Genomic DNA, 144,179 nt, shown 5'->3' with positions numbered 1-144,179 from the left:
CCTATTTGTTAAACAAATGCACTTATTAATCATAAATACCCTAAAAGCATTTAGTAAACAAACTATATTTTCTTGGAAATGTAAGAAGCCGGTCGAGATAAGCGATGAATACAATGGAACAAACAAGAACCAATTTCCACAATATTTCACATCTCTTTGAAGACATCTATATACTCTGAGCGAAATTCAATTCAATTATAACGTTTTACTCTCTTGGAGTAAGTTGGCACAACAAAAAAAAACGTAGAACTCATGCATACACAATGTTCTCTTGAAGAAAATACTTGAGCTTCTAATGGGAACATAGTAGCGTCAAATATCGTTAATGTTTTTAGTTATTGTTTTTTTTCGCAAATTTTGTGTTATGTAAACAAATGCAGTTTTTAATCCGAAAGAATCGAGAATTATTTTGTACATATGTTAATAAATATATATTTTTTAAAAATATGAAGTACGATAAGATGAGAGATAAATGCAATGAAATAAAAAAGAATCAATTTCGACAATATTTCACATACATATTTACACAGAAATAAAAGTCTGAAAATTTTTGACAATTCCCATTTCAACATAATGTTGACGGAAAATAAAATGTTTTACATGATATTTGAATACAAGAGATTGAATTTATCAAGGAGGTACTATTATTACTCCACTAATATTACTTCAATCCTCCACGCTAAGGTAGTGATCAAGTTGGAATAACAGTGTACATCAGATCTAATCGAGATTTTGAACAGGATCCAATATTACTAAATATTGATATATTTTATTTGGTTAGTGGTAAGATTGAGACACAACTTCCATTAGCAAGAAGGCGTTGCATCGGCTCATATATTATTCTCATCTCCACAAGTCTCAAATTTAAAGAGAATTGTATCTTAAAAGTATCCTTACTTCAATTCTCCGCTTCGTTGGCTCGGAATCAATACCAAAATCATTAGTGTAAAGTCAAAATCTTTGGAAGCGGGCATGAATTTTTTTCAGTGCAGTGGTGCATGTATAAAATTTCACAGTACTGAGTGCTTCCCCTGATTTAATGCGTCAAAAACCCCTCATTGTGTCCATATTGCGGTGGCACAAAATCCTATGGTGGAGGATATAAAAAACTATCTAAGAAATAAGTAAATACGATCGTAAGTTCGGCCATGCCGAATCTTATGTATCCTCCACAATAGATTGCGTACAAAGTTCTACTAAAAACTTTCATCAACAATCAAATTACTTGGCTACTCCATATCATATGGAGTCTATTGTAGATAAAAGGCAGAATAAATGTCCATATAAACCTCTTTAGTTCTTTATCGTTTTATATATATAGATGAGTCTATATTAGAGTGACCGCAACTTATATGGGCAAAAAAAAAATGTCGGAATCTTGTTCGCCTTAACCTCACAAAACGAATCCCCTTTCCAGATATTGGGATAGCCAAAATTTGAGCCCGATTAAAAGACGTTAACACGTGCCGCTCGTCGCTGAGTTAAACCGAGTTACGCCAGCCATTAGGTTCGAAAACGCTACCTGGTGCCACTAGAAGCATTCGCCTTAACCCCACAATCCAATCCCCTTTGCATATATTGGGATAGTCAAAATTTGAGCCCTATTAAACGACGTTAACACGTGCCGCTCGTCGCTCAAAATTTGAAAAAAAAAACGAATTTTTTGGCCAAAGAGTTTGGCGGCACGTGTTAACGTCGTTTAATGGGGATTTTTTTGCCCATATAAGTTGCGGTCACTCTATGTTAGTCTATATTAATAAGAATCAATTTTTGCACGGTAAATAGAGAGCCAAATTTCGACTCGATCGGATGAAATTTATTCCTCCATGAGGATTCATAATCAAATTTAGGGGTCGGTTTATGGGAGCTATATATACCCTACGGGAAATGGATCAGCCACAGGAGCGATACAGGACTAGTGCCTGGTGTTCATGGACCAGACCCAGTTCTGGTCAAAACCTATGAAACAGACCGGTCATTTTAACATGGGTTTGTCATTGACGGGGCAAATTTACACTTTAGGACACGTCTTGGACTCATTGAAAACGACACGTCCTGGGACAATTTAGTGATAGGTCCGTAAAGTGACAATTTACACCAATTTCCTGTAGGGTAATTGTGAACCGATATACACAATTTTTGCTTACAATAATATCACGTACAAAATTTCAAACGGATCGGATAAAATTTGCACCTCCAGGAAAATCCGAAAATCAAATCTAGGGAGCAGTTTATATGGGAGCTATATGTTACTCTGAACCGATATTGATCAATTTTTACATGGTTGTTAGAGGGCTACTCCACCAAGAAGCTCCGCAGGCCAAATCTAGGGTTCGTTTTATATGGGGGCTATTTATAATTATAGACCGATATGGAGCAATTTTCGCATGATTAGTAGAAATCATATACTCACAACAGATCGGACGGAATTTAATACTTCAAAAGACAAATCTGGAGGGCGCGTACACAAAAAGAAACAAAACAAAGAACCCACCAGGAATGAAAATTTAGGATAATTTTTAGAAAAATTAAATCAAATTAAAAAAAATATAAAATTTGTTACAAACTTAGATGTCAATCCAATTTCACAAAAATAAGTAAATATTTTTCGACAAATTCAAGAAATTTTTATGAGATATAATTTTTTGTAAAATTTAGAAGGTTGAAGAAAAAGAATGTAGTTCAAAATTGCAAACATGTCTTTAGTGCCATACGAATTTAACGATGAGCGCATTATTGGTAAAGTTTACAAATTGTAAGAAATTCTGAATTATTTTGTGGGAGATATACACAACCATAGAATGGCGATGGAGGTACACTAAGTTTGTCATTCCGTTTGTAAAACATCGAAATATCGACTTCCTTATATAAAGTATATAGGTATATATATTCATGATCAGGGAGAAACCATGTCCGTCTATCCGTCTGTCTATTGTAATCACGCTACAGCCTTTAATAATGGCGCTATCGTCCTGAAATTTGGCACCGATTCGTTTTTTGTTGGCAGGCTGGTCAAGTTCGAAGATGGGCTAAATCGGCCCAAGTTCCCCGAATCCCCGATCTCCCGAATTTTTTTCTTGCGCTTCTAGAAACCGTAGTTTTAATTCAATTTTCCTGAAATTGGAAATATAGAAAAATTTTAGAACCACAAATAGGTGTGACGAAAATGGTGAGTATCGATCCATTTTTCGGTATAGCCCCCATATAGACCGATCTCCCAAATTTACTTCTTGGGCTTCTAGAAACCATAGTTGTTATCCATTTTTCTTGAAATTAAAAATCTTGAGGTATTTTAGGACCACAAAGAGGTGTGCCGAATATATTGTGTATCGGTCCATGTTTTTGATATAGCTCCCTCATAAACCAGACCTCCAATTTGGGGTCTAGATTCTGTAGATTTTTCAGAACTACAATTAGGTGTGCTGAGTATTAGTTTTTATTGGCACATTTGGTAAGTCCTCCATATAGACCGATTTAACTTCTTGAGGGTATGGAAAGCATGCGGATTATGAAAATTGCTTGCAATTGAAAGTAAAATTTCCACATTTTACTTCTCGTAATAATTTGAATAATGGGGGTAAAATTCTACGGATTTTTGATTTCAAATCAAGGCGTTCTTTCATCATTTGCTTGCACACACGAGATGTTTATTATTCCCCGAAAACTCAAAAAAAAAATGGTTCTTATAAAATCAGAATCTGTACCCCGAAACAATTCTCTTCGTTAATTTTACGAAACATTCCTCATTAACTATTTTCGTAAGTTCGTCATTAAAACAACGAAATTTTCATTAATTTTCCTACGAGGAACATTTTACGAATATACGAAACGTCTACGAAATATTCTACATTAACTTTTTTCGTAAAAAGTTCGTACTTTTAACGCAACTTTCTTCAAATTTCATGATTTCTGTGAAGAATTTTTTTACGAAATTATGAATATTTCACTAAATATTAAAATTTCACTAAAGCATTAACATTTCTTTATAAAAAAATACGAAACATTTTCTTTGAAATAGCGAAGAAATTTCATTGAAGTTGTAAAATTTTCGTTCGCGACATAAAATTGTCTTTGAGAATTTGGTGAGTGTATTAATTTATTACAATTTTTTAATGCATGTCATAACAGCATGAAAAGTACGAAAGTTTTACATAAAAAGTACGAAACTGTTTCATAAAAAGTACGAAACTGTTTCATAAAAAGTACGAAAGTTTTTCATAAAACTACGAAACTGTTTCATAAAAAGTACAAACATTTTTCATGAAAAGTACTAAAGTTTTACATAAAACTATGACGAATAAATTTCGTTAAAAGAAAGTAACATTTCATTCTTCTAAACCAGGGCTGTGGAGTCGAGTCAATTTTGCTCGACTCCAGCATTTCTTATTAGCCTCGACTCCGACTACGGAGTCGACTCCAGGTGGTGTACCTAAATCTCATATTAACAGTATTCCAATTGTAATTTTAAGCTGTAGTGTTCCAAAAATAGACCGATATAAGTATTCCATTTTGCCACATGTTTTTATATGTCCAAAAGAACTCTAATTTTTAATTTTTGATACGACTCGACGACAAATCTCAGCATTTTATGGATGTAAAGAACTCTACATTTTAATTTACAAACATGTTATATCCCAAACATAATATGTTCTAACATATTAACATATATGTCCCAAACATGTTAAGCGAGTTTATGAACATTATATGCTTGCACTTAAAAATACTGTGTTAAAAAATTTGAGTTCCGAACAAATATAATTTTTACACTTAAAACCCGTCCTTTTCGTCCGTGCAAAATATGAATTTATAAAAACAAAAAATTTCAAAAAAAATTAGGCTTCCAGAAGTTTATGAAGTAAAAATTGGTCTATATAGGCATTTTATAAAAAAAAATCTATATAAAAAGAAAAAAACACAAAAATCAAAATGTCTGGCTACTCAGATAGAAAGTTTAGATGTTAAAAATGTAATGTGTCGGATATATAAAATAAACATAAACTCCTATAAATTAGGACGGGCGGAATTTTAAATAACCACTACCTTATAATGGATAACAGGAACAGAGATGGTCTGTATCAAACTTTTTTAGGTTTGCGACTGTCGCAAAGTTGTAAACGTCGTAAACGTCACATACGCGTGGTAAATGTAGAAAAAGTAACAAAAGTCGCAAACTGAAAATACTTTAGTCGCGTCGGCTAGGCAGCGAATTCGATGATATCCAAGACGATGGTATGTGCGAAGAAGTTTCAATTCTTAGGAATGTTCACAATTTTCGGTTTTATTCCCCACATTTTCCCTATTGCCTTTTGCACGAGTACAGGGTAACCGTGGATTTTCTCGTCCTTTCTTAGATTGAAGTTCAGTCTCCTGTCCAATATAACTCCAAGGTATTTTGCACACTCACCAACGGGAATTTCGATATCACCTAAGAAAATAGGCTTGATCAAGGGAAAACTTTCACAAATTTCTGCAGAAACTCACAGCGAATGCTGTCAAACTAAATTAAAAAAATTTCAGGATTTCTTCTATTCAAAATTTGGTTTTCTACAGTAGGTTTACGACTTTTGCGACATATGTATTATACCGTCGCAAATGTATGTCGCAAAAGTCACAGTTTGTGCCAGGCCAACCCTAAACAGGAATAGCTGTACAGTTACGAATATTATTTCTATAGAAGTAAAATGGTGAAACATCGATTTATAAATGGTCTATCAGTTATGATTACAGGCCATTAATTTAATGTAAAGAATTTCAAGATGAAACAAACTTTCTCCCAAAATACCGCCTCAGATGACACGTTGGCAGAGGTTTAATTTAAAATTATAGCTTCCAAGGACATCGGGTGTATATGGAGATTTCTCAAGTAATTATTTCCATATACAAAATCTGGGCCGACGGGAAATTTCCGCATTTATTTATGGATCTCAAATAACTCAAAATTTCTGACAAATCTTATGAAAATTTTAGAGTGGGAAAATTTTCTTAAAACAAATCGGATATGGGTTTATATGTAGTTGCTATATCACAAAATTGTCCGGTATGACCCATCTTCGAACTCGACATGCCTGCCAAAAATTCAGAACGTTAGGTTCTACGGCTATATTGCCTTAAAATTGTACCTCTATCAAGAGCATATATAGGGTTAAAAATCGACAGTTTAATATGTTAAAAATTGACTATACCATTGAGCAATTCAGCCCATATTCTACTAAAACCTACCTTTTTAAATCACCGTGAAATTTCACTCATATAAATACACTTTGAATGGCCTGAAATCTAGTACTTCTTTTTTCGTTGTACGATTAAAAACCCCAATCGAATCTAATTTGTCAAAAGATTTCTTTAGTTACAAAGATAAGAAGTGATTTTTTAAATTTTGTTTCGCCGGAGTCTGAGTCGAGCAAAATTTATACGACTCCGGCTCCGACTCCGACTCCAGCAAAATCTTCAGACTCCGGCTCCGACTCCACAGCCCTGTTCTAAACAATGACAAATGTCGAACTTTTAACGAAATTTTTCGTTCTTTTTACGACGAAAATTCTTACGGTGTAGTTAGAATCTTTAAATGTATCTTCGGAAAGCCTACCTGTTAAACTGATCTGCTTGGAAGAATATCTGTCACCAAACCCCCCTGAAATTCTATAGATTATCAAGTAACCCGCTAAGATGAAGAGTTTCCAAAGGAAACTTTTAGATCATGGTGGTGGATATTTAAGGCCGAACTTACTGCTGTATATTCTTGTTTTTCCCATTTTCACTTCATTTATCTAAAATATGCAAAAATTATTGATGTCAAGGAAACTTTCTTAAAACTTAATACTTTCCTGAACAAAAATAGAAGTAAATTGGCTTTAGTGAACCCTATCACTTTTTTTTAGAGTATACCTAAAATTGATCCAATATAACAAATTTGCAATATCATCTAAATTTGCAATATATCACTAACAACGATATGTGCTAAGTCTCAAGTGCATAGCTTGTTTCGTTCGGATGTAAACTCAACATTCGCATGAACATCGGTACGGACATTTTCATCACGACCTCTGCGAGCTAAAAGGTGACATCAATTGAGTGGAATACAGTAACTCTAGATGTGTACATTTTACCTCACAAAATATTCTTGCCTTAATTCTATTTATAATTTTGTAATTCATTTTTGTTTTCCTTCAATACAAATATTTGCTTTTATTTTTTTAATTTTGTTCCCTTAAATATTGATTGAATTTAGTTGAGTCATAAGCACTGTGGCCTAATATATAAATTGATGTTCATCACGCTTTTTAAGAGAGCCACAGAATAATAAATTTTTTTCTCTCACATTGCTGTCGAAGTGAGAGACCTTATATTGATCGCAATCGCCGAAAGAAATTCAGTTCTATTTCAATATCATAGCTCGTCGTATGGCAAAACGCAAAGAACGGAAAAACGTGTACAGATTAAAACAAAAGAAAAACACCTAAAGCTAAATTAAACAATAATCAAAAATATTGAAAGAAAAATTCAAAGAAATATTTTTTTAAACTAAGATAGACATATGTTCAATTATTTCAAAGCCAAAAACAGAAAAATACTTAACTTATGAAATAAACCAAATAGAAATAAAAACCAACGTGAACGAAAGATAAGACTACGTTAGTAGCAATTTGTACAAACATCGGAAGCAGTGAGATCTATTTAAAAGAAATACACTAAAAAAGAACAAAAAAAAAAAATAACTTGGGCAAAAGGTAAAAAAATCTCGAATAAATCAAAAGTATCTCTCAGCCAATCTGTAGCTATAAGATTAGCATCCATAAACATATGACTTATTTAGTAGAAAATAAAATTAAAAAAAAAACATGTATATAAATCAGTAAGTTCGACCGGGCCGAATCTTAAATACCCACCACCATGAAACAAATATTATAGTTTCCTGTGAAAATTTCAGGGGGATTTGGTGGCAAGCAGATCAGTTCAACCAGTATACTAAATTCAAAGAGTTTACCTATGAAGACTAGATCAGATTCTGGATTTATAAGAACCATATTTGTTTGAGTTTTAGAGGAATCATAAACATCGTGTGCAAGTGTGTAAGAAAATGAAATGAAAATGAAATAACGCCATGATTTAAAATCTAACATCTGTAGATTTTTACTCACATTATTTAAATGATTACCAGAAGTAAAATCTGGAAACTATAATTCAGTTTTAAGCAATTTTCATTATCAGTGCACATGGACCGATACTCACCATTTTTAGCACACCTCTTTATGGTCCTAAAATGCCTCTAGATTTAAAATTTCATGCAAATATGATAAAAACTACGGATTCTAGAAGCCCAAAAAGCAGCGTTGCCAATTTAGCTTTTTTCCCGCTAGATTTGGCTTTCTTTGAAGACGTTTAGCGGGAAAAAATGCATTTAGCTTTTAGCTTTTTTTCTGGCTTTTTTTCATGACCCTTTTAGCTATTTTTGGCTTTTTTTATTTTCGACATGTTTCTATTGAAATATGGATAAATCGGCGTTTTTATCTAAGCCTTGCTGCAAGCATAAGGTTTTCCACATATTTCATAGTTCAGTTGAAACATTAATAATGAGTCCAGCCATTATGCGGGCATTTTTGTAGCAAATACACCTTGTTGTAAAGTTTTTTCATTATATACATAAAAGTTATCGTAAACTTTAAATCTACTATTACCATACAAATTTGTTAGATAAACTGTCAGTAAATTATTGGGAATATTATCATTTGACTCGTTTATCCTTTTTATGTTATTACAATATTCTAAAGTTATTACGATATTACTAAATTAAAATAGTAGATGTGAATACGAACGCGAATTTTGGTTATAATAGCATTTGTGAATTTCTTTTATATAAACTGTTTTCCTTGTCCAAAAGACGATAAAGTCGTTTTGTCCTTATAATTAAGTGATTCAACTTAAAAATGGGTATGTTTTCATGAAAGAAGGAAGAATTAATGAAATAGTCTTTAAATGTGAGGAGTTTTTGCATCTTAACCACAAACCAAAATAGCGTTCAAAATTAGAAGATGTTTTTCAACACTTTATTTTAAAAACGTATATATACAATAATTTCTACTTGAAGTCGAGTCTGAATTTGGAAATTTAAGTTGGCGTTAGCACGTTTTTAAAGCACTTTGATAGCTCATGAAGAAAAGGAAAATGTTTTTACTGGGAAATGTAAACTATAGGTATTTTCTACAATTTAAATAAAAGTAATGTATTTTGAATTTTTCACGATTTCAAATCCAAACTAAAATTTTATTTAAAAAAATGACAAATCATTTTTTTACCAACTCCAAAGCATGCATAGATCATTTAATATTTTAAAATAACAAGTAAATAAAATAGAGGTGTTGGGAAGGTAGCTCCCACAAAACGAAGGACTTCCAGTAAAAAATTTGTGATAGTAATCAAAATGTATCGAATACGCAAACAGAGCTAATATGCCTTAGATATTGTTACAGTCCCACAGAAGTGGAATTAAAATGAAAATAATATGCATTGTAAGTGAAATAAAGCCTTTAAGCTTGTTAAATTTCAATCAAAAATGTGACTTTTGATACAAAAAAATTTAGCTTTTTTTCTAGCTATTTTTTTTAACATTTTTTAGCTTTTTTTAGCTATTTTTTTGGGCTAATCTAGCGGTTTTTGGTGAAACAATTCTGGCAACGCTGCCAAAAAGTAAAATCGGGAAATCGGTCTATATGGGGGCTATACCTAAACATCAACTGATAGTCACTATTTTTGGCACACCTCTTTATGGTGCTAAAATACCTCTAGATTTCCAATTTAAGGCGAATCGGGAGGTCGGTTTATATGGGGACTAAATCAAAACTTGGACTGATATAGCCCATCTTCGAACTTGACCTGCCTGCAGACAAAAGACGAGTTTGTGCGAAATTTCAGCACGATTGCTTTATTATTGAAGACTGTAGCGTGATTACAACAGACAGACAGACGGACAGACAGACAGACAGACAGACAGACAGACAGACAGACAGACAGACAGACAGACAGCCGGACGGACAGACAGACGGACATGGCTATATCGTCTTAGAATTCCTCCCTGATCAAGAATATAGCATTAAGGGGCCAAAATTGAGTTATCTCTCCCAGCCAGATCTATACTAAAGGCTGTGGAAAGGTTCATTCGCCCGAACCGAAACATGTACAGTCCAGGCGTGTATAGATTTGTATCTGGCGTTTTCTTTTCAATGGCTCTATTAACCATGTTCCTTAATCTATATCTGTCCATAAAGCTCGGAAAATAATTGTATAATTAGATATTTCGATGTGTTACAAACGAAATGACAAACTTATTATAACATACCCCCGTCACCATTCTATGGTGGTGGGTATAATAAATAAAAATGGGGAATTTTATGTATGTAACATACGTCGTCGCCACAAATGCCTCCAAATATACGAGGGTTTATACATAGCCTATACCACTTTGTGATCCAGTGTATTATTAGTTCAGTTTTAGATAATTGCGTGGTGTAACGCATCGATATATTGATGGTGGAGACTTCGCAATGTTTATACCCAATGACACAGTATCATTATTTTTATACCCACCACCATAGAATGGTGACGGGGGTATAATTAGTTTGGCATTCCGTTTGTAACACATCGAAATATCGATTTCCGACTATATAAAGTATATATATATATTCTTGATCAGGGAGAAATTCTAAGACGATATAACCATATCCGTCTGTCTGTCTGGCTGTCTGTTTTGATATGGTCACCATATAAACCGGGGTATTGGGCTTATAGAAACCACAGCTTTTATCCAATTTGCCTGAAATTGGAAATCTAGAGGTATTTTAGGACCATAAATAGGCATGCCGAAAATGGTGAGTATGGGTCCATATTTTGGTATAGTCCCCCTATAGACCGGTTTTACTTTTTGGGCTTCTAGAATCCGAAGTTTTTATCCAATTTGCCTGAAATTGGAAATCTGGATGTATTTTTGGACCATAAAGATGTCCATTTTTTGGTATATCCCCCATATACTTCCCGATTTTACTTCTTGGACTTATAGAAACTGTAGTTTTTATCCAATTTGCCTGAAATTGGAAATCTAGAAGTGTTTTATGACCATAATGAGACGTGCCGAAAAGGGCGTGTATTGGTTCATGGTTTGGTATATACCCAATATAGACCGATCTCCGGATTTTATTTCTTGGGATTATAAAAACCGTAGTTTTTATCCAATTTACATGAAATTCGGAATCTAGAATTAAGGTAGAATTACATACCAATGCGTTAAATGCGTCCGATGATTGAAGAGTTGAAATTTCGCTTTGAAATCAAAAGCTCGAATAGTCTGCCGCAAACAGAAAAAATCAACCCTTCCATCAACGCACGGACTGACGCATGGTGTGTAATTCAACTTTTATTTTTGGACCATAAAGAGATACGCCGAAAATGGTGAGTATCGGTCAATGTTTTGGTATAGAACCCATATACCCATCTCCCGATTTTACTTTTTGGGTTTGTAGAAACCGTGGTTGTTGGATGTTGTTCAGGACTATAAATAGGTGTACAAGAAATTATTTTATTGTTTGGGATTCTAGAAACCGTAGTTTTTATCCAATTTGCATGAAATTCGAAATCTAGAATTATTTTAGGACCATAAAAAGGTGTGCCGAAAACGGTGAGTATCGGTCCATGTTTTAGTATAGCCCCCATAAGAACGATTTCCCGATTTAACTCCTTGGGTTTCTAGAAACCGTAGTTTTTATCCGATTTGCCTGAAATTTCACTTCTTGGGGGTATAGAAGGCGCACCGATCATGAAAATTGCTTCAAACTCAATGTAAAATTTCCAGATTTTACTTCTCGGGTGAAAATCTACAGATTTAAGATTTCAAATTTTCTTGCACACTTACAAGAGATGTTAATGATTCCTCTAAAACTCAAACAAAAATGGTTCTTACAAATCCAGAATCTAATATAGTCTTCATAGGTAAAATCTTTAAATTTATCTTCGGGAAGTGTACTGGTTGAACTTACAAATCCAGAATCTGATATAGTCTTCATAGGTAACATCTTTAAGTTTATCTTCGGGAAGTGTACTGGTCGAATAGTTCTGCTTGATCTGTCCTCAAACTCCCCCTGAAATTTCAAAGGAAACCCTAATATTTGATTCATGATGGTGGGTATTTAAGATTCGGCCTGGCCGAACTTACGACCGTATATACTTGTTTTTTTTTTTTTTTTGTTTAAGTTGTGTTATATTGTTGTTAGCACGTTTCTATTGTTTTCCATTGTTGACCCTCAAAAAATATTACACCAACAATTGGATGTCGTTAATTATTATTGTACAAACTGTAATTTAAATAACCGTCCATGTTGTGGCTTTCTATGATTTTATGTTACTTGGCAATAGAATGTGGTTATAATGGTTCAACGATCTGTGTTCAGGCATAATGTTTGTATAAATCTGATCTTATGTATTCTATTACAGAGTAAGAAAACCACATTACTAAGTGCACTAAAAATATACTGACATTATATAAATAATTATGCGTACACAATTTTAGATTACTAACCAATTTAGAACAAATTTTTTTAAAGCAGGGATAGTTGATCATATTGGTAGTGGAAAAAATAGTTGGTTCCCACTTAGGCCATGGTGATCCATTGTGTTTCCTCATAGTTGTTTACCTTCATCTTCATCAATCGCAAGAAAGAGCTTTCTAGGTCTTCTGTCCCAAGGCCTTAATGAAGGCAAGTATATCCATTAGATTGCAGTTCCATCCATTATATCCTGAAAGAAAATGGAGCCCAGTATCTTGTTTCTTCTAAAGGATAATACTGGACACTGGCACAGAAAATGGTAGGAGTCTTATGTTGCCTCTGGGTCCAAACACCATCTACAAATATCGTCAGCCATTAAGCCAATTCTTATGCCTATCAGTGGTCTCAAATAATCTCGATGTGTCGCCATCAGAAAATCAGAGTTCATACGGCTATTTTCATCCCATATCAGTTTGGTTTGGTCGCAGTTCGCAAGGGAAGTCCAACGTCCTTTCCATAAATCATTGATCCTGTAAGTATACAAAGATAGCGGAGGGAAGACATCTGCAACGATGTTATTCGTCCCGCGTGCGCTTTCTTCAGCCACCACTTCCGCTTCCTCATTATTCCATAATGTCCAAGTACCCAGCACAGATTGCTATTATACGCACAAAAAAAAATCTGATTCAATCACGAAATTAATTGATCCAATTATTTTTATACCCTCCACCATAGGATGGTGGAATGACTTTGTCATTCCGTTTGTAACACATCGAAATATTGCTCTAAGACACCATAAAGTATATATATTCTGGGTCGTGGTGAAATTCTGAGTCGATCTGAGCATGTCCGTCCGTCAGTCCGTCTGTTGAAATCACGCTAACTTCCGAACGAAACAAGCTATCGACTTGAAACTTGGCACAAGTAGTTGTTATTGATGTAGGTCGGATGGTATTGCAAATGGGCCATATCGGTCCACTTTTACGTATAGCCCCCATATAAACGGACCCCCAAATTTGGCTTGCAGACCCTCTAAGGGAAGCAAATTTCATCCGATCCGGCTGAAATTTGGTACATGGTGTTAGTATATGGTCTCTAACAACTATGCAAAAATTGGTCCACATCGGTCCATAATTATATATAGCCCCCATATAAACCGATGCCCCGATTTGGCCTTCGGAGCCTCTAAGAGAAGCAAAATTCATCCGATTCAGCTGAAATTTAGTACATGGTGTTAGTATATGGTCTTTAACAACCATGAAATTGAAAATCTGGAGGTTTTTAGGACTATAAATAGATGTGCACGAAATGATTTTATTTTTTTGGGATTCTAGAATCTGTTGTTTTTATCCAATTGGCTTGAAATTTAAAATCTAGAAGTATTTTAGGGCCATAAAGAGGTGTGCCGAAAACGGTGAGTCTTTTGTCTGCACGCATAAGACCGATCTCCCGATTTAACTCCTTGGGTTTCTAGGAACCTTAGTTTTTATACGATTTACCTGAAATTATAAATATACTGGTATTTTAGACTCACAAAATCGTGTATCGGATTTAGTTTTTATCGATTCATTTGGTAAGGCCTCCATATAGAACGATTTCACTTCTTGAGGGTATAGAAGGCGCGTTGATCATGAAAATTACTTAGGTTAGGTTAGGTGGCAGCCCGATGTATCAGGCTCACTTAGACTATTCAGTCCATTGTAATACCACATTGGTGAACATCTCTCTGAGTGTTGCCCGATTCCTTGTTAAGCTCAATGACAAGGGACCTCCTTTTTATAGCCGAGTCCGAACGGCGTTCCACATTGCAGTGAAACCAATTAGAGAAGTTTTGGAAAAATTACTTGAAACTGAATGTAAAAATTCCAGATTTTATTTCTCGTAAACATTTAAATAATGGCGGTGAAAATCTACAGATTTTAGATTTCAAATCAAGGCATTATTTCATCATTTTCTTGCACACTTACAAGAGATGTTAATGATTCCTCTAAACATACGAAAATGGTTCTTATAAATCCAGAATCTGATATAGTCTTCATAGGTAAAAGCTTTAAATTTATCTTCGGGAAGTGTACTGGTTGAACTGCTCCCATGAAATTTGAAAGGAATCTATCATATTTCATTCATGGTGGTGGGTATTTTAGATTCGGCCCGGCCGAACTTACTTCTGTATTTACTTGATTTTTTATTTGTTATTAATTTCGTGAATTCATTCGACTCCCATATGTCTGGTATAATCAACTTATTTTATTAAATAATTAAAATGAGAAGAAAACAAATGTGTATATAAACATTCGTTAAGAGCGAGAGTATTTTTATGGTTTGATTCAACCGCAATGTGTAATATTCAGAGACGCCAAATGTATCTGGCGTATTTTTTATGACTACGTCAGTCTGTCTGTGTTGATCGATTGTACAATGATGTTTATAGAATTCAATCGGTGGTGGAATGCAAAAATCATATGTATTTGAATGAATGGATGTTATTACTGTAGTCGAGTGCTATACGAAACATTTGATCGCACGTGAAGAACATGTGTTCTGTAATTATATAACCAGTTTTCTTTTAGGGCTAATATTTAGATGAGAGATATTTAAACGGTGGCTAAATTTACGAGACCGGTCTGTAAGCTTGAATGTTGGAACGCCGTTCGGACTCGGCTATAAAAAGGAGGTCCCTTGTCATTGAGCTTAACATGGAATCGGGCAGCACTCAGTGATCCTGATACATCGGGCTGCCACCTAACCTAACCTAGCTTGAATGGATTCGTGTTACCCCATGCGAAAACAGGATAGTCTTCAAATTGGTCAGGATACTCTTCAAAATGGTCGTCGACCGAACTATTTTCAATTAGTGTAAAAAAAGAACTATTTTTAATTAGAGGAATGGTGTAAAAGATGACATTAAAAAACAAGTAAAGTCTAAAGTCGGACGGGGCCCACTATACTACACCTATCACTACCGTATAGACCAACATTTTTGGCACTGTCTCAAATTTATTGGGAGTTATATAAAGCTCTAAATTGGAATATACATCCCAGCAAAAAAATTTGGAAGTTCTTCCAAAGGCACAACTTAAAAGCACTTCCAGAAGATGCACTCCCAATGATGTTCTTTATTTTAACTACCCAGGAAGTTCTTTTAATTCAATTTTTTATAACTTGGGTTTTTTCATACTTGTAATATGTAATTTGAATCTTTTTTGTTTCAAATAGATTAAAAACAGAGTAAGAATTCATAAAATGGTACAAATCATTTAAATTTTGTCAAAAAATATGTTAAATCCAATCTGAAAAAATTGTGAATTTTTGAAAATATTTGAAGTCAAACGTTTCCGACAAGCGTTAGAATCCATTAAAAATTATAAAAATTTATAAAAATATTTATTTGACAACATATCAAAGATTTTTTTAATTTACATCCAAAACATTGAATTCGGATCACACCGAAAGAAGGGATGCAAATTCATTGCAACGGCTGTTGAAATGGAGGACTTCCCTCATATGACAAGTCCATGTTAAATTCATCGCTTCTGCGTCAATATTGCACCACTTCCGGATCCAAAAAGAACAATTTCATTACTTTTTTGGCGACGCTTTTTTTGCTGGGATGTATTAAAATCTGAAACGATTCGGACATAATTTTTTAACTTCTACAAATTCTCTACAATTTAAATCGGCTGATTCCCTGGCCGGAATAAGTTCGGCCGGGCCGAATCTTATATACCCACCACCACACTGTTAGAAAAATATGTATTTTCATATGTTCCGATATAAACAAAATGTGTTTCGGGCACAATTTTGAAACACAATATATTTAAGTGCAAACATGTAATGTTCCTAAACTAACACTAAATGTTTGGGACATCTATGCTAATATGTTAGAATATATTATGTTTGGGGCATGAATGTTTAATAAAAATCATATGTGTATATATAAATTTACAAATTTCGACTAACATACATATGTTGTGATATTTTATTCAAAGCGACAGAGAGAGTATAGAGAAAGAAATAGAGATGGAAACCGGGAGAGTTGACGAAAGATATCAACATAACACAGCGAAAGAATCAAAACACAACAATTTCTATGAAACCGCTTGTATGTTGTTTCGGAAAACTGTTTTATGATCAGGCCAAAAATTTGATATGCTTAAGTCTAAATATTATTTAATTTGAATAAAGAGAATAGACATTCGGAACCAAGAGAATATACATTTGAAAAACAAACAGCATATGTTTTCGCCTTGAGAGCAGCATTTTATGTATGTGTGGACATGTGTTTTGTTTATCATTTTGGCATTATGGGCACAATTTTTCGTTAAAAGAAATCAGGGGTCTTCATAAAAATAACGAAAGGGCATTATACTCTTTCTAGAGTTGGTACAGTAAAATAAAATAAGGAGGAAATAGTGAAAAATTACACAGTAAAATGTATAAAAACAAAGTTTAGTTCCTCCTTATTAATAAGTAGTCGGACCCCTTCAAATATAAAAGCGGGCATTAAGTTCGAGTTTTGCAGCTAAAACAATTTAAAAAGTTTATTTTCTTTAAAATGAATTATTAAAGAAAAAAGGCATTTTAGAACGATGGTGTTAAATGCTACACTGAAAAAAAGCATGCCCTGTTCCAAAGATTTTGACTTTACTTTAAAAATTTTGGTATTGATTCCGAGCCAAAGAAGCGGAGAATACAAGTTAGGATACTTTTAAGACACAATTTTCTTCTAAATTTAAGTTTTGTGTACTTGCTTCTAGGAAGCAAATTTTAAGTTTTCGTTTTTTCAGCTATCATAGTCCTTTAAAAACGTGTTAATGACAACTTTATTTTCCAAATTGAGACTCGACTTCTAGTAGAAATTATGCTATGTTTCAAGTAAAAAACGTCTTTAGAATAAAGTGTTGAAAAACATGTCTTATATTTGAACGATTTTTTGCTTTGTAGCCAAGAAGCAAAAAGACAACAAGTTTAAAGACAATTTCATTAAATTTAAAGATTTTTTCTGAATTATTAAAGTCAAGTTGACCTTAGCCCAAACATTTTTTCTTTCATGTTATGATACCCATTTTTAAATGAAATAACTTAATTATAAGGACAATACGACTTCACTGAAAAGTTTATCGACTTTTGGACAAGGAAAAAAACTTTATATTAGAGAAATGCGTCTTCTATACTAAGCAAAATTTGCATTCGTATTTTAAAGACATGAAATCTTTGACCTCACGACAATATTTTTTTCAGTGTAGTGAAAAAGTGTTCACGCCTAAATAAATTTATGTTTATATTATAAAATTATTTATGTATGTTTATACTCGACTCCACGTTCTTCTTTTGTTAGAGTTTTTGAATTCCTTCCAACAGTTTTTGTTACAAAATTGTTATTTTTGTAATAAAAAAATAATATTTTATCCAAATATCAGTCAATTTCGTTTATATCAAGCACTGTTACTGACTATGAATCTTTAATAACCCACATTTCGAAGTTTCATTATAAAAACTTAATATAGTATAAATATAAATGTGCAAATTAAAAAAAAGTGTTCGGTAGGAGTAGGGATTGAACCCACGACCCTTTGCATGCAAGGCAGACATGCTAACCACTGCTCCACGTGGCAAACAAATGTATGTTTCTGTTAAATAATGTTATGTTTGCATGGGCTCGTGAGCGCTGCAAACTATGCTATATAAATGTAACTTATAACGATAATTATCTACTGGTGACTATAACAGCTACGTAGCCCAGTGGATAGTGTGTTGGCTTACAAACTGTATGGTCCTCGGTTCGATTCTCCGTGCAGGCGAAAGGTAAAATTTAAAAAAATTTATAAAAGTGAATAATTTCTTCTTATTTGTATTACAGAAAAAGGTGACAAGAACTAAAAAATTTCGTGGAAGTGAAAATTATACGAGGGAATGAGCACAATCTTCTTTGGAGAAAAATCTTCCAGGCATATACTATTTTTGGGCTCAAAATGCTTCCAAACATATAATATGCTCACATAAAACAAACATTAATGCCTCGGCAGTATCCAATAATATATGTGCTTCCTGCAAAATATGTTTGGAACATATGTTAAAGAAGCGATTTTTTTTGAGGGTGCATGAACCAAATATTTGGGTTTCCTTTGAAATTTCAGGAGGGCTTGAGGACACTTCTTGAAGATAAATTTAAAGATTTCACCTATGAGGACTATATCAGATTCTGGATTTATAAGAACCACTTTTGTTTGAATTTTAGAGGAATCATTAACATATCTTGTAAGTGTGCAAGAAAATTATAAAATAACGTCTTGATTTGAAATCTTAAATCTGTAGAAGTAAAATCTGGAAATTTTACATTCTACACCCTCAAGAAGTGAAGTCGGTCTATATGGAGGCATTACCAAATGGACCGATAAAAACTTAATCCGATACACGTTTTTGTGAGCCTAAAATACCAGAATATTTACAATTTCAGGCAAATCAGATAAAAACTACGGTTTCTAGAAACCCAAGGAGTTAAATCGGGAGATCGTTCTTATGGGGGCTATACTAAAATAAGGACCTATACTCACCGTTTTCGGCATACCTCTTTATGACCCGAAAATACCTCTAGATTTCCAATTTCAGGTAAATTGAATAAAAACTTCGGATTATAGAAGCCCAAGAAGTAAAATCGGGAAATCGGTCTATATGGGGGCTATACCAAAATATGGACCGATACTCACCATTTTCGGCACACCTCTTTATGGTCCCAAAATACCTCTAGATTTCCAATTTCAGACAAATTGGATAAAAACTACGGTTTCTATAAGCCCAAAACCCCAACTCGGGAGGACGTTTTATATGGGGACCATACCAAAACATGGACCGATACTTACAATTTTTGGCACACGTATTTGTGGTCCAACGATGCCTCTAGATTTTCAATTTCAGGTAAATTGAATAAAAACTGCGGTTTCTATAAGCCCAAGAAGTAAAATCGGTAGATCGGTCTATATGGGGGCTATACCAAAATATGGACCGATACTCACAAGTTTTGGCACACGTATTTTATGGTCCTACAATACCACTAGATTTCCAATTTGAGGTAAATTGAATAAAAACTGCGGTTTCTATAAGCCCAAGAAGTAAAATCGGGAGATCAGTCTATATGGGGGTTATACCAACACATGGACCGATACTCACCATTTTTGGCACACCTGAACCATATATTCGTTTTTTCGGTTTATACAAATATTGCCAAAATTCCTACACTTTACACAAAATTCTGTGATGATTTCCCCAAATCTTAGTCATATCCTACACACTGTAATGCCAGAATTTCCACAGAGCGGTTGAGTTTTAAATAAGGCTCCAAGTCGCCCGACTTGACCAAATAAATAGTATATCACAACCCACTCTTGACCACATATCATGGCGAGATCTAACCAATATCCTTGTTTTTTACTAACATTGTGTTTCATCCCAGGGCGTTAGCCGATTTAAATTTTAATTCTAGAGTTTTTGTAGAAGTACAACAAATTGTCTCCGTTAAAAGTATTTGTATCTGGAAATGCAAACCTTTTTATAGCTCCCAGCAAATTTGAAGTAGTTGAGAAGGATATAATATAGTCGGCTCCGCCCAACTTTCGACTTTACTTACTTGTTTTTATTTGCTGTTATTTTGCGTCAAAAGAAAACTTTGCTTTTCTAAAATTTCATTCATCAAAAAAGAAAACTCTTCTTTCAGTGTAGATCACTGGAAATAAGTTATATGGTCAGATGAGAGAAAAATAAATCAACGACAAAGCCTCCAAAAACACCATGTTAAACATGGAGGGGGAAACCTCATGGGATGGGGACGAGTTAACACCATAATAAGGCACAAAGGACAATGGGCTAAATACTAAAACATAAAGTGCAAAACTGAATTCAGACTTATGGCCTGTTCCTGTATATCGAACGAAAGCTTTCTTTCGTATTCCAAACGAAAGAAAATTGATTTTTGTTCTTTTATTTCGAAAGGCAAGTCACTTCATATTTTGTTGTCGAGTAATAAACGAACATATACAATAAGTGTAAAGAAAAAAGTAAAAGCATTGTTAACATTTGAATGAATTCTCAGGCCAAAAATTTAAAAATACTCATTTTTAATAATCAATGTATTCTCATACAAACGAATCGAACTTTCAAAAATAGAAAAACCCCAAATTCATTCGAATTCGAGTGACTGCCTTTCTTTCGAACTGATTTTCGTTCGATATACAGGAACAGGGCATTACTTTTATTTTATTTTATTAAATGCAGTAGTGTGGGTATGTAATTTATGTGAATGTACAGGTTTATTTGTCAGGAAATAAAGTATAAATGAAATAAATTTTGTAGCAATTGGACTCAATAGATGTTTTATTAAGCAAATAAATCATACTCGTAAGTGGTAAAAAGGCACTCGATTTTGCTCCCCACTGTATGTGTCATCCTGCCTAAATATTTATATGGCAGTAAAAACCTTAACTGCTGAAAATTAAGTAATAAATAAAAATAGTAACCACCTTTATTGCTTATAACGTTACTACTGCGAAATGCATTTTACAATGCGTGGGCAAACGAAGGAATTTTTTACAGCGACCTCTATCGGTGTTTGTTACGCATTGACCTAAGAACACTACATTTTATTGAACTGGCAATACTTTTCGAGCCAAAGAGATGCCACAGCGTTTGAAATACTGCACAATTGGTTTGTGAATAGAATAAGAACAAACAAATACGAAGGAGCCTAAAGGTATGCAATGGATTTTTTTCTTTCCGTCAATTTGGTTGAATTAACCTGTGACTAATATTTAAAAGCAATTGTACCTACATAGGTGTGGAGTGTGAAAAATTTCCAGATTTGTTTTTCGTGGAGTTTGAAGAAAAATCAAGTAACATAAATACCCACCACCATGAATCAACTATAATATACAGTGAAACCTCTGAAATGTGGACACCCACGGTCGCCCAAATTTTGTCCACATTTGAGAGGTGTCCAATTACGAGAGGTCAATTTTTAAGTGTTAATATAGCAAACGTCCCCAGGCAACTGTCCACATTTGAGAGGTGTCCGGTTTTCAGAGTGTCCAAGTTTGAGAGGTTTCACTGTATATAGAATATATAGAATATAGAATTTAAGGGGGGTTTTATGACGGATAATCTCCCAAGCAGATCAATTCAATCAGTACACTTCCCGAAGATAAATCTATGAAGACTAAATCAAATTCTGGATTTATAAGAACCATTTTTATTTGAGCTTTAGAGGAGTCATAAACATCTCTTGCAAGTGTGCAAGAAAAAGATTAAAAATGCCTCGATATTAAATCTAAAATCTGTAGATTTTTACCCCCATTATTTAAATGATTATGCGTAGTAAAATTTTACATTCAGTTTCAAGCAATTTTTAATTAGCAATTAGTGCTCCTTCAATACCATCAAGAAGTGAAATCGGCCTTACCAAACATCACGGTTTATATACGACCACGGACTTAAATCGGGAGATGAGTTTATATGGGTGCTATGCCAAAAACATGCACCGATACACACTAAATTATGCACACCTAATTGTGGTTCTGAAAACCCTACAGAATCTAAACCCCCAATCGGAGGGCGGGATTATAAAGGTTCAATTACACACCATGCGTCAATCCGTGCGTTGATGGAAGGGTTGATTTTTTTCTATTTGCGGCAGACTATTCGAGCTTTTGATTTCAAATAGAAATTTCAACTCTTCAATCATTGCGGACGCATTGAACGAATGGTATGTAATTGTACCTTAAAGGATATATGTATATATCAAAATCTGTACCGATACACAATATATTTGGAACACCTATTTATGGTCCTAAAAAAAATCTAAATTTTAAATTAAAGGCAAATTGGATAAAATCTACGGTTTCTAGAAACCCAAGAAGTAAATTTGATCGCGAATATGAATCTTATCATGCACGCTATTTTATCGAGAGCGTAATTTTAAAGAAATTTTACACACTTTCACAAAAAAAAAGATATTTTAAAATCGATTTTTACTCTCTTGCAAGTTTTTACTGGAAAAGTAAGAAAATGCATAAAAATTTCTCAATTGCTTTTTAATCTTCTGGCAACCCTATTTCAGTGACACATTCTCTCATCGAAACAGTAAAGACCTTGTGACGTCATTGCGTTTCTCAGACAAACGACCTGATGCTGAGAGCAAATGGTAAAGAGCAAAGTCCAAACATTGGATGCTGATACAAACACATAAACTTGTGCGAGGCAAACATCACAACGTCACGCTTATGGTTGGGGCCTAACAGACAGACCAGCCCGTTGATTCATGCTGCTATTCAACCTCATGGGAATTTTTTGATGAATGAACTGTGCTGTTAAATCTCTCGTTGCTGCTATTCTGTTAGGGCTGTTGTTGTTATTATTGGCGTATGGATAGTGAGCTTTTTTATTTTTTTGGTTTTCGGCGGCAACAGGTATGAAATTTCACAAAACAAACAAATACTCCGGGTATGAGTAATTGTCTTTACTATACATTGCTGTTGGGCTGAAAGCGGACAGTCGGAAGTGGAACACTTAGCCTTCTGAAGGTTGCCTTTTTTGTGGGGAGGGGTGCAAATTGTTGATGTGAACTAAATGTTAATCCACATTCCAGATAAATGTATCACTAACAATGGAGCCAAACCAAAAGGCAAATAACCTGGCTTAAAAATCTTCGAGAGAATTTAGCAAAACCACAGCAAACGGTGTATTTCAATTAACAAAACAAATAAATTTGGCTAATTATGCAAATTAATACAAAGTGAATAATTTCATAAAGGCGCCATTCATATTCATCGCCAACAAGAGCATAGCAACAGCAGGCATTTGAAAAGATTGAAACAAAAACAATTTAAATACACTCTTAGAAAAATATGTTTTTCATATGTTTCGATATAAACAAAATGTGTTTCGGGCACAATTTTTAAACACAATATATTTAAGTGCAAACATGTAATGTTCTCAAACTAACACTAAATGTTTGGAACACATATGTTAATATGTTAGAATATATTATGTTTGGGGCATGCATGTTTCATAAAAATTATATGTGTGAATGTAAACATATATAAATTTACAAATTTCGATTAAACATATATATGTTGTGATATTTTATTCAGAGAGCGAAAGAGAGAGAGAGTATAGAGAAAGAAATAGAGATAAAAACCGGGAGGGTTGACGAAAGATATCATATTAACACAGCGAGAGAATCGAAAGAGAGCAATTTCTGTGAAACCGCTTATATGTTGTTTCGGAAACTGCTTTATGATAAGGCCAAAAATTTTATACGCTTAAGTCTAAATATTATTTAATTTAAGTCCAAATATTATTTAATTTGTGTATATTATAAAATTATTTATGTATGTTTATACTCGACCCCACGTTCTTCCTTTGTTAGAGTTTTTGAATTCCTTCCAAAATATCAAACTTTTATACCAAAACCAGTTTTTTATTACAAAATTGTTATTGTTGCAATAAAAAAATAATATTTTATCCAAAAGCTCAGTCCATTTCGTTTATATCAAGCACTGTTTCTGACTGTAAATCTTTAATAACCCACATTTCGAAGTTTCATTATAAAAATTTAATATAGTATAAATATAAATGCGTAAATTAAAAAAAAAACAATTGGTGTTTGGTCGGAGCAGGGATTGAACCCACGACCCTTTGCATGTACGGCAGACATGCTGACCACTGCTCCACGTTGCCAACACATGTATGTTTCTGTTAAATAATGTTATGTTTGCATGGGCTCGTGGGCGCTGCAAACTATGCTATATAAATGTAACTTATAACGATAATTGTCTTCTGGTGACTATAACAGCTACGTAGCTCAGTGGTAGTGTGTTGGCTTACAAACTGTATGGTCCTCGGTTCGATTCTCCGTCCAGGCGAAAGGTAAAATTTAAAAAAATTATAAAATTGAATAATTTCTTCAACATTATTTGTATTACAGAAAAAGGTGCTAAGAACTAAAAAATTTCGTGGAAGTGAAAATTATGTTAGGGAATGAGCACAATCTTCTTTGGGGAAAATTCTTGCAAGCATATAATATTTTTGGGCTCAAAATGCTTCCAAAAATAGAATATGTTCACCTAAAACAAACATATTAATGTTTCGGCAGTATCCAATAATATATGTGCTTCCTGCAAAATATGTTTGGAACATATGTTAGAGAGGCGATTTTTTTTGAGGGTGTACCGATTTATTGACCTCATAATTGAAAATTTTTTTGAAATGGGGTAATCAATATAGCAATAAAATTTCCCCATCCCCATTGTTTCCATAGATACAAAAATGTTGTCAATATTTTATTTCTATTGAAGATTTTATCAAAATTTCATTTCTAGAGCAAATTTTCTTTAGACTTTATTTTATTTATTTTTATCTATGTTTTGAAGATTTTGTAAAAAAATTATTTTTAGAGAATCTTTTTTTCAAAATTTTATTTCTATAGAAAATTTTGTCAACATTTTATTCCTATAAAATTTTTTTCAAAAATTTATTTCTATAGAAAATTTTGTCAAAATTTTATTTCTATAGAAAATTTTTACAATACTTTATTTCTATAGAAACTTTTGTCAAAATTTTATTTCTATAGAAAATTTTGTCAACATTTTATTTCTATAGAAAATTTTGTCAAAATGTTATTTATATAGAAAATTATGGCAAAATTTTATTTCTATATACAAATTTGGCAAAATTTTATTTCTATAGAAAATTTTGTCAAAATTTTATTTCTATAGAAAATTTTTACAATACTTTATTTCTATAGAAAATTTTGTCAAAATTGTATTTCTATAGAAATTTTTGTCAAAATTTTATTTCTATAGAAAATTTTGTCAACATTTTATTTCTATAGAAAATTTTGTCAAAATTATATTTCTATATAAAATTTTGTCAAAATTTTATTGCTATAGAAAATTTTGTCAAAATTTTATTTCTAAAGAAAATTTTGTCAAAATTTTATTTCTGCAGAAAATTTTGTCAAAATTTTATTTAAATAGACTTTTTTTTTAAATTTTATTTGGATAGAAAATTTTGTAAAAATTTTATTTCTATAGAAAATTTTGTCAAAATTTTATTTCTATAGATTTTTTTTCCAAAATTTTATTTGGATAGAAAATTTTTTCAAAATTTTATTTCTATAGAGATTTAAAGTAAAGGGTGATTCTTTTGAGGTTAGGATTTTCATGCATTAGTATTTGACAGATCACGTGGGATTTCAGACATGGTGTCAAAGAGAAAGATGCTCAGTATGCTTTGACATTTCATCATGAATAGACTTACTAACGAGCCACAACGTCGAATTTTCAGTGAATGGGCCCTAGAAAAGTTGGCAGAAAATTCGCTTTTTTATCGACAAATTTTGTTCAGCGATGAGGCTCATTTCTGGTTGAATGGCTACGTAAATAAGCAAAATTGCCGCATTTGGAGTGAAGAGCAACCAGAAGCCGTTCAAGAACTGCCCATGCATCCCGAAAAATGCACTGTTTGGTGTGGTTTGTACGCTGGTGGAATCATTGGACCGTATTTTTTCAAAGATGCTGTTGAACGCAACGTTACGGTGAATGGCGATCGCTATCGTTCGATGCTAACAAACTTTTTTTGCCAAAAATGGAAGAACTGAACTTGGTTGACATGTGGTTTCAACAAGATGGCGCTACATGCCACACAGCTCGCGATTCTATGGCCATTTTGAGGGAAAACTTCGGAGAACAATTCATCTCAAGAAATGGACCGGTAAGTTGGCCACCAAGATCATGCGATTTGACGCCTTTAGACTATTTTTTGTGGGGCTACGTCAAGTCTAAAGTCTACAGAAATAAGCCAGCAACTATTCCAGCTTTGGAAGACAACATTTCCGAAGAAATTCGGGCTATTCCGGCCGAAATGCTCGAAAAAGTTGCCCAAAATTGGACATTCCGAATGGACCACCTAAGACGCAGCCGCGGTCAACATTTAAATGAAATTATCTTCAAAAAGTAAATGTCATGGACCAATCTAACGTTTCAAATAAAGAACCGATGAGATTTTGCAAATTTTATGCGTTTTTTTTTAAAAAAAAGTTATCAAGCTCTTAACAAATCACCCTTTATATTTGACTGGAGAGAAATGTTTCGCAAAATTTACCAAAACATTAATTATGTTATTCTACCAATATACCAAACAGTAAAAAGTCTACCATTTTTGGTAGAATTATACTAAATGTGGCAACTGTGGCAGTAATCCACAATCGTATTACTTGGGTTGTGATAACACTTGCCGATGGCAAGGTATCTTTAATACTCCTAACACTGTCTTCTAAATTGTAAGTTAGTACCCATATGGTTTATAATTTAGACAAACAAGGCAGATGTCATACTTATGTAAATCAGTTCTTCACCAGTATATACAGGGGAGTCTATAAATAATTACGATCCGATATGAATCAATTTAGCGCGGTTTATATGGGGGCTATATATAATTATGGAGCGATATGGACCAATTTATGCATGGTTGTTGGAGGCATATACTAACTCAACGTACAAAATTTGAATCGAGTCGCTTGAAATTTGCTCCTCCAAAAGGCTCCGAAAGTCAAGTCTGGGGATAGGTTTATATGGGTGCGATATATAATTATGGACCGATATGGACCAATTTAAGCATGGTTGTTTTACTAACTCAACGTACAAAGTTTTAATCGGATGGGATGAAATTTGCTCCTACAATATGCTCCGGAGGTTAAATAAAGGGTGATACGGTCAAAATTTGGTCAAGGGAAAACGCGTGTAAATCGGTGAAATCGTTTATTTAAACAATCAAATTAAATTTCTTTTTCAAGTTCAATTAGTACAAAATTCAGGAAAATTGTTCAGTTAGGCTTTCGCTTTTCCAAATCCGAATTGCCGGGCCTCACGCTTGACACCTGCCATCAGATTTTGTACAGCCACCTTGTCCACCTTTTTCGCCGCAGAAAGCCAGTTTGCCTTGAAGTGCTGCTCGTCCTTAGCAGTTTTTTTGGTCTTTTTTAGGTTCCGCTTGACAATAGCCCAGTATTTCTCAATTGGGCGGAGCTCTGGCGTGTTGGGAGGGTTCTTGTCCTTGGGAACCACCTGCACGTTGTTGGCGGCGTACCACTCCATGACCTTTTTACCGTAATGGCAAGATGCCAAATCTGGCCAAAACAGTACGGAACAACCGTGTTTCTTGAGGAAAGGCAGCAGACGTTTATTCAAACACTCTTTCACATAAATTTCTTGGTTGACAGTCCCGGAAGCTATGAAAATGCTGCTTTTCAAGCCACAGGTACAGATGGCTTGCCAAACCAGATATTTCTTTGCGAACTTTGACAGTTTTTTGTGCTTGAAAATATCTGCTACCTTTCCCCTTCCTTTTGCCGTATAAAACTCCTGTCCCGGAAGCTGCTTGTAGTCGGCTTTGACGTAGGTTTCGTCGTCCATTACCACGCAGTCAAACTTCGTCAGCATCGTCGTGTACAGCCTCCGGGATCGCGCTTTGGCCGTCGTATTTTGTTTATCATCGCTATTTGGAGTCACTACCTTCTTGTAAGTCGATAGTCCGGCTCGTTTTTTGGCTCGATGCACGGTTGTAGACGATACACCCAGCTTATTTGCGGCATCTCGGAGAGAGAGGTTAGGGTTTCGCTTGAATCTACCGGCAACTCTCTTTGTCGTCTCAGCGGCTTCCGGTTTTCGATTTCCCCCCGATCCAGACTTCCTGGCTGTCGACAAACGTTCCCCAAACACTTTAATTACATTCGTAACGGTTGATTTGACAACTTTAGCGATTTTGCCAGATTTGCGTGCGAGTAGCTCGGATTTTCGGGATTCGCGAGCAAAATTTTGATACGCTGCTCTACTTGCTTGGACGGCATTTTGACAACGGAAGAGTGAATTCCAAAATGAAAATAGGAGCAACATTCTACACACACACGTTCAGAATGAGGGGTGTTCAGGTTTTTTAAATGCAAAATTTAAAGAAATACGTCAAGTTTATATTGACCAAATTTTGACCGTATTACCCTTTATTTGGATTGATGTATATTGGGGCTATATACAATTATGGACCGATATGGACCAATTTTTGCATGGTTGTTAGAGACCATATAGTAACACCATGTACCAAATTTCAGCCGGATCGGATGAAATTTGCTTCTCTAAGAGGCTCCGCAAGCCAAATATGAGCGTCGGTTTATATGGGAGCTATGCGTAAAAGTGGACCGATATGGCCCATAGGCAATACCATCCGACATACATCGATAACAATTACTTGTGCCAAGTTTCAAGTCGATAGCTTGTTTCGTTCGGAAGTTTGCGTGGTTTCAACAGACGGTTGGACGGGCGGACATCGCTAGATCGACTCAGCAGTTCACCATGACCCAGAATATATACACTTTATGGGTTTTTAGACCAATATTTCGATGTGTTACAAACGGAATGATAAAATTAATATACCACCCCATCCTATGGTGGAGGGTACAAACATCTGTAGAAATGGATCTCACACAAAAGTTTTTTCTATTTAGTTTATTTTAATAATCAATTGATATAAATTTTTAATAATAAAATATTGCTTGTTTTCTTTACAGCAAAAAACTATTGGTGAATGAACTAAGGTAAGTACTAATAACTGTATACTATTAATTTAAATCCACTATGGTGAGAAAACCAACAAATAATTGCCTATTACTAAGTGTTTCCCTCGTCGGCGTCTAAGGCGAGAGAATTTAGTCCAGTCAGGGACGGACAGTTATACATTGGAAATATTACGAAATTATAAAATAAAGATTTTGAGGATAGAATTTGTGTTAATAATATTGCGTTCGCCAGACAAATATTGATAAGGGTTTTAATGCTGGAGCTAGAAAAGTATGCGAACAGACCTGATAAAAAATAATGACATTTTTAATATTAAAAAATTAATCAGCGGATAAAATGGACGAAGCGACTCTTAGGCCTTATTCTCTAATGGTGAGTTTCTTTGTGTCTACTCCCAATAACGCTCAAACATAAATTTCACCACGTTACACCATTCAAGTAGAAGAGAAAATGTTTCAATGGTAGTTTGTTATCTGCGTTATCATTCTCCTAAAATCTTTATGACATATCTGTATATGTCAAAATTGTTTTTTATTTATTTTGTATTCTCTTTCTGTTATGTTGTGTATTTTTGATTGTTATTTCATTTTTATTTATTCAATAAGTTTTTTTTTTCTCAAAATAAAATTCTGGAAAAAACATTTATTTGAAAAAACTGCCAGAAAAGAAATTCCAAGTGCAATATTTCTAGACAAAGAAAGTAAAACATATTGGATTTCATTTGTAATCGATCTGACAAAGGCCATATATTGGTTAAGTTTTTTTTGGTAAATTTCAACAATTTTTGTATTCAATGAGTGTAATAACTAAAATTTGAAAGAACTTAAATCTATAACGAAAATTTAGTGACGAGCATTTGTTTGTGAAACTATAAGCATTTGGAATCTTAACGAAAACATTTAACAAAACGACGAGATATTTGCTTTCTCAATGGCCGCTCATGAAAGACTATTTTCAATGCCTCTACCATCGCCGAAGAATACTTGCAGCAAGTAAGTACAACAAAATTATAGTAGATCAAATAAAACATGGAAAACCCTAATGAAGATCCATGCTGGTTAAGACCTCTTTTGAATCTCAATGACATGCGCTAAAGACCAGAGACGGTCTGTATCAAACTTTTTTAGGTTTGCGACTGTCGCAAAGTTGTAAACGTCGTAAACGTCACATACGCGTCGTAAATGTAGAAAAAGTAACAAAAGTCGCAAACTGAAAATACTTTAGTCGCGTCGGCTAGGCAGCGAATTCGATGATATCCAAGACGATGGTAGGTGCGAAGAAGTTTCAATTCTTAGGAATGTTCACAATTTTCGGTTTTAGTCACCACATTTTCCCTATTGCCTTTTGCACGAGTACAGGGTAACCGTGGATTTTCTCGTCCTTTCTTAGCTTTAAGTTCAGTCTCCTGTCCAATATAACTCCAAGGTATTTTACACACTCACTAACGGGAATTTCGATACCACCTAAGAAAATAGGCTTGACCATGGGAAAACGTTCACAAATTTCTGCAGAAACTCACAGCAAATGCTGTCAAACTAAATTAAAAAATGTTCAGGATTTCTTCTATTCAAAATTTGGTTTTCTACAGTAGGTTTACGACTTTTGCGACATACGTATTATACCATCGCAAACGTATGTCGCAAAAGTCACAGTTTGTGACAGGCCAACCCTGCTAAAGACACCTTTATTGTTTTAAAAGATTAATTTTGATTAGTTATTGAAAAAAAAACGACTATTTGAGGAATCTCGTTTGGGGTATCAGATAAACAGTTTTTTATTTAATATTAATATGGGTTTTTATCATATAGGGCGAAAGTAAATCAAATAAGATTCACGTTATTTTAAAGGGTGATTCTTTTGAGGTTAGGATTTTCATGCATTAGTATTTGACAGATCACGTGGGATTTCAGACATGGTGTCAAAGAGAAAGATGCTCAGTATGCTTTGACATTTCATCATGAATAGACTTACTAACGAGCAACGCTTGCAAATCATTGAATTTTATTACCAAAATCAGTGGCAGAAAATCCGCTTTTTTATCGACAAATTTTGTTCAGCGATGAGGCTCATTTCTGGTTGAATGGCTACGTAAATAAGCAAAATTGCCGCATTTCGAGTGAAGAGCAACCAGAAGCCGTTCAAGAACTGCCCATGCATCCCGAAAAATGCACTGTTTGGTGTGGTTTGTACGCTGGTGGAATCATTGGACCGTATTTTTTCAAAGATGCTGTTGGACGCAACGTTACGGTGAATGGCGATCGCTATCGTTCGATGCTAACAAACTTTTTGTTGCCAAAAATGGAAGAACTGAACTTGGTTGACATGTGGTTTCAACAAGATGGCGCTACATGCCACACAGCTCGCGATTCTATGGCCATTTTGAGGGAAAACTTCGGAGAACAATTCATCTCAAGAAATGGACCGGTAAGTTGGCCGCCAAGATCATGCGATTTGACGCCTTTAGACTATTTTTTGTGGGGCTACGTCAAGTCTAAAGTCTACAGAAATAAGCCAGCAACTATTCCAGCTTTGGAAGACAACATTTCCGAAGAAATTCGGGCTATTCCGGCCGAAATGCTCGAAAAAGTTGCCCAAAATTGGACTTTCCGAATGGACCACCTAAGACGCAGCCGCGGTCAACATTTAAATGAAATTATCTTCAAAAAGTAAATGTCATGGACCAATCTAACGTTTCAAATAAAGAACCGATGAGATTTTGCAAATTTTATGCGTTTTTTTTTTTTAAAAAAGTTATCAAGCTCTTAACAAATCACCCTTTAATAAATATTTAAATAAATGCCTTTGCAAATATTGTATTTTAAATATAAATTTTGCGTATTTGATTTTATTAAAGTCCTTTAAAAACGTCTTGACGACAACTTAAAATTTCAAATTCAGATTCAACTTCAAGCTGAAATTATGCTATGTTTTCGATTCGACCTTTTTAACTGTTTTCAAACATCTATTATTATTTTTGCTCAATTAAGGTCATGTATTTTAATGCGAATAAATAAATATTTTTTTTCGCATTAAAATATATGACCTTAAATGCTCAAAAATAATAATAGATGTTTGAAAGCAATTTCATTAATTTTGAAGAATTTTTCTCAATTAAGTTGACCTTAGTCAAACTAAATTTTCTTTTAAGATACCCATTTTTAAGCCATTCATTGAAACATTTATCGTCTTTTGGAAAAGGAAAACAATTTTATATTAGAAAAAAAAACGCCTTCTATGTTAAGCAAATCTTTGGACTTACGCTAATATTATTTTCAGTGTTGTTTTGCTTCAAACGTTGTACAAAAAGTACAACACAATGTCACATATTCACTCCGAAAATTTTGAAATTTTGGACAGAAAGTACAATTAGCAATATGTGCGAATTTTTGTGAAAATCGGTGCAGATTTCAATATAGGCCTCATATATATGTATGTTTATTCGATGGAAAACATATGGTTAGATTATCCACTGCTAAATCGAAAGAAAAAAATTAAAATGCCAAAGTTACTCTAATTCGTATTTATCGCCCGATAAATCATAAATTCACTTTTGCGAAATTACATAAAAATGGCTTTAAATTTAACCCTCTAATGCCTTTAGGCGGGCTTCATTTAGTAAGGAAGCTTTTAGTAAAACACACCTTAAGACAACAAAAATGGGCAAAATAAAAAGAAAACTTATTTGAAACTATTCAAGAGGCTTTGCAGCATGTGCTGAATTTTACCGTATTCATTTTTATTGCTTAGTTCTCTTGCTTTTGTGTCGTTAACATTGAAAATTTAATCAGCTGGCAAAAAAATTGGGGCATTAGAGGGTTAAATACATCCATATTTCGCTCCACCATAAGATGGGGGTATATTAACTTAGTCATTCCGTTGTAACACATCGAAATATTGGTCTCAGACCCCATATAGTATATATTCTGGGTCGCGGTGAAATTTTGTGTCGATCTAGCCAGGTTCGTCCGTCAGTCTGTTGAAATCACGCTAACTTCCGAACGAAAGAATCTATTAACCTGAAACTTGGCAAAAGTAGTTGTTATTGATGTAGGTCCGATGGTATTGCAAATGCGCCATATCGGACCATCGTTTAGTCCCCAAATAAATCGACCTCCAGATTTGGCTTGCGGAGGCTCTAAGAGGAGCAAATATTATCAAATCCCGTTGAATTTTGATAAGAGGTGTTAGTATATGCCCCCAAAACAATCCTGCAAAAATTGGTCCATAATAATCCCATACAAACCGATACCAAGATTTTTCTTGTGGAGCTTCCTTGAACTCAAATTTTATCCAATCCTGTTTAATTTTGGTATGTGGTCTCTAAGAACCACGCAAAATTGGTTCATATCGGTCTATAATTATATATACACATTTGGCTAGCGGAGCTACTTGTCGAAGAAAATTTCATCCGATCCCCAGATTTAATTTTCAGAGCCTTTTGGAGGTGCAAATTTCATCTGACCCGGTTTAAATTGCAGGCATTGTGTTAATATATGGCCTGTAACAACCCTGCAAAAATTAGTCCAAATCGGTAGATAATTATATATGTGCCTTACAATTATAAATGTGCCCGATCCCAAGTGTTGATTTTCTGCAAATTTCTTCCTATCGTGTTGAAATTTAGCCCTTGTGGATTTGAAATCACGGTTGCCACTCGAACCAAAAATAATCTACCAAAATTTTGAGAAAATTTTACCAAAAAACTACAAAAAATATTTATTAAATAAAAAATTTTTATGTCCCTAACATAGAAAAGTTTGTCAACATTTTTTTCATATATGTTACAATTTTGTTAATATTTTATTTCTATAGATATTTTTGTAAAGATTTTATCTAAAGAAAATTTCACAAGATTTTATTTCTAAATAATATTTTGTCAAAATTGTATTTCTATAGAAAACTTTGTCAAAATGTTGGGAGCCACCGTGGTGCAATGGTTAGCATGCCCGCCTTGCATACACAAGGTCGTGGGTTCGATTCCTGCTTCGACCGAACACTAAAAAGTTTTTCAGCGGTGGATTATCCCACCTCAGTAATGCTGGTGACATTTCTGAGGGTTTCTAAGCTTCTCTAAGTGGTTTCACTGCAATGTGGAACGCCGTTCGGACTCGGCTATAAAAAGGAGGTCCCTTGTCATTGAGCTTAACACGGAATCGGGCAGCACTCAGTGATAAGAGAGAAGTTCATCAATGTGGTATCACAATGGACTGAATAGTCTTAAGTGAGCCTGATACATCGGGCTGCCACCTAACCTAACCTTGTCAAAATGTTATCTTTGTAGAAAATTTTGTCAATATTTTATTTCCGAAGGAAATTTTGTCAAAATTTTATATCTATAGAAAATTTTGTGAAAATTTTATTTCCAAAGAAAATTTTGTCAAAATTTTATTTCTATAGAAAATTTTATTAAAATTTTATTTCTACAGAAAATTTTGTCAAAATTTTATTTCTATAGAAAATTTTGTCAACATTTTATTTCTACAGAAAATTTTGTTAACATTTTATTTCTATAGAAAATGTTGTCAAAATTTTATTTCTATAGAAAATTTTTTAAAAATTTTATTTCTGCAGATCATTTTGTCCAAATTTCATTTCTATAGAAAATTTTGTGAAAATTTGATTTCTATAGTACATTTTGTCAAAAGTCTATTTCTATACAAAATTGTCAACATTTTATTTGTATAGAACATTTTGTCAAAATTTTATTTCTATTGAAAATTTTGTCAAAATTTTATTTTTATAGAAAATTGTGTCAAAAATTTTTTTCTATAGAAAATTTTCAAATTTTATTTCTATAGAAAATTTTGTCAAAAGTCTATTTCTATAGAAAATTTTGTCAAAAGTCTATTTCTATAGAAAATTATTAAAATTTTATTTCTATTCATGAAGTACGTCTTAGTTGAAGAGGAATAATGTGTAAATTTTCTACCAAAATATCAAGAATTCTACCAATCTACCAAACAACAAAAAATCTACCATTTATGGTAGAATTCTACCAACTGTTGTTGGAAATCCATTTTTATAGGACAAATGACAGTTGAAATCTAGTTAAAGTGGATTTTGGAAGTGTAATGTGAATGAGGTATAATAAGATATCTATATACACGAAGAGAAGGAATATGATCACCCAAACATGCTTCAAGAGCAAAATGTTTGGGGTGATCATATTCCTTCTCTGGGTGTATGTATTTAGAGAGCCAAATTTTTACCGGATCGGATGAAATGCAATCCTCTATGAAGCTACAGAAATTAAATTTGGGGTCGGTTTAAATGAGGGCTATATATAATTTTTGCATGGTGCTAAAAAACCATATGTTGCCATCAAGCGTATCCGATAAAATTTGCACCTTTACACTGAAAAAAAAAATATTATCGTGAGGTCAAAGATTTCATGCCTTTAAAATACGAATGCAAATTTTGCTTAACATAGAAGACGCATTTCTCTAATGTAAAGTTTTTTTTTTCCTTGTCCAAAAGTCGATAAACTAGGACATGTTTTTCAACACTTTAGTTTGAAGACGCTTTTTACTTGAAACATAGCATAATTTCTACTAGAAGTGGAGTCTGAATTTGGAAAATAATTTTTTTTTTTAACTCGTTTTTAAAAGACTTTGAAGAAAAAAGCTGAAAAATTGAAAAATTAAAATTCACTTCCTAGAAGCAAGTACACAAAACCCAAAATTAAAAGAGAATTGTGTCTTAAAAGTATCCTTACTTGTATACTCCGCTTCTTTGGCTCGGAATCAATACCAAAATTGTTAAAGTAAAGACACAATCTTTGGAACCGGGCATGCTTTTTTCAGTGTAGGAAGCTTTGGAAATGAAATCTAGGAATCGGTATATATTCAAGCTCATTTTGACTATATTAATTGCGTCAATTAATTTTTTAATTGACGTTGGTGATTGATACAACCATGTCTGTGATTGAAGACATTTCAATTAAGAATTAATTTCTCCTATAAATTTCGGGAAAACAAACATTATTTGAAAAATTTTGAAAAAAATATATTTTTTCAATACTTGTGCTCCTGTATAGAAATACCAAAATTTTCCACTAAAACCAATCGAATATTCTTATCAATCAATCAAATAAATACCAAATAGACTTTCTATACAGATTCTAATGTTCAAAATGACAGCACGTTTTTATCATTTGACGTCACCATACTTAGCACCTATTCAAGCGATTCCTGCTACCGTATAGTTACTTAGTCATTATATCAATCGATTGCAGATGCATTTGGAATTGCCAATATGTCTATGAATATTCGAAGAAGAAACAATTCAACAATATTTGAGGAGAATTGATTTAAATCCGCCGAAAAATGATCTAACGCATCTTTTATTGTTAAATAGCGTGTAAAGCCACAAATGTGCTAAAAGCCAAGACAATCTACTACATTAACCACATATTGATGTGTTAATTTGTGTTTGATAGGATCACCGTGGTTACAGAATGAAATTTTCAGAGTTGTCAGTTATTTCAATATTATGATTATGATTGGTAAATTACTCAATATTTCCACTTTGTAATATCTGAGTAAACTTGATTAAATAATTCCATATAAATGTTTGTAATATAAAATTTTCCTTCCGCGCACCTTTCCGCTTGAGGATTTATCGTTATTTAATAACCGTAAACGTTTTTAATCTGTCAATTAATTCTATTGAATGATTAATCGTTCATTATAATGCAAAAGTGATTTTTTACTATAGTCCATATTGTCAGTAGCTGTCGTATGGGAAGTGCTAGACATATCGACGTCTTTTCATTCCATTGTGGTGATTACAGCACGTGATATAGATTAATAACATTATTAAAGGTTCTTTTGTTAAGATTGTAGTTTGCTTTGATTGAAAATCTTTAATTCATGAATGGGTTCAGGGGAAAAAAACAAACAGTGAAAACACCAGCAGATAGGTATACATTTTCATGAAGATCTGTTAAAATTGTTTTCTGATAGGCATCAGGACGGATTCTTAGTTCTATTCGTTTATATAATTTGGAATATTCAAGGAAGTTTTTACTGGCAAAAATGCCCATTGGGTTTACATTGCTCGTAATGCGCAACTATAAGTTTATCCGGCCGAAAGGTCAGAGATTTAAAAAAATCATACAGTGTGGGCAAACGCTACTTCTGCGATTATAAAAATTGTAATCGATCATATTAACAAGCTGCAGTATCGATTATGTTTTCGAACATAACTTATCGTGTGGTCAGTATCTGGGATATGTCTCGAAAAGTTGAACACGGGCATTATCATCCGGATAAATTTATAGTATGAACAGCTCAGAAGATTGTTACGAGAGCACAGTATTATGCTTTAATTTCCTTAAAGTGATCAGATCCAATAAACTAGCTCCATGCGGGATACAACTCTAGTTCTCACGCTCTCATTCACGCTAAAAATTCACTATTAAGAAAACGACCTGCACTTTCAGCATAAAATTTAAGCTCAAAAGCCAACTCACTCACACTACTTCAATCGTGATTCTAATCATGATACCAGCTTTCCAAACGTTTTATTTTTTGCCTATACGAATTTTAATTTCTAATCAACTAAATTGTTTTTTTTTTTGCCAATATTATTATTCCACAATTATTATTCGAAGAATTTGAAAAACGAAAAATATTAATTCCATTATTAGCTTAATAATTTTAAACTAATACCACTTTTCGATTGATAAGTAAACTGTTGCGGAAGGTGTTAACTCGTGTGACTTATTCATCATTTTTATGAGATGACGTTTCCCACAGTACTCTGTACATACAGTCAGTAATAGAGAGAACTAAGATTTGTAAACTAAAATTTCCAAAATCATATAAATAAAAATCCCCTACGATTATCTATGTAGTGGGACATATACGTGTGGGTGATGGTTGGGGGCGGTTATTGTTTGAACATGACCTGCTATTTGGCTATTTTTAAAAAATAATTCACTCATCATCTTCGGTACTTGAATTCGTAATGAAGTTACGTGTAGTGACGTAGACATTCACACCAATAATTGTGCTAATTTCTATTTGTTTGAATAGTTGATGAGCTCCTCACCATTCACACTCATACCACCAACACTCCTTTAACTTAATGCAGATAATGATGTATAGGATATTTATACATTCCGAAAAAAAAACAGGGACTACGACATGTCAAAAGACGTCATCATGACAATTGTTTATTTGTGTCGCTCATTAGGAATTAGATAAAAAGGGGAAAAAGAGGCATTAGTGAGGGTGGTTGGTTGGTAGGTTGCTGAGCAATGATTTTGATGACGCCGTTGTAGAAAGGGGGCATTTCCAATGACCAATATTTTACTACACATATGTGCGAAAATTATGTGTAATTGCCGATTGTTTATAAATCATAAAAAAGTGTAAATAGCGCCTGTAAACAAATTACTAACATTTATGGTTATTGTTAGAAAAATCTATTATATGGCAACTTATGAATGAATTTATTTTTAGAATAAGTTCTAAAATTGGATAAGCACAAGGTGTTATTGGCAAATACATGTATTGCTATATCTCTCACATGCGTTGCCTCTTTATTGATGTTTGTAGAGAGTGAGACAAGAGAATATCTCTTTAAATTTAACGTATAATAATTTTAGACTCCCTGATGCCCTGTTCCTGTAAATCGAACGAATTCCCATGTGAAAGAAAACCAGTCACTCGCATTGTACGGTTTTCTATGTTGGTTTTTGGCAGCCACAATATTGCAATGGTTAGCATGTCGGCCTTGCATTCTAAGAGTTATGAGTTCAATCCCAGTATCGACCAAACACCAAATAAATGTTCCCCTCTTACTAATGATGGTTATACATCTTTACGTGATTGCAATGCAATTGGAATACGGTTGCCACTCGAGTCAAAAGTAATTTACCAAAATTTGAAAAAAAAAACACCAACCAAAAAAATCTACTTTTGCACAATTTTATTTCTATAGAAAATTTGTCAAATTCAATTTCTATGGAAAATTTTGTCAAAATTTTTATTGCTATAGAAAATTTTGTCAAAATTTGATTTCTATAGAAAATTTTGTCAAAATTTTATTTTTATAGAAAATTTTGTCAAAATTTTATTTCTATTGAAAATTTTGTCAAAATTTTATTTCTATAGAACATTTTGTCAAAATTTTATTTCTATAGAACATTTTGTCAAAATTTTATTTCTCAAGACAATTTTGTCAAAATTTTATTTCTATAGAAAGTTTTGTCAAAATTTTATTTCAATAGAAAATTTTGTCAACATTTTATTTCAATAGAAAATTTTGCCAAAATATTACTTCTATAGAAAAGTTTGTCAACATTTCAGTTCTATAGATAATTTAGTCAACATTTCAGTTCTATAAAATAACAGTTTGGCTGATAAGTTCCCGGTCTGACACATAGATGGCGTCGCTAGTATTAAATGCATATTATATAGTACCAACCTTCAAATGATTCGTGTACTTCAATGATTCGTGTTAAATTTTGACGTCTGTAAGTCCATTAGTTTGTGAGATAGAGCGTCTTTTGTGAAGCAACTTTTGTTATTGTGAAAAAATGGAAAAAAGGATTTTCGTGTTTTGATAAAATACTGTTTTCTGAAGGGAAAAAATACGGTGGAAGCAAAAACTTGGCTTGATAATGAGTTTCAGGACTCTGTCCCAGGGAAATCAACAATAATTGATTGGTATGCAAAATTCAAGCGTGGTGAAATGAGCACGGAGGACGGTGGACGCAGTGGAAGAAAGAGGTGGTTACCGACGAAAACATCAAAAAAATCTACAAAATGATTTTGAATGAGCGTAAAATGAAGTTGATCGAGATAGCAGAGGCCTTAAAGATATCAAGGGAACGTGTTGGTCATATCATTCATGAATATTTGGATATGCGGAAGCTCTGTGCCAAATGGGTGCCGCGCGAGCTCACATTTGACCAAAAAAAAAAAAAAACAACGTGTTGATTATTCTGAGCGGTGTTTGCAGCTGTTAACTCGTAATACACCCGAGTTTTTCCGTCGATATGTGACAAGGGATTAAACATGGCTCCATCACTACACTCCTGAGTCCAATAGACAGTCGGCTGATTGGACAGCGACCGGTGAAACGTCTCCGAAGCTTGGAAAAACTCAAAAGTCCACTGGCAAAGTAATGGCCTCTGTTTTTTGGGATGCGCATGGACTATTATATGGCGTTATTGGAGCGTTTGAAGGTCGAAATCGCGGCAAAACGGCCCCATATGAAGAAGAAAAAAATGTTGTTCCACCAAGATAACGGACCGTGCCACAAGTCATTGAGAACGATGGCAAAAATTCATGAATTGGGCTACGAATTGCTTCCCCACCCACCGTATTCTCCAGATCTGGCACCCAGCGACTTTTTCTTTTTCTCAGACCTCAAAAGGATGCTCGCAGGGAAAAAATTTGGCTGTACTGAAGAGGTGATCGCTGAAACTGAGGTCTATCTTGAGGAAAACCCGAAGGAGTACTACCAAATTGGTATCAAAAAATTGGAAGGTCGTTATAATCGTTGTATCGCTCTTGAACGGAACTATGTTGAATAATAAAAACGAATTTTGGCAAAAAAATGTGTTTTTCTTTGTTAGACCGGGGACTTATCAGCCAACCTGTTATTTTGTCAAAATTTTATTTCTATAAAAAATTAGTCAAAATTTTATTTTTATAGAAAATTTTGTAAAAATTTTATTTCTATTGAAAATTTTGTCAAAATTTTATTCTTGCTGCAGAAAATTTTGTCAAAATTTTATTTCTATAGAATATTTTGTCAAAATTTTATTTATCAATAAAATTTCGTGTCAAAATTTTATTTCTATAGAAAGTTTTGTCAGAATTTTATTTCAATAAAAAATTTTGTCAAAATATTACTTCTATAGAAAATTTTGTCAACATTTCAGTTCTATAGATAGTTTAGTCAACATTTCAGTTCTATAGAATATTTTGTCAAAATTTTATTTCTAAAAAAATTAGCCAATTTTTTTTTATAGAAAATTTTGTAAAAATTTTATTTCAACAGAAATTTTGTCAAAATTTTATTTCTATAGAAAATTTTGTCAACATTCAAGTTCTTTAGATAATTTTTTCAACATTTCAGTTCTATAGAATATTTTGTGAAAATTTTATTTCTATAGAAAATATTTTCAAAATTTTATTTCTATAGAAAATTTTGTTAAAATGTTATTTCTATAGAAAATGTTGTCAACATTTTATTTTGTGAAGTTCCTCTTAGTTGGAAAGGAATATTTTGCGAAATCTACCAAAACTTCAAGAATTCTACCAATCTACACTGAAAAAAATATTGTCGTGAGGTCAAAGATTTCATGTCTTTAAAGTGCAAATTTTTCTTAGCATAGAAGACGCATTTCTCTTATATAAAGTGTTTTATCTTGTCCAAAAGTCGATAAACTTTTCAATGAACTCGTATTATCCTTATAATTAAGTGATTTGACTTAAAAATGAGTATCATAACATTAAAGAAAAAATGTTTGGGCTAAGTTCAACTTGACTTTAATAATTCAGAAAAGTTATTTAAATTTAATGAAATTGTCTTTAAATTTGTTGTCTTTTTGCATCTTGACTACAAAGCAAAAAACTGTTCAAATGTAGGGCATGTTTTTCAAAACTTTATTTTAAAGAAGTTTTTTACTTGAAATATAGCATAATTTCTACTGGAATTCGAGACTTAATTTGGAAAATAAAGTTGTCGTTAACTCGTTTTTAAAGGACTTTGATAGCATATAAAGAAAAAAGGATGAGAAGGCGAAAAATTAAAATTTGCTTCCTAGAAGCAAGTACACGAAACCCAAATTTAAAAGAGAATTGTATCTTAAAAGTATCCTTACTTGTATTCTCTGCTTCTTTGGTTCGGAATCAGTACCAATTTTTTGAAACTAATGAAAAAATTGATTATTATTTTTGATCCGTTTATTAGTTTCAAAATTTTCCCATCTAATTAAGCTATCAGACCTAAGGTTGTTTTCCGCAAATAAAAAGACTTTTTTATTGCATTGTTCCCAACGTTTCGACAATTTTTGTTGTCTTCTTCAGGGGAGTTCGTCTATTAAATAAAAACACATTATACTTTTGTACCTTAACAACACCATAAAACATTTCCACTTACAATATTGTTGGAACCGGGCATGCTTTTTTTTCAGTGTACAAATCAATAAAAAATCTACTGTTTGTATGAAATTCTAAGACGATCCATCGATGTCCGTCTGTCTGATGTACACGGATGAAAAAGACTGTTTTTCATATGTTTGGCTATAAACATTATATGTTTGGAACACAAATTTTTAAACACAATATTATTGAGTGCAAGCATATAATGTTCATAAACTAGCATAACATGTTTGGGACATATATGTTAATATGTTAGAACATATTATGTTTGGGACATAAAATGTTTGTAAATATAATATGCTTGGATGCAAACATATATTAATTTAGAAATAGCCTATAAACATATATGTGTTTAGTAGCTTGGAGCGCTATTTAACAGGGAGCGATATTGAATTAAGTCGGTGGTTGTTGCTTGTTATTACAAAATTAACATTTTATTTTTCCTTGGGCAATTGATCAGCTACTTCTTTGATCCTTACAAACTGTGTGGTCCGCTGTTCGAATCCCCGTCCGGCAAAAGGTACAATAAAAATAAAATCTCGTGGAAGTGAGAAAGATGTCGGGGAATATACAATTGGGCAGAAACAAAATTTTGAGCATTCAGGTCGAAAACCTATGTTGTTAGCACCTATATTACCTGTTTATTTTCATAATTCATTATGATTGTAAATATATAAATAAATAAATAAAATTTTGAGCACAATATTGTTTGGGAGAATTTTTTTAAGCATATAATATTTTTGGGTGCAAAATGCTTCCAAATATATTATATGGTCACATAATAACATATTGTTTTTTGGAAGACAACATTATTGAATTTGGATGCAAAAATACAAAATGTTTGGAACTTAGACTACCCAAACATATATTGTTTAGACCAATATGCTTTCAAACATATTATATATTGGTAGAGATCAAACATATAAATGTTTGGGCAATACCCAAAAATGTATATGCTTGAAGCAAAATATGTTTGGGAGTATATGTTACAGAAGCGATTTTTTGTAAGGGTGTAGTTGAGCTAAAACCTTCAATAATTAAGCTATCATGCTGATATTTTTGCACAATCACGTTTGTTTGTCTGCAGGTCAAGTACGAAGATCAGCAATAACGGAGCATGTTTTGATATAAACCGATCTCCCGATTTGACTTCTTTAGAATTTGCCACTACTTTCATGACATTTCTTTGAGATTGTAAATTTTACGATTTTATGAAGCCTTCATTCTTTCATCCTATTTGCTTGAAAATTAAAATCTGAAAGTATTTTAGTTCCAGCAGGAGTTGTGTCAATTGTAGTTTATATCGACCAATCTCCCGATGTGACTTTTTAAACTCAACATATTTAGGGCACATATATGACACTAAATATCATTAACATTAGTGTAGTATTAAATAGTGTATTATTATATAGACTCATTATTATTAATAGACTTCTTCCATCTACAGAATTTAGGTCTCAAATCTTGAACGCTATAGGTATTTACCTTGATACTAGTGAAATTGATTCAAAAATCATTTAACTTCAGTAATAGTATATTTTAATAATCAATGAGTTTTATTTATAATCTGCAATAAGAGTACTCAAAATCCTATTAATTTCTTAAATTAATTTCTTCTACCTTTTGTTATTGTTTTATGTAACAATATATTATTTCTTTATGCAACACACACGACAGTAAGAATATGCAAAGGGCAACAGAAGCAACAAAAATTTTGCATTATTCACATTTTCATTAGCATTTTTTAGTTCCAACATTGTACGATTTAATGAGCAACTAAAAAGAGGAAAAGGCAATCGAATAGGAAACGCACTGAAGTAGTTTTTTTATGTTGTGGTATTAACCCATTAATGAACACGACCGAACGTTTAAAGAGATGATACAATGTATAAATGACAATGCCAGAAGGCCTGCGGGATATATAAACTATAATACACTATCATCGTGAACATTAATAAACTTTACACTGAAAATAATAAAGTCTATTAGTTTTAGTTTACTCGTTTTTTCATCATGTGCTATCAAAGTCCTTTAAAAACGTATTAACGGCAACTTAAGACACCACTTCAAGAAAAATTATGTTATGTTTCAAGTAAAAAACGTTTTTAAAATAATGTACTGAAATATATCCCATATTTTTGAAAGAATTTTTGTTTTGTAGTTAAGATAAAACAAGTATATATGGCCGTAAGTTCGGCCAGGCCTCCACCATGGATAGCGTAGAAACTTCTACGAAAGACTGTTATCCACAATCGAATTACTTGGATTGTGGTATCTTAAATCGTTTTCTAAATTGTGAGTTAGTCCACATGTGGTATATATTAGACAAAAAAGGTATGTGAAGGTAAGTCTACAAATAATTACGAATCGATATGGACTTTTGCACGGTACGTAGGGAGCCAGAATTGAAATATGGGGGTCGCTTATATGGGGGCTATATACAATTATGAACTTGATATGGACCAATTTTACGAATCGATATGGACTTTTGCACGGTACGTAGGGAGCCAGAATTGAAATATGGGGGTCGCTTATATTGGGGCTATATGCAATTATGAACTTGATATGGACCACTTTTTGTGTGATTGTGGATCGATTTATCTGAGGGCTATATATAACTATAGACCGATATGGATCTAGTTAGGCATGGTTGTTAACGACCATATACTAGCACAATGTACCAAATTTCAACTGACTCGGATGAAATTTGCTCCTGCAAGAGGCTCCAAAACCAAATCTCGGGATTGATATGGACCACTTTTGGCATGGTTGTTAAATATCATATACTACCACCACGTACCAAATTTCAACCAGATCGGACGAATTTTGCTTCTCCAAAAGGCACCAGAGGACAAATCTGGGGATCGGTTTATATGGGGGCTATATATAATTATGGACCGATTTCGAAAAATTTTTGCATGGGTGTTTGATGCCATATATTAACACCACGTGCCAAATATACACTGAATCAGATGAATTTTGGTCTTCCAAGAGGCTCCGGAGGTCAATTCTGGTGATCGGTTTGTATGGAGGCTATATAATTATGCACCGATGTGGACCAATTTTTGCATGGTCATTAGAGACCATATACTAACACCATGTACCAAATTTCAGCCGGATCGGATGAAATTTGCTTCTCTTAGAGGCTCCGCAAATCAAATCGGGGGATCGGTTTATATGGGGCTATATATAATTATTGACCGATGTGGACCAATTTTTGCATGGTTGTTAGAGCCGGTTCGGATGAAATTTGCTTCTCTTAGAGGGTCTGCAAGCCAAATTTGAGGGTCCGTTTATATGGGGGCTATACGTAAAAGTGGACCGATATGGCCCATTTGCAATACCATCCGACCTACATCAATAACAACTATTTGTGCCAATTTTCAAGTCGATAGCTTGTTTCGTTCGGAAGTTAGCGTGATTTCAACAGGCAGACGGACGGACGGACATGCTCAGATCGACTCAGAATTTCACTACGACCCAGAATATAATAGGTTGGTTTAACAAAGAAAAACACATTTTTTTTTGTCAAAATTCGTTTTTATTATTCAATATAGTTCCCTTTAAGAGCGATACCAAGATTATAACGACCTTCCAATTTTTTGATACCATTGTGGTAGTACTTCTTCGGTTTTGTCTCAAAATAGGCCTCAGCTTCGGCGATCACCTCTTCATTACAGCCAAATTTTTTCCCTGCGAGCATCCTTTTGAGGTCCGAGAACAAGAAAAGGTTACTGGGGGCCAGATCTGGAGAATAGGGTGGGTGGGGAAGCAATACCAATTCATGAATTTTTGCCATCGTTCTCAATGACTTGTGGCACGGTGCGTTGTCTTGGTGGAAGAACACTTTTTTTCTTCTTCATATGGGGCCGTTTTGCCGCGATTTCGACCATCAAACGCTCCAATAATGCCATGTAATAGTCACTGTTGATGGGTTTTCCCTTCTCAAGATAATCGATAAAAAATATTCCATGCGCATCCCACAAAACAGAGGTCATTACTTTGCCAGCGGACTTTTGAGTCTTTCCACGCTTCGGAGACGATTCACCGGTCGCTGTCCACTCAGCCGACTATCGATTGGACTCAGGAGTATGTTTCATCCATTGTCACATATCGACAAAAAACTCGGGTGTATTAAGAGTTAACAGCTGCAAACACCGCTCAGAATCATCAACACGTTGTTGTTTTTGGTCAAATGTGAGCTCGCGCGGCACCCATTTTGCACAGAGCTTCCGCATATTCAAATATTGATGAATGATATGACCAACACGTTCCTTTGATATCTTTAAGGCCTCTGTTATCTCGATCAACTTCATTTTACGGTCATTCAAAATCATTTTGTGGATTTTTTTTTTGTTTTCGTCGGTAACCACCACTTTCGGGCGTCCACTGCGTTCACCGTGCTCATTTCACCACGCTTAACTTTTGCATACCAATCAATTATTGTTGATTTCCCTGGGGCAGAATTCGGAAACTCATTATAAAGCCAAGTTTTTGCTTCCACAGGAAACAGTATTTTATCAAAACACGAAATACCTTTTTTCCATTTTTTTCACAATAACAAAAGTTGCTTCACAAAAGACGCTCTATCTCACAAACTAATTGACTTACAGACGTCAAATTTTGACACGAATCATTTGAAGGTTGGTACTATATAAAAATAATATGCATTTAATACTATCGACGCCATCTATGTGTCGGACCGGGGACTTATCAAATGCTCAAAACAAAGATTTCGCATTTATTCCGCGCTAACGTTTTTTATATGGAGTATAACAGTTTTTCGTGCGAAAACGTGATCTTAGTACTAGGCTTAACATACGAATACTCGCTTATGGAGTTCTAGATGTTACTCGAAGCTGACTAGTTTGTTTTGCGCTTTACTGTCTATTTCCATGTCATAACACCATATACCAATGGGTTAAGACAATCAAAACGATTGATAGTAGCCAATTAAAGTTGGAAGTTCTTTGACAATTTCAGTTTTGAATTGATGATCGGTTAAGTAAGGTGTTCGTTACAATTGAATCCAAGAAACGGAGTGTCAAAAGCCCATAATGAAAAATAATTTTCTTTCGTTTTAAAAGCAAAATAAAATTTGTATACAAGTGAATGGGGAATTTCCCATTAATTTAAAGTGATTAAGGATTAACAAAGTCAAAAAAGAAAAAGCCTAGAGCATGTTATTGTAAAAAAACCATCGATAAAGTATGTGCCACACGGATGATAATGTAATTTCATCATAACACTTTTCCCTTTCAACAAAATGCCACACTACTGGCATATCTAACGATCTTTACCACACAAGAACATTTTAGTTGTGAAGAGAAAAAATAGGAGAAAAAGACCAAGACTTTTGGTTTACTATAAGACGATGTCTTTGGAATTCATGAATGAATTACTGTAGACACTACTAGCAATAATACCTTCAGGCATGCCCTCTTTTGTCCCCACCTCATTTAGTGTAAACTCTAAAGAGAATCGCTATAGGAAGCTTGGCAAAATGCTGGTGGCATGTGGCCTAATGCAAAAATGAAAATTTTTGAAAAAAGAAGAAAAACGTCGTGAACAATACGTCTGCTGCCGCAGCCGCTAAGGCGGCGAAGTTACTTCCGTTTTGTGTGTCTGCGTAGGCCATCATTCCTTTGGGTCTCATCGATCACAACAAATAACCAGTGTTGGCCGTCAAAACAAAAACGCCAAGAACCAACCACCAACCAACCAGGCACCTATTCAACAAATAGACGGAAAGCACAAAAAATGTGTGGCCAAAACGAAAAAGAAACAAAAATAAATGGCAAAAAGTTGCATGAATGAATAATTTCCGCCAAGACCAACAAACAACAAAACGCAACAAATAAAAATAAATACACCAGAATAAAATAATAAAAAGCCAATTCCCTGATTGTGTGTTGTTTTTTTTTTACATAAAAGAACACAACAACATTAAATCGAAAACGAAATCAAAAACCAAACAATAACTTAAAATGCAAAACGTGAGAAGAAACATGTGCTCGCTTCCCCTCCAAAGCAGTAAAGACAGGTGTGATGCGAGTTTACGCGAACGCGCGCCTCCATCAAGCAAAACAAACGGGAATTGAATTCGTTTAGTTTAATCCGAAACTGTGAATTAATTAAATATGTTTTTAATGTTACAAAAAACTCCATTGAAAAATTTTTATGATACCTTTTTTGTGACGTCACAAATTAGATTTTATGGATCATATGAAACTGGTTTATATTATTTGTTACCCTGATTGAGGTTAACAGTGTTTGGAATAAAATATTTTTTTGTTAATTTAGTTAGATTAAAATTTACATATTTGCTTGGCTTTATATTGCTTGACAAGAAACAGTAAAAACGGAATTTCACATAACTTTCATAAATGGCGTAAATAATTTCATATCTATGAAAAGTTGTTAAAGCTTCGAAATAAAGTACGGTTGGATTTAATTATATACAATGTAGTTTTTATACCAGAAATTCATATATAACTAAAGTGCCTTGAATATTGATCCTCGGACCCCATTATATCGAGCAATTTCCCTGCAAAAAAATTTGTTCTTCTTACAATAATAGAAAAAACTATGTCCCAAAATCATGAACGAAAACTAACAAAACGGAAACGTTCACGAAAAGCGAAATGTTCACGGTTTTGTCCATGGCGAAATGTTCACGGTTTTGTCCATGGGTGTTCACGATTTCATGAACTGATTTCGTTATTCTTTGGTCAAGGGAAGCCTTGAAATAATCGTTAGACGTTCTTATGGCAACTCCGTCGGTGGTGCAATGTGCTAAGGCGACTGTTAACGCGTATGGAGCAGACAATCTAGTTTCGAGTCACCGTAGTGGATTTTCTATACCATGCGTCACACTGTGTAACAGAGTATATGTTTGCAACACTCAGAAGGAGACGAGATAGCCATACGGTGTTTTTGGCAATATTGCTCAGGGCCGACCCCTGAGTCGACCTAGCCATTTCTATCCGTCCGTCGGTCTATAAACACATTTTTGTGATCAAAGTCTAGGTCGCAGTTTTAGTTCAATCGACTTCAAGCACAAGTATGTGTTTTGGGTCAGAATAGAACCCTATTGATTTTGGAAGAAACCGGTTCAGTTTTAGGTATATCTCCTATACATATCTTTCGCCCCATTTCTACTAATATGGCTCCAGAAGCCAGAATTTAAGCCTGATTTGCTTAAAATTTTGCACAAGAAGTGCAATTAATAGTGTCGTAAAGTGTGCGGAATTTTGTTGAAATCGGTTCAGATTTAGATATAGCTCCCATATATATCTTTCGCCGGATATACACTTATATGGGCCCAGAAGCCAGAGTTTTACCCTGATATGCTTTAAATTTTCTGCAGGGAATAGAATTAACGTTCTCGATATATATGCCAATTTTGGTTGAAATCGGTTCAGATTTAGATATAGCTCCCATATATATCTTTCGTCCGATTTACACACATATGACTCCTGGGGTCAAATTTGTTATCCGATTTAAGTGAAATTTTTTTTAACATTCTAGCTATGCATGCCAAATTTCGTTGCAATTGGTTCAGATTTAGATATAGCTCCCATATATATTTTTCGCCCGATATGTACTTATATGGCCCCACACCCAGAAAGGGAATATGATCACCTCAAACATGTTTTAATAGCAAAATGTTATTTTTGGGTGGTGACCATGTAACATGGTTTTCGCAACCATGTTATTTTCTCGAAAATCATGTATCTGATTTCGGCAAGCAGGTTATATTTGACGAGAAAATAACATTTTAGTGACAAACATGTTACATGGTCACCATACAAAAATAACATTTCGCTCTTGAAACATGTTTGAGGTGATTATATTTCTTCTCTGCGTGCAGAAGCCAGAGTTTCGTTATGATTTGCTTTAAACTGTGTACAGGGAGTAGAATTGGGGTGGTGGATATGCATGCCAATTTTAGTTGAAATCGGTTCCGATTTATATTTAGGAATAGAATTAACGTTCTCGATATATAAGCCAATTTTGGTTGAAATCCGTTCAGATTTATATTTATCTTTCGTCTGATTTACACACATATGACCACAGAGGTCAAAGTTGTAATCCGCTTTACGTGAAATTTTGAGCAGAGAATAGAATTAACATTGTGTCTATGTATTCCAAATTTGGTTGAAATCGGTTCATATTTTCTTATTTCGGCAAAAATGGTCAATATACCAAAATTTTCTTGTAAAATCGCCACTGCTAAATCGAAAACATGTAAGAATGACTAAAATTTTCTTATACTTCTAATACATAGCTATCGACCGATAAATCATAAATACATTTTTGCGAAGTTGCCTAAAAATTGCTTCAGATTTAAATGTTTCCCATATTTATGCCCTAAACCACATAGTGGTCAGGGTATAATGACTGTCATCTGCCAAAAAATATGCCTACCAGAAATATTGATTTTAGACCCGATTTAGATATAGCTCCTATATATATGTATCGCCCGATTTTCCCAAATTTGGCCTTACAACCCTTATTTATAAACGGATCCTACTCAAAGTTGGGTAAACATAATGTTCTAAAGGGTGATACGGTCAAAATTTGGTCAATATAAACTTGACGTATTTCTTTCAATTTTGCATTTAAAAAACCTGAACACCCCTCATTTTGAAGGTGTGTGTGTAGAATGTTGCTACTATTTTGATTTTGGAATTCACTCTTCAGTTGTCAAAATGCCGTCTAAGCAAGAAGAGCAGCGTACCAAAATTTTACTCGCGCATCGCGAAAATCCAAGCTACTCGCACGCAAAGCTGACAAAATCGCTAAAAGTTGCCAAATCAACCGTTACAAATGTAATTAAAGTGTTTGGGGAACGTTTGCCGATAGCCACGAATGATAAACAAAATACGACGGCCAAAGCGCGATCCCGGAAGCTGTACACGACGATGCTGACGAAGTTTGACTGCGTGGTAATGAACGACGAAATCTACGTCAAAGCCGACTACAAGCAGCTTCCGGGACAGGAGTTTTATATGGCAAAAGGAAGGGGAAAGGTAGCAAATATTTTCAAGCACATAAAACTGTCAAAGTTCGCAAAGAAATATCTGGTTTGGCAAGCCATCTGTACCTGTGGCTTGAAAAGCAGCATTTTCATAGCTTCCGGGACTGTCAACCAAGAAATTTAAGTGAAAGAGTGTTTGAATAAACGTCTGCTGCCTTTCCTGAAGAAACACGGTTGTTCCGTACTGTTTTGGCCGGATTTGGCATCTTGCCATTACGGTAAAAAGGCCATGGAGTGGTACTCCGCCAACAACGTGGAGGTGGTTCCCAAGGACAAGAACCCCCCAACACGCCAGAGCTCCGCCCAATTGAGAAATACTGGTCTATTGTCAAGCGGAACCTAAAGAAGACCAAAAAAACTGCTAAGGACGAGCAACAGTTGAAGGCAAACTGGCTTTCTGCGGCGAAGAAGGTGGACAAGGTGGCTGTACAAAATCTGATGGCAGGTGTCAAGCGTGAGGCCCGGCAATTCGGATTTGGAAAAGCGAAAGCCTGAATATTTTTCCTGAATTTTATACTAATTGAACTTGAAAAATAAATTTAATTTGATTTTTTAAATGAACGATTTCACCGATTTACACGCGTTTTCCCTTGACCAAATTTTGACTGTATCACCCTTTATAGCACTAACTGTATGTGAAAAATTTCATCGAAATCGGTTCAGATTTAGGTATAGCTCCAATATATGTATCGCCCGATTTTCCAAAATTTGGCCATAAAAACCTTATTTATTAAGCGATCTTACTCAAACTTGGCTTACAATAATTTTTTATAGTACTGACAATATGTGATAAAACTCATCGAAATCGGTTCAGATTTAGATATAGCTGTATCGCCCGAATTTACCAAATATTGTCCTAAAACCCTTACATATCAACCGTTCGTACTCAAAGTGGTCTAAATGTAATCTTCTATAGCACTGTATGTGCAAAATTTCATCGGAATAGGTCGAGATTTAGATATAGCTCCCATATATATGTATCGCCAGATTTTGAAAAATTTCCCCTTATAACCGTATTTTTTCCCTTGGGGGCCTCATTTATTAACTGATGGTACTCAAATTTTGCACAAGGTAACCTACTATGGTATCAATCATACCTGCAAAATATTATACAAATTGGTTCAGATTTAGATATATCTCCCATATATATACATCGCTCGATTTTCCCAAATTTGGCCATAATACTCTTATTTATTAACCAATGTTACTCAAATTTTGATGTACTAGCCGATCGTATTTAGACTGATATGTAGCTCTTACATAATAATATTGTCCAATTTTTACAAACTTGGATTCATTACCCACAACTAATTGAGCTATTTCCTCTTTTTATATCCTAAACCACATAGTGGTAAGGGTATACAAACTTTGATCTGCCTAAAAATGTTCCTACCAAAAATATTGATTTTAGACCCCATAAAATATATTCCGATCGACTCCTGAGTCGATCTAGTACTTGGTGTCCGTCCATGTATTTGTTGTTCGCAGGATTCCACACCCAGAGAAGGAATATGATCACCTCAAACATATTTTAAGAGCAAAATGTTATTTTTGGGTGGTGACCTACATGGTCACCAACCATGTTATTTTCTCGGAAATCATGTATTTGATTTCGGCAAGCAGGTTATATTTGACGAGAAAATAACATTTTAGTGACAAACATGTTACATGGTCACCATACAAAAATAACATTTTGCTCTTAAAACATGTTTGAGGTGATCATATTCCTTCTCTGCGTGCAGTCGCAATTATTAACCGATTGTGATGAAATTTGGCGTGTGGCGTTTTATTTTTGTGCAAGGACGAGCGCTATTGAATTTGGCAAAAGTCGGATCAACTTTAGATATATTTATGTATCGACCGATTTCGATAACAATGTAATCCAATTGACCACCCTTTTAGTGTGTCAAATTTCATCGAAATCGGTTCCCCCGCCCTCAGCATCATCACACTTAGCACGCATAAAACAGACAAGGTTTAAAAAGAGGTTCCTCGCTTCATTTCTACATGTTCTACATAAAACATGTTTGAGGTGATCATATTCCTTCTCTGCGTGCAGTCGCAATTATTAACCGATTGTGATGAAATTTGGCGTGTGGCGTTTTATTTTTGTGCAAGGACGAGCGCTATTGAATTTGGCAAAAATCGGATCAACTTTAGATATATTTATGTATCGACCGATTTCGATAACAATGTAATCCAATTGACCACCCTTTTAGTGTGTCAAATTTCATCGAAATCGGTTCCCCCGCCCTCAGCATCATCACACTTAGCACGCATAAAACAGACAAGGTTTAACAAGTATATACGGCCGTAAGTTCGGCCAGGCCGAATCTTATGTACCCTCCACCATGGATTGCGTAGGAACTTCTACTAAAGGCTGTCATCCAGAATCGAATTACTTGGGTTGCGATAACACTTGCCGATGGCAAGGTATCGTAAAACTTTTTAACACTGTCTTCTAAATTGTCAGTTAGTCCATAAGGGGTATATATTAAACAAAAAAAAAAGCCGTTTAAATACGTATATAATTCAGTTTGACAAAATTTTCTATAGAAATAAAATTTTGACAAAATTTTCTATAGAAATAAAAACTTGACAAAATTTTCTATAGAAATAAAATGTTGACAAAATTTTCTATGGAAGTAAAATGTTGACAAACATTGCTATAGAAATAAACTTTTTACGAAACTTTCTATAGAAATGAAATATTGACAAAACTTTCTATAGTAATAAAATTTGACAATTTTTACATGGCTGTTAGAGGCCATACACTAACGAAATGTACCAAATTTCAACCGCATCGGATGACTTTTGCTCCTCCAAGAGGCTCCGGAGGTCAAATCTGGGGATCGGTTTATATGGGAGCTATATATAATTATGGACCGATATGGACCAATTTTTGCATGGTTGTTAGAGACCATATACTAACACCACGTACTAAATTTCAATTGGATCGGATGAATTTTGCTCATCCAAGAGGCTCCAGAGTTCAAATCTGGGGATCGGTTTATATGGGAGCTATATATAATTATGGACCGATATGGACCAATTTTTGCATGCTTGTTAGAGACCGTATACTAACATCAGGTACCCAATTTCAAACGGATCGGATGAATTTTGCCCCTCCAAGAGGCTCCGGAGGTCAAATCTGGGGATCGGTTTATATGGGAGCTATATATAATTATGGACCGATATGGACCAGTTTTTGCATGGTTGTTAGAGACCATATACTAACACCACGTACCAAATTTCAATCGGGTAGGATGAAGTTTGCTCCTCCAAGAGGCTCCGGAGGTCAAATCTGGGGATCGGTTTATATGGGAGCTATATATATTTATGGACCGATATGGACCAATTTTTGCATGGTTGTTAGAGACCGTATACTAACATCAGGTACCAAATTTCAACCGGATCGGATGAATTTTGCCCCTCCAAGAGGCTCCGGAGGTCAAATCTGGGGATCGGTTTATATGGGGGCTATATATAATTATGGACCGATATGGACCAATTTTTGCATGGTTGTTAGAGACCGTATACTTAGACCACGTACCAAATTACAACCGGATCGGATGAATTTTGCTGCTCCGGAAGGCTTTGCAAGCCAAATTTGGGGATCGGTTTATATGGGGGCTATACGTAAACGTGGGCCGATATGGCCCATTTTCAATACCATCCGACCTACATCAATAACAACTACTTGTGCCAAGTTTCAAGTCGATAGCTAGTTTCGTTCGGAAGTTAGCGTGATTTCCACAGACGGACGGACAGCCGGACAGACGGACGGACATGCTTAGATCGACTCAGAATTTCACCACGACCCAGAATATATATACTTTATGGGGTCTTAGAGCAATATTTCGATGTGTTACAAACGGAATGACAAGGTTAATATACCCCCATCCTATGGTGGAGGGTATAAAAAGAGGTTCCTCGCTTCATTTCTACCGTACAATGACCACCAAAATTTCCGGATTTAAAACTGGAGAATAAGGTTAGCACTAAAAAGTTCAAAGGTGTCGATCATCTCGAGACGGCGCATCGCCGGGACTGAGCCAATATGTCCCTGAGCCATTTTCGTGCAACACGTGATGGCTTTGTCGGGCGTTTTAAGGCTTGTGCCAAAGGTAGGCAATTCGAACATCTCTAGATTGTTTTTTTTTTTGCATTACATGCCCACCCTGCAGATGAACAAACTTTACGATTGTTCCTTGAGTATCGAGTAATTCCTTGAGTAATTGATCATCAAAGGAGCAATATATCAAGCATATTGGTTTAGATTTTGGTATACACCGAAAAAAAAGTTTACTATTTTTTATGAAAAATGAACTAGCCCATAGTAAGAATGACCATGATTTGGCGCCAAAGATTTTTTTCATCTAGATAAGTTCATGATTTTCTTATAAATTAGTTCATGTATTGCATCGTATTTTAGTTCATTATTACTATGCTTTGGGAAGAATATAGTTAAACTCATTCAAAATATTCCTGCTATCCGGAAAAATTAACGATTTTTTGGGAAACCTGTATTAAGAAATTGGTTTGAAATAAACTGTTTGTCGGTATAATTTTCAAAAAAGTAGAGAAATTGAGGAATCAAAGGTACAACAAGCCTGTATACAACTAAGAAATTTTTCGTACAAAACAAGTCAATTTTCTATAACCACCAGTATTTTATTTCAAAAAATTATTATTATATTACACAAAACTATGGCTTATGATATACAATAAAGGAAATATTTTTATTCGTACGTACGTCATAATTGCTTGTTCAAAAGAGTAATATTCTATGTTATTAGGACTAATCTAATCAATTTAAATTTCCATGTTTTCTATCCATATGAAAGATATATGTGGCATAAGTTGCTATATTCATTGAATTGTTGTCCAATTTCATCGATTTTGGCTAACTTTTGTTGGGCGGATTTGTCTTATAAGCATCTGAAATTGCAAAGGTATATAAAATATAAGAAAAATATTATCAAATTCTATCGTTCATATTGGTTTTTAACTTACGGTTTTCAAGAGTATTTCCTAGAGCCAATAAGGATATCAGCTTAGTTAGCATTACACAGTAAGAATATAAAAAAAAATACCATTACAAGACCTGTCTACCTGCAAGTGAAAATAATTATTTTTAATAAATTTAAATTTTAGTTTTATTAAAAACGGACAAAATACCGTTTATAGAAAACTTACCACATTGAAAAATCCATCCAGTTGGTACATTATTGAAATCATATCCATGGACTAATGGGACGTTTTTATACCCTCCACCATAGGATGGGGGGTATATTAACTTTGTCATTCCGTTTGTAACACATCGAAATATTGCTCTAAGACCCCATAAAGTATATATATTCTGGGTCGTGGTGAAATTCTGAGTCGATCTAAGCATGTCCGTCCGTCCGTCCGTCTGTCCGTCCGTCCGTCCGTCTGTCCGTCTGTCCGGCTGTCCGTCCGTCTGTGGAAATCACGCTAACTTCCGAACGAAACAAGCTATCGACTTGAAACTTGGCACAAGTAGTTGTTATTGATGTAGGTCGGATGGTATTGAAAATGGGCCATATCGGACCACGTTTACGTATAGCCCCCATATAAACCGATCCCCAAATTTGGCTTGGGGAGCCTCCCGGAGAAGCAAAATTCATCCGATCCGGTTGAAATTTGGTACGTGGTCTTAGTATACGGTCTCTAACAACCATGCAAAAATTGGTCCCTATCGGTCCATAATTATATATAGCCCCCATATAAACCGATCCCCAGATTTGACCTCCGGAACCTCTTGGAGGGGCAAAATTCATCCGATCCGATTGAAATTTGGTACCTGATGTAAGTATATGGTCTCTAACAACCATGCAAAAATTGGTCCATATCGGTCCATAATTATATATAGCCCCCATATAAACCGATCCCCAGATTTGACCTCCGGAGACTTTTGGAGGGGCAAAATTCATCCGATCCGGTTGAAATTTGGTACCTGATGTTAGTATACGGCCTCTAACTACCATGCAAAAATTGGTCCATATCGGTCCATAATTATATATAGCTCCCATATAAACCGATCCCCAGATTTGACCACCGGAGCCTCTTGGAGGAGCAAAATTCATCCTATCCGGTTGAAATTTAGTACATGGTTTTAGTATACGGTTTTTAACAACCATGCAAAAATTGGTCCATATCGGTCCATAATTATATATAGCCCCCATATAAACCGATCCCCAGATTTGACCTCCGGAGCCTCTTGGTGGGGCAAAATTCATCCGATCCGGTTGAAATTTGGTACCTGATGTTAGTTTACGGCCTCTAATAACCATGCGAAAATTGGTCCATATCGGTCCATAATTATATATATCCCCCATATAAACCGATCCCCAGATTTGACCTCCGGGGCCTCTTGGAAGAGCAAAATTCATCCGATCCAGTTGAAATTTGGTACATGGTGTTAGTATATGGTCTCTAACAACCATGCAAAAATTGGTCCATATCGGTCCATAATTATATATAGTTCCCATATAAACCGTCCCCAGATTTGACGTCCGGAACCTCTTGGAGGAGCAAAAGTCATCCGATACGGTTGAAATTTGGTACATTTTGTCAATATATGGCCTCTAACAGCCATGTAAAAATTGGTCCTTATCGGTCTTTAGTTATATATAGCCGATGACTTATTACACAAAAAGTGGTCCATATCGCCAAAAATAATCTACCAAAACTTTATTTCCATAGAAAATTTTGTCAAATTTTATTACTATAGAAAGTTTTGTCAAAATTTCATTTCTATAGAAAGTTTTGTCAAAAGTTTATTTCTATACAAATGTTTGTCAAAATTTTATTTCCATAGAAAATTTTGTCAAAATTTTATTTCTATAGAAAATTTTGTAATCTACCAAAACTTTATTTCCATAGAAAATTTTGTCAAATTTTATTACTATAGAAAGTTTTGTTAAAATTTCATTTCTATAGAAAGTTTTGTCAAAAGTTTATTTCTATAGAAATGTTTGTCAAAATTTTATTTCTATAGAAAATTTTGTAAAAAATTTATTTCTGTAGAAAATTTTGTCAACATTTTATTTCTATACAAAATTTTGTCAAAATTTTATTTCTATACAAAATTTTGTCAACATTTTATTTCTATAGAAATTTTTGTCAAAATTGTATTGCTATAGAAAATTTTGTCAACATTTTATTTCTATAGAAAATTTTGTCAAGTTTTTATTTCTATAGAAAATTTTGTCAAATTTTTATTTCTATAGAAAATTTTGTCAAAATTTTATTTCTATAGAAATTTTTGTCAAGGTTTCATTTCTATAGAAAATTTTGTCAAAATTTTATTTCTATAGAAAATTTTGTCAAACTAGATTATATACGTATTTAATCGGCCTTTTTTTGTTTAATATATAGCCCGAATGGGCTATCTTACAATTTAGAAGACAGTGTTAAAAAGTTTTACGATACCTTGCCATCGGCAAGTGTTATCGCAACCCAAGTAATTCGATTGTGGATGACAGCCTTTAGTAGAAGTTCCTACGCAATCCATGGTGGAGGGTACATAAGATTCGGCCTGGCCGAACTTACGGCCGTATATACTTGTTGAAATTATTCTCAGAATATATTTGAAATAAAAAATGAAAAAAAAAAAAATTAGACATAATTTCCAATTGTCAGTATAGCATTTAGTATTTAAGGTGGACATTAAGTTCGAGTTTAGAGGCTAAAATCGCAATTTTCATGATACGTTTTCTTTAATAATCCATTATAAAAAATAATCTTTATAAAAAACTTGGTTTGGGCTATTCTCCATCAAGTTATATTTAAATTTGTATCGGAAGACGTACAATTTTACACTTTTCTTAGTAATTTATTTTTATTTTTAGCGTCTAAACTCGAACTTAGTACTCACCTGTAGGAATTGCTGTAACATAAAAAATATAGATTCAAAAACATGGTTGCATCTCCAACCTGTGATCCAGATGTAGAATAAATATAGATCATCCTATTACCACTCATGTTGTATATTTTTTATGTAAATCAATTAAAAATCCGCACTAATTTTAAACTATTAACAGAAATATACAGTTCTTTAATCTGTTATTTGTTTTTATCAAAAAAAAGCTTTTCTGATTACTCTAACATCACATCATTCACTTCTCAGTTTATAAAATGTTTCGAAATAAATGTATTTTCATTAATAATCACCAATACCTCACGTACAATTTTGCAAAATTAAAACCACGTGTGCACTTCATAAATGCATCAACATAACTGAATGCAACAATAAAACTCAAAGACACAAATAGCCATAAAGAAAAACAACTCCCTAAAGAAAAACAACTCCACACACACACGATCCCTTTCTGATCTCGCTATTGCAAGAAAACAACTCTCACCACAAAAGATACCAACAACACACAAGGAACATTCCATTGTCTCTAGAATCAAAACAACCAACAACAGCATAAATGACGCAATAACAAACACAAACAATCATACGAGATATACACAAAATATCTCTTAAAAACTCCCTCACATGATGCACTCACATTTTCCAGTAGCACGTTTATTGATTAGTTTGAATTCTATCTATAAGTTAAGGTAAAATATATACCAAATCTATGAGGAATCTATAAAAAATGATATACACCCGGCAAGGATTATATTAACTACTTTTTATTCTACTTTATCTAAAATTTTCAATGTGAGGAAAAACACTCCAACTTATAATAAAAAGGGAAATAATCTGTAGGTAGCCATCATACGAATCGGTAATGTCGTTAAGTTAATTTTTACTACAAAAATTTTTTTCCATACAAAATTTTTTCTTAGTAAATTGTCTACATTTCGTAGTAAGATTTTTATATTGCCCATGTATTTTTATAATAGAATCAACGATGCATTAACTACTGTGTTGGAAATTTATTTAAGGAAAAATCCTTCCCATTTCGTAGTTAGTGAACTAAAAAACATTTACTGAATTTTTATAAGTTTTCCTTTAGCTAAGTTAATTTTCGTTGTGGTTACGAAAAATGAACTATATTACAGTAAATTTGTTGAACTATGTGGAAGTCAAAATGGTCCTTAAATTTACAAGACACTTTTTTTTCTGTGTAGTTCCCATATATATACATACTCGTATATATCGCTCGATATATGAAAAATATGTCTTAATTATGTTTCAGCCGATCTTATACAAGTTTAAAAAGGTAATTATTTACGGTACTTCTTAGCCATGTCGGTTTCGGTAATTATTTACGGTACTTCTTAGCCAGGTCGGTTTCTATTTTAATAAAGTTTCCAAGTAAAGAGAGTTTATGATATTCGCTTAGATGTCATTCCCACCTTTATTTGTTAACCGATTTTGGAAAATATATCAATATATTATTACATAAATATATTCAAAATTTGTAACAAAGTTTTCTTTTTAATAATTTCCCTCAGATATTATACGCTCCATCCGATTTTTTTTTCTTTCTTGTTATGGGTGCCTTTTATTCACTTCAATAAAATTTCCTCGAATGCAAATTAAACTATAGGATATTTCTTACGTCATTTCAAACCCTCCTCTGTGATAAGATTTTGGATTTTATTTTAAGCAAAACACAAACATTTTTAGTTCCATTGAAATGCTCAATGAAATTATGAAACAGCAATGTGGAAAAATGACAACTGTATTCATTCTCTGGTTAAGATTCACGAAGAAGAAATGTAATATCAATGTCTGAGTATGAATCACCTGCGAGCTGCACAGTCAAGCTAACGAAACTTCATACGAAAATCCTAAGAAAACGTCAGATATGGGATTCCCAAAAATCGCGCTCTCTATATAAAGGAAATTCAGCAAAACTTTGTTAAAAAGTGTGCCGTATATATGTGCCAAGCTCTTCGCTTTACAAATCCAAACGGCCGGCTTTACCAAAGAGAAAAAACCAGTGACGTTGTTTTAAGCAATAAAAAAAAACATAATTAAAATAAATGTCAATACAGTGTGTACAACATCAATAGTACCAAAGGTAACTCAAACACATAGTAGTCCATGAGTGAATATTTGAAAGTATTACGATGAGTTGAAAAAAAAAAAATCGTTATTCTATACAATATTTCATTTTCCAATAGTTTTTTATTTTAGTTTAAACAAAATAAGTACAGAATTAGTCATTTGATTTAGTGACTTCTTGTTTTGATTTTTGAAGATTTGTTGGCAAGTTAGATACACTGACAAAAAGATACTGATTTATAGCCAAAGTAGCGGTGAACTACACGAATTATGCATTTAAGATGCAATGCCCTTTAACACTTGAATTTTTCGTACTGCACTCAAGACAAGTTTACTTGGTTTTAATTCGTGCTTATTGGACATGAAGATTAAGGAATTGATTTTGACTTTGGTTTGAGATTTTAGTATTGATTCCGAGCCAAAGATGCAGCTTCCTTAAAATAAAGACATTTTTAGGGACCGATCTAGCTTTAAATCTTGGAATTTTCGTGCTCTATTTGCGATAAATACACCCAGAGAAAGAATATGATCACCTCAAACATGTTTTAAGAGCAAACTGTTATTTTTGGGTGGTGACCATGTAACATGGTTTTCGCAAACATTTTATTTTCTCAGAAATCATGTATCTGACTTCGGCAAGCAGGTTATATTTGACGAGAAAACAACATTTTAGTGACAAACATGTTACATGGTCGCCATACAAAAATAACATTTTGCTCTTGAAACATGTTTGAGGTGATCATATTCCTTCTCTGCGTGTAAATAAAGCTGATTACGTACAAACAAATGTCAGTTAAAAATTCCAAATTGAAACAAATACTTCAAAATAGCAAATGTTAGCTTATAGCCTAAGTAGCAAATGCTAGATTTTTTTCTCTATTATTCTTATATTTACTATAAGCTTAATAAATAAATAAATAACAAATGTTTTCCTAATTCAAAGAAAACTTTAACCCGATGTCCACGTTATTTTAAAGTAGAGTCTGGATGTTATTTTAAAGTAGAAGCTTTAATATAAATAAGCTATAAATATTTACCATATTGACACTAAAATGCATTTTTATAAACTTATTTAACAATAAACGAAGGGAGCCAACGTGGTGCAATGGTTAGCATACCCGCCTTGCATACACAAGGTCGTGGGTTCGATTCCTGCTTCGACCGAATACCAAAAAGTTTTTCAGCAGTGGATTATCCCACCTCAGTAATGCTGGTGACATTTCTGAGGGTTTCAAAGCATCTCTAAGTGGTTTCACTGCAATGTGGAACGCCGTTCGGACTCGGCTATAAAAAGGAGGTCCATTGTCATTGAGCTTAACATGGAATCGGGCAGCACTCAGTGATAAGGGAGAACTTCACCAATGTGGTATCACAATGGACTGAATAGTCTAAGTGAGCCTGATACATCGGGCTGCCACCTAACCTAACCTAACAATAAACGAAAATACGAAATTTTGAGACCATTTTTATACTGTATATCTCTAGTAAATGGACATTCATACAAAAACTATAGCTGTATTTCTTCGGGTTCTTTTGGTGTATTTTCTCACACTTCGAAATATATTATAGACCAAATAGCGCTTATTTCCATAAGGCCATTTGGTAACAACTCAATAATAAAGTTATCAGAACAAACTCATATAGCCCGTGAAATAATTGAAGTAGGTACTCAAATTTACAATGTTTGGAAAGTCTAAATTTACAAGTAATAAGAGTCTAAAGTTGGGCGAGGCCGACTATATTATATCCTGCACCACTTTGTAGAACAACATTTTCACCATATCAAATCCGTCAAATATGTTGGGTGCTATATATAAAGGTTTCTGTTCCCCTATACATGCATTTAAATTTTGCTCGATCTGGACAAAATTTATTAGACTTCCAAAAAAACTGTAGACTTAAAATTTCATTCGGCTAATCTCCTGGAGTGGAACACAATCGGGGGAAAGATATTTATATAGGAGCTACATATAATTATGGAGTGATATGGACCAATTCCTGCATGGTTGTTACAGACCATATACTAACACCACGTACCAAATTTCAACCGAATCTGATGAATTTTGCTCATCCATGAGGCTCCGCAAGCCAAATCTTGGGATTAGTTTATATGGGGCTATATATAATTATAGACGGATGTGAACCAATTTTTGCATGGTTGTAAGAGTCCATATACTAACACCATGTACCAGATTTCAACTGGATCGGATGAATTTTGCACCTCCAAGAGGCTCCGCAAGCCAAATCTGAGCGTTGATTTATATGGGGGTTATACGTAAAAGTGGTCCCATATGGCCCATTTACAACATCAGTAACAACTACACGCAAAAAAATAATTCTTTCCTCCCAAACGAAATTTTAGACAAACAAAGTTCGTTTCTCATTTGCTTTTCGCTGTAAGGAAGTGTATTTGGAAAAAAAGTATATACTTCTTGTGATAAACGTTTATTCTTTTCCAGGATGTAAAAACAATTTCATAAAGACTAGCTAAAAAAAAAAACATTATTTTCTTGCTAATTGCATTGTCCCTCACATCTTTCTCACATCCACGAGGTTTTTAGTTCTTAACACCTTTTCCTGTAATACCAACAATGTAGAAGAAATTATACGATTTTATAAATTTTTAAAATTTTTTTACCTTTCGCCTGGACGGAGTATCGAACCGCGGACCATGCACATTGTAAGCCAACACACTAACCACTGAGCTATGTACCTGTTATGGTCATCAATAGATAATTATCCATATAAGTTATATTTAAAGGGTGATTCTTTTGAGGTTAGGATTTTCATGCATTAGTATTTGACAGATCACGTGGGATTTCAGACATGGTGTCAAAGAGAAAGATGCTCAGTATGCTTTGACATTTCATCATGAATAGACTTACTAACGAGCAACGCTTGCAAATCATTGAATTTTATTACCAAAATCAGTGTTCGGTTCGAAATGTGTTTATCGACAAATTTTGTTCAGCGATGAGGCTCATTTCTGGTTGAATGGCTACGTAAATAAGCAAAATTGCCGCATTTCGAGTGAAGAGCAACCAGAAGCCGTTCAAGAACTGCCCATGCATCCCGAAAAATGCACTGTTTGGTGTGGTTTGTACGCTGGTGGAATCATTGGACCGTATTTTTTCAAAGATGCTGTTGGACGCAACGTTACGGTGAATGGCGATCGCTATCGTTCGATGCTAACAAACTTTTTGTTGCCAAAAATGGAAGAACTGAATTTGGTTGACATGTGGTTTCAACAAGATGGCGCTACATGCCACACAGCTCGCGATTCTATGGCCATTTTGAGGGAAAACTTCGGAGAACAATTCATCTCAAGAAATGGACCGGTAAGTTGGCCACCAAGATCATGCGATTTGACGCCTTTAGACTATTTTTTGTGGGGCTACGTCAAGTCTAAAGTCTACAGAAATAAGCCAGCAACTATTCCAGCTTTGGAAGACAACATTTCCGAAGAAATTCGGGCTATTCCGGCCGAAATGCTCGAAAAAGTTGCCCAAAATTGGACTTTCCGAATGGACCACCTAAGACGCAGCCGCGGTCAACATTTAAATGAAATTATCTTCAAAAAGTAAATGTCATGGACCAATCTAACGTTTCAAATAAAGAACCGATGAGATTTTGCAAATTTTATGCGTTTTTTAAAAAAAAAAGTTATCAAGCTCTTAACAAATCACCCTTTATATAGCATAGCTTGCGGCGCCCACGTTTTATTGTTTTACATATATTCCAGATATATTCGGAAGATTCCGAAAAAAATGTTCAACATTACATTGTACTATATTAAATTTTGAACTGTAAAATGTGTCTTATTAAAGACCTAAAGTCAGAAAAGAACAGTGTTTGATATAAACGAAATGGACTGTGTTGTTATTTCAAAAATAACTTTTTTTATTGAAAAAATAAAAATTTTGTAACAAACGAATTTTTTTGGTGATAAAAGTTTAAAATTTTCGAAGCAATTCAAAAAACTCTAACAAAAGAAAAACGTTTTCGGTACACTTTTTCCAAACGTTTTTTTTTCTTTGCGTGTACGTGTCCCAAGTTTCAAGTCGACAGCTTGTTTCGTTCGGAAGTTAGCGTGATTTCAACAGACGGACGGACATGCTTAAATCGACTCAGAATTTCACCACGACCCAGAATATATGTATATACTTTATGGGGTCTTAGAGCAATATTACGATGTGTTGCAAACTGAATGACAAAGTTAATATACCGCCCCCACCCCCAATCTATGGTGGTGGGTATAATAATAAATAGTTTTCTTAATTGGCTTTAGTTGTTTAATTTGATTAAAAAAACATTTTTAATTGGAAATATTTTGGTGATATATTTTTCTGTGTATTCATCAACATATACATACATATCGTATATATTGTGTAATGATTACACAATTACATTTAATGAAGCTTCGATTAAAGAAAACAAACAACTTAAGATGCAAACATTTCTTACACTAGATACAAACCCGGATATTTTTCAATACATTCTAAAATTTTTCGTAAAATTTCGAAATGGAAATTTTAACATTGCACATTACTATATTAAATATGTAATACGAAATATTAGGTTATGTCATATTTGCGGCGCAAAGTCATAACAGCACTTGACGTTAATGGGTAGGACTAATATTTCTGGTATTCAGAATTTCCCGCATATCAAAGTTATTATACGTTAACCACATAATGGTTTTCTGTGGGTACTAAAATTATTGGTTATAGATGGACATCAAACTTGGATTAATGACAATATTTTTTTTTTATCTAAACCCAATTACATAATTAAGAGAAATTATCGACAGCCACAATTCAATTACAATTTCTTTTTTTTAATTCATAATTAACCTTTAAATCTCCACTGTATTTTTTAAGACACAACCAGAAAAAAATTCTTACGTCTTAATTTGACCGAATTGTCTGAAATCAAGTTTAGTGCATTTAAGACTACCGCTATTTTTAAAAATATGATTCTCCGGAAAATTTGTAGTACTTCTGAGTAATCTGCAGTCAACATTGAAAATCAAATTTTGACCAAAAATTGAAAAAAGCTATAAATTTGAAGTTAAATAATATTTACCAGAATTTAAAGTAATATAAAAATATCCCTATTCTCTATTTTCTACTTAAATCTTTAAATTTTCTACTTTAAATCTACTTTTTAAAATACAACCACTATTTAATTTTTTTTTTTTTTTTGAAAAAATCTGGTATGTAAGTGTTCTTTCTTAACATTTTCCATATTATATATTTTTTTCGGAGAAATATATTATTTGTGCATTTAGGGGTTAATATTTATAATTTAGTGCACATCAATCTGTAATAATCTATATAGAAGTTCTTATTATATCAAATCGTGTCATTAGCGTATTAGAAAGACCATAGTACTCGTCACAATATATTAAGAGTACTCGTATGTGATCTGGTTAATGTGGCGTTGTTTGTAATTTATAGCTAATAATAAATTATTCCATATATGTTTATTCATCATCTGGCGTTTCTCATGTTGTATTCAAGACATTTGCATAAAATGACTATTCAAATTATATTTATTTTCATTCTAATATGAAGAAATTTTTAATAGGAAGATAAATATAAAATATGCCCCATATACAAAACAATTGATTGACAGTTTGTCGAAAGTATTTATATGTGGGAAAAGTAGGTCGAAAGTGTAAACTAAATTTTTTGGTTTATAGATTTCCTCATTCCAGAGTACGCTAAGTCGACTCAGCATTTTTTGATGGAGTATTCGGATTAATGTGAATTGCATCCTGTTAATTTATTGGGCACTTCTATCAAAAGTTTTGGTTAATATTTTGCGTACACTGAAAAAACAGTGAACCCTTTTCCATTGCAAAATAAACTAAACTGTAGTAATATTGACCATGATTTAGCCCTTAAGATTTTTTTTTCAACTTGTCTAGTTTATAATTCTCTTAAATTTTAGTTCATCTATAACATTGTATTTTAGTTCATTTTTAAACTATTTTTAAATCAATCATTCCACAATACAGAGAACCGTTTTCCTATTATGAAAATTTTCATACACTAAAATTAAACTTTCTTTAATCAAAAGTACTTTATTATAAAAACTTATGATGAAAGTTCATAATACAATGTTGTTTGTGAATAAAAATTATGACCACGTGGAGCAGAGAGTAGTTCATTTGAACCCGCTGTTTAGACATTTTGACTTATCCTTTTTTTATTCATCGTGAGCAATTTTTTCACATATATTGCTGGAAAAAAATGGAAACAATAATGAAAATTGTTAAAAATTAACACCATGTAAAGAAATATAATTTTTAATTCTTCAGTTTAGCTTGTAACTTACCATATTTGGGGGCATTTTATCAAATGGTGTAAGGAATTCAACTTTTCTTTGGAAAACGTATCTCATAGAAATAATGAAGTATTCTAAATAAACTCATAAAACTGTGTTGTTATGGATGTGAAGGATATAATAAAATAAATATTCTAGTTGAAAGAAAGCCAAAGTTTTAATATAAAACTTACCAATTCTCTATTAAATTGTACGCTGAGGGGAAATATAAAAAGTTGTCCAAATTTATTTGGGTTACTCTGAAATTAAATATTTATTTTTTACATTAAATAAAATTATTAAATAGGTTTTCAAAAAATCTAATGAAAAAAAATAATAATATGCATATTATTATATTCTTGATATCCCTAGACAGTCATCATTCGTCAAAATGACGACACGTAATTTAAAATGCATTTTAGTCTATTGGGAAATGGTAAATTTAAGTTATACTAATTCGACCGTTTTACGAATTTTTGTTTTATACTACTTAAAACCAAATTGAATAAGAAAATAAATTCAAGTTTGGTTCACTTTTTCGCTCACGATGAAATTTATAGCGTCTTGAAATCAGCCGTAGTCAACATGACGAAGGATGACGTTAATGTACAAAAAATAAGGATGACTGTCCAGGGTTAAAAGAAAGTTAAAGAATCCTTACCAATTCACTATTAAATTACAGGCAAAGGAGTACTAAAAATTTGTCCAAATTTTTAAGGGGTTATTCTGAAATTAAATATTTGTTTTTACATTAAAAATATTACATTGGTTTCCAAAAAATTTGATTAAAGAAATACCAAAATAAGGTATTAAAAACCTGTAATGTTGATGATAAAAAGGTCATAAAAAACGCAAATATTCTAGTCGAAAAAAGGCAATTTTTAAAAGAAAACTTACCAATTCTCTATTTTTTAAATTTGTTCGAATCCATCTGGAGTTGCTCTGAAATTAAATATTGTTTTTACAACAAAGAAAAACATTAAACTGGTTTCCAAAAAAATTAATTAACAAATAATAATATACATAAAAAATATTTTTTTTTTAAAGAAAGTCATATTAAAAAAATACTTACCAATTTATGAATAAACTATACGCTGAGATATAACAAAAATTTTCCAAATTCATCTGGAATTGAATATTATTTTTTACATAGAATAATAAAAATTTCAATACACTTTCAACATATTTTCCTAAATATTCTTAATAACTTTTTTCTAAACTACTGATAAAATATTAATAACTTTCATTTAAAAGGTTTAATTAACAAACACCAATATATGTATGTCTCAAAAATCCAAAATATTCCATGCCTTTATATTCCCTTGTTGTATACCTACTTAAAAGATGCAACAGCCCACGCCAACGCCAACTATACAACTGAAGCATGCCAGACAAAACCAAGCAAAGCCAAAACACATTTCACAAGTAGTTTTATACCATGACAAACGAATTTTTAACTACCAGTTAAGAAATTTTTTAAGGAAATTTCCATCGTATTTTGTAGGCCATGAACTAAACGATTGCTACTTAGAATTTGTAAAATTTCCTTTCGAGTAGTTAATTTTCGTTGAAGATACGAAAAATGAACTAAAATTCTGGAAAATTCTTGTAATAAATTATTGTAAAAATCTTCTTAAATTTACGAGACACTTTTTTTTCTGTGTAGCCTATGGCTAAAGTTTTAAAAATTTCCAATCTAAAAGGGGCCAAAAACTTTGTTCGGTCTAAAGTGGTCTAGGTCATTTTGAATTCGTACATACTAAAAAATTTTGAATTCGTACATACTAAAAAAATTTACAACAAACATGATTTTAAGACCGAAAGTGAATTTATATCTTATACGATTTTTGAGAAATTTCAAAAAAATATCTTTGGACTTGTTTCCTGTAAAATTCACTGTTTAGACTTAGTGTACTTTGGAATGGAGACATCGATATGGGGATAATATTGTATAAAGTCGGCGTAGTAGAAAAAAAAATTGTTTGACCACAATCGCTAAATAATTATAACCAACTTACTTTTTTTATTAGTCACGAAAATAATAATATGAACCTTGACGTCAATTAAAAAACTAAATAATCCAATTAAATATAAATTTAGTTATTATACCCATCACCATAGAATGGTGACGCGGGTATAATAAGTTTGTCAGTCCGTTTGTAACACATCGAAATATCGATTTCCGACTATATAAAGTATATATTTTATTGATCAGGGAGAAATTCTAAGACGATATGACCATGTCCGTCTGTCTGTTTGTCTGGCTGTCTGTCTGTTGTAATCACGCTACAGTCTTCAGTAATGAAGCAATCGTGCTGAAATTTTGCACAAACTCGTCTTTTGTCTGCAGGCAGGTTAAGTTCGAAGATGGGCTATATCGGTCAAGGTTTTGATATAGTCCCAATATAAACCGACCTCCCGATTTGGGGTCTTGGGCTTATAGAAATTGTAGTTTTTATCCAATTTGCCTGAAATTTTAAATCTAGAGTTATTTTATGACCATAAAGAGGTGTGCCAAAATTGGTGAGTATCGGTCTATGTTTTGGTATAGCCCCCATATAGACCGATCTCCCGATTTTACTTCTTGGGCTTATAGAAACCGTAGTTTTTATCCAATTTGCCTCAAATTGGAAATCTAGAGGTATTTTAGGACCATAAAGAAGTGTGCCAAAAATGGTGAGTATCGGTCCATGTTTTGGTATAGCCCCCATATAGACCGATTTCCCGATTTTACTTCTTGGGCTTCTAGAATCCGAAGTTTTTATCCAATTTGCCTGAGATTGAAAATCTAGGGGTATTTTCGGGTCATAAAGAGGTGTGCCGAAAACGGGGAGTATCGGTCCGTATTTTAGTATAGCCCCCATAAGAACGATTTCCCGATTAAACTCCTTAGGTTTCTAGAAACCGTAGTTTTTATCCGATTTGCCTGAAATTTTAAATATTTATTCTGGTATTTAAGGCTCACAAAAACGTGTATCGGATTAAGTTTTTATCGGTCCATTTGGTAATGCCTCTATATAGACCAATTTCACTTCTTGAGAGTATATGCGCACTGATCATGAAAATTGCTTGAAACTCAATGTAAAATTTCCAGATTTTACTTCTAGGGTGAATATCTACAGATTTAAGATTTAAAATCAAGACGTTATTTTATAATTTTCTTGCACACTTACAAGAGATGTTAATGATTCCTCTAAAACTCAAACCAAAATGATTCTTATAAATCCAGAATCTGATATAGTCTTCATAGGTAAAATCTTTAAATTTATCTTCGTAAAGTGTACTGGTTGAACTGCTCTGCTTGATCTGTCCTCAAACTCTCTGAAATTTCAAAGGAAACCCTAATATTTAATTCATGGTGGTGGGTGTTTAAGATTCGGCCCGGCCGAAGTTACTGCTGTATACACTTGTTTTTTTTTTTATATATGCAAGGCGGACATCCTAACCATTGCACATTGGTGGCTCCATATTTTAACCTTAGGACCTCCTTAATATCATCTAGGTATTCAAATAGGTTTCCATCAAACTTCACAATTTCACTGTATAATTTTCCTTGAAGATTTCAAGTATATCATAGATTTTAACCCATATTCTCATAGCGTCGTCATATGACGACAGAAACATTGGCATGTTCAATGCACCGTTATCGCTGCACAGAAAAAAATAATAAAAAAAACAACAAGGGTAATCTTTGTTAATTGCGACACCCATTTTCCGGAAACCTGAACCCGATATGACATTTTATTTTTTCATATATATACTAAAGGTAACCTATACATGCTGTGAACCAAACATTACTATAATCGGATGATTATTTTATAACTCGGGAGAATACGGGTTAAGCACACTTAAAAATGCAAGGAGACCCCTACCCTTCCAAATACAAAAAAAAATGAAGTGTTGGTGTTTGGTGAGATTTCAAAAAGTCAGGACAGAGCTAGGTGTACAACCAAACCAGCTACCAATAAGTTCCCTTGCAATCAAATTACTCCAATCGATTAAACATACAATCAATTAATAAATTAACTAAAACCATTTAAAAATGTTTCCTATTAATCAAAAGATAATTAAGTCATAATATTATCAAATGGTGTTGTTGCTTTTTTGTTGACTCTAATAAAGCCATTCATAATAATTGGTTGTAGATCATTATATTGAGGGTGTGTGTTTGCTCTCCCTCTCTTACTCTCTCTCTCTCTCTCTCTCTCTCTCTCTCTGCATGTAAAAGTTAACAGATGATCCCTCCAAGATAAATTGCATTTAACATTATTAAAGCAAATGAATGAAAACTCTTTCTCCTTTTTAATCGGGTTCTCTCCCTTTGATTTGCTCGGCACACGACATCAAATGACAACAAAAACACACATTCATTTCTCAGGCTTCATTTCATGCCTCCCCCACCTATGGAGCAGCATCTTACGACCTTTGTTAATACACATACTCGTATTAACAAAGGTCGTAAATGACGAGAGTGAAAAGAAATGTTTTAAGTATGTGTGAGAATATCACATCACAATAATCTACTCTATTATGATTTGTGTCTTTCCTCTGGAAGTCAACAAATATGAATGACTGTGTCAGCACTAGCTGAGTTAGCGCCACGCCGGAGTAAAGCAAAGCTAATCGAAGGGAGAATTGGTGCGTGTACATGCGAGCGTATGTGTAATGTATGTGGGCTTTAGATAAAACGAACGGAGGCACGTATGCTTGTGGGTAGAGCGTATGAGAAGTATGAGAAAAAAACGCAACTAAATGATTGGCTCCCAAAGATGCTTCGGCCACTCATTCATACCAGCAAGCATACAAGCCTAGTCTTGGCAACAAGTGAATAATTTGCGCGAGTAATACTCTCGCTCCATACTCATACAATGACACATTGGTTTGCAAACAATATTCTCACATCAAAGAGTTTTATAAGACAAGGTTTACTAAGATTTTAGTATTAATACCAAATTGGCTGTCAAACAATAAACACTTCAAATCAATTTAAGAAAAGGAATAATCCAACGTTACACTTAAATGTTATTTGAATGTTAATAAACAAATTGTGAAATTATTAAACAAAAGCAAGCTAAAGAAAGAAGAGTTAAGAAAAAGTAACGGTCATTAAACCTCAGACAAGACAAAAAATTACAAAAAAATAATATGATAAACAGAATTTATTTGAAAAATAGCAGTGTTGTAAAATAAAAACAAAATTTCAAAAAGAAAACAAAAACTAAACTATTTAGTAGAAAAAAAAACTAACAATAAATAAAAATCAAGTTATTAATAGTTAAAAAAATACCTATACGCTATGGAAAATTATATGCCTGAAATTGCATTGAAAGAACCCAAAGCTGATCCTCGTACAGTATTATTGCGTAAACAAAATTTTTTGGAAACCTCTTCGGATCATATACCAGAATTAAAAATGTTATCCCGAAATAGATGGTCCATAATTTCCAGCGTAGTTAAAAATGTCACTACTGGTGCATATTGTGACAGATTACGGCAGGATGAAACGAGGCATCATGCATTAGAAATGCGTATGGAAAATTCTCAAATGTCATGTACATCATACCAGCCAGTATTATTAAAGTCTGTATTAGAAGCTACGAAATCCCCTGTGGTATCAACATCATCTTCTCAACCACCAGTATCATCTACAGCAGCAGTAGTAGCACCAACATCAGTCACATCTTCTTTATATTCCTCATCATTAGTTAAATTTTCTCAATCCTGCCATTTAAATAAGTTATCATCATTGAATTATGTCAATGATAGTTTAAATAATTTATATAAATTCCAAACAACAAGTAAGTAAATATTATTAAAAGGCAATTATGAAAATATATACATATTTTTTACGATCAATTTTAAAGCTTAGTACAATTTTTTAATATATGTTTTTTTGTCATTTTTGAAAAAAATGTGTTTCCTCCTAATATATGCAAAATTGTTGGTTATTTATACCAATATTCAAACCAATTTATTGATAATTCATCGAAGTAATTTGTAATTTGATATAAAAGGTTTTCTTTTACTTAATTTGGATATTTTGATTTTTTTAACAGTAAATATATTGTTTTTGATGTTTCGATTTTTTTGCATGTTTTAAGAAGGGGACGTTTTCGTGCCCATTACGCCTTGAATTCCATTCTATGGCATTATATCTCTTGTTAGTTAATTGCCTTCGGTGTGTTGAATTTGGAAAATGTTGTATTTTTTGAAACTCAGTAATTGAATCGAGTGTATTGTGAGCGCATCACATATATACATAATATTTTTAGTTTCTATGTTGCCTGTACCTAGCAAAAAAAGCGTCGCCAAAAATGTAATGAATATGTTCTTTTTGGATCCGGAAGTGGAGCAAAATTGACACAAAAGTGATGAATATAACAAGGGATTGTCATAGGACGAAAGTCCTCCATTTCTACAGCCGTTGCACTGAAATCAATGTTTTGGATGTAAATTAAAAAATTCTGTGATATTTTGTCAAATAAATAATTTTTTACATTTTTTTTTTAAATTTTTAATGGATTTTAACGCTTGCCGGAAACGTTTGACCTCAAATATTTTCAAAAATTCACAATTTTTTCAGATTGGATTTAGCATTTTTTAGACAAAATTTAAATGATTTCTACCATTTTATGAATTCTTACTCCGTTTTTAACCTATTTGAAACAAAAAAAGTTAAAATTACCCTTTAAAAGTATGAAAAAACCAAGTTATAAAAAATTGAATTAAAAGAACTTTCTGGGTAGTTAAAATAAAGAACATCATTGGGAGTGCATCTTCTGGAAGTGCTTTTAAAGTTGTGCCTTTGGAAGAACTTCCAAATTTTTTTGCTGGGTAGTCTATAAAAAATTATTAGGCTACATTTTATATTTTTAATATGAAAAGCCATAACCATAAATAATTTAGTTTTGTATTAATCCAATTATATAAAATTTAGTTTTTTTACATTACAAAAAAATTTATGTTGATGGAAAAGTTAATAAAAACGAACGAGCCGATATTAAACATTAAACAACGATATTCAGTTTAAAAATAAAAATCATCAATTACCTTACGGGATCCGATGTTGCAGTTCATCGCAATATATATTCTCTTCATATTTTAATTATATTGGATCTACCATTTACTGAAATAGAATAATCTGTTGTTCAACCTAATCAAAAACTTTTTTCTTTCTGATGCGATTTGGATGCTCAAAATTGAAGAGGTTCTTGTCCAAGGCTGGTTCATGGACTGGTTCTTCTGTTCATTGGCTGGTCCTTCTAAACTGTCCTTAAATGTATCCTTTTGAATGAGTCCAAGTCGTTTCTTAAACTGTCAATTTACCCCGTCTATGACAAACCCACTTTGAAGTGGTCGGTCCCTTCTATACGTTTTGACCAGAACTTGGACTGGTCTCCTCTTGTTTTGGCTATTTTCTGATACTGGGATTTTTTGGTTCTTATCTTTAAAAAGGTCCGAATAGAAAATTGCATTGGATTTGCATGTGGCGAATTTGACAGCCACTACACGGATGGAATGAATTTGGGAACGTTTACCGTGCAAAAAATTTTGTATGTTCTTAGTAAGCCATTGCTTTGAAAGTACATACAAAAATACTCTATTAGAGATGGACTTAATTTTTACCTCCCTAGAAGGTATTTTGAGGTGATATATAAAAATCCTTTGTTTTACGCTGTTTTCTCAATAAATTTTAATATTCTGAATTTTACCGTGCCTATATAAAAAAAAATATTTAAAAAGTGTACCACTCCATTTCACTTAATTTAAAATTTATGTCTTTAAATCAAAAATGAATTTCTTTGTTTTAAAGACATACGACTTTAACGAAATGTGGGAAATTTCAGAGATACGCGTCTTAAATTAAAAAACAATTAAAACAAAGATGATTAGATTCTTTTTAATTACATTTTACATTTTAAATAAAAATGTATTGTGTAAATTGCGTATCCTTTTAGGTTGCACAGGTTTTCATATTAGATCAATATTTTTGTCATTGTATTCATATCATCACTTACGATCAGAAAATTACTTTAAATAGCCTAAAATTGTACACTGAAAAAAAAATATTGTCGTGAGGTCAAAGATTTCATGTCTTTTAAATACGAATGCAAATTTTACTTAGCATAGAAGACGTATTTGTAAAGTTTTTTTTCCTAGTCGTATTGTCGTATTGTCCTTACAATTAAGTGATTTCACTTAAAAATGGGTATCATAACATGAAAGAAAATTTTTTTGGGGTAAGGTAAATTTGATTTTAATAATTCAGAATATGTCTTTAAAATTAATGAAATTGTCTTTAAATTTGTTGTCTTTTTGCATCTTCACTACAAAGCACAAAATCGTTCAAAAATAGGACATGTTTTTCAACGCTTTATTTTAAAGACGTTTTTTACTTGAAACATAGCATAATTTCTACTGGAAGTAGAGTCCTAATTTGGAAAATAAAGTTGTCGTTTTTAAAGGACTTTGATAGCATATGAAGAAAAAAAGCTGAAAAAGCGAAAAATTAAAATTTGCTTCCTAGAAGCAAGTACACTGAAACCAAATTTAAAAGAGAATTGTGTCTTAAAAGTATCCTTACTTGTATTCTCCGCTTCTTTAGCTAGGAATCAATACCAAAATTGTTAAAGTAAAGGCAAAATCTTTGGAACACGCCCGTTTTTTTCAGTGCACTTAGACATTCATTCCATAGTGATACCACATTTGTGAACTTCCCTCTTATCACTGAGTGCTGCCCGATTCCATGTTAAGCTCATTGACAAGGGTCCTCCTTTTTATAGCCGAGTCCGAACGGCGTTCCACATTGCAGTGAAACATATTAGAGAAGCTTTGAAACCCTCAGAAATGTCACCAGCATTACTGAGGTGGGATAATCCACCGCGAACACTTTTTGGTGTTCCGTCGAAGCAGGAATCGAACCCACGACCTTGTGTATGCAAGGCGGACATGCTACCATTGCACCACGGTGGCTCCCGAATTCTTGATGCTTTCGTAGATTTTGCAAAATATTCCTCTCCAACTAAGAAGTACTTCACAAATAAATTTTGACAAAATTTTCTACAGAAATAACATTATGATAAAATTTTCTATAGAAATAAAATATTGACAAAATTGTCTATAGAAATAAAATTTTGACAAAATTGTCTATAGAAATAAAATTTTGACAAAATTGTCTACAGAAATAAAATTTTGACAAAATTGTCTATAGAAATAAAATGTTGACAAAATTTCGATAGAAATAAAATTTTGGCAATTTTTTTCTATTATTGTTGATTTATTCTTCCTCTATAAAAAAAAAATGTTGCAAAATAAGATTTTTGGTTTGGTAGTTTTTTGGTTTTGGCTCAAGTGGCATCCGTTTTTATTACACAAAAAAATATTTTTTCTATTCTATATTTTCTTTAAATAAGTTCAATCTTTATTATATGATTTGGTGCCAATAATTTTTATACCCTGCGCCACACTGTGGAACAGGGTATTATAAGTTAGTGCATATGTTTGTGACATCCAGAAGGAGAAGAGAGAGACACATGGTGTCTTTGGCAATAATGCTCAGGGTGGGTCCCTGAGTCGATATATATTCATGTCCGTCTGTCCGTCCGTCCGTCCCTCCGTCCGTCCGTCTGTCAGTGAACACATTTTTGTGATCAAAGTCTAGGTCGCAATTTAAGTTCAATCGCCTTCAAATTTGGCACATGTTCTTAATTTGGATCAGAATAGAACCCTATTGATTTTGGGAGAAATCGGTTCAGATTTAAATATAGTTCCCATACATATCTTTCGCCCGATATGCACTAATATCGACCCAGCAGCCAGAGTTTTATACCGATTTGCTTGAAATTTTGTACAAACATAACACTTAGTCGTATAGTCAAGTGTGCAAAATTGATTGATTGAAATCGGTTTAGATTTAGATATAGCTCCCATATATATCTTTCGCCCGATATGGACTTATATGGCCCCAGAAGCCAGATTTTTGGCCGAATTTGGTTGAAATTTTGCACTAGGGGTACAATTAGTAGTATAGTCAAGTGTGCAAAATTTGATTGAAATCGGTTTAGATTTAGATATAGCTCCCATATATATCTTTCGCCCGATATGGACTAATATGGTCCTACAAGCCAGAATTTTGGCCCAATTTGGTTGAAATTTTGCACAGAGAGTAGATTTAGCATTGTGGCTATGCGTGCAAATTTTGGTTGAAATCGAATCAGATTTAGATATAGCTCCCTTATATATCTTTCGCCCGATATGCACTTATAAGGACCCAGAAGCCAGAGTTTTATCCCGATTAGCTTGAAATTTTGCACAAGGAGTACGATTGGTAGTATAGTCATGTGTGCCAAATTTGATTGAAATCGGTTCAGATTTAGATATAGCTTCCCTATATATGTTTTTCTGATTTCGACAAAAGTGGTCGAAATACCAATATTTTCCTTGTTATATCGCCACTGCTTAGTCGAAAAGTTATAAAAATTACTCTAATTTTCCTAAACTTCTAATACATATATATCGAGCGATAAATCATAAATAAACTTTTGCGAAGTTTCCTTAAAATTGCTTCAGATTTAAATGTTTCCCATATTTTTTTACTAAAATTGTGTTCCACCCTAGTGCATTAGCCAACTTAAATTTTGAGTCTATAGATTTTGTAGAAGTCTATCAAATTCTGTCCACATCGAGTGATATTTAAATGTATGTATTCGGGACAAACCTTTACATATATCCCCCAACACATTTGACGGATGTGATATGGAATCGAAAATTTATATCTACAAAGTGGTGCAGGGTATAATATAGTCGGCCCCGCCCGACTTTAGACTTTCCTTACTTGTTTTCTCTGTTTTAGTTTCATTTACTACTGCCATAAATGAAAAAAAACCCTAAATGTCAGTAAATTTTCATTACTTTAAAAACGGTTTAAGGAAATCTCCAATACAAATTAGTTAAGTGTTTGCACCGTATAAATCATATTGCTAATAAATCAGTTTACCATTTTGTATTTAAAATATATTCAAATAGTATTCGTTATTTTAAATTTTATTTAACTCAAAAGAAATTATCTAATTAATTTTATTAAACGAAGTTTAATGAAATTTAATTAAAATCAATCATACAATATAATAAATATTAAATTTTGTTATATAATAAAATATAAAAAAATATATAAATCAATATTTGGAAAATATATGTTTTCTGTACAACTTTGCTAAAAAACATTCTTATTTCTTTTCTCTTTAATTTGATGGATTTCAAATGATGAACATATACATTTGTACTTGCCCTTTCGGTATAACTACTTTACTATAATAATTGTGTTTTATCTCGCCCACATGTATAGTAAAGGAAATCGGTCACACAAGAAACAATTGAAGCAGAAAACATCAGCAATTATTCGAAATCACAGCAAAATGCTCTATAGAGTCAGTCCTTAGCTATGTGAAGATTACAAACAATCACACCAGCAATTATAATATAAACAGGTCAATATATCCGTATAAGTGAAGATGTTGGTTGGCTGTGGGTTGATTTTTATCTACTAATTAATGACAAGGTGTTCGAAATAGACAATGACACAGGCACAGGCTCACGCGTATGCCTGTAATCAGGACTCATTGTCAATAAAAACTCCCACGCTTAAAATATTACTAATGGTTAATAATAATAATGGAAAATTCCATGCTCTCAGAGTTAAGCTAAAGTAATATTAGTATAAGGTAAACAGAGAAATACAAACCAATAAGGTGGTGACATTAAATTTAAATTAACAATATAGAAAAAGATTGAATGCTATAATCGGCTATACGATATTTTATTTATTTGACAAAATTCTCCACATTTATGTAGAATCTCTTCAAAAATTTATTGACCTATTTGTTGGTTAAAAGAGTTGAAACCCATTCAACAAAAAAAAAAATATATATTCTCCATATATTGTCACATGCCGTAAGAAGCAAGAATTAACACACTAAGGCCCTCATTAAAACGGGAAGCTTTAAGGAAACAAGAGCTGCTCTTAATTATTTCGGAACTAGAGAACAAAAACTCTTATTAATTGTCGAAAATCGCTGTATTGTTTTTCTAAATATTCCCTATTATTTTCAACCAATTGTCGAAGCTCTTTTACCACTCTGATTGAGATATCTCCAAAACATGCATTCTGAACGCATCAACCGCTTCTTCAGATGTCGAAGAACGTCGACCTCTTATTTTATTGAAAGCGTACGGGAATAAAAATAAGTCATTCAATGTCAGACCTATACGAAAACCGACATTCACTATCAGAAGATAAATCGGTCAACCGGGTTTTATGCACCGGTTTCAGGTGAGCTAGGTTATGATAGTGGCAGCCCGATATTTCAGGCACACTTAGACTATTCAGTCCATTGTGGTATCACAGCGGTGAACTTCTCTCTTATAATTGAGTGCTGTCTAATTCCATGTTTAGCTCAATGACAAGGAACTTCCTTTTTATAGCCGACTCCGAACGGGGTTCCAAATTGCAGAATAGATGGCCTATCAAATCGATATTTTGGGTTGTGAAGCGTGATCCGTCTTCGGCGGTTGGATTTCCTAGTATCTTGGACGAAACTGGCACAGAAATGGTTTTGTAACACTCAGAATGTTCTGGGGTCACGATTGCGACATGTCCTGTTTTCCAAAAAAAAGAGGCGATTATTTGCCTGGAAGTGTTTTTTTTTCTTTTCAAGCAGCATTTGTTGAGTTTGGCTCATCTTGACTGCTGTTTACTTTCGGTCCCATACGTGTCATCAACTGTCACAATGTCATAAAAGTGTTTCGATAAACACTGGTCCATCATCGATGCACTGTTGTCGAGTTAATCCACGTCGAAAGTTGTGAAAAAAATAATCACACGAAAATATTCATTTAATTCTATTTTGTTTGGGCGCATGTCAAATCGGTTCTGAGTTGTCAAATTTTACGATAGAGATGTTAGTTGACATATTGCAACAGGGTTGCCCAATTCCGAAATATAAAAAAACACCCTTTTCGATTAAAGTTGACCATAAAGGGCCAGCAGATGCTTCATCAAAATGGGATTTAATATTGTACGAATATTTAATTTTATCCTAATTAACGCCTATATACACAACATATATAAATATTGACATCCCACTCCCTTGTCTTTGAGTAGTGTAAGTCGTTTTTGCGTGTTCGTTTTGATTACTGCTAATTAGAAGAGAAAATATTATTTTATCCCTAGATATATCCTTATTTTGTGAGTAGGTAAAAAAAACTTTAGTTTTATACGACGTGGAGATTTTAATTGACAATAAGTGTGCCTAGCAAATTTCTCATAGTGTTGGCGTAAATATCTTTATCAAGCAATGCAAGTGGATTATTGATATAATGTCCTTGAGTTTTTCATTATGAGTTTGGGCGTGTGTGTTAGTATATTCGTGGAATAATGGAGATACATTGTAATAATTCTCTCGCATACAATGAATAACTCAAGTGTGTAGGGTTACTAATTTTAGTTATTACCTTGCTTTGCGAAATCCATGGCAATCATACGCTCTGTTGTACTATCATAAGTGTCCAAGCAAAAACTTACAAATTTTTTTAGACGGTCTTGTAAATGTTGTCCATATTTGGTAGGCGTCCACCTATAAAAGGTTAATTTTAGTATGATACTATATCAAACTTCTCATGAAATTTGTCCAATTTTGAAAGAAGCAGTATGGGAAAATACTTGCAAAAAACAAAATTAAACATTTGAATGGCGGGAGTAGCAAACGTTGTTCATTTTTTGGTAGTTTTTTTGTTTGTGATATTTGTGTGTTGTGATGAGTATACAGGGAGTCTGGTATGTATTGCAACAAATATCAGGTTGCTATCATTTCTAAACCACTCATCTGAGAGATGATAGATTTATTCCAGTAACAAACAGTTCATTTTATTGAAAAGTGAAGCCATATTTAATCGAAATCCACGGCGAAGTTGTAGAAAACTGAATAATGGTCGCTTCCCGATTGTATTCATCGACCATGGGATCAAAAAAAAAAAAAAAAAATGAATAAATAAATAAATATATCGGAGGAAAATAAATCAATTAAGCACCGCTTTCCATAGTGTCCTGCATGTAGTGTGAGGAGTAAGCAAATTTTAGGGTCAAATAGCTTTAGATTACAAGCGGATCTGGAAGATGCAAACTTAACATAAGCAGTCTGCTAATGTTTCTGGAACAAAAATAAAACTAGAATTGCTTATACGTAATATCACAATGGAGTGAATAGTCTAAGTGAGCCTGACTAAATGCGGCTTGGAGCCTCCATGAGGCTCCAAAACCAAAGCTTGGGATTGGTTTATATGGGGCTATATATGATTATGGGCCGATATGGACTAATTTTTGCATGTTTGTTAGAGACCGCATACTTACACCACGTACCAAATTTCAACCAGTTTGGATGAATTTTGCTCCTCCAAGAGACTCAGGAGGTCAAATCTGGGGATCGGTTTATATGACCGATAAGGAGCAATTTTTGCATGGTTGTTAGATACCATATATTAACACCACGTATCAAATTTCAACCTGATCAGATGAATTTTGCTCTTCCAAGAGGCTCCGGAGGTCAAATCTGGTGATCAGTTGATATGGGGGCTATATATAATTATGGACCAATTTTTGCATGGTGGTTAGAGACCATATTTTAACACTACATACCAAATTTCAACCGAATCGAATGAAATTTGCTTCTTTAAGAGGCTCCACAAACCAAATCTGGGGGTCGGTTTATATGGGAGCTATATATAATAATGGACCGATATGAACCAATTTTTGCATGGTTATTAGATACTATTTACTAACACCATATACCAAATTTCAACCGGATCGGACGAAATTTGCTTTTCTAAGATGGTTTGGAGATCAAATCTGGGGAGCGGTATATTTGGGGGCTATATATAATTATGGACCGATATGGACCAGTTTTGGCATGGTTGTTAGAGACCATATAGTAACACTACGTACCAAATTTCAGCCGGATCGGATGAAATTTTCTTCTCTAAGAGCCTCCGCAAGCCAAATCTGGGGGTCGGTTTATATGGGGCCTATACGTAAAAGTGATCCGATATGATCCATTTGCAATACCATCTGACCTACATTAATAAAAACTACTTATGCCAAGTTTCAAGTCGATAGCTAGTTTCGTACGGAAGTTAGCGTGATTTCAACAGACGGACGAACGGACATTCTTCACTGAAAAAAATATTGTCGTGAATTCAAAGATTTCATGTCTTTAAAATACGAATGTAAATTTTGCTTAGCATAGAAGACGCATTTCTCTAATATAAAGTTTTTTCCTTGTTCAAAAGTCGATAAACTTTTCACTGAAGTCGTATTGTCCTTATAATTAAGTGATTTCACTTAAAAATGGGTATCATAACATGAAAGAAAAAATCTTTGGGCTAAGGTCAATTTGACTTTACTAATTCAGAAAAATTCTTTAAATTTAATGAAATTGTCTTTAAATTTGTTGTCTTTTTGCATCGTGACTACAAAGCAAAAAATAATTCAAATATAGGACATGTTTTTCAACACTTTATTTTAAAGACGTTTTTTACTCGAAACATAGCATAATTTCTACTGAAAGTCGAGTCTTAATTAGGAAAATAAAGTTGTCGTTAACTCGTTTTTAAAGGACTTTAATAGCATACGACGAAAAAAAGCTGAAGAAGCGAAAAATTAAAATTTGCTTCCTGGAAGCAAGTACACAAAACCCAAATTTAAAAGAGAATTGTGTCTTAAAATTATCCTTACTTGTATTCTCCGCGTCTTTGACTCGGAATCAATACCAAAATTTTTAAAGTAAAGACAAAATCTTTGGAACCGGGCATGCTTTTTTTCAGTGTTAGATCGACTCAGAATTTCACCGCGACCCAGAATATATATACTTTATGGGGTTTTAGAGCAATATTTCGATGTGTTACAAACGGAATGACAAAGTTAATATACCCCCATCCTATAAAAAGCTTCGTCTCTGAATACATTTATTGCTCGATCGTGTGTATTTAGAATGAATTTCATTAATCTCGTTGACATTTTGAGCCAATACGCCCGAAATAAAACTCTATTTCTTTAAAATGCAACTCTTCGGCCGCAACAGTAAAGTAGGGTATAGTATAATTCACTTGGTTCTGCTCTTCCTTGCCGATTTGTTTACTGAGCTGCATCATCTCTACAGATAAGTGACAAATTTTATTGACAAAGATCCATTGTCGTCATAAAAGACCACACACATGTGAATTTCTAGCTGATTAACTTGTCTAATTATTACCATCGCAATAATCCACATAATTTGTCATCATGGCTTTTTGCCGTTGTTATCATTACAATTTCACAGTTTTATCCAATCATCAGTTAGACTATAACATATGTGACGATACTCTCAATTGCCGTAACTATAATTAAATAAAATTTCTAATACCGATCTCATCTGTGTCTGAGTAATTGGAATTTCATTAATGTAGACAGAGTCACAACTAGATTTAGTCAACTCCAGTTTATTTTTTTTTTTTTGGTTTTTTCTTATGCGTTGCTATTGCATGTAGCACTGCGGTAGGTTTGGTATTTTTGCAACTACATGACTTTTAATTGTATAGTTGTACATTGTATAGATGAAGATGGGTCCGAATGCAACTAAACGCTTATGGTTTTAGATGACTTACGTTATGGGTGTTTCTACCATGAATGAGGGGATTCTGTTCGATTTATAATAGTATTTTTGCTGAGTCCAAGAGGAAGATGGTCCATCTTGAGAATCGAACTATCGACTGCTGTTTACATTCGGGCTCATTTTCATATATTATCACCTGTCACGATATCATAGACGTTTTTCGAAGCATCGCTCTTGTATTTTTGGAATATTTCTTTCGATCTTTTTTGAGCGATTGAATGTATGCTAGTCCTGCTAATAACTAATGGAGATTTCGATTGGGAAAAAAGGTGCAACATTCTCGAAATTGAATGGAAAATATGAAGGACACGGCCATAGACTTTGGATCCTGTATCCCGCACAATATTATGAATTAACAATAACTTTGGAATGACACTATCATTGGGGGAAAATTCAATGAGGGAAAAAGTAGGGTAACACCAAGGCAACATATTTTTTGCGAATTGAAAACGCCATAAGGTTGGATCAACCAAACGATAGGTCTCACGATAATCTTACGATATCAATTGACATACAGTATCAATGGTTTCTGGAACAACAACTGAGCTTGGAACACCTTCGAGAAATTTGTCTTGGAGTGAACTACGACCTCGGTTGAGTTCACCATTCGACATTTAGAAATACTGGTCATCGCCAAAAATTGAATTAAGTTTATCGATGCACTGTTGTCCAAAATTATAAAATAATCGCACGAAAATGTTCACGGCTTAAACTCAGTTTTTTTGGGACTGATAGATCTTTTATGATAGAGCTATCAACTTTACGATAGACCTGTCATTTGGCCGAATGCAACACTTTGTTTGTTAACAAATTAGTCGATTTGGAATGGCCTCTCATAGGAGAAAACCAAATTCGGTAACGGGCCACTTTCTTGAATGCGAAGCACCTGTTTGGCTCTTTCCAGTCTAACTTTTTGTTTTGAAACTTCAGTGTCTTCGCATTTGAGACAAAAGAAGATTTTCGTACGATTCCCAAAAGTAGTAAGAATGAACTACTATATGGTTAAAATGGTTATGATTTGGCGCCAATGATTTTCTCCTTTACTTTTAGTTAATTTTTCTTCTATAGATGATGTATTTCGCTGTATATTTAACTAAAATATTTTAGTAAGTACAACATGATAAAAATTAGTTCATAATTTTTGTCAAATTGAAGAACATTTTTTAAAAGTAATATTTTTTTTCTGTTATTTAATAACATTTCATATTTTGGAAGGAAAAATTGGAATTAAAAATTATTTAAATGTCTTTGGCGCTATATGAATTTCTAGGCAGACACAATTTAAGTAAAATTTACTCATTTGAGAAACTTATGAACTCAATTTCAGCAAACTTCTACCATTTTAGGAAAATATGAACTATATCCATATCTATTCTCATTTTTAGTTTATGTCATTAAAGTAAGCAAAAAATAAATAAAATACGAAAATTTTATCTCACATTGAACTAAAATCAACTTATTTTCATGACTAAAATAAATATAAATTGGCTATACAAATTTTCGGTGTCTTTTTTCTGGGCGAAAAATGCGTTTTTGTTTATCACTCTAACGCATTGGTACAAGACACAAACGATTTGTTCACATTTTAAAGCTGGAGGGTTCTAACAATAGCCACTTGGGGTTTTCCACCCAAAGATAAACCAATCACTCTATCACACTTGAATTATATCTGGAATAACTTTATTTGTAAATACAATACATCAGTATGCGTTTGTAAAATTGTAAACAATAAAATGCATTGCCATTATCAGACGATCGGTGTAGAAATTAAAGCAACCTTAAATTGCTTGCAATACATATCTGCTACCATTTAAGGTAAGTTAGGTATAATGGCAGCCCAATATTTCAGGCTCATAAAGGGTGATTCTTTTGAGGTTAGGATTTTCATGCATTAGTATTTGACAGATCACGTGGGATTTCAGACATGGTGTCAAAGAGAAAGATGCTCAGTATGCTTTGACATTTCATCATGAATAGACTTACTAACGAGCAACGCTTGCAAATCATTGAATTTTATTACCAAAATCAGTGTTCGGTTCGAAATGTGTTTCGCGCTTTACGTCCGATTTATGGTCTACATAATCGACCAAGTGAGCAAACAATTAATGCGATTGTGACCAAGTTTCGCACTCAGTTTACTTTATTGGACATTAAACCAACCACACGAATGCGTACAGTGCGTACAGAAGAGAATATTGCGTCTGTTTCTGAGAGTGTTGCTGAAGACCGTGAAATGTCGATTCGTCGCCGTTCGCAGCAATTGGGTTTGTGTTATTCGACCACATGGAAGATTTTACGCAAAGATCTTGGTGTAAAACCGTATAAAATACAGCTCGTGCAAGAACTGAAGCCGAACGATCTGCCACAACGTCGAATTTTCAGTGAATGGGCCCTAGAAAAGTTGGCAGAAAATCCGCTTTTTTATCGACAAATTTTGTTCAGCGATGAGGCTCATTTCTGGTTGAATGGCTACGTAAATAAGCAAAATTGCCGCATTTGGAGTGAAGAGCAACCAGAAGCCGTTCAAGAACTGCCCATGCATCCCGAAAAATGCACTGTTTGGTGTGGTTTGTACGCTGGTGGAATCATTGGACCGTATTTTTTCAAAGATGCTGTTGGACGCAACGTTACGGTGAAATGCGATCGCTATCGTTCGATGCTAACAAACTTTTTGTTGCCAAAAATGGAAGAACTGAACTTGGTTGACATGTGGTTTCAACAAGATGGCGCTACATGCCACACAGCTCGCGATTCTATGGCCATTTTGAGGGAAAACTTCGGAGAACAATTCATCTCAAGAAATGGACCGGTATGTTGGCCACCAAGATCATGCGATTTGACGCCTTTAGACTATTTTTTGTGGGGCTACGTCAAGTCTAAAGTCTACAGAAATAAGCCAGCAACTATTCCAGCTTTGGAAGACAACATTTCCGAAGAAATTCGGGCTATTCCGGCCGAAATGCTCGAAAAAGTTGCCCAAAATTGGACTTTCCGAATGGACCACCTAAGACGCAGCCGCGGTCAACATTTAAATGAAATTATCTTCAAAAAGTAAATGTCATGGACCAATCTAACGTTTCAAATAAAGAACCGATGAGATTTTGCAAATTTTATGCGTTTGTTTTAAAAAAAAAGTTATCAAGCTCTTAACAAATCACCCTTTATAAACTTATCTCTTACCACTAAGTGCTGCCCGATTCTATGTTAAACTCAATGACAAGGGACCTCCTTTTTATAGCCGAGTCACGGCGTTCCACATTGCAGTGAAACCACTTAGAGAAGCTAAGAAATGTCACCAGCATTACAGAGATGGGATAATCTACCGCTGAAAAACTTTTTGGTCTTTGGTCGAAACTGTGTATGCAAGGCGGGCATGCTAACCATTGTACCACGGTGGCTCCCACATTTAAGCTAAAACTCATTAAAAGAAAACCAGAGAAAATATTTAAGTTTGCGTATGGAATATCCTATAATGTCTGAGGCGTTTCACAATAGTAATAAACTTGTTTCTGCACTTGTATACCCATATTACACACACACACACGAAGACCTCTTTATCAAAACTATTGAGGAAATTTTTACAATCGGTAAAAAGTCATCCAAACTCAACACAAATATAATGATCTTTATTAAAAGCCGGCCGGTGAAAAAACGAAAACTTATTTTCTACTCGAATTAAATTTAACAAGATAGAGAGAAATCTGAACGTTTAAACGATTACACTTCGTGTATTTGTATGAATTAAATGAGAGGTATACATGTGTCCAATTGATGTTCTCTTGACTTGTTAGTGGAGGGGAGGGAGGGGGTACAATTAAAAAATTCTTAAAATGCGACATGTGAACATTTTGTGACTAATTACCGCATTGTTTTAGGTTGCATGAGAGTATTGTTTTGTGAGTGAACGAACGAACGAACATATTTTAATGAATGAATGATTGAACGCGATTTTTATACAAATCGACCACACACAACTACCTTCTCTGTAGGGTAGGTCTGAGTACCACCCAATGTAGTTGTTGTTGCAATTGAATTTGTGCGCATGGCTTTTGTATATGTATTCTTAAGATTTCTCTAAAATAAGAGAGTATATCATAGGAGTATTGAGATTCGTCTGGATGGACGATATTGAGTAAAAAATGTGCATTTATTTTTTTAGTTTTTATTATATATTTTCATTACTTGTGAATTCATTTGTGAATAATGAAGATTTAGAAATCGGAAAGAATATTTTTTTTTGTTTCTAAATTTTGGAATGTAAAAGTTGCTGAGTAGCAATTATCTAACAATACAAAACATATGTTTACTATTTTTTAAATAAGTTCATATTATCTTAAATTTTATTAATTTTTTTCTTCTACATTTTCATTACAGAATTATTACTTATCCTTGTATTTATTTATTGTGCCATATCATCAACATACCTACCGCAAACACATGCCATTCCCGTACCTCGCACAAAAGCATCCGGCCAGAGATTAATTCTACATTCGAACGTATATCGGGAACGTTACCATCAGAATCTATTGAAAAATCATCGTTATCATCAGCAGAGGCAACAACAACAACTGTATCAACAACAAAAACAAATTCTACAAGATTTCCATCGATATCATCAGAAACAAAGACAAGAACAACAACTAGAGCAAAGATCCTCCTACATAGCCCCGATTTTGCGAAAAGTTCATCGGCAACAATTAAGGCATCATCATTTACATCAACGTGCTGCACCAACATCTACCAGTCAAATTCAAACCAGAACCATGAATTACTGTGAAAATAATCAAATTTTAGGTAGTCTACCTAAACAACTCTATATGTCGCTGGATACCATGAAGAATATGATGGAAAACTATGTAAGTTTATAAAAAAGAAAAGGTACAGAGAGAGAAGAAAAATAGTCGATTATTTGGATGTACTAATTTTGACATTCCGCTAAGGATTTTGATATTGATTTTGAGCCAAAAATGTGATTTCTTTAAAATAAAAAGGCTTTCCTCCGGAACGAAAGTATATACAGACGAAATTCCCTTTTCCTATAAAATATTTTTTTTTGTGAGAAACTAAACCCAAATATATGATAAGCGATTCAAAGATTATGTGCAAACTTTTTATTAAAAAAAAAAAAAAAAAATTAGAGTCACAAGAAGTCTTTGCTTGCCTAAAATTTCGTTCCTCAGAAAAGAGAAGTCTTCTATCAGTATGGGCTCTATAGAATTAAACTACATATTGCATATCTCATTTTCATCAAATTTTCATTTTGGGTGGGATACATGAAAAAATTTCTAAAATTAAATGTCAATTTAAAAATAAAAAAACATTGAGAAACCGACTTTAAAACTTTTCATTATACACTTCAAGTATTATTGCTCTCCTTTTATTACTTCTGATTTGAATTAGGTTTGGTTTATTAAATATAGACATTTTATTTAATTAAATTATTATTTCTTTTTTTAGTTATTGCTTTTGGATGAACCAAACGGCTATAGCCAGAAAGCAGAAGAATGGAGCAAACATCATTTGGATATGAGAAATGCCGACAATCAGGATACGGTTGCTTTCAAAAATGAGGTGAGTTTATTGAAAATTTTGTAAATGAGTGTATATTTATGGACTTTGGACAATTCCAAATCATTGCATAAGTAATCAATTATGAAAGAATTCCATTCGGGAAAGCTTCAAATACTTTCTTCAATTCTGCTTTAAAATGTTATATTAAAATATTTTCCCTATTTCTCGATTCAATAATCGATATATATGAAAACTTTGAAAATTTAAATAAATTCCAGGAGACAACATTATGAATTGAATTGTTATACGTAATGTAAAGCGCTATATGTTTGTTAGTTTTCTTCATTTTATTGTTCAAAAGCAATAATATCAAAAGACCATTGTTATATCACCGAAACCGAGAGTAAGCCTTTTCCAAAAATTTGATGTAGAAATAAAATTTTTACAAAGATTTCTATAGAAATAAAATTTTGAAAAAGTTTTCTATAGACATAAAATTTTGACAAAATCTGCAAAAGAAATAAATTTTTAACAACATTTTCTAAAGAAATATAATGTTGGCAAAAGTTTCTGTAGAAATAACATTTTGACAAAATTTTCTATAGAAATAAAATTTTGACAAAATTTTCTATAGAAATAAAATTTTGACAAAATTTTCTAAAGAAATAAAATTTTGGCAATATTTTCTATAGAAATAAAATTTTGACAAAATTTTCTATAGAAATTAAATTTTGAAAAAATTTTCTATAGAAATAAAATTTTGACAAAATTTTCTAAACATATAAAATTTTGGCAATATTTTCTATAGAAATAAAATTTTGACAAAATTTTCTATAGAAATAAAATGTTGACAAAATTTTCTATAGAAATAAAATTTTGACAAAATTTTCTATAAAAATAAAATTTTGACAAAATTTTCTATAGAAATAAAATTTTGGGAATATTTTCTAAAGAAATAAAATTTTGACAAAATTTTGTAAAGAAATAAAATTTAGACGATATTTTCTATAGGATTAAAATTTTGAGAAAATTTTCTACAGAAATCAATTTTTTTAAAAATTAAATTTTGACTAAATTTTCTAGAGAAATAAAATTTTGACAAAATTTTCCATAGAAATAAAATGTTAACAAAATTTTCTATAGAAATAAGATTTTGACAACATTTTGTATAGAAATAAAATTTTGACAAAATTTTCTAAAGAAATAAAATTTTGACAAAATTTTCTATAGAAATAAAATTTTGACAAAATCTTCTAAAGAAACAAAATTTTGACAACATTTTCTATAGAAATAAAATGTTGACAAAATTTTCTATAAAAATAAAACTTTGGCAAAATTTTCTATAGAAATAAAATTTTGGGAATATTTTCTAAAGAAATAAAATTTTGACAAAATTTTGTAAAGAAATAAAATTTAGACGATATTTTCTATAGAAATACAATTTGAGAAAATTTTCTACAGAAATCAATTTTTTTAAAAATTAAATTTTGACTAAATTTTCTAGAGAAATAAAATTTTGACAAAATTTTCCATAGAAATAAAATGTTAACAAAATTTTCTATAGAAATAAGATTTTGACAACATTTTGTATAGAAATAAAATTTTGACAAAATTTTCTAAAGAAATAAAATTTTGACAAAATTTCCTATAGAAATAAAATTGTGACAAAATTTTCTATAGAAATGAAATTTTGACAATATTTTCTATAGAAATAAAATTTTGACAAAATTTTCTATAGAAATAAAATTTTGACAAAATTTTCTATAGAAATAAAATTTTTACAAAATTTTCTAAAGAAATAAAATTTTCTATAGAAATAAAATTTTGACAAAATTTTCTATAGAAATAAAATATTGACAAAATTTTCTATAGAAATAAAATGTTGACAAAATTTTCTAAAAAATTAAACTTTGGCAATATTTTCTATAGAAATACATTTTTGACAAAATTTTATATAGAAATAAAATTTTGACAAAATTTTCTACGGAAATAAAATTTTGTTAAAATTTTCTACAGAAATTAAATTTAGACAAAATTTTCTATAGAAATAAAATTTTGGCAATAGTTTCTGTAGAAATAAAATTTTGACAAAATTTCCTATAGAAATAAAATTTTGACAAAATGTTCTAAAGAAATTAAATTCTGACAAAATTTTCTATAGAAATACAATTTTAATAAAGCTTTCTATAGAAGTAAAATATTGCAAAATTTTCTAGAGAAATACAATTTTGACAAAATTTTCTATAGATATAAAATATTGACAAAATTTTCTATAGAGATGAAATTTTGACAAAATTTTCTATAGAAATGAAATTTTGACGAAATTTTCTATAGAAATAAAATGTTGAAAAAATAAAAATAAAATTTTTACAAAAATTTCTAAATAAATAAAATTTGGGCAATATTTTCTTCAGAAATAAAATTTAGACAAAATTTTCTACAGAAATAAAATTTTGACAAAATTTTCTAAAGAAATAAAATTTTGGCATTATTTTCTACACGAATAAAATTTAGTCAAAATTTTCTCAAATAGTAAAATTTTGGCAATATTTTCTGTAGAAATAAAATTTTGACAAAATTTTCTATAGAAATAAAATTTGGGCAATATTTTTTACAGAAATAAAATTTAGACAAAATTTTCTAGAGAAATAAAATTTTGACAAAATTTTCTATAGAAATAAAATTTTGACAACATTTTCTACAGAAATAAAATTTAGACAAAATTTTCTGCAGAAATAAAATGTTGCCAAATTTTCTAAAGAAATAAAATTTTGACAATATTTTCTATAGAAGTCAAATTTAGACGATATTTTCTATAGAAGTAAAATTTTGACAAAATTTTCTATAGAAATAAAATGTTGCCAAATTTTCTAAAAAAATAAAATTTTGGCAATATTTTCTATAGAAGTCAAATTTAGACGATATTTTCTATAGAAGTAAAATTTTGACAAAATTTTCTATAGAAATAAAATGTTGCCAAATTTTCTAAAGAAATAACATTTTGGCAATATTTTCTATAGAAGTCAAATTTAGACGATATTTTCTATAGAAGTAAAATTTTGACAAAATTTTCTATAGAAATAAAATGTTGACAAAATTTTCTATAGAAATAAAATTTTGACAAAATTTTCTATAGAAATAAAATTTTGACAAAATTTTCTAAAGAAATAAACTTTTTGCAATTTTTTCAATAGAAGTAAAATTTTGACAATATTTTCTATAGAAATAAAATTTTGACAAAATTTTCTACAGAAATTAAATTTGGACAAAATTTTCTATAGAAGTAAAATTTAGACAATATTTTCTATAGAAATACAATTTGACCAAATTTTCTATTGAAATAAAATTTGGACAAAAATTTCTATTGAAATAAACTTTTGACGAAATTTTCTATAGAAATAAAATTTTGACAAAATTTCCTATAGAAATAAAATTTTGGCAATAGTTTCTGTAGAAATAAAATTTTGACAAAATTTCTATAGAAATAAAATGTTGACAAAATGTTCTACAGAAATTAAATTGTTTTAAAAAATAAATTTTGACAAAATTTTCTATAGAAATAAAATTTTAACAAAATTTTCTATAGAAATAAAATTTTGACAAAACTTTCTACAAAAATAAAATATTGACAAAATTTTCTATAGAAATAAAATTTTTACAAAATTTTCTATAAAAATAAAATGTTGGTATAATTATCTATATATATATATAAAATGTTGACAAAATTTTCTATAGAAGATTTGTTTGTTTGGTAGTTTTTGGTAGCATTTTATAAATGTATTCCCCACACTTTATATTTTATGCAAATACTAATAAGATTTTCTATTTTTGTTTCTCCTCTTTCAGATTCATCAAAGATTACATGATTTTTTCGTAAACCTTCATAATTTCTATCATTTGCTAAGGTCAACTCGAGGCCAGATAAGATCTCTTCCAAACGAAAGAGATATAAGTGATTCGCTCCGGCAGCATTTCGATAATTTCTTGCGTGAAATCGAGTATACCAAACAAGCAGCTGAGGAAGTTTTAAGGAATTTGCAAATCGATATTCCGGCCTTAGGTGAAAATATCGAATACAATAGGCATCTCGATAGCAGTCTAAAAGTTCGCGATTTCATAGTATTTAAAGAAATTATAGAGGAAATGGAAGCTGTTCACAATTTACTGAATACCCTATGTTATGCCCAACTCAAGTAAGGATGTGGGAGAGTAGCAGAAGCAGCAGCAGTATATAATAACAAATTAAATTGTTATTGATAGCATTACAACAAAAAACACAAAAGAAAATCTTCAAATCGTATTAAATGTCAAAAAGCAGTAATTTCCAAAAACAACAACAAAACACATTAACTAACAAAATCTACACACTATAAAAATATTATTAAATGAATATAAAAACAATCCATTTTAAAATTAAGCATTTTTGTTTTGATGTAATATTACAAACGTTTCCTTAATCTATCTATATAATGACTAAAAAAACAAAAAAACAATACTTAACAAAACACTCACACACCACATAGAATAATATACTTAACAATAGTTAAACCCTTGCATGATTATCCAAAATTATACAAAGTAGAAGAAAACAAAAATTGATGACGAATTATATACAATTATTTTATTTGTTTCTATTTAAACAAAATAAATTAAGAACCTATGGCTTAGTCTTTAATATCTGCCATGTGAAGATAATGTTGTAGAAAAAAACAAACAAACAAAATAAAAATTTCCTGCTATTGAAAATATTTCATTATAATTAATACTATCATTTGAATATTTTCATTGTCATGAAATATCGTTATTTATTTATTTTATTTCATTAGTGAAACATTCACTTTCACAATGAAAGTTTTTTCTTAATAATTTATTTTTATATGTATTTATATTTAAATTATTTAATTTATTGGTATTATTTAAACAAAGAAAGAAAATCTACATTGTGCAAAAATGCAACATAAGATAAAAACAACAATTATTAGACTGTAAATTACATGGGCTGATTAATGTTAATTCGTATGTTAATGTTATTTTTATTATTTAGATTTATTTTTATTTATTTATTTGATTTTAGTTAGTTACTTTTTTTTATAATTATAAAATTTTTTTCTTCAAAAAATAAATACACAAATATTATATTTGATGGATTGACCTTCATCTTAAATCAAAAAATAATTTTGATTTTTTTATTTGATATAATTTTATTTTTTTGTTTAGTTATTGAATAACAAAAACACAGAAAATTATATCACGAACAATTTTCCAATCAAATTTAAAACAAATCAGTTAGAAGAATAATTGATTCGTCTAAATTTTTAATTAAAACAAAAAACAATTAAAAAATGTATTGTGTCAATTAATTTTTAAATTAGATAAATTACTTTTAATTGTATTTGGCGGTTGACGCTATCATTTCTGTGGTTGACTAAACTTCAATTATATTGGATCGTGAGTGAAGACAAAAAATATTTTTTCTGTGTATATAAGCGAAAGCCTGGGGAAACCTTGAAAATAAAAAATGTAAAAGCAAGTATAAGGTTAGGTTAGGTTAGGTTAGGTGGCAGCCCGATGTATCAGGCTCACTTAGACTATTTAGTCCATTGTGATATCACATTGGTGAACTTCTCTCTTATCACTGAGTGCTGCCCGATTCCATGTTTTAGCTTAATGACAAGGGACCTCCTTTTTATAGCCGAGTCCGAACGGCGTTCCACATTGCAGTGAAACCACTTAGAGAAGCTTTGAAATCCTCAGAAATGTCACCAGCATTACTGAGGTGGGATAATCCACCGCTGAAAAACTTTTTGGTGTTCGGTCGAAGCAGGAATCGAACCCACGACCTTGTGTATGCAAGGCGGGCATGCTAACCATTGCACCACGGTGTAAAGAATGGTACTTGTATGTCCGCACATTGTGTTGAACACTAAGTTTTTATTGATGGGATAATGAACGCCAAAATGTATCTTCACTCATTTGGAATCGTGGACCACACAAAACCAAATTTCAACTAAGACAACCATTAAAAACGTGTTAGGGGAAGAATGGGGAGAAATCTGTCAAGAAACGTGTCGAAAAATGGTAGAGCCGATGCCAAGACGACTGTAAGCCATTTGCGCTAACAAAGAGCACCATCTCAGCGAAAAGAATTGGAAGTTCTTCTAAAGGTACAACTCTAAAAACTCTTCCAAAAATGTTCTCCCAAAGATGTTCTTTATTTTAACTAAACGGAAAGTTAATTTAATTCAATTTTTTTTATATTTCACATTTTTCATATTTTAATGGGAAATTTAATTTTTTTGTTTCAAATAGGTTAAAAACAGAATAAAAAGTAGTAAAATGGTACGAATTATTTAAATTTTACCAATAGAAATGTGAAATCCATTCTAGAAAAATGAAAAATTTTTGAAAATATTTGATGTCAAACGTTCCAGACAAGCATTAAAAATCACAAAAAAAAATTAAAAATAATTAATTTGTAAAAATAGGTTAAAAACAGAATAAAAAGTAGTAAAATGGTACGAATTATTTAAATTTTACCAATAAAAATGTGAAATCCATTCTAGAAAAATGAAAAATTTTTGAAAATATTTGATGTCAAACGTTCCAGACAAGCATTAAAAATCATAAAAAAAAATTAAAAATAATTAATTTGTAAAAATATCACAAAATGTCTTAATTTCCATCCAAAAACACTGAATTCGCATTACGCCTTAAGAAGTGATGTGAATTCCGTGGAACGGCTGTAGAAATGGTGGACATCCGTCTTCTGATAACCCAATGTTAAATTCATCGTTTCTGCGCCAATATAGCACTACTTCCGGATCAAAAAAAAACATTTTCACTACTTTTTTTGGCGACGCTTTTTTTGCTGGGATACCAAATACTAACAGGTTGGCTGATGAGTCCCCGGTCCTCTGTCCTCTGTATGTTAAGTGGACCAAAATACTGTCTCATACAATGTGATTACTGATGTGACAAATACTTTTGTGAGCATTTATTTTTTGATTTAGTGGTTAGAATTAATACAATGAAATTAATTTCTTGTTTTTTTATTTAAGTTTTGCTTTTACATATGTCCATGGAAACATTTCAATAAAACTATTAAATAAAAATGTTAAACGGTTTACAAAAAAATGCAAAAATACTTAATCAAAAAAAAAAAAAAAAACGAATACTTCTGTGAACCACTGTATGTAAAATTATATTATTTCCGTTTACAAAAAAAGCGTCGCCAAAAAAGTAATGAAGATGTTATTTTTGGATCCGGAAGTGGTGCAAAATTGACGCAGTAGCGATGAATTTAACATGGGCTTGTCATACACTGAAAAAAAAGCATACTCGGTTCCAAAGATTTTGTCTTTACTTTAAAAAATTTGGTATTGATTCCGAGCCAAAGAAGCAGAGAATACAAGTAAGGATACTTTTAAGACACAATTCTCTTTTAAATGTGGGTTTTATGTACTTGCTTCTAGGAAGCAAATTTTAATTTTTCGCTTTCTCAGCTTTTTTCTTCATATGCTATCAAAGTCCTTTAAAAACGAGTTAACGGCAACTTTGTTTTCCAAATTAGGATTCGACTTCCAGTAGAATTATGCTATGTTTGAAGTAAAAAACTTCTTTAAAATAAAGTTTTGAAAAACATGTCCTATATTTGTACGATTTTTTGCTTTGTAGTCAAGATGCAAAAAGACAACAAATTTAAAGACAATTTCATTAAATTTTTCTGAATTATTAAAGTCAAGTTGACCTTAGCCTATAAATTTTTTCTTTCATGTTAAGATACCCATTTTTAAGTCAAATCACTTAATTATAAGGACAATACGACTTCATTGAAAAGTTTATCGACTTTTGGACAAGGGAAATAACTTTTTTTTAGAGAAATGCGTCTTCTATGCTAAGCAAAATTTGTATTCGTATTTTAAAGACATGAAATCTTTGACCTCACGACAATATTTTTTTCAGTGTAGGACGGAAGTGCTCCATTTCAACAGCCGTTGCACTGCATTTGCATCACTTCTTTAGGTGTGATCCGAATTCAATGTTTTGGATGTAAATTAAAATATTCTGATATATTTTGTCAAATAAATAATTTTTATAATTTTTTATAATTTTTAATGGATTCTAACGCTTGACGAAAACGTTTGACCTCAAATATTTTCAAAAATTCACAATTTTTTCAGGTTGGATTTAGCATTTTTTCGACAAAATGATTTGTATCATTTTATGTATACTTATTCTGTTTTTAACCTATTTGAAACAAAAAAAAGTTATAATTACCTTTTAAAAGTATGAAAAACCAAGTTATAAAAAATTTAATTAAAAGAACTTCCTAGGTAGTTAAAATAAAGAACATCATTGGGAGTGCATCTTCTGGAAGTGCTTTAAAAGTTGTGCCTTTGGAAGAACTTCCAAATTTTTTTTTGTTGGGATGTTGTAGTTTTAAGAAAGAGGCAAACTAAAGGTATGCTTCTGCTAAATAAAGTACCTTTACATCGGCTCGTGGGCGCCCAAAACAATGACAATAATAGCTACGTATCTTAGTGGTGTGTTGGATTACAAACTGTATGGTCCACGTTTCAATTCTCGGCCCAGCCGAAAGGTAAAATTTCTAAAATTAAATAATTTCTTCTTTCTTAGTTCCTTTAGCAGAAAAAGGTGCTAAAGGAACTAGAAAACCTCGCAGAATTGAGTAAAATGTGAGAGAATATGCAATTAGCCAGAAAATTATAAAACAATTTTTGAGTTAGTCTTTATGAAATTGTTTTTACATCTTGTAAAGGAATCATCGTTTACGTTTCTTCCAAACAAACTTTCTTACGGCGAAAAGCACCGTGGTGCAATGGTTAGCATGCCCGCCTTGCATACACAAGGTCGTGGGTTCGATTCCCACGACCGAACACAAAAGAGTTTTTCAGCGGTGGATTATCCCACCTCCCATTATCCCATTTCTGAGGGTTTCAAAGATTCTCTAAGTGGTTTCACTGGAATGTGGAACGCCGTTCGGACTCGGCTATAAAAAGGAGGTCCCTTGTCATTGAGCTTAACATGGAATCGGGCAGCTCTCAGTGATAAGAGAGAAGTTCACCACTGTGGTATCACAATGGACTGAATAGTCTAAGTGAGCCTGATACATCGGGCTGCCACATAACCTAACCTAACCTAACCTACGGCGAAAAGCAAATGAGAAACGATATTTGGTTTTTCCAAAATTTAATTTGGGAGCAAAGAATTATTGTTTTGCGTGTGGAGACTTCACCAGATTTTGGATTTATGGAGGCTATGCAAAAATATGAACCAATGTAAACCAAACTCGACACGTCTCATATATGAGGACTTAAATACCACTAGATTTTGAATATCAGGAAAAATGGTGAAACATTATTTAAGAAGTCAAATTGGGAGATCGGTCTATATGGGGGCTATTTTTTCAAATAATCAAGCTTGAAGTTAAAGTTTCATTTAATGTAATTTTTAGAAAATCTACATTAGCAATTTAAAATATGTTGGTTTCATATATGTATATTATGTTATTATCAATCGATCGATCAAAATTAGATTATGGACCGATATGGGTCATTTTTTGTGTTGTTGTAAGAAAGTAATTGCTAATGTCACGTATAAATAGGATTGTTTCTATCATGAGTCTCTACACACAAGAAAAATTCTGATTAATTAATTAATGTCTTAAATAACAGAATTGATAGTATCAATTAAAAAATTAATTGAAACTCAATTAAAAAATTAATTGATCCAATTAAAAAATTAATTGCTACTATTTTATTTCAATTAAAAAATTTGTTGAATCAATTAAATTTTTAATTGAATATTTCTTAAGACTCAAGACTTTAATTGGAAAATTTTTTGTGTTTTTTTCCTGTTGTTTTATCATTTAAATGTTCTTAAGATTTGGCTCTGTGACCCGATCATTTTGTTTTTTTTCACACTCTAAAAACAGTGAACCTACCAATTTTAATTAATTTTACAAAAATTGGATTAACTATAGAAAATTGTATCTAAACTGTATTACAAATGCAGATGCCACGCCGATTTCACATAATAAATAAATATTGTTCAACAAATTCAAGAACATTTTTCACTTGTTAAGGAAAATTTCTCAAAACATAATAATTCCATGAAATAAACCATAGAGTTAAATTGGCCTTAGTGACATATAGGGTTCACTTTTTTTGAGTGTAGTTTAAAAACAAAATCTTGGGAACCGGGCATGCTTATTATTCAGTGTACCATGAACCTGATAACTTTACCCAATATTGCATTTGTTGACAACAGGTATTATTATTCCAATATTAACAGGTATTATTATTCCAATATCAACGTAAGATGTATAAAATATACCTCAGCAATTTCTACGAACCCTTAGGGTCATATATGTATGTCGGCATCTTTAAGGGTGTTTGTTTCGTGAAGGCATCACCAAAACGAAAAATAATACCAATGTAGGCGCCATTTATATCAGCAGCATTGATACCGTTAACTGTCACCTGAAATCAAATATGATTCAGAGACAAATACCAACCACAAAGTATACGGTTTTGTGTTACACTTTGTGAAGTGTTAAATATTTTCTTATATTCTTCAACTAACCAACCACTAACCATCTTTTTTTCGTAGCCATGAAGAAGAATCTTATGTGCTTTATTATTGCCAAAATTATTAACACTTATGTGGCTTTAATTAACCCAATGACCGTCTACTAACACTATGGGCGCGTGTAGCATATCATAACAAAATTCGAAGATTAATTAAACGCGATCAGATAACGGTTGCCACAGTTGGTAGAATTCTACCAAAACTTGAAGATTTTTTACTGTTTAGTAGATTAGTAGAATTCTTGATTTTTTGGTAGATTTTGAAAAATATTCCCCTCCACCTAAGAGGTACTTCACAAATTTCCTATAAGAAAAAACATTAAGACAATATTCTCTTTAGAAAGAAATTTTTGACAATATTTTCTATAGAAATAAAATTTTGAGAAAATTTTCTATAGAAATAAAATTTTGAGAACATTTTCTATAGAGATAAAATAATGAGAACATTTTCTATAGAAATAAAATTTTGACAAAATTTTCTATAGAAATAACATTTTGAGAAAATATTCTATAGAAATAAAATGTTGGCAAAATTTTCTATAGAAATAAAATATTGACAAAATTTTCTATAGAAATACAATTCTGACAAAATTTTCTATCAGAAATAAAATTTCGACAAAATTTTCTATAAGAAAGAAAATTTTGACAATATATTTTCCTAGACAATATATTTTCAATAGAAATAAAATGTTGACAAAATTTTCTTTAGAAAAACAATTTATGGCAAGATTTTCTATAAAAATAAAATTTTGACAAAATTTTCCATAAAAATAAAATTTTGACAAAATTTTCTATAAAAATAAATATTTGACAAACTTTTCTGTAAAAATAAAATTTTGACAACATTTTCTTTAGAAAAACAATTTTTCACACAATTTTCCTTAAAAATTAAGTTTTGACAAAATTTTCTATAAAAATAAACTTTTGACAAAATTTTCTGTAAAAATAAAATTTTGACAAAATTTTTTATAGAAATACATTTTTGACAAAATTTTCTTGTAGAAATAAAACTTTGATAAAATTTTCTATAGAAATAAAATTTTTATAAAATTTTCTATAGAAATAAAATTTTGACAAAATTTTCTATAGAAATACATTTTTGACAAAATTTTCTATAAAAATAAAATTTTTGCAAAATTTTCTATAGAAATACAATTTTGATAAAATTTTCTATAGAAATAAAATTTTCTATAAAAATAAAATGTTAACAAAATTTTCTATAAAAATAAAATTTTGACAAAATTTTCTATAAAAATAAAATTTTTACAAAATTTTCTATAGAAATAAATTTTTGACAAAATTTTCTGAAAAAAATAAAATTTTGACATAATTTTCTATAGCAATAAAGTTTTGACAAGATTGTCTATAAAAATAAAATTTTGACAAAATTTTCTATAAAAATAAAATTTTGACAAAATTTTCTATAGAAATAAAATTTTGACAAAATATTCCTATAGAAACAAAATCTTGATGAAATATTCTATAGAAATAAAATTTTGATAAAAATTTCTATAGAAATAAAATTTTGATAAAATTTTCTTTAGAAATAAAAGTTTGACAAAATTTTCTATAGAAATAAAATTGTGACAAAATCTTCTGTGTACATAACATTGTGACAAAATTTTCTATACAAATAAAATTTCTTAATGCATTAAATTGAATTTTTTATAGAAATAATATTTTGAAAAAATTTTCAATAGATATAAAATTTTGACAAAATTTTCTGTAAGAAATAAAATTTTAACAAAATTTTCTATAGAAAGAAAATTGTGACAAAATTTTCTATAACAATTAAACTTTTGAGAAAATTTTATATAGAAATAAAATTTGGACAAAATTTTCTGTAACAATAAAATTTTGACAAAATTTTCTATATAAATAAAATTTTGAAAAAAATTTCTATAGAAATAAAATTTTGACAAAATTTTCCAAAGAAATACATTTCTGACAAAATTTGTTATAGAAATAAACTTTTGAAAAAAATTTCTATAGAAATAAGATTTTAATAAAATTTTCTAAAGAAATAAAATTTTTTTACAATTTTCTATAGAAATAAAATTTTGACAAAATTTTCTATAGAAATAAAATTGTGACCAAATTTTCTGTAGAAATAAAATTTTGACAAAATTTTCTTATAGAAATAAAATTTTGATAAAATTTTGTATAGAAATAAAATTTTGACAAAATTTTCAATAAAAATATAATTCTGACAAAAATTTTCTATACAAATAAAATTTTTTAATGAATTAAATTGAGTTTTCTATAGAAATAACATTTTGAAAAAATTTTCTATAGAAATAAAATTTTGACAAAATTTTCTATAGAAATAAAGTTTTGACAAATTTTTGGCAAAATTTTCTCTAAAAAACAAAATTGTGACAATATATTCTATGGAAATAAAATTTTGACAAAATTTCCAATAGAAATAACATGTTGCCAATATTTTCTATAGAAATAAAATTTTGAGAAATTTTTCTACAGAAATAAAATTTTCATTCGTTTTGTTTTGTTATTGGTGGTTTTTTCTTTAATCTCTGTTGTTGTTTTTTTAATTTCAGCTTAAAACCATGCATTGACTAAACTACAAGTGTAGCTTAACCAACAGAGGAAAATAATATTTGTCAAATTTATTTGGGCAAAGCCCTATAGACTGCAAGATGGTTGGATGGACGCACGTTTCGGAATTACCACATTTCTCATAAGCATCCTCTACTTGCAGCAAAACTATCAACCAATTATCAGAATAAATTCAGGCAGTTCACTAAACCAAAAGTAAACCACACTCGAACCTTATGCCGAAATAAATTCTGTTGGTTAAGCTACACATGTAGTTTAGTCAATGCATGGTTTTAAGCTGTAATCAAAAACTACAACAATGATTAAAAGAAAAAAAAAAAACAACAATAACAAAACAAAATGAATGAGAAAAAAAGGAAGCACGCTCAAAATAAACCCAGCCAACTGCACTCAAATAGATGATTTGACGGTGGCAAAGGAAAAGAGATATGTTTGTACGAATTTATTTCGGCATAAGCCGGCTATCATGTAAAACCTTTTTTCGGAAGGTTCAAGTGTGGGTCACTGTTGGGTTTGGTGAACTGTGGAGGGTGCTGATGAGGAAAGTGGTAATTCCGAAACGTGCGTCCATCCAACCATCTTGCAGTCTATAGGGCTTTGCTCAAATAAATTTGACAAACATTATTTTCCTCTGGTGGTTAAGCTACACTTGTAGTTTAGTCAATTCCTGGTTTTATGCTGTAATCAAAAACTACAATAAAATACAATTTTGACAAAATTTTCTTTAGAAAAACAATTTTTCACACAATTTTCTATAAAAATAAAGTTCTGACAACATTTTCTATAAAAATAAAATTTTGACAAAATTTTCTATAAAAATAAATTTTTTGCAAAATTTTCTATAGAAATATAATTTTGACAAAATTTTCTATAAAAATAAATTTTTTGCAAAATTTTCTATAGAAATATAATTTTGACAAAATTTTCTATAAAAATAAAATTTTGAAAAAATTTTCTATAAAAATAAAATTTCGACAAACTTTTCTATAAAAACAAAATTTTGACAAAATTTTCTATAGAAATAAAGTTTTGACAAAATTTTCTATAAAAATAAAATTTTGATAACATTTTCTATAGAAATAAAATTTTGACAAAATTTTCTATAGAAATAAATTTTTGACAAAATTTTCTATAGAAATAAAATGTTGACAAAATTTTCTGTAGAATTTTTTTTTGCACAATTTTATATAAAAATAAAATTTGTATAAAAATAAAATTTTGACAAAATTTTTCATAAAAATAAAATTTTGACAAAATTTTCTATAGAAATAAAATTTTAACAAAATTTTTTATAAGAAATAACATTTTGACAAAATTTTCTATAAAAATAAATTTTTTGCAAAATTTTTATAGAAATATAATTTTGATAAAATTTTCTATAAAAATAAAATTTTGAAAAAATTTTCTATAAAAATAAAATTTCGACAAAATTTTCTATAAAAACAAAATTTTGACAAAATTTTCTATAGAAATAAAGTTTTGACAAAATTTTCTATTAAAATAAAATTTTGATAACATTTTCTATAGAAATAAAATTTTGACAAAACTTTCTATAGAAATAAATTTTTGACAAAATTTTCTATAAAATAAAATGTTGACAAAATTTTCTGTAGAATTTTTTTTTTTTGGCACAATTTTATATAAAAATAAAATTTGTATAAAAATAAAATTTTGACAAAATTTTTTATAAAAATAAAATTTTGACAAAATTTTCTATAGAAAAAATTTTTTGACAAAAGTTTCTATAGAAAAAAATTTTTGACAAAATTTTCTATAGAAATATAATTTTGAGAAAATTTTCTATAGAAATAAAATTTTGACAAAATTTTTTATAAAAATAAAATTTTGACAAAATTTTCTATAAAAATAGAGTTTTGACAAAATTTTCTATAAAAATAACATTTTGACAAAATTGTCTATAAAAAAAATATGAAATATAATTTTGACAAAATTTTCTATAGAAATAAAATTTTGACAAAATTTTCTATAAAAATAAAGCTTTGACCAAATTTTCTATAAAAATAAAATTTTGACAAAATTTTCTATAAAAATAACATTTTGACAAAATTTTCTATAGAAATAAAGTTTTGAAACAATTTTCTATAACAATTAAAATTTTGAGAAAATTTTCTTTAACAATTAAAATTTTGAGAAAATTTTTTATAGAAATAAAATTTTGACAAAATTTTCTATAAAAATTAAATTTTGACAAAACTTTCTATAGAAATAAAGTTTTGACAAAATTTTCTCTAAGAAATAAAATTGTGGCAATATATTCTATGGAAATAAAATTTTGGCAATATTTTCTATAGAAAAAAAATTTGGGAAATTTTTCTATAGAAATAAAATGTTGACAAAATTTTCTTTGGAAATAAAATTTTACAAAATAAAAGTTTTTTTTTGGCAAAATTTTTTTTAAATTTTGGTAGATTATTTTTGGGTCGAATGGCAACCGTGAATCAGATGTAACTACATTAATACATTCGAAAGATAATGTAACTCAAAAATGGTTTCTAAATCGGAAAAATAAACACAAGGTGAGTAACAATATGAACTAAACTTTACACTTGATATTGTTTTGTTTTGGAAACGTGCTACGGAAATGCCTATTGAGGCTGCAAGAGAGACTGGCCGAATTGAAATCCAAACAGCTAAAATTGTTCATAGCTTTCATGTACAGATGAACTGACTCGCTCGCACAATTTGCAAAGTGTGTAATGATGATTGAACGTCGCGTCGTCTAAAAAGTGTGCCGACATTCCTTAGTAGTGTGAGAAAATTTTGGTAAAGGTATTAGCTATGGAAGCTGGAATCCGGAATCAGAAGGTTATTTGTTATAGCCTCACGAATTAACTTATAACAACGTCAACTAAACACAGAGGAGATTGATTCATCATTCATTAGGATAAGTTTGAAAAACAAACTAACTAAATACCACATCGATAACGACTTAACAAGATCTAACATAGCGCAGCACTTCGGTTTCATTTAGAATACCCCAATTAAATTTTTTGAAAATGGAGCAAAAAATAGGATAACACAGACCTTCAATACTGTAGGAATCAAATCAACAATTCCCCGCACTGAAAACAATATATACGTGGTATTAAAGATTAGGAAAGCTAAATGTTAGGATGCGATATTTACTCAATATTAAGGAGAAATTTCTATAAAAAAATGAACTTTTTATTGAAATAAAATATATAATCTTTGCTTCAAAAATTTTTTTCTATTAAATTTAGAACACACATTTGGGAAATTTGAGTCCCTCGTTAAAGTCGTAAGTAAAGAAAAGCAGGTTTGATTTAAAGAAATTAACTGAAATATTGAAACACTTCAAATATAAGCTAAGACTTATTTTGAGAATTTTGTATCTTTGATTTAATTTTTTTTTTTGAATAAACAAAAAAAAAATTATTTTGAAGTATCTGTTATAATTTGGTTTTTTAAATTTGACATTTTGTAGATATAATTATTGACCGATGTGGACCAATTTTTGCATAGTTGTTATACTTACACCATGTACCAAATTTCAGCCGGATCGCATGAAATTTGCTTCTCTTAGAGGCTCCGCAAGCCAAATCTGGGGGTCCGTTTATATGGGGTGCTATACGTAAAAGTGGACCGGTATGGCCCATTTGCAATACCATCCGACCTACATCAAAAACAACTACTTGTGCCAAGTTTAAAGTCGATAGCTTGTTTCGTTCGGAAGTTAGCGTGATTGCAACAGACGGACGGACGGACATGCTTAGATCGATTCAGAATTTCACCACGACCCAGAATATATATACTTTATGGGGTCTTAGAGCAATATTTCGATGTGTTACAAATGGAATGACAAAGGTAATATACCCCCTTCCTATGGTGGAGGGTATAAAAATGTCAACTTCCATCAACTTTTTAATTGGAAAAAAATTGGAGATCTTTTTTTTTCTATGTAATCTCCTGTCTCTCACAAAATAGTTCAGAATTTGTTAAAATTTGTAAATTTTACCAATAATGTGCCCATCTTGATCTTCGAATGACACCAAAGACATTTTTGCAATTTTAAACTCCAAATTGTTCCTTCATACTACAAGTGAAGAAAAATAACACACTGACGGAATATTAAACTTTTTGTCTCCAACCAAAAAATTACTTATTCCAGCCGAAAGTACTCGATGAGAGGAGAAAACTTATTTCGGAATTTTTGCTGGTTGCCATTGGTTTTTATGAGCCTCGAAGTTTGAGTCGAAAAACGGAAAAAATCAGAAAAAAGTGGTAATTTTTTCCGACATTTTTTGGGGTGTTGAGCATGAAAAAATGATGATTTTTCCGACTTAATATATTCAGCATTTTTGGCCGTGTCAAGAGTTACAACTTTGACTGCAAAAACAATGCACAGTATTTTTCGACCTATGGCCATGTGAAAAAATAGAAGAAAATTAAAAAAAGTGCTCAAAATCGAATTTAGCGGAAAAACTATAGAGGCTCATAAAAACCGAATGCCATCCAATGTAGAAAAGTTCAGAAATTATTTTTCTACTCTCATCGAGTACCTACGGCTGGGATAAGAGATTCTTTGTTTGAAATTTTTGTGTTGTGTAATTATTTCTAATAAATTTTCTTAAATTCGTCGAAAATATTTACTTATTTTTGCCAATTCGACGAGACATCTGGGTTTGTAATGCAGTTTAGTTAACATTTTCCAAAATAAACCATTTATTTTTTAATTAACCCAAATTTTCCTTCCTGATGTGTTCACTGTTTTTATACCCACCACCATAAAATGGTGACGGGGGTATAATAAGTTTGTCATTCCGATTGTAACACATCGAAATATCGATTTCCGACTATATAAAGTATATATATTCTTGATCAGGGAGAAATTCTAAGACGATATAAGCATGTCCGTCTGTCCGTCTGTCTGTCTGTCTGTCTGTCTGTCTGTCTGTTGTAATCACGCTATAGCCTTCAATAATGGCGCTATCGTCCCGAAATTTGGCACAGAGTAGTTTTTTGTTTGCAGGCAGGTCAAGTTCGAAGATGGGCTATATCGGTCCAAGTTTTGATATAGTCCCCATATAAACCGACCTCCCGATTTGGGGTCTTGGGCCTATAAAAACCGTAGTTTTTATCAGATTTGCCTTAAATTGGAAATCTAGAGGTATTTTGGGACCATAAAGAGGTGTGTCGAAAATGGTCCGTACCGGTCCATGTTTTAGTATAGCCCCCATATAGACCGATCTCCCGATTTTGCTTCTTAGGCGTCTAGAAAAAGTATTTTCTATCCGATTTGTCTGAAATTGAAAATCTAGATGTATTTTAGGACCATAAGGAGGTGTGTAGAAAATCGTTCGTATCGGTCCACGTTTTGATATAGCCCCCATATAGACCGATCTCCCGATTTTGCTTCTTGGGCGTCTAGAAACTATATTTACCATCCGATTTGTATAAAATTGAAAATCTAAAGGTATTTTGGGACCATAAAGAGGTGTGTCGAAAAGGGTCCGCATCGGTCCATGGTTTGATATAGCACCCATATAAACCCACCTCCCGATTTGGAGTCTTGGGCCTATAAAAACCGTAGTTTTTATCCAATTTGCCTGAAATTGGAAATATAAAGGTATTTGAGGACCATAAAAAGGTGTGCCGAAAATGGTGCTCATCGGTCCATGTTTTGGTATAGCCCCCATATAGACCGATATCCCGATTTTGCTTTTAAGGCTTCTAGAAACTATATTTACCATCCGATTTGCCTGAAATTGAAAATCTAGAGGTATTTGAGGACCATAAGGAGGTGTGCCGAAAATGGTGCTAATCGGTCCATGTTTTGATATAGCCCCCATAGAGACTGATTTCCCGATTTTGCTTCTTGGGCTTCTAGAAACTATATTTACGATCCGCTTTGCCTGAAATTCTTGAACTATAATAAACTGTATTTATTACATGATTTGCCTGAAATTCGAAATCTAGAGGTATTTTTAGATTACAAATAAGAGTGCCGAAATTGAGGTATATCGGTCCATATTTTGGTATAACCCCCATATAGACTGATCTCTCGATTTTTACTTCTTGGGCGCCTAGAGACTATATTTTCTGGCCGATTTGTTTGAAATTGAAAATCTGGAGATATTTTAAGATCACAAATATGTGAGTAGAAAATGGTGCCTATCGGTCCATGTTTTGGTATAGCCCCCATATACACCGATCACCAGGCTTTATTTCTTGGGCTTCTAGAATCCGTAGGTTTTATCCGATTTGCTAGAAATTAGTAATCTATAATAAAATTTTAGACAAACGAAATTTCTGTTTCTTGTTAAGTGTTTTCGTTTATTCAACGATTGTCTCTAAAATTTGTGTCAAAAGAAAACTTTGCTTGTCTAAAATACGTTTCTCAAAAAAGAATACATTTCTTTCAGGGTATAGCAGACGCACTGATCATGAAAATTGCTTCAAACTGAAAGTAAAAGTTCCAGATTTTACTCATCGTATTTAAATAAATGCGGAAAAATCTACAGATTTAAGATTTTAAATCCAGGCGTAATTTCAACATATAGTGTATATGCTTATATTTTCTCTAAAACTCTAACAAAATTGGTTCTCATAAATCCAGAATCTTATCTGGTCTTCATAGGTAGAATCTTTAAAGTTTGTCTTCGGGAGCTGGCTCGTTTGGGAGAAGATTTGTCATCAAACCCCCTACAATTCTATATATTATCAAGTAACCCACTACGACGAAAAGTTTTCATAGTAAACTATTATACTTGATTCATGGTGGTGGGTATTTAAAATTCGGCCCGGCCGAATTTACTGCTTTATATACTTGTTTGAGTATAGTTTTAATAAATATTTATTTCGACGATAACGAGTTGCTCGTTTTCAAAAAAAAATAAAAAAATAAAAAAAAAATCCAACAGATATCTCTAGAGCTTTATGCTGCATATCAGCTCTACAAAATGGGTATAAACACTCACTGATATGAAATTTTAAATCCTTATCAATGAATACCAAATCTAAGATTCAAGCTAATTCATTACGAATATGGTTAATTTGAATCAAATTCAATGAATAAAATCTATCAATATATATATATATATTTTTTTTTAATTACAGTTTTAAGTATCATTATATCGTAGTAATATTTTTTTATAAACTTTTAAAATTTTATTGTAAACAATATTTAGAAATTTTCTTGTACCAAATTTCAATTATTTGCTCTTAATTTATAAGAGAATAATTTGTTCTCTTCTCATGTTCAGAATTATGCTCAAAACTCTCCTTCTCTCAAAAGAAGGAGAAATATGTTGTGGACAAAACACACCAATCCGCACACAGTTCATCAAATATGTATTGGTTTAAACATAAAAGAGTGAAATTTTTGTATATAGGTAAGTAATGGACCAATCACATTCGCCACTAACACACATGCATTATTAGTTAGACCTGAAATTAAGACACTCCTCATTCTCCCTAAGCGTATGGCTTTTGAGTTATGTTTGGCTACATGTATACATCTACATTTCGAAGAGAGAATATTTCTGAAATCTAAAGAGAGAACACAATCGTTTATTCAGTGCATAGGAACACATCTTAATACTTATTGACATGATGTCGGATAAATTCCGGTTTGACTTGAATTTTGTTTTTTTGGGGGCACATTTTTGAATTTGATTAATTTTGTTGTTGATTATGGTCAATTTGTGGTGAAATTGGTATTTAACAGCAATTGTGAGTCACTGTTTAGGTATTTATTTCTGAAAAATATTTACCAATTTGTTAATGGTGTTAATTGGCAAAAGATTTCATTATGCGGCGTGGAATTCCTTCTGAATATCATAAAATATGTGAAATGCATTTTTTTATTATTTGAAGATTGCATTTTTATACCCTCCACCATAGGATGGGGGTATATTAACTTTGTCATTCCGTTTGTAACACATCGAAATATTGCTCTAAGACCCCATAAAGTATATATATTCTGGGTCGTGGTGAAATTCTGAGTCGATCTAAGCATGTCCGTCCGTCTGTCCGTCTGTCCGGCTGTCCGTCCGTCTGTGGAAATCACGCTAACTTCCGAACGAAACTAGCTATCGACTTGAAACTTGGCACAAGTAGTTGTTATTGATGTAGGTCGGATTGAAAATGGGCCATATCGGCCCACGTTTACGTATAGCCCCCATATAAACCGATCCCCAAATTTGGCTTGCGGAGCCTTCCGGAGCAGAAAAATTCATCCGATCCAGTTGAAATTTGGTACGTGGTCTAAGTATACGGTCTCTAACAACCATGCAAAAATTGGTCCATATCGGTCCATAATTATATATAGCCCCCATATAAACCGATCACCAGATTTGACCTCCGGAGCCTCTTGGAGGGGCAAAATTCATCCGATCCGGTTGAAATTTGGTACCTGATGTTAGTATACGGTCTCTAATAACCATGCAAAAATTGGCCCATATCGGTCTATAAATATATATAGCTCCCATATAAACCGATCCCCAGATTTGACCTCCGGAGCCTCTTGGAGGAGCAAACTTCATCCTACCCGATTGAAATTTGGTACGTGGTGTAAGTATATGGTCTCTAACAACCATGCAAAAACTGGTCCATATCGGTCCATAATTATATATAGCTCCCATATAAACCGATCCCCAGATTTGACCTCCGGAGCCTCTTGGAGGGGCAAAATTCATCCGATCCGTTTGAAATTGGGTACCTGATGTTAGTATACGGTCTCTAACAAGCATGCAAAAATTGGTCCATATCGGTCCATAATTATATATAGCTCCCATATAAACCGATCCCCAGATTTGACCTCCGGAGCCTCTTGGAGGGGCAAAATTCATCCGATCCGTTTGAAATTGGGTACCTGATGTTAGTATACGGTCTCTAACAAGCATGCAAAAATTGGTCCATATCGGTCCATAATTATATATAGCTCCCATATAAACCGATCCCCAGATTTGACCTCCGGAGCCCCTTGGAGGAGCAAAAGTCATCCGATGCGGTTGAAATTTGGTACATTTCGTTAGTATATGGCCTCTAACAGCCATGTAAAAATTGTCAAATTTTATTACTATAGAAAGTTTGGTCAAAATTTCATTTCTATAGAAAGTTTTGTAAAAAGTTTATTTCTATAGCAATGTTTGTCAACATTTTATTTCCATAGAAAATTTTGTCAAAATTTTATTTCTATAGAAAATTTTGTAAAAAAATTATTTCTGTAGAAAATTTTGTCAACATTTTATTTCTATAGACAATTTTGTCAACATTTTATTTCTATAGAACATTTTGTCAACATTTTATTTCTATAGAAAATTTTGTCAACATTTTATTTCTATAGAAAATTTTGTCAAAATTTTATTGCTATAGAAAATTTTGTCAACATTTTACTTCCATAGAAAATTTTGTCAACATTTTATTTCTATAGAAAATTTTGTCAAGTTTTTATTTCTATAGAAAGTTTTGTCAAAATTTTATTTCTATAGAAAATTTTGTCAAACTGAGTTATATACGTATTTAATCGGCCTTTTTTTTTGTTTAATATATACCCCTTATGGACTAACTTACAATTTAGAAGACAGTGTTAAAAAGTTTTACGATACCTTGCCATCGGCAAGTGTTATCGCAACCCAAGTAATTCGATTGTGGATGACAGCCTTTAGTAGAAGTTCCTACGCAATCCATGGTGGAGGGTACATAAGATTCGGCCTGGCCGAACTTACGGCCGTATATACTTGTTTATTACTTGATATGACATTTGATTTGTGGTCATCTAGAATGGAAGGAAGACTTCTAACTAGACCATATTTTAAAAAAATCTACTTAAGTTCTCCAGACTACTTGCTATTTTCACGGGATGCAGACGACGCTTTTTATGACAAAACTGTATACACAGAAAAAAAGTCCATGGCTAAACTGATCCTAAAATGAACTTATATTTAGTGCAACATATTGTTTTATTTTCCCCAATGTATTTTGGGAATGTCAATAATGGAATACAGCTTAGTTCAATAATCGCACGGGGTGTTTTACTTTTCCCATAAAATTAGTTTTTAGTTGTTACCGAAATTAGCTGTTGTTTTGCTTGGATGAAATTATAAATACAAACACCTAAAAAAATAAGTTATGAAAAAAATTTTCTAATTTTTATTTTCCTAAATATCACCGACCAAAAGAGTTGTTTTATAAAGATGATGATCACGATCTTTTAATTGCGAAAAAACTGAAGACACAGTTTTGCCGAAGACCATAACATCCCAGCAAAAAAGAGCATCCAAAAAAGCAGTTTGGTTATCCAACTTGTGATCCGGAAGTAGTGCAAACTTCGAACATCTCCAGTGAATTTTACATGGACTTGTCATAGGACGGACGTATTTCGTTTTCGGAACGAAAATGGCTCTGCGGTATGGTGGCCCATTGCCGGTGAAGCGCCCTCTTAAGATGACCTACAAAGCCAACCTTAGTCTCCAATAACCGAGGCGCCAAAAGTCCAAAGGATTGAGATCTGGAGATTGTGGTGGACATTGTGCAGTAGAAGTGAAACGGGGAACCTCCTTTTTAAGCCATTCTTGTTTGACGCGTACTGAGTGAGATGGCTCTGAGTGTTGTTGAAGCTTTCACAGAAATATTTGTTTACAGGGGGCTTCAATGCTGCCTTAAGCATATTTTACTGATAATATTTGACATTTATTTCGACTACACGGTCGATAAATACGTGCTGGTAGCTATAATCGGCCATTACGGCGGCCCGTACCAATCGAAGGTGTAAATTTTCAGCTGGCATCTTTGACCATTTTATTTATTTTTTTTTTTTCACAAACTGCTCAATATAGAATGGCTTCTCATCCGAAAAAATTAAATTTGGTAACTGGGTATTTTCGTGCAAGCGAAATAACTCTTTGTACATGCTCACTATTTCTCTATCACTGTGGCACGGATTTCGTCGAGTCTTGTCTTAATTTTTTGGCGTTTTACATTTTTTTCCACCCTTTTTCCACTCCTCAGGGTAACAAGAAATGGGACGATAAACGAAAGATTTATTCACACTTATATACTGGAGGGCTGTTACTATAGCCACGTGCGGTTTTCTAGCCAACTATAAAGCATTCACACTATCACGCTTGAATTCAATCACAAATAATTTTATTTCTGCAATGCAATAGATCAAAATGCTTTTGTAAGCTTGAAAACAACAACATGAACTGACATTAGAACAATATTCTTTAAATCCTGTAAAATGAGCGAATTAGTTTCGGATTTATATACAGCTTTGGCATTTGTATCACGGTTGCCACTCGAGTCAAAAATAATCAACCAACAAACCAAAAAGCTTTTTTTGTCAAAATGTTATTTCTATAAAAAATGTTGGCAAAGTTTTATTTCTATAGAAAATTTTGTCAAAATTTCATTTCTATAGAAAATTTTAGCAAAATTTTATTTCTATCGAAAATGTTGCCAATATTTTATTTCTATAGAAAACTTTGTCAAAATTTTATTTCTATAGAAAATTTTTTCAAAATTTTATTTCCATAGAAAATTTTGTCAAAATTTTATTTCTATAGAAAATTCTGTCAAAATTTTATTTATTTGGAAAATTTTGTAAAAATTTTATTTATTTGGAAAATTTTGTCAAAATTTTATTTATACAGAAAATTTTGTCAATATTTTATTTCTATAGAAAATTCTGGCAAAATTTTATTTCTATAGAAAATTTTGTCAAAATTTTATTTCTATAGAAAATTTTGTAAAAATTTTATTTCTATAGAAAACTTTGTCACCATTTTATTTCTATAGAAAATTTTGTCAAAATTTTATTTCTATAGAAAATTTTGTCAAAATTTTATTTATTTGGAAAATTTTGTCAAAATTTTATTTATACAGAAAATTTTGTCAATATTTTATTTCTATAGAAAATTCTGGCAAAATTTTATTTCTATAGAAAATTTTGTCAAAATGTTATTGCTATAGAAAATCTGTCAAAATTTTATTTTTACAGAAAATTTTGTCAAAATGTTATTTCTATAGAAAACCTGTCAAAATTTTATTTCTATAGAAAATTTTGTCAAAATTTTATTTCTATAGAAAATCTGTCAAAATTTTATTTCTATAGAAAATTTTGTCACAATTTTATTTCTATAGAAAATTTTGTCAAAATTTTATTTATTTGGAAAATTTTGTCAAAATTTTATTTCTTTGGAAAATTTTGTCAAAATAAATAAATAAATAAAAAATAAAGATATAAAAAATTTGTAAAGTATCTTTTAGTTGGAGAGGGATATTTTGCAAAATCTACCAAATCATCTGGAATTCAACCAATCTACCAAACAGTAAAAAAAAATCTACCATTTTTGGTAGAATTCTACCAACTGTGGCAACCGTGATTTGTAATACACGTATTATCCTGAAACAAAAAAGCATGACCGGTTCCAAAGATTTTGTCTTTACTTTAAAAATTTTGTTATTGATTCCGAGCCAAAGAAGCGGAGAATACATGTAAGGATACTTTTAAGACACAATTCTCTTTTAAATTTGGCTTTTGTACTTCATTCTGGAAAGCAAATTTTCATTTTTCGTTTTTCACATTTTTTTCTTCATATTCTATCTAAGTGCTTTAAAAACGGGTTGACAACAACTTTATTTTCCAAATTTAGACTCGACTTCCAGTAGAAATTATGCTATGTTTCAAGTAAAAAACGCCTTTAAAATAAAGTGTTGAAAAACATGTCCTATTTGTAAACGACTTTTTGCTTTGTAGTCAAGATGCAAAAAGACAACAAATTTAAAGACAATTTGATTAAATTTAAAGAATTTTTGTCAATTATTTTGTTGACCTTTTTTTCTTTCATGTTATGATACCCATTTTTAAGTGAAATCACTTAATTATAAGGACAATACTACTAAAGTTTTTCGACTTTTGGACAAGGAAAAAACTTTATATTAGAGAAATGCATTTTCTATGCTAAGCAAAATTTGCATTCGTATTTTAAAGACATGAAATCTTTGACCTAACGACAATATTTTTTTCAGTGTACATGACTTTGAAGCATATGCTCATATTCGACTCATTTGTTTTATTTTTTGTATTAAAATTTGTTACAAATCAGTTTGTAATCTCGACAAAATTCGCTTATATCCTATAAGATATAGATATAGCTTCCGTATAGGATGATCTTCCGATTTTATTTATTGATCGCATAGAAACTGTAATTTTTATTCGGTTTTTCTGAAATTAGTCAGACCTTCCATAAGTCTAAAGAATTTATATGTGATGATTAGTTAATCACATGACATGATATGTTAATCAACAATTCGACGAGAAAGAGATAAAAGAGTTTAAATAAAAAAAAGGCAATTATATATCCCGATCGAATATAATCTCAACAAGTATAACTTTTACTTTTATGATCAATATTTCTATACAGGAAACATACAATCTTCAACTAATTGAAACATTTTCATATTTTTGTTTTACCTTAAATATTTTTTATCTTATCTAAAAAAGCAGAAAATATCCTTAAAGCAATATTCATTTCTTAATTTACCTTTTTTGAAATGTATCCTGCTGCTGTGTGATTGTCAGAGGATGAACAACACATCACACAGACCTCGACCACCCAAACACTAGGGGCAAGACAGAAAATCGTCTCATATTGGCATTTGTTTCATATTTTGTTTTTTTTTTTTTTTTTTTTGTAAAAAAAGAGAAATTGGTTGCATTGTTTCGATTACCCGCTGCGACCCACTGAACAATGGAAAAGTGAACTCATTATCTCTTATTTTGCATTTGTTTAATGTTGCAAAATATCTATAGACCAAAGTGTTTCGTTTTGACCATTCAATCACATCAGAAACTACAAGGACTAAAGTACAAACATCGATCTCACAGGATGTGGCTTTTTGGCTCTGCTGGTTTGACTACATAATTGTCTGGGCTTGTGAGCCCTGTTGTAAATGTTATGTCTTACAATGTGTTAATAAGACAATATATGGTTTTATAGATGATTATTTGTTGATTCAGTCCTTTCCTGTAAGTGTGTGTGGGAGTTTATTTACTCTCACAGAAAATATTTAGTTGTAAAACATGTAAGAAACCAACTGCATTGGTATTTCAAATGGCCGTAATGTGTTGGACTCATGAAAGATAATCGTGTAGTTCCAGAACTCAATGTTTGAAATTAGATATCGAAAAGTAATTATTTTGAGATCGATCTCTTCGGTAATTTAAGTGGAGCCCAATGTCTCACACTCATTCCCAAACCCAGCTTTGGGAGTTGCCAAACGAACATTGATTGAAAAAAAAATTGTCTTCAGTTTAATAATTGTTTATGTGCGATAGTTAAATGAACTAAAAACTAGAAAAGTGAATAAAGGTTTGTTACATGGCTTTTATTTGAAATGAGTCCAAGTCATGCTCTAAAAATGTACTCAGTCAATGGCAATCCCATTTTAACGTAATCGATTCCCTCCGTTTTGAAGAGGACTGGTGTTTATCCATTTTTTTGTGGGGATATTAATATTAGTTGTGAGTTCGATTACGAAGCTTGAGAAAAAAAACTTTTATTAATAGGAAATTTGATAAGTGCACAGAAAACAAATAAGTAATGACTAAAAATATTGTCGTGAGGTCATTGATTTTATATCCTTAAAATACGAATGCGAATTTTGCTTAGCACACAGAAGACGCATTTCTGCGATATAAAGTTTTTCCCTTTTCCAAAAGTCAAAGTTAAACTTTTCAATGAAGTGGTTAAGAGTTTCGACTTATGATTGGCTATTCTAACATGAAAAAAAATTTAGTTTGACTAAGGTCAACTTGCTTTTTTAATTCGGAAAAATTCTTCAAAATTAATGAAATAGTCTTTAAATTTGTTCATATATTGCATTTTGACTATAAATCAAAAATTCGTTTAAAATTATAACAAAACATGTTTTTCAAAACTTTACTTTAAAGAATTTTTCATTTGAAACAAAGCATAATTTCTTCTTATAGTCGAGTCTGAACCGCATATGCGTTTTTTTTCAGTGCAGGCAAACTGTTTGATACCATTTCAATTCTTCAGATTTGTTGGGAGCTATATAAAGGTTTTATATTCCCATTGACATATATTTTAATGTGAACAGATTCGGACAAAATTTTTTACAGTTTTACAAATTATCTGCAATTAAAATTTAAAATAAAATTAAAAGATTCTAAAAAGAAGTATATGCGGGATTAGGGTCGACCCGGCCGAATCTTAAATACTCCCCCCCCTAATCAATTATAATAGTTGCCTTTGAAAGCTCATCGTCGTAGCTGGTTAATTGAACTTAGAATATAGAATTTCAGGTGGATTTGATGACAGATACTCTCCCTAGCAGATGGGCTCATATTGCTCTCTTCCCGAAGTTTCATTTAAAATTTCTACATATGGAGGTTACATCAAATTCTGGATTTATAAGAACTAGTTTTGTTTGAGTTTTAGAGAAATCTTAAATATCTTTTCTAAATGTTCACGAAAATCCGATGGAATAATGCCTTTCATATGATTTTAAATCAAAATTCTATAGAGTTTTATCCCCCTTTACACGAATGAGAACGAGGAGTAAAAACGGGACATTTCATATTTTAGTTTCGTGTAATTGTGTTGATCGCACTGATCTTCTATCCCCTCAAGAAGTTAAATGGGGAGACCAGTGTATTTATATAAGGATTATATAGATTGTAGTGTCTAGATGCCCAAAAATGTAAAACGGGAGATCGGTCTATATGGATGCCTTACCACAATATAAACAGCTGTAAACCAAATCCAGACCAAATATTATAGTATACCTAAAGTACTTTCGAATTGCTGGCAAATTGGAGAGGAATTACGGTGTCAAATAGGGAAATCAGCTTGTATAAAGGCTTTCCAATAAATCGATAAAACCCAAATTCAACACACCTAAAGCACCTCCAGATTTCCAATTTTAAACATTGGACATCCGAGGTCTAGAATCCCAAAAAACAAATCCGGAGATCGGTATAAGTGGGACTGATACACTCCCCTCTGTGGACCTAAGAAACCTCCAAATTTCCAATTTCAAGCACATCAGATAATGATTGCGGTGTCTACAAGCCCAAGAAATCAAATCTGGAGATCGGTCTAAATGGTACAAACGTTGACTGATACACATCATATTCGCCACAACTCTTTGTGGACATAAAATATCTTTACATTTTGAATTTCAACCAAATCGGATAAAAATTGGGGTGACTAGGCGTTCAACAAGTCAAATCGGGAGATCGGTGGATATGGGAGCTATACCAAAACAAGGACCGATACACATCATATTCGGCACACTTTCTTGTGAACTTAAAGTATCTCTAGGTTTCAAATTTCAGGCAAATCGCATGAAACTTGAGGTTTATAAGTGCTCAAGACCCTGGGATCGGCTTATATGGGAACTATACCGATATAGCCCATCTTCCAACTAAACCTGCGTGTAGACAACAGACGACTCGGTGTCAAATTTCCGAACGACAGCGACATTATTGAAGACTGTAGTGTGATTACAACAGAAAGACGAACTTGGTTATTTCGCCTTAGAATTTTTCCCTCATCAAAAATATATATAGTCGGAAATCGATATTTCGCTGTGTTACAAACGAAATGGCAAACTTGTTATACCGCCATCCCCATTCTATGGTGTTGGGTATAATTAACTTAAACCAAATCATTTTTTTTTTTATTTTGCAATTTACATAAATTATTTTTTGATCATCAGTTTTGTATGTTATAAATATGGTGGGTACCTTAGATTAGATTATGATAGACATTTTCCAGCATATTTCTAAAAGTCCTACATCTTGTCCATTGGTTAAATGCTCGATCACCAATAATCCCATAAAAGTACCGTAATAATCTTCTAGCAAATTATCTTCTCAGGCCTTTACTTTATTACATTCACCATTAAAAAGTCAAAATTTTAAAAGAAAAGAATACAAAAACATAAATGGTCAGCAAATCTACTAAATTGTTACCATTGTCCATGGGCCCATAACATCTAGGGATAAAGACAATAAGCTTATGATAAATGTTTTGGGTAGTATCCTTTTTGTGACTGGGTTTATTCTCTTTAATTTTGCATATAACCTTTGTCCATCGCCCAAAAATGAAAAATCTCAAAAACAGATACGATGGCTAACAATAAGAAAGAACAAAAATAAATGTGGAGAGGAGGTATCCTTAGTCAAAACCAACATTTTGGTTACAACTCAACGGTATGCATGCTCGTACCGTATAACTATTCTTGGCTGGCCATATTGGCCAGAAAGATCGAAGATCCCACAACGGCAAATGACAGACGTAAACTAAGAAAGATGTAAAAATCTTTGCATTTGCTTGATTTTTTCCATTTCTTTGTTGTCTTTGGCAAACAGCAGGACATTTTGCTTGATATTGACCGACAAATATCACCTACCACAGGAAAACAGCACAGGACAAGAGAAGGACATCAATTGTTAGCAATAACGTTCAAAGCAATTCTCCAGGGGACAACAACAATCTAAAGAGAACAATAAATTCTCATTTAGAGCCTTTTTATGATCATATCCTTTGACTGAACCAAAAGAAAATTTTGGAGACCTCAAGACACACCACCATCACATCTCACCAGCTATTATGGCTAAGGACATGGTTCTACAATTCGCACCCAGCGGTTGGGAAATGGTCTAAAACAAAAACAACTAAATTAACAAAAACAATTTGTAAACGAAATGCAGAGAGAAGAGTGCGAGAGCGAGAAAGTAATAACAAACAACTAGGATAATACAAGGCAGCGAACAGGATCCAGTTGCCGAGGCAACTACAACATCTCTGACATTGATTACATTTGATTGAGCTCCTGCTGCTGCTGTCGGTATACAAAAAGTAAGCGAAACCAACAGGATATTTCTAAGATGCTCCTTCATACACATTCACCCACACTCATACATTCTGATGTGTGTGTGTGTGTGTGGGACTAGAATTGTTCCTGCAAACTTGTTTGTATACACACATAAACTTTATGTCTTTTCTCTCCAATTCGCTATGGACAAAATATTTTGGTTGCACACAGTGATTCCACCTAGATAATTCGCCGCCTAAAAATGAAGTTGTCAAAATAGGGAAACGGTTGGCTAGTCACATGCACAGTGGGACTAGAGAAAAGCGAAAGCAATATATTCATTGAAAAGTAATGTCTCGAATAAAGATCGGTATATATAAAGAGGATATATCAAATAAGTAAATCAAATATATGCTGCTCAGATGTAGACATTTGAAAGCACAATGAAAATGTTTGTATGATGTGTACCAGAGAGGAGAAAATACAAGAGGAAGTAAATTGCTCTTGCACAAAGTCCTCAGCTTTTTGGTATCACCGTTGAGGTCTTAGCGCTGCTTTGATAAATTGGTTATAGAAGCGTCTGCCAAAAAGTTAATAGAATGAAAACATGTATAAAAAAGATCATTTGTTATTACATATTAGGTTCTAAATCCTATTTTCCTTAAGTTTCGTAAAGCCGGCAGAAAACATAACTGGGTGACGCCGACACAATCTGTATGCTATTTGAGAGAAACGTCGACAAAAACTGCAATTTTACTTCTTCGTTTCGTTCTCTTGTATTTCCTACTCTCTGTGTGTACTATAATCACGGTTGCCACATTTGTTGAAATTCTACCAAAAATAGTAGATTTTTCACTGTTTGGTAGATTGGTAGAATTATTGATGTTTTCGTAGATTTTAAATAGTTCATAGAAATAGAATTTTGAAAAAATTTTCTATAGAAGTAAAATGTTGTCAAAATTTTCAATAAACCAAAATTTTTGCAAAATGTTCTATAGCAATAAAATTTTGTCAAAATTTTCTATAGAAATACAATTTTGAGAAAATTTCCTATAGAAATAAAATTTTGAACAAATTTTCTATAGAAATAAAATTTTGAACAAATTTTCTATAGAAATAAAATTTTGACCAAATTTCCTATAGAAATAAAATTTTAACCAAATTTTCTATCGAAATAAGATTTTGACAAAATTTTCTATAAAAATAAAATTTTGAACAAATTTCTTACAGAAATAAAATTTTGAACAAATTTCTTATAGAAATAAAATTTTGACCAAATTTCCTATAGAAATAAAATATTGACCAATGTTTCTATTGAAGTAAAATTTTGACCAAATTTTCTATAGAAATAAAATTTTGAACAAATTTCCTATAGAAATAAAATGTTGTCAAAATTTTTTATACAAATAAAAATAAAATTTTGACAAAATTTTCTATACCAATAAAATTTTGACCAAAATTTCTATAGAAAAAAATTTTGACAAAATTTTTTATAGAAACAAAATTTTAACCAAATTTTCTATAGAAACAAAATGTTGACAAAATTTTCTATAGAAATACAATTTTGACCAAATTTTCAATAGAAATAAAATTTTGAACAAATTTCTTATAGAAATAAAATTTGGTCTAAATTTTCTATACAAATAAAATGTTGACCAATGTTTCTATTGAAGTAAAATTTTGACCAAATTTTCTACAGAAATAAAATGTTGACCAAATTTCCTATAGAAATAAAATTTTGATCAAATTTTCTATAGTAATTAAATTTTGACCAAATTTTCTATAGAAATAAAATTTTGATAAAAATGTTTATAGAAATACAATTTTAACTATATTTTCTATATAAATAACATTTTGAACAAATTTCTTATAGAAATAAAATTTGGTCAACATTTTCTATACAAATAAAATGTTGACCAAAGTTTCTATAGAAGTAAATTTTTGACCAAATTTTCTATAGAAATAAAATTTTGACCAAATTTCCTATAGAAATAAAATGTTGACCAATGTTTCTATTGAAGTAAAATTTTGGCCAAATTTTCTACAGAAATAAAATGTTGACCAAATTTTCTATAGAAATAAAATTTTGAACAAATTTTCTATAGAAATAAAATTTTGTTAAAATTTTTTATACAAATAAAAATAAAATTTTGACAAAATTTTCTATACAAATAAAATTTTGACCAAAATTTCTATAGAAAAAAATTTACACAAAATTTTTTATAGAAACAAAATTTTAACCAAATTTTCTATAGAAACAAAATGTTGACAAAATTTTCTATAGAAATACAATTTTGATCAAATTTTCAATAGAAATAAAATTTTGAACAAATTTCTTATAGAAATAAAATTTGGTCTAAATTTTCTATACAAATAAAATGTTGACCAATGTTTCTATTGAAGTACAATTTTGACCAAATTTTCTACAGAAATAAAATGTTGACCAAATTTCCTATAGAAATAAAATTTTGATCAAATTTTCTATAGTAATTAAATTTTGACCAAATTTTCTATAGAAATAAAATTTTGATAAAAATGTTTATAGAAATACAATTTTAACCATATTTTCTATATAAATAACATTTTGAACAAATTTCTTATAGAAATAAAATTTGGTCAACATTTTCTATACAAATAAAATGTTGACCAAAGTTTCTATAGAAGTAAATTTTTGACCAAATTTTCTATAGAAATAAAATTTTGACCAAATTTCCTATAGAAATAAAATGTTGACCAATGTTTCTATTGAAGTAAAATTTTGACCAAATTTTCTACAGAAATAAAATGTTGACCAAATTTTCTATAGAAATAAAATTTTGAACAAATTTTCTATAGAAATAAAATTTTGTTAAAATTTTTTATACAAATAAAAATAAAATTTTGACAAAATTTTCTATACAAATAAAATTTTGACCAAAATTTCTATAGAAAAAAATTTACACAAAATTTTTTATAGAAACAAAATTTTAACCAAATTTTCTATAGAAACAAAATGTTGACAAAATTTTCTATAGAAATACAATTTTGACCAAATTTTCAATAGAAATAAAATTTTGAACAAATTTCTTATAGAAATAAAATTTGGTCTAAATTTTCTATACAAATAAAATGTTGACCAATGTTTCTATTGAAGTACAATTTTGACCAAATTTTCTACAGAAATAAAATGTTGACCAAATTTCCTATAGAAATAAAATTTTGATCAAATTTTCTATAGTAATTAAATTTTGACCAAATTTTCTATAGAAATAAAATTTTGATAAAAATGTTTATAGAAATACAATTTTAACCATATTTTCTATATAAATAACATTTTGAACAAATTTCTTATTGAAATAAAATTTGGTCAACATTTTCTATACAAATAAAATGTTGACCAAAGTTTCTATAGAAGTAAATTTTTGACCAAATTTTCTATAGAAATAAAATTTTGAACAAATTTCCTATAGAAATAAAATTTTGACAAAATTTTCTATACAAATAAAATTTTGACCAAAATTTCTATAGATATAAAATTTTGACCAAATTTCTATAGAAATAAAATTTTGACTAAATTTCCTATAGAAATAAAATTTTAACAAAATTTTCTATAGAAACAAAATTTTGACATAATTTTCTATAAAAATACAATTTTTATCAAATTTTCTATAGAAATAAAATTTTGGCCAAATTTTCTATAGTAATTAAATTTTGACCAAATTTTCCATAGAAATAAAATTTTGATAAAAATGTTTGTAGAAATACAATTTTAACCATATTTTCTATAGAAATAAAATTTTAACCAAATTTTCGATAGAAATAAATTTTTGAACAAATTTCCTATAGAAATCAAATTTTGTCAAAATTTTCAATAGAAATAAAATTTTGACCAAAGTTTCTATAGAAATAAAATTTTGACCAAATTTCTTATAGAAATAAAATTTTGATAAAATTTTCTATACAAATAAAATTTTGACCAAAATTTCTATAGAAATAAAATTTTCACCAAATTTTCTATAGAAATAAAATTTTCACCAAATTTCCTATAGAAATCAAATTTTGTCAAAATTTTCTATACAAATAGGATGTTGACCAAATGTTCTATAGAAATAACATTTTGACCAAATTTCCTGTAGAAATAAAATTTTAACCAAATTTTCTATAGAAATAAAATGTTGACAAAATTTTCTATAGAAATACAATTTTGACCAAATTTTGTATAGAAATAAAATGTTTGACCAAATTTCCTATAGAAATAAAATTTTGAACAAATTTCCTATAGAAATCAAATTTTGTCAAAATTTGCTATACAACTAAAATTTTGACCAAAAGTTCTATACACATAAAATTTTGACCAAATTTTCTATAGTAATTAAATGTTGACCAAATTTTCTATAGAAATAAAATTTTGACAAAAATTTTTATATAAATACAATTTTAAACAAATTTTCTATAGGAATAAAATTTTGACCAAAGTTTCCATAGAACTAAAATGTTGAAAAATTTTTCTAAAGGAATAAAATTTTGTCAAAAATGTCTATAGATATAAAATTTTGACCATATTTTGTATATAAATAAAATTTTGACCAAATTTTCTTTAGAAATAAAATTTTGTCAAAGTTTTCTATAGAAATAAAATTTTATACAGAGAAAATTTTTTATAGACTCCAAAATAATAATTTTCCAAATTTGGTAGATTTTTTATAAAATGTTCTTTTCCAATTTTTGGTAGATTATTTTTGGCAAGAGTGGCAAGCGTGACTAAAACTCTTCACTCAGATAAATTTCGTTTTACAATTCAATTACAAAATTTATTGACACAATAAATTTTTAAATTGAAAATGATTTTATCAATTAAAGAATTAATTAGACATAAACAAAAATATACGGCCGACAGTTTTACCAGACTGTAGTTGCAAACGTCAAGATATAATTGTATTCCTTAACATTGTCTTATGGAGTCAATGTTAGATTAGAAAGCTAATTAAATAGTTATAAAAAGTGTCTGATAATTAAAGTAAAAGTATCAGATTGCTATCGTTTCTGTGCGGCAACTGATATTGCATGATCGTCATGTGAGCTATCGTGAGATTGAGACAAACTTATGCATTAATGGGACCAGCAGTCATTGAATATTCTATGAATATTTCGCCCTCAGAAAATGTGTTCGCTTTGGACACCACAATATTTGCCAATCGCTCAACAAAAAATGCACTTGTCAACTTGTGGAAAGAAATGCTTTAAACATACGATCGCAGTGCTTCGAAACACGTCATTTAGATCGTGACAGGTGATGAATCGTGGATTTACATATTTTTGAGTGATCAAAACATCGATTTGTTGGGTCATCCGCCATATAGTCCTAACTTGGCACCGAATGGCAATTGTTTTTCTAGTACGAAAAAGCGGTTAGTTTGAAGAAAATGATTCGGAATGCTGTGCTGTCTCATATCAGCTAACATTTAACTAATCCAGTATTTGTGCTTTCTAATTTCCCCCTACCCTTCTTTTACTCCAGGAACTCTGTGTCTCTAACGAATTCCTTTGTTTCCAGGTCCCGAATGGACACTTCACCGATTAAGTCATCTCTTTTCCACGTAAAGGCAGTAACAAAGGTAGTGTTGCAATGTTTCATCATCCTCCAAACACGCCCTACATGCTCCATCCTCTCCTTATCGTATTCGGCATAGATGTCATTATTTCAAGGGCTCTTCTGACTGTCGTCCTACTCTCCTTGAGTAGTTCTGACAAGTCCCGGCACCCATATTATGGGGATCCTGCCGTATTTCAAGAGTTCGTTGATCAGATGGACAGACGATTGGACTGACATCGTTGGATCGAATCAGAATTTCACCACGACCCAGAATATGTATGCTTTATGGGATCTGAGACCAATATTTTGATGTGTTACAAACGGAATGACAATGTTGGCGAAGGGTATATAAATCTTGCCAAAGAATTTGTCTTAACATAAATGTTTATTTTTCTACTGATTCCGAGTGAAAACAGCGGAGAATTGCTCTAAGTTTCAAGAAAATGGTACTAGAAAACAAATTTGAATTAATTAGTTTTTTCCTGCATTCTTTTTCATGTCCTTAAAAAACTTAAATTTCTATTCTAAATTCAGACTCGTCATTTACATTATAGAAGACTCTCTACGAATGTGCAACATTTTATAATTCATGATGAAGGGCATATAAGATTCACTCTGTCGAAATCAGTACCATTTTTAATATAGATCTATCTGAATGGTATTGAGGTCTGCCAACTGCTCAATTCACTTTCGCAATTTTTTGAATTGTTAGATCAATAGAAAGATGGGTTACCTCAACTCTATCATAACAAAATATGTGGATCAAGAATTTACCACAACGTCAAATTATTAAGCTCTACTTGGATCTTTGATTTCACAAATCCGCCTTCGCATTTTTTTTTCACTTTTACAACCACTGTATCTCAGCCTGCCTCCTTTTGATTTTATTTGTGTGAATTAGTGCTATGTCATGTTTCGTCTGTTTAGAGCGCATGCGTAAATCTTTTCTTTTCGTTCAATAAACCAATCGTCCCTCTCTTACTCCCTAAGGGAGCAAAAAAGGAATATTGGGAAGAATAGATTGTGTGTACTGATAAGAAATTGGCGTAACGAATTGAATTGATTCGCTTGTAAGTTATACTCATACCTTGCAGTCCAATGTCAATACTTGCCACATTTATCCATAGAAATCGTTGTCTTGCCTATCAATAGATATGGTAGGCTGGTGTGGTTGTGTATGGGTTTTGTAGCACAAACTATTTTGCAACATCATCAAGCCTCATTCACAGCTCAATTACCTAGACTCACAATGTGGGAATATAAGAACGAATGGATGGACGGACGGACTGACTGACGGACAAAAAGACATATGGGTTTCTTGTAGCTGAGAAGAAATGTTGTGCGTGTTGTTTACTGCCAGGACATTACACGGTCCTTTAGTTTGTTAAGAAGAAGATACGCACTGGTGAACAAAACCGAATTTTGAAAATGATTGCCTAAGATAGCCGTGTATGTTAGAAAACATCTCGATTTTCAGGGCGTAAAGGTGTTAGATAGTGAAATAAGCGGCAAATCTGTAATAAAAACAAACAATTTCATGGTTTAAGGGGGAAAATGATACCACATAAGTTACTGGCTTTTTTTTACCATCTAGCAAGATCGTTGTCTCATTGCCTTGAGGGCAGAACAAATTTGTTGTTTGGTAAATACTCAATTAGAAGCATGAAATTGGCTACTTCCTCTCTATAATATGATAATGTAGGGTTAAGATTGTGTCGAATTAATTTGATTAATGAACCATTTAATGCAATATTATGAAAGTTGTGGTGTGAATTAGTATTGGCCGAAGGCCATTAGAGAAATTGGATTGTGATGTAGCACATCTAAATAACTTCTTGTGAAGGGAATTAAATGCAATCCGACAAATTTCTTCCAGTCACGGCACTCAATCCGTCCAATCTTATCGATTTCCATATATAACATACACTGACAAAATATTTACGTAATATTAAAAATTACGCAACCTAACTTTTAGGATGTGCAATTTACAAAATACTAAGGACAAATTTCTTTAAAATAATGAAATTCTTTTTAAAATAAAGTTTATAATCTTTGTCGTTAAATTCAGGACACAAATTTTGTAAATTTGCGTCCCTCCGATAAAGTCGCATGTCTTTGAACTAAGCCAAAAAGTTTTTTTTTTTTAGAATTAAGAAAACATTTTTTACGTTGAGGTTTCCGTTATAATATAGATTTTTAAGCTGGCATTTGTTTGTACGTGAATAACTTTATTAATATACCGCGAAAAGAAAAAGGAAATTCGTAAAATGAGATCTGAATCCTAATTGTAATTTTATTAATCCTAGATTTAAGTTCAAATAAGTTGCTAAAAAATGTCTTTATTTTAATAAAGCAGCATCTTTGGCTCGGAATCAATACCAAAAATCTTAAGGGAAGATCAAAATCTTTGGATCCAAGTAAACTTTTTGATACCCGCCACCATACACTAATAGAAAAAGTTTCGTTATATTAACGAAATGTGTCGTTAAAAGTCAGCCAATGAAACGAATTCGTTAATACAACGTATTATTGCATTAATATAATCAATATCGTCGTGAAATTTGGCACAGAATCGTCTATTCTCTGCACGCAGGCCAAGTTTGAAATGGGATATATCGGTACAGGTTTTGATATAGTGGGGTCTTGGGCTTGTAGAAACCGTACTTTTTATCCAATTTGCATGAAATTGGAAATCTAGAGGTATGTTAAGACCATAAAGACGTGTGTCGAAAATGGTGAGTACCGGTCTATGTTTTGATATAGCCCCCATATATACCGATCTCCCGATTTTATTTCTTCGGCTTCTAGAATCCATATTTTTTATCCAATTTGCCTGAAATTGGAAATCTAGAGGTATTCTAGGAACATAAAGAGAAGTGCTGAAAATGGTGAGTATCGGTCCATGTTTTGGTATGGTCCCCATATATACCGATCTCCCGATTTTATTTCTTGGGCTTCTAGAATCCATATTTTTTATCCAATTTGCCTGAAATTGGAAATCTAGAGGTAGCCACCGTGGTGCAATGGTTAGCATGCCCGACTTGCATACACAAGGTCGTGGGTTCGATTCCTGCTACGACCGTACACCAAAAAGTTTTCAGCGGTGGATTATCCCACCTCAGTAATGCTGGTGACATTTCTGAGGGTTTCAAAGCTTCTCTAAGTGGTTTCACTGCAATGTGGAACGCCGTTCGGACTCGGCTATAAAAAGGAGGTCCTTGTCATTGAGCTTAGCATGGAATCGGGCAACACTCAGTGATAAGAGAGAAGTTCACCAATGTGGTATCACAATGGACTGAATAATCTAAGTGAGCCTGATACATCGGGCTGCCACCTAACTTAGAGGTATTCTAGGAACATAAAGAGAAGTGCTGAAAATGGTGCTTATCGGGCCATGTTTTGGTATAGTCCCCATATAAACCGATCTCCCGATTTAATTTCTTGGGCTTCTAGAATCCGTAGTTTTTACCCAATTTGCCTGAAATTGGAAATCTAGAGGTATTTTAGGAACATAAAGAGGTGTGCCGAAAATGGTGAGTATCGGTCCATGTTTTGGTATAGCCTCCACAAAGACCGATCTCCCGATTTTACTTCTTGGGCTTCTAGAATCTGTAGTTTTTATCCGATTTGCCTGAAATTTGATATCTAGAGGTATTCTAGGGCCATAAAGATGTGTGCCGAATATATTGTGTATCGGTATAGTTTTTGATAAAGCCCGGCCCAGCGATTTGGTGTCTAAATTCTACAACTTCTATTAGATGTGCTGAATATTGTGTGTATCCTTTCATGTTTTTTGATAGCCCCCAATTGACCGATCTCCCGATTGAACTCCTAGGGTTTCTAGAAATTGCAGTTTTTATGCGATTTGCAACAAATTGAAAATATACTGGCATTTTAGACCCACAAATATCATATATAATAGTTTTTATCGGTCCATTTGGTAAGACCTCCATATAGACCGATTTCAGATCGTGAGGGTACAGAAGGTGCACTGATCATGAAAATTTCTTGAAAGTGAATGTAAAATTTGCAGATTTTGCTTCTTGTAATCATTTAAATAATTGGGGTAAAAATCTACAGATTTTAGATTTCAAATCAAGGCGTTATTCCATTATTTTCTTACACACTTACTTCATATTTACATTTATCTTCGTACTGTGAACTGATCTGCTTGAAAAATATTTGTCATCAAACCTCCCTAAAATTTTCAAAGGAAACTACTATATTTGATTCATGGTGGTGGACATATACGATTCGGCCCGGCCGAACTTACTGCTGTATATACTTGTTTTAGTGTAGGATTGTATCTATTACCCTCAAATATTAGTCGAATTTGGCAGAAATTCTCTTTTAAACCTAAAATATTCACCATATCGATTCAGATTTAAATATATTTGCGATATGTATCGAGCCGTATACATAATTTTTGCTATATTATCCTCAGTCACTATTCGATTTCATTCAAATGTAGGCCATACAAATCGATCCATATCTTCTTCGAATAACTATGCAAAAATTGGTCCATAGCGGTCCATAATTCAACTTTTTAAATCAAATGGAGGATACATATCATTCGATCGAATTGAAATTGGATGTACAACATCAGTTATGATCTATAACTGCCGTTCGAAAAATTGACATAATTGCGTTGCTAAAATTTCTTAACCACTGACTGCTGACAGTTCATTTTATTGTCTACAATCTTACAAACGCATTTTGGTATATTACATTCGGAAATAAAGTTATTCGTGATGGAATTCAAGCGTGTTAATGTGATTTTTTTATATTTAGCTGGAAAACCAAAAGTGGTTATAGTTAGACCCATAAAATTTGTTAAATGTGAGAGCTATCTAAAGGTGTAAATATGCCAAGATGGGTGGTAAATTGTGAGACCACAAAGAGCGACATTTACGCAAGCCGGATCCTTAGACAAATCTATGAAATGTCTGAGGAAATCATCACTGACATTGCGATATTTTTGCCTGAATCGGAACAATATATCGCGCTTTATCTAAATTTGATCAAATTAGACGCAATTGGATCAAATTAGACGCAGTTAGAAAGAATGTTAAACCTTTTCTCTGTGTAAAGTAACAGGTTGGCTGATAAGTCCCCGGTCTGACACATAGATGACGTCGCTAGTATAAAATGCATATTATTTTTATATAGTACCAACCTTCAAATGATTCGTGTCAAAATTTGACGTCTGTAAGTAGTTTGTGAGATAGAGCGTCTTTTGTGAAGCAACTTTTGTTATTGTGAAAAAAAGAAATTTCGTGTTTTGATAAAATACTGTTTTCTGAAGGACAAAAATACGGTGGAAGCAAAAACTTGGCTTGATAATGAGTTTCCGGACTCTGCCCCAGGGAAATCAACAATAATTGATTGGTATGCAAAATTCAAGCGTGGTGAAATGAGCACGGAGGACGGTGAACGCAGTGGACGCCCGAAAGAGGTGGTTACCGACGAAAACATCAAAAAATCCACAGATTTTGAATGACCGTAAAATGAAGTTGATCGAGATAGCAGAGGCCTTAAAGATATCAAAGGAACGTGTTGGTCATATCATTCAGCAAATATTTGGATATGCGGAAGCTCTGTGCAAAATGGGTGCCGCGCGAGCTCACATTTCACCAAAAACAACAACGTGTTGATGATTCTGAACGGTGTTTGCAGCTGTTAACTCGTAATACACCCGAGTTTTTCCATCGATATGTGACAATGGATGAAACATGGCTCCATCACTACACTCCTGAATCCAATCGACAGTCGGCATATGAAGAAGAAAAAAGTGTTGTTCCACGCACCGTGCCACAAGTCATTGAGAACGATGGCAAAAATTCATGAATTGGGCTTCGAATTGCTTCCCCACCCACCGTATTCTCCAGATCTGGCCCCCAGCGACTTTTTCTTGTTCTCAGACCTCAAAAGGATGTTCGCAGGGAAAAAATTTGGCTGCAATGAAGAGGTGATCGCCGAAACTGAGGCCTATTTTGAGGCAAAACCGAAGGAGTACTACCTAAATGGTATCAAAAAATTGGAAGGTCGTTATAATCGTTGTATCGCTCTTGAAGGGAACTATGTTGAATAATAAAAACGAATTTTGACAAAAAAACGTGTGTTTCTTTGTTAGGCCGGGGACTTATCAGGCAATCTGTTATATATGGTAGCTATATCCAAATCTTAACAAATTTCTACTCTGTGCAAAGTTTCAAGTACATCGAAATGAATCTTTGGCTGCCGCTGGTCACATGAACATAAATCGAGCAAACGATATATATGATAGCTATATCTAAATTTCAAATGAGTTAAACGAAATTTGGCATACTTGACTATACTCTATGTGCAAAATTTTAAGAAAATAAAGGCAAAAATGCAGCCTCAGGGGCCAAATAAATCCATATCGGCCGAAAGATATATATGACAGCTATATTTAAATCTGAACCGATTTGGGAGAAATCTTGCAAGTATTCCGCGACCCATAAAATATTCAGATGTACGGAATTTGAAGAAGATCGGGTAATAAACAGGCCAATTATGACCAGATCGTTGATAACTATATATGGCTGCTATATCTAAATCTGAACCGATTTTTTCCAAAATCAACAGTAAGAATTAAATGTTGATTTTTTCGTGAGCGTGATTTTTCTGCAAAATTATTATACATTCACGAACCGATTTTATTTCTCACGCACGACATATTTGTTTCAGTTCCAGTTATGCACATTCACGAGAGTTGCTTCAGATTTTGTTCACGACACACACCTCTACTTCGAACAATAAACAAACCGCCAAAAGTATTACGATTACAAGCACGGAAAGCTTATGTTGTTTATCTTTAAATATTTTTGTTAAAAAGTTAAAGAGATTTTTGATTCGTTAATTTCAATAAATCTTAATTTAGTTTAAGTTAAGCTTAATAATAAATTAAGATTCAATGATTAAATTAATTATTTGTATTAAAACTTTATTAAATTAAATAACACCAAATTGAGAAAAAAGTAGGTATAAATTAAATTCAAATAAAATGAATTCAATAAAATAATTTTCCCATTTTTTTTTTTCATTAAGCTAATATAGACAAAGAAGTTTTAGTAAATAATTAATAAATAATGTCAATGAAACTTTCTTTAATTAGTAGTGCCATGGAGGGTTTACTTTTTTTGATAATATTTTGCAATCAGTTTTATTATAAAAATAAGATTTTTAAGTTTTTAAGGAACAAATCACATTTAAATATATTAGACGAGACTCTTTTAACGGCATAATATAGTAAACGTCTCAAGGAAATTGTCGTCTTTTGAGTGGTGTCCAGAAGTTTCACTTTATATTACTATTAGGTAAGTATTGATATTGGCCGCCTATGAAACTAATACTGCACCAGTACGCACATATTTTATGGCCAATAAATTTTAATAAATAATAACCATAACACACTCAAAAAAAAGTGAACTACCTATTTCACTAAATCCAATTTAACTTTATTTTAATTCATGGAATTATTATGTTTGGATAAATTTTCCTTTGCTCCAATAATTTTTTGCGTACGATAGTTAAATGAACTAAAAAACAGGAAAAAATTATACACGAATTAAGCATAAAGATTTACTAAATTCTTATTTCTCACAAAATAGTTCATTATTTCTTTAAATTTGTAAATTTTACTACAAATGCGTCCATCGTAAACTTCATATGTCACTAAAGACATTCTTGCAATTTTGAATGCCAATTTTTTCCTTCAAACTACAAAATTTTCTTTAACAAATGAAAAAAATTAATTATGTTTAAAACATTTTCTTGAATTTTTCGAAAAATATTTACTTATTTTTGTGATATCGGCGTGATGCCAGCGTTCGTAGTACTGTTTAGTTAATATTATCTAAAATTAACCAAAAGTTTTCTTCCTGGTGGTTCACTGTTTTTTCAGTGCATATGGTGAGAATTGCTGATTGACTATTGGAACAGGTAATAGAAAATACATTTCTCTACTTTCGAACACCAGGCAGGTTTTAGAAGGCCGGCCATAAAAATCTCTATTTGAAAACTACCACCTAAAACTTACGGCTTGCATATGGATAAATACATATGTGTATTAATGTTTCATTTATGATGTCTTAAAAATCAATAAGGTATTTAAACTATTCAGGTACTTTTTCCCATATGCGTTTATACAAATGGTGGCCCTATTTCATCACCTTGATTAACCATAACATACATATGTCCAATCTCTCTAGAGTACCCAAAACATTTCCTCACTCAGGGGAAATAAAGAGTACAATATCGACCATTGGACGAAGAGAAAACTGAATTTGTGTATGCGCACACTCATTTGTGAATGGTGGGGGAAATGGTAAAAATGAAGTTTGTTGGATAACAATAACAACACTACCACATTTCCCTACAAACAACAATAATGATGACGCTTTAACAATGACGACTTTGAGTGGAGTTTTATCTTGAATTCTCCATTCATTCGTATGCACTCGTTTTTATGGTGTAGTAGTATGGTGGTGATGAAGTTACCGGTAGTGTGGTTTTTTGCTGATGGCGCATTTGACCATCCACTTCAGATTGTGTAACAACAACAACAATAAATAGGTAGCAACAACAAAAACAATGGTATTGTGGCCACTCAGGGGCCAGCCATAAAATATAAACAATAAGATTTTGCCCTTTTATCCTTGTGTGTGTAGAGAGTGTGTATAGGAATTTTGTTGCTGTGATGCACACAAAAATGGGCCATGGTTTTTGGTCTTTCTTGTTGTTGCTTACCCCAAGGTATATTCTTCTTCTCCTTCGTTTAATATAGCCGAGCCTTTGATGTTATATGCTGTTGTGTGTTCGTATCACTGTTGTTGGTTTATTGTACTGAGAGGAGGAGAATAAGTCATACACATACACATATAGATGGTAGATACTCTCTTGCCCATGCAATGTCAGCCATACACACGCGATAGCTACAGATGGATTTTTAGTCACAGTCTCCTCAACAAAGAAAGGTAGTCAAAATTAACACAACATACAATTCAGTCTAGTTTTAAACTTGGACGTGTAAACAACACATCAACTGATAACAGGAACAATTTCAAAATTTTGTTTCGGTTACGACAAATGCCCGTTCGAACGATCTAGCAATTTATCGATTGTCCGTTACGAGTTTAAAATAACCCAAAGATATGGACTATATTCAAAGTGTTGTAGAGTGGCTAACGGAAATCAAAGACAGCTACTATTAACCACATGATTTTATGAATGAGTGGATATTAATAATTGGTTTTCGATAAAACAATACGAAAAAAAAAAAACGCAAAACATTGTTGAAATTAAATTCCTTAATGGCTAAAGATCAATAAAATAAAGAAAGCCTTAGAAAAAAGTGAAAACAAAAACTAACTGGAAAGTGTAAAAGTAACAAAAACAAAGTTTCTTGAACTTTGAATATAATTACAAAACAAAAGTTTTAATCTTTTTTTACAACAATTAGTAACACATGTCGACTTATTCATCAGTCACGTGTGTTGCAAACCAAGCTTAAGCTACATTCAAAAATCCAAACCAAATGTATTCCTTAACTTGTGTGATTGCTGTTATTGTTAAACTATTAGTGTTGATAATGGGTCTTACAATGGCGGCACCCACCATCACTGAAACACTAATAAATAATAATAGTAATAATAAAGATGTGCAACAACAACAGCAACAGATTAATAATAATTCAAATAAAATGCATGTTCAAAATGCCGCCTTATTAATATCATCGCCCACTTCGACATCATCACCATCATCATCTTCGGCCTCATTATCAGATCAATTATCCTCAGTATCTTCAACCAATACACAACGCTTGCGCAAACGTCATCGTAAGCGCCATAGTAATTGGGATGTTTACAATAATTTCAATGAAAATTCAACAATTTTGGAATGGTCAAATCCTTGTGGTGGTGTCTTTAATCCCAGTGTTAAGAACACCAGAAGGCCCAATAAAAAGGAACAGAAAAGGGTAAGTGAATTCGATAAATTATCATGTATATAGAAATAGAATAGTGGGAATAGTATTGGAATATCATAAAAACCACATAAAATTATATTGTTAAACAATTTCCATTTATATCTTTATTATAAATTTTTAAGAGTTTAAAAATTAAAATTATATCGTTCAATAATTTCCATTTAAATCTTTGTTATAAATGTTTAAGTATTTAAAAATTAAAATTTTTGGTATTTTTACAATTATCTCCAAAATTCAAAGATACCAGAATATACTTTCTAGAATATTCTTGAGACTACCAGTCTTCTCTTTTCAAAACTTTGAAAAAAAAACTTATTTTGATCCAATTATTTGAATTAATTTCTGAACTATCCATTCCGATCCAAACACACGAGACTTTACATTTAGGAAATATTTAGGCCGTCAATATATTTGTTTCATTCTAACTTTAATTCAAGTATATTTTATGCCATTTTTATTTAAAAACGAATTTAAATAAAGCTTCCGGAGTCTTTTTCAACTTTCTTTTCTAATAATGAAGATTTAAATAATATTGAAAAATCCTTTCAAATTTATTAAAGACAAAATAAATATGGTATGGTTATGGTAGACTTCTATTTTCTCTTCATTGCTTTAGTGGAAATCTTGGCTAGGTGATCTTTTCATTGTTTAAATTAAATTATTTCGTTATTATTGTTGTTTTTTGATCTCAGCTTAAAGCCATGCGTTGACTAAACTATTTCGTTATGTCAATAAAAAAAACTTTTAAACAAGTCAATAAATTCCAGCCAAAAAAGCAATGAAGTGTTCTATTTAGATCCGAAAGTGAATCCAAAGCAATGGATTCTACATGGACATGCCATTTGAATTTGCTGGATTGATTTCGCTATAGTTCTTCAGATGAGGAGCTATTTCAGTATTTCAAATTTCATTTCAAAAGAATGAGGAGAAACCATAACAAAATAACCATTTTCTTTAAGCTTCAATCTCTAGCTCAATTCTTTCTCAATGTACAAACGTTATGAACTATGCTATCATATATTTTATGTCGAAAATTCCACGTCCTACGAGAAATTGTTCGGCAAACTTTTCAAATATTTTGAAATTTTATTTCTTATGTCCTTGTGTTAGAATTGATATATTTTTTCCCAGTACTTTTGTTATGGAAATTTCCAGAAATTCCTTATTGGGTTTTATATCCGGCAAAATTTAGAATATTATCGAACCAGTAAACAGTTAATCTCGTTTCTAATTCTCTGTTGTATCGAGTTTTCTCTTTTATAAATCTCTTACCACCATTCCTTATCCATGGTTATGATTTTTTTGTTTCGAAAATTAAATTGGTGAAATTATGAAAGTTAAATATATACTAATTAAATTTACAAAAATAATATTGAAAATTAATACAATTTAATAAAATTCCATTCAATTTGATTTAATTTAAAAAATGTCTTTCTAAAAATGTCTATTTACAAAAATATGTTTCTAAGTTCTTTAAAAAACAATAAATTTATTTATATTTTGAATACTCAATAACACAGTTTAGTACTGTATTTTAAAAAATAGATAAATGTAATTTTAAAAAACATATAAAACAAAAAAACATATAAATATAATTTTACTTTTAACTTAACTTACTTATAATTTTACTACAAAAAAAATATATAAATATAATTTTACTTTTAATTAATTTTGAATTACATGTTTTATAATTCATTTAATTTAGAAACTTTCATAATTAATTTATATTAAAAATTTGTGTGATAGATTCATTTTTATTGATTTTGAAAATTCTCTATAAAAACAAAAATCAAAAAAAGTTAACTTACCTTATATTGTATTTTGTTAGCTCTTAATTTTATTTTATATTGTATTTTTTGTAATTTTTCCTGTATTCTAATATTTGTACTAATTTTGTTTTTTTTTTTATTTTCATTTTAGATCTATAAATTTTTACGAAATACTGCTGTAAATGATTTCAATCGTTTGAATGATAGTCACCGGCAAGATATTAATATAAGTAATATCAAGATTTGGTGGCTGCACAATTACAGATATAAATTCTTGCCAAAACTCAAACAGAACTCAAGTGTAAGTATTTGAAATAAATATTTTAATTATGATTACATATAATCTTTCTTTTCTGGGCTATAGAAAAATTTAGCTTGGGTTAAAGTAACATTCGATTAGAATATTATAATAGAAAAAGCGAAATTTAATTATATGTTTAAGGGTAAATGTTATAATTATATTCATTTGTTGACGAAATTTATTGCAAAAATTTTTACATTTTAAGAAAATTTATAAATTCATCAAAGTTTCTCCAAAAATATCAATTTCAATCCAATTCAAACCTTCTGTGATTTAACAAAATTTGGCATGCTGTCATGGCTATAAAAATAAGACTCCTTATTATTGAGCTTAAGGATATCTTTTCTATTATTTTTATCATTAGTTTCATGTTATCATGAATTAATTAGACCTCTTCAAATACACAAGCAATAGTGATTCAAATCTACAACTATACCATTAGATGACGTGTTTATAGTATCCCGATGATTTTGATAAACTATTTTTTTTAAATAATCTAAACGGAAATTCCATTCAAATTGCATGTAATAATAGTAACAAGTCTCACACACTTTAAACTGCAAAAAATAGTGACTGCTCATCCCCATAGGTTGTGTGGACTTTGTATAGGAAAACGCTAGGCTTGGTTGACAATTGACAATAGAACAATTTAAATGTTGACAAATTAAATAAGAGAACACAATTGATTAGTCATAAAGACTTCTACAACATGGGTCATCATTAGCATAGTACTATGACGACAATATTCCAATTCGTCAATCACGAATAGAATATGACACTTTGCAGTTTATTTCTTAGAGATTACATTGGGGGTAGTAGCCTTTTTTTAATAGCTTATTGCCTGGCGTTTAAAATATATATTTTTTTCATTATTATCTTATCAATTACCTTCCATAATAGTTGGGGAATAAATTTCGTATTTTTTTGTATTTTATGGCTAATGAATCATATATAAAGAAATTGTATTTTTAGACTTTTTCACCTATTTATGTCATTTTATTAATCGTTTACATTTGTTTGCCTATTTTATTTTTAGATTGCCCTAAAACGTTGGTATCGCAATATGCAAACCTATGTGGCTTCCTTTGCTTATCTACGACGCATACAATATACCTGGGATCACTCTAAATCACAAAGAGAGAGTAATACATCAGCTGAATTGAAGGAATTACTAAAAAGTTCCAGAAATATGCTATGTGAATTGGAAGCTGCTGTCAATAAAACGCATCCCTATAAATCAGTACAAATGCCTCTCATTAGTAGAGCTCAAATGAATAAACGTTTGAAGTTGTTAACAAAACAACGTTTAGATCGTAATCCCAATGATTTACAAGAAGCCGATTCTATTGATTTGAAATTTGTTAAATATCATTATTTTGAATATTTGAAAAATATGTGGCAAATTTTAAGAAAATTCAATAGACGTAAAGGACAAATAGCCTTGAGCATGGAAACTTCGCAAGCTAGTAGAGATGATTTAGAAAATCAAACACAATTTAATGAAATTGAGAAAACGAATGTGGGGAAATCTACAAAATCCAGAAGTAGAGGGCGAGGAAGACATTCCAAAAGTAGAAATAAGTATTTATAAGTTTTAGCAGTTAATTTGAGGTCTTCTATTTTTGCCTATCACACTATTCATTGTTTATATCATTTCATTAATTTATCGAAAGGGCCCTTAATTTATTTTGCCCCCTTCCCATCAAAATTTGTGTCACTTAATTTTCCTTAAGAAATCTTGATTGATCTAGTCATTCCAGTCATGCGAAGTAAAGAAATTAAAATCTTTCGTACTATAAATTCAAGAAGAAAGTGAACTAAGAATATTTTGTAATTAAACATTTTGGCCTCCTTCTCCTTCTCACTTTATTTACTGTGTAAAGAAAAGAGAAATATCTATGTCATGCTAATACATGTCTGTTAAACTTGTAAGTATTCTATCGAATAGTATTATTAGTTTGTAATCCACAAGAAAAACATTCCCCCAAAATATTGTAAATTTATTCATAGAAATGTTCCTATTTATAGAGCAAAAAAAGTTTTACTATAATTCCCATTGATAACTGTGATATTAGATGATGTAAGAGAAATCAAAGTTTTGTTTTACTAAGTGTTTGTTTTATTAAGTATATTAGATATATATATTGTACAAAATAAAATTGTAATTAAATTTTTGTATTAAATAATTTATCTATATAATTATAGAATATAGAAAGAAATGGATTGATTACCAAATTCCATATCCTTTTGAAATACCAATCCATTGATAGCTTTTGTGTATATCTCTCTACGTGTATTCCATAGAATGTTGCTGCTGTGTAATTTATTATTATTATGTAATCATTTTTTTTGTTTGTAGAATTTCTATTGATAGATAGACAGTTTCTTAAGTATTTTTATTTTGTACTTTCTTATTAATATTATTTGTTAGTTTCTAAGTTTGTAATTGAGTCCATGCAAGCAAGCAATATGAATGAACAAATGTTTTGATGATAAATATACAAAATAGAAAGATGAATAATCTTTAAAGAAATTTTTAAAAAAATATTTATTAATGCTGTGTTTATTATTTAATTTAAGGGGTGTATACCAATTCAAGAATGGCCTAATTGGGTTTAAAAAATTTAAAGATTATCTCGAAATTTTTGGAGCTAAATTAGTGAAATAAAACATGCATTCAAATTGAGAAATTGTTGCACTACATTTTGGATACGACTCTTTGAGATTTTCGGACTTCCTTTAAAGTAATGAAAAATATTTCTGATTTAAGAAAATAATATTTAAATTAAATGATTAATTTTTTTTCGAGTTAAAGGTAAAAATTTTCAAATATAGGCTAAGAAATGATTAATTTTATTTTCGAGTGAAAGGTAAAAAGTATCAAATATAGGCTAAGAAATATTTTTGAGGATTTTGTAACCTTGTCTTAAAGTCTAACATTTCACCTGAAATCAAGAAAACAGCTTTCATTTTAAATATGTACTTTATATCAGTAAATACTTCGATATAGCTCACATATGGACCGATCTACCGATTTGTTTTATTCACCGCATAGAATCCCCAATTTCACTCGATTTGCAAGAAATTAACCTGTTTTAAATTTAAATATAAAAGGTGATATTTTTTGGATGAGAAAAAGATGGCGATATGGGAAGATGTACCTGGTTTTATACACTTGTCATGAGGCTAAAGCTTTCATGACAAAATAAGAATGCGAATTTTACTTAATATAGAAGATGTATTTTTATACCCTCCACCATAGGATGGGGGGTATATTAACTTTGTCATTCCGTTCGTAACACATCGAAATATTGTCCTAAGACCCCATAAAGTATATATATTCTGGGTCGTGGTGAAATTCTGAGTCGATTTGAGCATGTCCGTCCGTCTGTTGAAATCACGCTAACGTCCGAACGAAACAAGCTATCGACTTGAAACTTGGCACAAGTCGTTGTTATTGATGTAGGTCAGATAGTATTGCAAATGGGCCATATCGAACCACTTTTACATATAGCCCCCATATAAACCGACCCCCAGATTTGGCTTGCAGAGCGTCTTGGAGGAGCAAAATTCATCCGATCCGGTTGAAATTTGCTATGTGGTGTTAGTATATGGCCTGCAACAACCATGCAAACATTGGTTCATATCGGTCCATAATTATATATAGCCCCCATATAAACCGATCCCCAGATTTGACCTCCGGAGCCTCTTAGAGGAGCAAAATTCATCCGATCCAGTTGAAATTTGGTACGTGGTGTCAGTATATTGTCTCTAACAACCAAGCAAAAATTGATCCATATAGGTCCATAATTATATATAGACCCCATATAAACCGATCCCCAGATTTGATCTCCGGAGCCTCTTAGAGGAGCAAAATTCATCCGATGCGCTTGAAATTTGGAACGTGGTGTTAGTATATGGTCTCTAACAACCATGCAAAAATTGGTCCATATCGGTCCATAATTATATATAGCCCCCATATAAATCGATCCCCAGATTTGACCTCCGGAACCTCTTGGAGGAGCAAAATTTATCCGATTCGGTTGAAATTTGGTACATTATGCTAGTATGTGGCCGCTAACAGCCATGCAAAAATTGGTCCATATCGGTCTATAGTTATATATAGCCAATGGCCAATCACACAAAAAATGGTCCATATCGCCACAACTAATCTAACAAAATTTTATTTCTATAGAAAATTTTGTCAAAATTTTATTACTATAGAAAGTTTTGTCAAAAATTTATTTCTGTAGAAAATTTTGTCAAAATTTTATTACTATAGAAAGTTTTGTCAAAAATTTATTTCTGTAGAAAATTTTGGTAAAATTTTATTTCTGTAGAAAATTTTGTCAAAATTTTATGTCTATAGAAAATTTTATCGAAATTTTATTTCTATAGATAATTTTGTCAAAATTGTATTTCTACAGAAAATTTTGTCAAAATTTTATTTTTATAGAAATTTTTATCAAAATTTTATTTCTATAGCAAATTTAGTCAACATTTTATTTCTATAGAAAATTATTTCAACATTTTATTTCCATAGAAAATTTTGTCAAAATTTTATTTCTATAGAAAGTTTTGTCAATAATTTATTTCTGTAGAAAATTTTGGTAAAATTTTATTACTATAGAAAGTTTTGTCAAAATTTTATTACTATAGAAAGTTTTGTCAAAAATTTATTTCTGTAGAAAATTTTGGTAAAATTTTATATCTATAGAAAATTTTGTCAAAATTTTATTTCTATAGAAAATTTTGTAAAAATTTTATTTCTATAGAAAATTTTGTAAAAATTTTATTTCTATAGAAAACTTTGTCAAAATTTTAATTTTATAGAAAATTTTTTCAAAATTTTATATCTATAGAAAATTTAGTCAACATTTTATTTCTATAGAAAATTATGTCAACATTTTATTTCTATAGAAAATTTTGTCCAACTGAATTATATATGTACGTATTTAATCGGCCTTTTTTGTTAATATATCCCCCGTATGGACTAACTTACAATTTATAAGACGGTGTTAAGAATTTTTAAGATACCTTGCCATCGGCAAGTGTTACCGCAACCCAAGTAATTCGATTGTGGATGACAGTCTTTAGTACAAGTTTCTACGCAATCCATGGTGGAGGGTACATAAGATTCGGCCTGGCCGAACTTACGGCCGTATATACTTGTTTGATATAAAGTTTTTACTTTGTTCAAACTTCGATAAACTTTCCAACGAAGTCGTTTAGTCTTTATAGTTAAGTGATTCGACTTAAAAATGGGTATCTTTATATGAAAGAAAATTTTGTTTGACTAAGGTCGACTTGTTTTTAATAATTCTGTAAAATTCTTCAAATATATATCGACGAATTACGTTCAAGACCTTGGTGTCCCTCCATCTCTCCATGTATTTGTAGGATACAAGTCGCAATACTATTTTTTAAAATGTGTAGAAACGCTGCACTAAAGTAGCTCTGCTGTATTTGGGCCCATTTCCGGTGAAGCGCCGTCTTGAGATGAACAACACTTTGACTAAGGTCACGGGAGCCACCATGGTACAATGGTTAGCATGCCCGCCTTGCATACAGAAGGTCGTGGGTTCGATTCCTGCTTCTACCGAACACCAAAAAGTTTTTCAGCGGTGGATTATCCCACCTCAGTTATGCTGGTGACAT

General features: G+C 31.7%; 2 protein-coding genes across 2 annotated transcripts; both read left to right on the top strand.

Moving 5' to 3' along the window:
- The first annotated feature begins 29,694 nt into the window (after positions 1 to 29,694).
- Positions 29,695 to 94,279, top strand: LOC142229431 (uncharacterized). The gene is made up of 4 exons (XM_075299993.1): positions 29,695 to 30,141; positions 88,715 to 89,196; positions 89,798 to 89,911; positions 93,698 to 94,279. Exons 1-4 carry the CDS (start codon positions 30,090 to 30,092, stop codon positions 94,046 to 94,048), a joined length of 999 nt encoding a protein of 332 aa, XP_075156108.1. The 5' UTR covers positions 29,695 to 30,089; the 3' UTR covers positions 94,049 to 94,279.
- Positions 94,280 to 135,490: 41,211 nt separating this feature from the next.
- Positions 135,491 to 140,602, top strand: LOC142229394 (uncharacterized). The gene is made up of 3 exons (XM_075299947.1): positions 135,491 to 136,442; positions 138,372 to 138,521; positions 139,558 to 140,602. The coding sequence occupies exons 1-3, from the start codon at positions 136,002 to 136,004 to the stop codon at positions 140,110 to 140,112; spliced, it is 1,146 nt and encodes a 381-aa protein (XP_075156062.1). The 5' UTR covers positions 135,491 to 136,001; the 3' UTR covers positions 140,113 to 140,602.
- Positions 140,603 to 144,179: the final 3,577 nt, after the last annotated feature.

Source organism: Haematobia irritans, chromosome 3 (assembly GCF_050003625.1).
Source record: "Haematobia irritans isolate KBUSLIRL chromosome 3, ASM5000362v1, whole genome shotgun sequence".
Classification (NCBI taxonomy): Eukaryota; Metazoa; Arthropoda; class Insecta; order Diptera; family Muscidae; genus Haematobia; species Haematobia irritans.
This window is presented reverse-complemented; position numbering and strand designations above follow the sequence as displayed.

Bases quoted from the DNA above. Each gene is read 5' to 3' on its own strand.
- LOC142229431 (XM_075299993.1), top strand. From the start codon at position 30,090: ATGAAAGACTATTTTCAATGCCTCTACCATCGCCGAAGAATACTTGCA. The intron at 30,142-88,714 runs GTAAGTACAACA...TTTTCATTACAG, and splicing joins CCGAAGAATACTTGCAGCAA to AATTATTACTTATCCTTGTA. The intron at 89,197-89,797 runs GTAAGTTTATAA...TTCTTTTTTTAG, and splicing joins AGAATATGATGGAAAACTAT to TTATTGCTTTTGGATGAACC.
- LOC142229394 (XM_075299947.1), top strand. From the start codon at position 136,002: ATGTATTCCTTAACTTGTGTGATTGCTGTTATTGTTAAACTATTAGTG. The intron at 136,443-138,371 runs GTAAGTGAATTC...TTTTCATTTTAG, and splicing joins ATAAAAAGGAACAGAAAAGG to ATCTATAAATTTTTACGAAA. The intron at 138,522-139,557 runs GTAAGTATTTGA...TTTTATTTTTAG, and splicing joins AACTCAAACAGAACTCAAGT to ATTGCCCTAAAACGTTGGTA.